A 144,179-nucleotide genomic window follows, 5' to 3' on the forward strand; every position below is an offset into this window, starting at 1 on the left:
TGCACCATAAAAATTTAACTTTAACTCCTGCTTAGGCTCAATCAATGTTGTGACCATAAAAGTATTTCTTTTCAATACAATATTGCAGCCAAGAGAGTTGTACCAAAAGACTGTAAGAAAAGTGCTCTTCCCAAGTGAAAGATTTAATCTGACCAGTCAAACCAGCTGCTGACTCACAATCAGAACCATAACAGGTAAGTTTATAGTGCCTCACATTAGAAAGTTTAAGCAATATGGCACAAGTGAGAGTGGTGATACATTTTTAATAATATGGGTGAGCAAGAACAACATCTGGTTATATGGACTGTACTCTGCTAGATGTGAACATTTAAATGGAACAGTACTTGGGCTGCGAATGATGACGTTTCTCAAGTCCATAAGAATGCAAGTACAGAGAAGAGCACAGCTTGAGGAAGCAACCAGTAGCTGATCTGTTGCTGCACAGTTTGTGTTAGTCGTCCTCTAGTCCTTCATCAGTGTAAAAACAGATTTTTATTCATAACTTCTGTTGTGGGAATTCAAAATAACCCTTAAAGATTGACAAAGACAACCGGGATAGTGATAAAAGCAAATAATCAATTTATTACTCAGCTGAGGGCCAATCTCAATGCAAACGCACACATGCCTTTACAGGAGAGAAAGGGCGACTACATCTGCCCTATCACAGTATTTATACACCCCTTTACTGCCCCTTCAGGCTAACTCTGCTCAGCAACCCAGCTCAAGGTCAACTTCCCACACCAAACTTGTTTATCATCCTACAAGAATAGTCAGTTTGTTAGAAACATGGCGTACCTCTACAAGAATGCACCAGTATCAAAACTGCGCGTGCACCCCCGCACACACAGTCCTGACACCCATGCCTTCCCACGGAAGCAAGAAGCCCATGCCAAGGTCAACATATCTCTGGACCTAAGAAACCTTCCAAAAGTCTCTTCTACCTCTGCTAATTGAACTAAGAAAGCAGAAACTTATGAGTTTAATGCAAATAACTAATAAAATATAAAATTTCCATTCACACTTTAAAAGCATTTTAAGTATTCAGCATATTAATAACTTAAATAAATAATAAAATATGCATCAAATTGCTCCAAAACAAGTTGTATTTTATCAAGTGTAACCCACATTACATACTACAACTCTTATACTGACACTTTTACACTTTATTACATAATAAAAAAACAGATTTTTATTCATAACTTCAATAGTATTTAAAGTATTCAGCATATTAAAAACTTCAATAGCTTTAAAATATGCATAAAATTGCTCCAAAACAAGTTATATTTTATCAAGTGTTACTCACATTACATACTACAATTCTTATACTGACACTTTTACCCTTTATTACATAATAAAAAAACAGATTTTTATTCATAACTTCAATAGCATTTGAAGTATTCAGCATATTAATAACTTCAATAGCTTTTAAAATATTCATCAAATTGATCCAAAACAAGTTGTATTTTATCAAGTGTAACCCACATTACATACTACAAGTCTTATACTGACACTTTTACCCTTTATTACATAATAAAAAAACAGATTTGTATTCATAACTTTAATAGCATTTAAAGTATTCAGCATATTAATAACTTCAATAGCTTTTAAAATATGCATCAAATTGCTCCAAAACAAGTTATATTTTACCAAGTGTTACTCATATTACATACTACAACTCTTATACTGACACATTTACCCTTTATTACATAATAAAAAACAGATTTTTATTCATAACTTCAATAGCATTTAAAGTATTCAGCATATTAATAACTTCAATAGCTTTTAAAATATTTATCAAATTGCTCCAAAACAAGTTTTATTCTATCAAGTGTAACCTACATACAACAATTTATTGCTTAGTTGGATTATTTAAAATACAAAAACATAAACAATATTTACAAAAAAATCAATATTTAAATAAATATTAAAACCACTACACTAGTATGATTTTCCTTCTTAATTTTGTTTAATCTTGCTGGCTGTTTAATTATTTCATGGCATATTAAATACTGCCATGTACCTCATGAAATAATGCTATTTCATGATTTTCACTGTAAAATTCCACATACGAGTAATTTAACTATTAAAAAAGAGCCACAGACACCTCTTGCACATTGAAGACTGCAACATAACTTCAAGGAAGCTTTGTATTTTAGCTGCCCAAAAATGTTTTACATGTACTGATAAATATGCAGAAATACTTTGTTTACTTTGCAGGTGGAGAATGCAGAGACGCCCTGAATTACTACCTAACTTTATTTGTTTTTTTCCCCATTTTCCCAAATTGAGGGTTTGTTCTTTTTTAATTTTTCGTTCATTCAGTTGAATTTGATTGATGATAATAAAACATGTTTTAAAATAAATATGTTTGCATTGATTTTGCCTCCGTTTATGTCAGTATTATCACATGAATTGTTTGAATTAGACCATCATAGCAAATGTTATTCAGATATTAGAGTAATTCAGATATTGTTTTAATTAGTGGTAATGTCTGAGGGGGTTGGGGGGTTCAAGACTGTAGTATATTAGAATTGTATTTGGTGATATATAACTGTAAGTTAGTTAACGGTTAGAAGGTGTAAATACTTATGGACTATATAAGATAATGACGGTAGAATTAGGGCTGTCGCGCTAACCGCAATTTTGAAATATCGCGGTATAGACCAGCCAACCGCAGGGCATGCTGGACAACCGCAACACCGCGATATTCACGTTTTTTCTTTCTTTCTTCTCCTTTTTTTTTTATTGTTGCAGGTCCATCTTGTTTTATACGCTTACATTCGTGCGTAATAAATGTTAAATAAATTCATAATGAAAATGAGCTAGGAGCGACATTTTCCCGCAACCTGTTCTCATGCGTTGCTGCTGAGTGTCAGGCTTTGTGTTTTAAAATGTAAACAATCGCAACAGGAATTATAGGTAAGTTTATTAATGATTAAATTGAGTTCACACTCAATAAATACTTATACTATATTTAAATAAATACTATATTTAAACAGCCTTGGCGAACTAAAACACTTAATGACGGTTAATATGGCATTGCAGCCTGCAGATTCTCTCTTGCTGGCTTGCTGGAATGATTTAAATGCATTTTTTCGTTGAATAAAAATGTATTGAAACGAATAATAACTTGAAACGTAGTATATATTGTTATGTTAATTATACCTACTAAATAGATGGTTAATAGTGGCGCGATAACCAGGCTAGACTTTCTCTGATCTCTAAAGTCGCATGCAGGTTCAGTACATCTACAGTGTATTAATGCAACGAGCACCATCAGAGAGGGTTTTAGTGCCGAGGGGAACATCTCTACCCCACTTAGATCCTCTCTAAAACACATCAGGTGAACATGTTGGTTCGTCTAGCGCGCATGATAACGCAGGTTTAAACTCTTACAGACTTTATTCTTTATTCTATTTTTTTGCCATATTTTGATTAGATGTGCATTTAAAATATTTAGCCTAAACACTTTTTTTTTGTTTCACAGTGTATATCTAACCTAGGCTAGAAGCTTATTTAAACCTTTTTTTAATAGAGAAAAGACGCGCATCCCTGCTCTGTTCTGTATTTAACAATAGCCTAAACACGCATTTCATTGGTCTTAAAGCCGTCTCATCTTTGTCATTATAAAGCAATAATATATCGAATCATAGCCTAACAATAAAGCTTGTTTATATAGCTCTAAAATCCAGATCAATTAAGTAATTTTCAAAAACAACAAAAAAATTGCGATATAACCGCATACCGCGATATTGAGACAGGCTGAATACCGCAAGGGGAAATTCTGTCACCGCGACAGCCCTAGGTAGAATTACTAAGTGAATGCACATGTAACGGGTTGGAAGCATGAATGTGTGTGTGTGTATGTTGAGAATAAATGTGCATAGTTAAATGGATTCTCTCTCTGCCTGCAATCTCCTTCATCCAATATATCACAGAGACAGAGGGATTAACATTGTCTTGGATTAACATTATCTGTAGTTATGTTAAAAGTATGTTAAAGTAATATTTAAAACAGAAGGGCGCATTCGGGCGTTAGAACAGACTACTACTAGTGAGGGCTTAGATTCAGCTGTAGCAGTCCCGAATGCCAGCAGTTCAGGTACAGAACCCCAGACTCCGGCATTAGAGCCCTCACAGCGGGGCGACTGGGTGACGTCTCGGCGACATAGTCGTAGGGAAAAGCACCGACCATCTCAGTTGCACGTGTCCAACAGGTTTTCCCCACTCAGTGAGCCACCCGCTGAGAAGCCTGTTAATGTAAGTGCTCTGGTTATAGGAGATTCTCAGCTCCGACACGTGCGTATTGCGACCCCCATAGAGACACCAGCAACCATAGTCACTTGTATTCCGGGGGCCAGGGCGCCTGACATCAGAGCAAACCTGAAAGTGCTGGCTAATGCTAATCGTAGATTTTCGAAGATTGTTATCCACGTCGGCACTAATGATGTTCGTTTACGGCAGTCTGAGGTTACTAAGAGTAATGTTAAAGAGGTGTGTGAGTTAGCTAGGTCGATGTCTGAGGCAGTAGTGTGCTCTGGCCCCTTACCGATTCGACCCAGTGGCGAAACCTACAGCAGGTTGTTGTCGCTGAACCGCTGGATGTCTAAATGGTGCTCAGAAAACTGCATCGATTTTGTAGATAACTGGTCCACCTTTGAGGGAAGGCCTGGTCTTTTGAAGCGGGATGGTGTCCACCCCACGTGGGAGGGTGCTGCTCGCATTTCTTGCAGCATAGGTGACAGGCTTTACCACCGCGTTAGTGTAGCGGCAGATAGTGTTAAATGACTATCCAGAGCCAAGACCAGGCAGCAGACTAACAGGCCTAACCGACTGTCTGCGAGTCGCCATCGGACGTCACCCGGAATCCTTAGGTCACAAACCATTGAGACTGTGTCTGTTTACCGTGGCAGGTGTAAGCCAAAACAAAATCAAAAAGTATGTCATAATAACTTAATTAAAATTAATCTAAATGAGCATCATGAAAACCCTAGTAAAGTTAAACTAAAGTTAGGACTTCTAAACATCAGGTCACTTGCATGCAAAACAGTAATTGTAAATGAAATAATTACAGATAATTGTCTTAGTGCCCTGTGTTTAACCGAGACCTGGGCTAGACCTGATGAGTATCTAGGTTTAAATGAAGCATCTCCGCCGGGTTACAGTTATGAACATAAGCCACGTCTTAGCGGTCGTGGTGGAGGAATAGCCGCAATTTATGATAAAGACATAGGTCTTACTGTAAAATCAACTCCCATAACAAACTCGTTTGAAGTTCTTATCTCTGACATAACCAATAAATGTTCATCTGATAAAAATAGTATGTTTAAACTGGTTACTGTTTATCGACCCCCTGGTCCTTACTCAGAATTTCTTAACGAATTTGCCGATTTTCTTTCTAAATTAGTCTTATCAACTAAGAAAGCTCTAATTGTTGGTGACTTTAATATTCATTATGAGGATAAGTGTAATCCACTCAAAATTGCATTTGATTCTATTTTAGAATCTTTAGGCATCACCCAAAATGTAACAGGACCCACTCACCGCTGTAAACATACCTTAGATTTAATACTTACTTATGGTATAAACATAGACAACCTGGAAATTATACCACAGAATGACTTAATCTCTGATCACTCCCTACTAATATATGAAGTGTCCCTGTCCAATAATATACAGCAACCAAATCGTTTTAAATGTAAGCGCACTATTACATCTGCAACTGCAGCAGCGTTCATAAACTGCCTACCAGAATTACCAAATATATCAGCATCAGAACCTAAAGAACTAGATCAGGCAACTCAAAACCTAGAGACCGTACTGCGCACAACCTTAGATAACGTAGCCCCACTCAAAACTAAACTGATTAGGGAGAAAAAACTTGCTCCTTGGTACAATGACCACACATGCGCACTTAAACAAGCAGCACGGAAATTAGAACGCAAGTGGCGTCACACTACACTGGAGGTGTATAAGATTGCTTGGAAAGATGCTCTAACTGAGTATAAACATGCACTTATAAAAGCTAAATCTTTATATTATTCATCCCTAATAGAGAAAAATAAAAACAATCCTAGATTCCTTTTTGAGACAGTGTCCAAATTAACTAAAAACGTCAATGAAACTGAATCTAATATACCGCCTGACTGTACCAGTGATGATTTTTTAAAATTCTTTAATGACAAGATAGAAAAAATACGACTTCAGAGTCAGAGTGTGTCACTTGCCAATGTTAAGTATGGACTCACTCCGAGCAGCATTGGTGATAATAGTAACGAGTTAATCCAACTAAATTCCTTTAATCCAATCTCCCAAAATGAACTAACTGTGTTGATTAAATCATCGAAGTCATCATCGTGTATACTCGATCCTGTTCCAACTCGTTTACTTAAAGATTTACTCCCAGCTATTGTAGAGCCCCTGCTTACCTTAATCAATGCATCCCTTAGCCTTGGGTATGTACCTAAATTGTTTAAAAGTGCTGTTATTAAACCCCTGATTAAAAAACCTAATCTTGATCCACATGTTTTATCTAATTATAGGCCAATTTCAAACCTTCCTTTTGTCTCAAAGATATTAGAAAAAGTCGTTTCCAAACAGCTATGTTCTTATTTGAATGAAAATTGTATTCATGAAAAATTTCAATCAGGATTTAGACCCAACCATAGTACCGAAACCGCATTAATTAGAGTAGTTAACGAGTTGTTAATGTCTTCTGATAATGGATGTGTCTCTTTTCTTGTTCTATTAGATCTTAGTGCAGCGTTTGATACGGTCGATCATAACATTTTACTGGAGAGGCTAGAAAATACAGTAGGTGTTAAAGGACTCGCACTCTCTTGGTTTCAATCATATTTGACTGACCGCTCTCAATTCGTTTATGTAAATAATAAATGCTCAGAAACTACAAAAGTAAAGTGTGGTGTTCCACAGGGGTCGGTACTTGGACCGCTATTATTTACACTCTATATGCTTCCACTAGGTGAAATTATTCATAAACATGGCATAAACTTTCACTGCTATGCAGATGACACACAGCTGTATATATCAGCCAAACCAAATGATACTGACACAATCAGTAAGATAGAAGATTGTGTAAACGACATAAAAAACTGGATGTCGTGTAATTTTCTTTTACTTAATTCAGATAAAACTGAGGTTTTACTTGTTGGCTCTAAAGCTGCAAGAGACAAGTTGTCTAACCTGGTGCTAAACTTAAACACGTTCTCTGTTACTCCCAGCCCAGATGTAAAAAACTTAGGTGTCACAATAGATTCAGATCTCTCCTTTGATACACACATTAATAATATTACTAGAGTTGCTTTCTATCATTTGCGTAATATCTCTAAAATAAGAAATATACTATCTGTTAATGACGCCGAAAAACTGATCCATGCGTTTATAACTTCTCGGTTAGATTATTGTAATGCTCTTCTAACTGGATGCTCTGGTAGATCCTTAAACAAACTCCAGTTAGTTCAAAATGCAGCAGCTCGAGTGCTAACTAGAACTAAAAAATTTGATCATATCACTCCTGTTCTATCATCTCTACACTGGCTGCCAGTTAAATTTCGCATTGATTACAAAATACTTTTACTAACCTATAAAGCGCTACATGGTCTGGCTCCACAGTATCTGAGTGAGCTTATTAATTACTACAACCCAGCACGTCCACTTCGTTCACAAGATGCAGGGTTACTTATAGTTCCTAAAATTAAAAAGACCAAAGCTGGTGGAAGAGCATTTTCTTACAAAGCTCCACAACTTTGGAATAATCTTCCTGCCTCTGTTCGGTATTCGGACACAGTCTCAATGTTTAAGTCTAAACTGAAAACATATTTATTTTCTCAGGCTTTTGATTAATATAGACAAAGGCGCAGAGCTTGGGGGTTCTTGGTCATAGAAACTTGTGGTGATCAGGGATGTTGGGTCGCTGTCGTTCTGCCTCTCTTGTCCAATCACTCTGGTTTGGGTAGGAGAGGTGGGCGCTGATGTCCTGTGAAAGCCTTCATGACCTTGTTACCTGCTCGCTCTCCCTTTTAGTTATGCTGTAATAATTAGGGCTGCCGGAGTCTAAAACTCTCTGTAAAACTGTTTGTCAACTAGCATTGTACATTATTAACTACATTCTCTGTTGTTTTACCCCGAGGGCATTCTGATGGAAACCTGTTTACCCGCCGAGGTTAAGGATTAAAGTCGAGACTGCCGGGACAACGATGCTGCTCCTGTCAGATGTGACGGGTCTGGAGTAATTGCAACGACAAGAAATCACTACAGACTTTATTGAAGACTAGAGCGGATAACAACTCTATTATTATTTAATTGTTTATTTATCTATTTATTACCACTGTATGACTTTTAGATCATTCAATTCTGTGTTTGTATGATTTGTGTAAATCGTGTATTTATTTAAAGTATCCTCCAGACCACCCAAGAAGGATGGGCCCTGTTGAGTCTGGTTCCTCTCAAGGTTTCTTCCTGTAATTTTCAGGGAGTTTTTCCTTGCCACAGTCGCCCTCGGCTTGCTCAACAGGGGTTTTTGTATCTGTTGGTCCTGGATTTTGTAAAGTTGCTTTGAGACAATGTATATTGTAAAAAGCGCTATATAAATAAAGTTGACTTGACTTGACTTGACTAGTTATTTATTAGAGATATTGCGTTATTTGTATATGTTAATCTGCACACTTCACTGCAAAAAATTATTTTTTTGACTTAGTAAATAGAGTGAAGATTACTTTATACAAGAATATTCTAGTACAGTCTTGCTACTTAAGAATTTCACATATAATTTAGTGTGTTACTTGGTGTTTCTTTGTAACTATTTGTCATCAAATACATTAGTACATTTTATTCTAAATACCAAGTAAAATTTACTGTTTTTTATTTCTTGGATTGAAGCAAAGCAAAACTGAAAACTTCTAGTAAATATTACTATACGTTCCACGCATGTGCATTGCCTGGCAAGTCCGGACATGTTTCACACACGGAGTGCAAAACGAGCTTGCTGATTTTTGAATCTTCTCAAGTCTTCTCACCACAAAGTTTTTCCGTTGTTGAGGACATACTTTGGCCAAAGGGGACTGTTTTATGGTAAGTTGTCATTTTTTAAGAAATTATATTGCTGTGCCAGTTAATATTATAAATATTTAAAAAGTCGTTTAACTTTCTACACTATTGACTCCAAATTAGCGTCACCAGCTACTGTGGACTAGAAGGGGGCAGAGCTTTACCCAGAAGGACTTGCGGCAGTGGTATCTAGATCTACCATGATTGTGCAGCTTGCCGTTGGAAGTGGTGTGACAATGCTGAGAAGTGGTTTAGCATGTGTAACTGTGGTATGATTGTCTATGTGTATGAGTGTATGTCCACATGTTTCAATAAAAAAGCTGAGAGAACACGCTGTTTGAAAGACATTTTGTCCACTGAACTGAAAGTATTATCCATTAATTGAGCAAAATAAATAAAAAAGTTTGAAAAAAAAATGTCTGTTTGTTATAGTGGCTTTTGTATATGGCAATCATTGATGTTGAATTGAATAATGTAAAATTATTTGGCATTTTATAATATAGCATTTTAATAATATTTATAATATAGCATTTTATAAGCCATGTTTTAATGCTTTTAGTGCTGCAATGTTTAAGTAAAATTTACTAAGATACAGCTATTAAAATATACTTGAAGCAGTGTGTAGCAAAGTAACTTTTACTGAAGAATTTCTAGTAAAATCCAGATAAAATTGTGAGTAACTTTTTAAAGTTTTTTTAAGTAAATCTTACTCCACATTTTTTGCAGTGTTCCATTCATTGTGCAGTTAGAAAAAAAAGGCTGCTCTGTAGGATGTGCATCGGCATCAAACAGTCGGCTCGCTTCGCTGGTGGCTTTTAGCTTTTTCTCCTTTTCCTTTCATTTTCGCTTATTCATTTAAGCAATAACACACGAGAGAGAGTGTCTATATGCTTGAATATGTTTTAATATTGACAATACCTTCCGCCAAAAAGTAGTTCCACAACGAATGAGTTGCTGCTATGCAATGGTAAACATTCCCTACCCTGCCTTAACACAGTTGGCTAAAAAAGGCAAACACTAGTTTGGAATAAAAATAATAATAGAATATGAATAAGCGAGATGTGCAGATTAACATATATAGCCTACTGTAAATAACGCAATAACTATTTTAATTCTTAATTAATTTTATTTTTAGCTTTTTCTCCTTTTCCTTTCATCTTCGCTTATTCGCGATAACACCCTTCCTCTCGTGTTCTATTGCATAAATAAAAGATATAATTTAGTTATTTATTAGAGTTATTGCGTTATTTGTATATGTTAATCTGCACACTTCCGTTCATTATGCAGTTAGAAAAAAAAGGTTGCTCTGTAGGATGTGCATCGGCATCAAACAATCCGGCTCGCTTCGCAGTCCGAGATAACTGCTGATACTATAGGGCTCACCTTTTGCGGCACGGATAGAGCCATAGAAGTGTCGAAGTATTAAGTTCAGCTCAGCTTTTTCAATTGTTGCCAAATTAACCTGAATGTCATTTTGTAACAGCCAGTCTGTAAAGCACTTAGTAGCCCATCTTGTTTGCCGAATTGTATTCTGTTCGTTTCTCGCCAATTCCAGCGTGCGTATTCAGCTGTTCTTCCGTCACTGCAGCCGACCTAACAGCGTTTACCAAAACAGAATTTGATGTGCGTTTGCTGTCACACTCTTCTTCAGAGTCTGACCAAACGAGCTGCAGGTCGAATGTTATTTGAAAGTCATCCATTTTTATCAATTTATGGATGTGTACGAGCACAAATAGACAAAACAACCGGCGGCTTGTGTGCATGAAGCTTGTCGTTATGGCAACGCGTCAGCGGAGTAATACAGTTGTGGTGTAAAAAGGCCTGCTGTTATCACAAATATTAGCACGGTTAGAACGCTTCTCAACCAATCAGATTGTAAGGTTCCGAAATGCATTTGTAATGTCAATACCAGCCGTGCTTAGAGCTTGTTTAAGCTTTTCTTACTCTAAAAATTCATTATTTTCTATTATACAACAGTTAGTTCGACAAATGCATTTCCATAAGACAAGCTCATAGAAGCGCTTTGAGCAATGTTCTGTGCTCGTTTTTTCCCTTAAATTTTTTGAGATTTACTTTTTTGTACATTCTTATTATTTTCTTGAAAGTAACATTTAGCAATCAATTTTCAGCATCAGACAAGCATGCCCAAGCGCTTTAAGTACAATATCAAGTGTTTTAGCATTTGTGTACAATCTTTTGTTTATAGTGACATAACAAAAAACATTTTCAGCGTAGGAAAAGCTTACAGAATAATTTTAAGCATAGTTCTTTTTGTACATTACCATTTCTTTTTTAAATTGTGACAAAAAATAATTTCCAGCATAAGACGAACTCACAGTAGCGCTTTAAGCACAGTGTTTTTTTTTTTTTTTTGTACAATCCAATTACTTGGATTACAATGTGTACAATCTTCTTTTGTTTATAGTGACATAACAAAAAGCATTTTTAGCGTAGGAAAAGCTTACAAAATCGTTTTAAGCACAGATCTGTAGTGGTAAAGTGTTTTTGTACATTCCTATTACTTTTTTAACGTGACTTTACAAAAAGAATTTTCAGCGTCAAACAAATACATTGAAACGCTGTAACAACAGTTCTTGACTGGAATGGTGTTTTTGTACAATTCTATTACTTTGTTAACAGTGATATCACAAACAAATGAACTCAAAGCGCTTTTTTGAGCTTGTCTTACGCTGAAAATGCATTTGTAATGTCACTATCAACAATGTAAAAGGAAGATACAAAAACAGTTAAACACTACAGATCTGTGCTTATTACGCTTGTGTGAGCTTTTCCTACGCTGGAAATTCTTTTTGTAAAGTCACTACAAAAAAATAATAATAATGTACAAAACAATCAAAAACTCCAGAACTTAACATTACAAACATTTGTAATGTTCTAATTGTTAATAATTGTTCTAGTGTTTCTAGATTCTTACTTTTAAAAACATTTTATATTTTTTTGTATAATATATTTTTAAACTATTTTGTAGTTTTTGTAATTACTGTGGCGGAGCAGTCACTAAAGCATTTCACTGCCAGTTGTACTGTGTATGACCATGTATGTGACAAATAAACCTTGATTTGATTTGATTTGATTTGTTTCAGCATCAGTGAAGCGTTGTTTATTGGTACATTCTTATTACTTTTTTGATTGTGTCATTGAACAATGCATTTTCAGCGTAGGAAAAGCTCACAGAAGCGTTATAAGCACAGATCTGTAATGTTTAAATGTTTTTGAACATTACTATTCCTTTTGTAATTGTGACCTTTTAAAATAATTTCCAATATATGACAAGCTCACAGAAAAACTTAAGGCACAGTTCTTGAACTTAATGATGTTTTTGTACAATCCGATTACTTTGATAAAAGTGACATTGCAAACATTTTTAAGCATCAGACAAACTCAAAGAAGCGTTTTTAACACGGTTCTGTTTTTGTTTTGTGGTTTTGTAAAATTTTTTTACTTTATTGTTAGTGACATTACAAATAGCATTTTAAGCGCAAGACAAGCTCAAATTAAGGCATTAAGCAAAGTTCTGTAGTGGTTTAGTTTTTTATACTTACCTTTTACTTTTTGATGTTGATATTGAATAATGAATTTTCAGAGTAAGAAAAGCTTAAACAAGAGCTCTAAGCACGGCTCTTGAGTGTTTTAGTGTTTTTGTACATTCTTTTTACTTTCTTGATTGTGTCATTGAACAATGCATTTTAAGCATCGGGCAAGCTCACAGAAGCGCTTTAAGCATGGTCCCTGTGTGTTTTAGTGTTTTTGTGCAATTCTTTGACTTTGATGATACTGACATTACAAAGGCATTTTCAACATAAGACAAGCTCAAAGAAGTGCTTTGATCAACGTTCTGTGCTGGTTTAGTTTTTTTATACTTTCCAATTAATTTTTGGAGAGTGATGAAGAACAATGAATTTTCAGAGTAAGAAAAGCTCAAACAACATCTTTAAGCACGGCTCTGGAGTGTTTTAGTGTTTTTGTTCATTCTTATTACTTTCTTTATAGTGTCACTGAACAATAAATTTTTAACATCAGACAAGCACATCGCTTAAAGCTCATTATCAAGTGTTTCAGTATTTGTGTACAATCTTTTTTTGTTTATAGTGACATAAAAAAAGCCTTTTTAGCGTAGCTTACAAAATCGTTTTAAGCACAGATCTGTAATGTTAAAGTGTTTTTGTACATTCCTATTACTTTTTTAACGTGACTTTACAAAAAGAATTTTCAGCGTCAGACAAATACATCAAAACGCTGTAACAACAGTTCTTGACTGGAATGGTGTTTTTGTACAATTCTATTACTTTGTTAACAGTGATATCACAAAAAAAAAATTCAGAATCAGACCAGGTCAGAGAAGCGTTTTAAACACAGTTCTGTTGTGGTTTAGTTATTTTTTGTACATTCTTTATACTTTCTTTATTGTGTGCATTTTCAGCTTAAGAAAAGCTCACAGTCATTTTAGACACCGTTCCCATGTGGTTTAGTGTTTTTGTTTATTTTTTTATTTTGTTGGTAGGGACATTACAAATGCATTTTTAGCGTAAGACAACCTCACAGAAGCTCTTTCACAACAGTTCTGTTGTGTTTATATGTTTTTGTACATTCCTATTACTTTTTTGTAGTGACTTTACAAATAGAATTTCCAGCATCAGACAAGAACAGTAGTGGAATGTTTTGGTGTTATTAAACGTTTGTATAATTGCGTAGATGTGATGTCAGATTAACAAAAGCTTAAACATGAGCTTTAAGCACGGCTTTGGAGCTTTTAGTGTGTTTTCTTATGACCCAGTTCTGGAATGTGTTGGCGGTTTTGCACTTATAACTGCGTTGATAGTGATGTTACAAAAAGCTCTTTCAGGGTTAAAAAAGAACAAAGAAACGTTTTCGACACAGTTCTGTAGTGGTTTAAGTGTTTCTGAACAATCTTTTTACTTTATTGTTAATGACATTACAAAATGCATTTTCAAGGTAAGAAAAGCTTAAAGAAACGTTTAAAGCAAAGTTCTTTATACTTCCCTTTTGCTTTGTTGATAGTGATATAGAATAATGAATTTTCAGAGTAAGAAAAGCTCAAACAAGAGCCCTTAAGCACGGCTCTGGAAAGTTTTAGTGTTTTTGTAAATTTTTATTAATTTCTTGATTGTGTCATTAAACAATGTATTTTAAGCATCAGGCAAGCTCAGAGAAGTGCTTTTAGCATGGTCCCTGTGTGTTTTAGTGTTTTTGTACATTCCTTTTACTTTGTTGATATTGATATTACTAATGCATTTTTAGTGGAAGACAAGCTCAAAGAAGCGCTTTGAGCAAAGTTCTGTTCTGGTTTAGTTTTTTTTATACTTTCTTTTTAAATTTTTAATAGTTTTACTGTTTTTATACATTTTTTTTACTTTCTTGAAAGTGACATCAGGCAATCCATTTTTAGCGTCAGACATGCACGCCCAAACGCACAATTTCGTGTGTTTTAGCATTTGTGCAAAACTTTTTTTTTTGTATATCGTGACATAACAAAAAGCATAAGCACAGATCTGTAGTGTTTAAGTGTTTTTGTACATTCTTTGTTGATATTGACATTACAAATGCATTTTCATTGTAAGACAAGCTCAAAGAAGCGCTTTGAGCAAAGTTCTGTGCTGTTTATTTTTTTAATATACTTTCCATTTAATTTTTTGAGAGTTTTAAAGTTTTTGTACATTCTAATTACTTTTTTGATTGTGTCATTGAACAATGCATTTTAGGCATTTGGGATTAGCCAATGAGACTACACCATGAACTGTATGCATTTTATGTTAAAAGGTGTTCCTGAAGTATAAGACACAAGTGTTAACAGTTCATGAAAGGTCTGGTCAGACATGGTCTGAAGCCTTCCCACTGGCGTTACGTTTTTAAGAATAAAGGGTATTCTTAATTCCTGAGGCAAACTGGGAATAAGTCTGGTTAATATCGCGGAAAACATTTTTTGCCACGACATTTGGAGGTTCCACCGAGACACCTATATTCTTTGTTTCCAGAGATCTCCGACTGCAGGACTAAATTATCAACAAAGGCGGCCGTATTCAGTGTGAGTGATTCTTAGTTATTTCAGGCACTCCACTGTAAACTCAGAGACCTCTGGATACAAGGTGCCGGTAAGACAATTAAAGAACAGTTGCCTTAAGAATTTAAAATAAAAAAGGAAGATACAGGACGCTGTATCTTAAGGTAGGATACGGGACGCCATATCAAAGGGTTTCCGAGTCACGTTAACTCGAAGGTCTTAGAAAAATTGATTCTCAGCTTTGTTAAAGTTAGAGATTTTTCAGGTACCGAATTCGTTACGAATTCGAAGATTCCATAACCATGTTTTAAAATATTTTTCAGATACCGAATTTAGCTTGGAGAAGGGGTATACGTGTTTGTGAATTTAGGTCATACAATTTCCATCTCCAGGCAGAAAAAAATTCCTCAATAGGATTGAGGAATGGAAAATATGGAGGGAGATAAACAACTGAAAAGCGTGGGTGGGCAGTGAACCAGTTACGAACCAGGGGTGCGTTTCCCAAAAGCATAGTTGCTAACTACGGTAGCAACTTACATAGTTGGAACGATGCAGTTGCGATGCAAGTGTTTCCCGAAACCGTAGTTCGAACTACTGTTGTAACTAGAGGTGGGCGGATCGATCCAAATATCGATAATATCGATACCAACGCTGGTATTGATATTGAGCAATACTCGTGTAAAAAGATCGATACTCAAGCTTTTTTTCTCTCCCGCACGCACTGACTGCTGCGCACGCGGATTCATCAAAGTCTCTCTGTCTGTAAGAGTAGCGCTGCGCTGTGTCGGAGCACCCCCCCCCACACTCAGCGCTCTCCTCAGAAAAAACAGAATAAGTTTGAAACTGTTTACAGTATTTGTTGTGGTGTGTTACTTTTGTTGTATTGTGGTTTGTCAGCCCTCTACCTCAGGAGATTTTGTTTTAAGTTGTGTTGAGTGATATTTTTTTACACTCTGTTTATTTAAGAAAAAACAGAATTGCACTGAAAGGAAGAAAATTCCTTATTTTTTATTGTTTTTCCTAAGAACAATTCTATTTGAAAAAAGAAACAAAGAAAGAAAGAACTAGAAAAGATGTCTAGTGAGGGGAGAATTTTTATTTTATTTTTGTATTGTGGTTTCTCCTTTTCTACCTCAAAAAATATTTATTTTCCTAATGTTAAGGCAAACTTTGTTTTGTTACTGTTTCATTGTTTCTAAACAAAAATGTTGATTGTGATAATAAAGTATTTTGTTGTCACGTACAATGTTTGGCGAAATTCTATCCTAGGTCTTTTGGATCCTTTGGATCTATGAAGCTTAAATATTAAAAAGTATCGGTATCGGTATCGATATCGGCGATACTGGCCCTGCATTTACTTGGTATCGGATCGATACCAAAATTCCCGGTATCGCCCACCTCTAGTTGTAACTACGTTGGTAAGTTGCATAGTTCAAAACATCGTAAGGCGACACAGGTGTTTCTCAAAAGCATGGTTCCAACGAACGTTCGTAACTACTGTGGTAAAGTTGTATAGTTCCAACTACACCTGTAGATGTGTGGTTAGAAGCGTAGTTCCTGGTGACTACGTCATCGCTGATGTAGGACGCCGTTAAAGGACGGTAATTTTTGACGGTAATCTTGGTGTACGAACATTTACAATGTAAAATGTTTAATAATGTAGTTCTTAATGGACTTCTTAATGTATTAATGTAAATATAGTTGCATTTGTCGAATAATTATTTACATATAAAAATATAGTGTATGGGAAAGGATGTGGATGTTGTTTTCCCATTTGTGACTGTGATATTTGGTAGAAACCATCATCTGTACATAATGGATTCATACAGGAATGAGTGAATGAATGAATGAATATATGAATGAAACGCTTGTAACATAAGTGAGAATTATTATATGTAAAATTACAAAATGAATAGTGAAGGGAAAAGCTGTGGGATAGATGGATGGATGGATGGATGGATGACAGACAGACAGACAGACAGACACTTTATTGATCCTGAAGAAAAATAGAGTCCCAGTAGCATTGTGCATCAAATCAAATACACACTATAAAAAATTTGATTGAATGTAACCTGAGTTTTACATATACTGCATAGCTACAGAGCAGTTATTGATAATGAGGATGGATTGAGTGTAAATAAACAATGGAATGGAATTAGAAAGTGCAGGAAGGTGCAGTTCCAAGTATACAGTATATGGTACAGATTAAATATAGATTAAATCTTAAATATAAGGTGATAAGTGACAAGTATTTCACATTGGATTGGGCCAATATAGCCATAACTATATGAACATTAGCATGCATATGCATGTGTATGAATATACTTAAGTACTTCTAAAGGGTGTGTGAGAGGGTGGGTTGGGGTTATAGGCCAAACATAGTTTCTATTAATTGGTGATGTCTTTCTTGGCCTGCATGCATTGCTCCACATTGCTTAATTATTAAATGACTTAACCAGAGGTAAAAGAACTAAACAAAGCATGAAAAAGGTCAACATAACATTTACCCTTTAAATTTATAGTTTATGTGGAAATGTGTTTACTTTTAGGCGTATGAAAAAGTGTTGAAGTGGTGAAAAGTGTTATTTTACTACAAACAAATCAGAAGAGACAACATTGAAAGCTTTACAGTTATTTAAACCCCTAATGGTCTGCTCAACCATTTGGCTGATCTTACTTTGAGTCTAAATAACTGGATGAAAATAAGCTGTATTTAAATAATCTTGTTTGGGCCATACTTCTTGTTTGACATATGCTAAACTGGAAAATATTGGGTAGATTGTTTTAAGAAACCTATATGTAAAATTACAGCCTGCAGCCGAAAAAATATCCTTAAAAGTTCATCATTTTTGTGATTACCTCAGCTGTTTGGTAGAGGCTCATTACTCTAATCACTTTTTTTTATTATGGATAATCATAATCACCCACTGCACACAACTTTTGTGAGACAGAGAAGGAATATAATTCTAAATGTAAGAGAATTGTGGCACGTGTATATCTATGTATGTATGTGGGTGTGCACATGTATGCACAGACAGGCACATACACACCTCTTTGCATGGTACACTTTATAATTTATACTTTACATTTATCTATCTATCTATCTATCTATCTATCTATCTATCTATCTATCTATCTATCTATCTATCTATCTATCTATCTATCTATCTATCTATGAAAATACTATGTGCACTAGTAAAAACTTATTAATTGTTTGATGTTGGTATAATCCACGGGAACTAAGATTTAGAACTAAGATAATATTTTTTAAACATTATTTTCTTGGTACCAAGGATTAATAAATCAATTGTTCATCAATTAGATATTTCACTGCCATTATGAAAAAGATAAAAGAAAGAAATAAAGACTCTTTTCACAGGATTCGAACCCCCACTCCCGCAAACGCGTTACACTGCCTTCAGCAATTTATCCTCTTGAGCCACAATGGACTGAAACTGAGATGGGAATTTAAATGTACTAAATGTTCCCCCTTTAAGAAGATTTGTATATAATTCGAATTATTTATTTATAATAATTATAATATATTAGTATTGATTATTTATATTTATTATATTACACTTATTTCAATATTATTGTCATTTCTATGAATGTTTTTGTTGGTGGTGGTGGCGGTGATGTGAATATATATTATTAGATTAAATAATAGTGACGTTATTTCGGTCACAGCGCTCATATTGTGGTCTAAAATTACAAACTTTGTGAGTTTCTCCACGTTTCTCGCTGTGGAAATCAAAGCGAATACGTCGGGCAACATTGTAGTTCAGACAACGGTGGTTTAAACCAACGTGGTTCGAACTACTGTTGTACCAACATGTTACGACAGTTTCGGGAAACGGTCGTAATTCGGATGTTTGTTAGTTTAACGATGCATCGTACTATTGTAGTTCAATGCTAACCTCCGTGGTTGTTTGGGAAACGCACCCCAGAGCAGCACGGTGGAAACTTACATTGTCCCAAATGACAACGTACCTGAGCTGCTCTGGGCCGTCTATCTGATCTGGTGGAATGAGTGTGTTGTGTAGGGTGTCCAGGAATGTGATCAGATGGGCAGTGTTGTAGGGGCCAAGGGTAGCATGGTGATGGATGACGCCGTGGTGGGTAATTGCTGCACACATTGTGATGTTCCCTCCGCGCTGGCCAGGGACTTCAGCAATGGCACGCTGGCCGATGATATTCCTTCCCCTCCTTCGTCTTTTTGTGAGGTTGAATCCAACCTCATCAATGAAGATGAACTGGTGCTTCACTGCAGCCACCTCTAGCTCAAGGACTCTCTGAAACACACATGACAATATCAGAAATAGACATGGAGTGGTCACTATTGTGAAGCACAATCATTATGATTACAATACTGAAATATGTATAATTTATGCAGTGTTGAGAGTATGCATCAACTGTGGGATTGTATAGGACTTACTTGCACATAGTTATATCGCAATTCTTTGAATCTTTCTGAATTGCGTTCAAATGGCACCCTGTAGACCTGCTTCATCCTCAGATTATTCTTTTCTTAATGTTGTTGTGTTTTCCTTAATGTTTTTGTGTTGTCCTTATTGTATTCGCGTTTTTCCTTAATGTTGTTGTGCTTTCCTTAATGTTTTTGTGTTGTCCTTATTGTATTCGCGTTTTTCCTTAATGTTGTTGTGCTTTCCTTAATGTTTTTGTGTTGTCCTTAATGTACTCGCGTTTTCCTTAATGTTGTTGTGCTTTCCTTAATGTTTTTGTGTTGTCCTTAATGTATTCGCGTTTTTCCTTAATGTTGTGCTTTCCTTAATGTTTTTGTGTTGTCCTTAATGTATTCGCATTTTTACTTAATGTTGTTGTGCTTTCTTAATGTTTTTGTGTTGTCCTTATTGTATTCGCGTTTTTCATTAATGTTGTTGTGCTTTCCTTAATGTTTTTGTGTTGTCCTTATTGTATTCGCATTTTTCATTAATGTTGTTGTGCTTTCCTTAATGTTTTTGTGTTGTCCTTATTGTATTCGAGTTTTTCGTTAATGTTGTTGTGCTGTCAGCTTTTGTTTGTTTTGTAAATGTTATTGTGTTTTGACTCAGCGGGCCACCGTATTAAGCAGTACAGTGGGTAAATGTAAGGTGAAAGTTTGTGGAAAAACAATTACAGTTACTTGTACAGGTTATATGTACACACATTAGTGTTATATCTATGGTGAAAAACTATGACAATAGTTCTTACCTGCAATTCTGGAAGCAGATGACGGACTCACCAGTGGGGGCAGACAAAACGGGAAAGGTGAATGTGATTCTTCAATTGCCAGTTTTCGATCAACAGACATATGGACTATTGCTGATATTGAGGATGCAATGACACATCTAACCAGTCTGAGGAAGAGTATCCCCAGAATAATCTCAAGAGAATGAGTGATGTAGACTGGGATATGATGAAGATGGAGCATACAGAGATGTGGTCAGAGGACTACTGGAGAGGATAAGAACTGTGTTTCCAGTGAAGATAGCAGCTTGAACACAGGAGAACCAAGAGACTGTGCAGAATTATTCTGAAAGACTGGAAAAGGTCCATAATACTGATAATGGACTGCAGACTTTTGCTAATGTTATCATACAAGCTGATAAATAACTTCCTGAATAAACTGAACCAAGCAATAGGGGCCAAGAAGAAGAGGCCGTGGTCAAGGAAAATCATCATTCGCAAGTGTTGTGTGTTACACCTGTGGAAGAACAGGTCATATTGCAAAACAATACAGGATGGACTTACAAAAGTTTATTGACAACAAGGCCTGTTTTCAAATGTGGATAAACTGGACATTTTGCCAAAGACTGCCCACAAAATAAACCTGGTACAACGACTGAGGGCTGGAGTCCAGAAAGAAAGAGAGGCAACCTGACCAACAGCAGATGAGTAGCCATACACCTACAGACAAAACTTTATTGTGATTATAGAAATATGATACATACACCTAGATATCTACTGCATAGCTAATAGTGCAGTATAGAGATTTTACATTTTGATAAATTTGATTACAGATCATTCTCCATTCATTAATAAATGCTAGTATTGTTTAAATTAAAAAACAAAATGTTGCCCCAGGGGAACCTGATACTTATCACTGAGTGCAATAAACACGCTGTAAACTCTGTTGTTATTTCTGGAGCATCTGAGATCCCAAATCTGTGAACCATTCTCAGTCAGGTGCCAAAAGATAGCAAATGGCTTTTGACCTAGCTAAGGCCTTCTTTAACATTCATGTGCACAAGGCCATACTCTTATTTCTCTGTTCTTAGGGCTCCGTTATGTGACATTACTCACAGGCAGGACCTAAAGGCCCATAGTCATATTCAAAGGACACCTGAAGCTGAAAAGTCTTTTGTTGAACCTTACAAAATACATCTGCCTTGGGTTTGACTGACTCAAACTTTAACTTAATTCAAATGGTTTTTCAAGAAAGGTTGACTATGGTATTTGTCCTTGTACAATTTCATGGTGATAATTTGATAGCTTGGTTTTTGTGTAAGCTTGATCCTGTTTTTGCAGGACTTTCTTTTTTTCTTTGGCTGCTACAGAAATGTCTGTAGTTACATCATGTGATCTTGAGGGTTACGCTTATCTAACCCTGTTAGTGCCAAATTATGTTTTTTGTTTTTTAACTGAAAGGAAAAAATTGCCCAACATTACCTTGTTGCACAACTTGTGGGTGCAATTCTGCTGCCCAAACAGATAGCTGTTTGTAAATTGTGCATATTATAATGTTTTTGTTCCAATTTCACAGGACAATGCCAGAGTTGACACTAGTGACAAAGCAGCTGCACGCCTTCCACTGCTTACTAACAATACTATTTGTTTCTCATTATCATGCAGTGGACAAAGGCCCTTCCAATAATTCTCATGCAGATGAGCAAATGAGAAACACCAAAACATGGCTTTAGGCTTTTTTTGAAATTCTGTTTGGATGAACCCACTACACTGGCATAGGATCAAATAATTCTGAACAATTGGACACAGGCCAAAATGAAGATTTAATGCTTGGTTACATTTTATCTTCTATTCTGAATTCTGTTCACAGACAGGTAAAGGATGTTTTACCCAAACAAGATGAGAGACCTCAACATAACCTGAAACCGATGACTGAGTAGTGGTGAATTGTGAACTATCTCAGATGAACTGGGTGGAACGTGGAGAGGTGGACAGGACCATTTCAAGTGTTGCTAACTGCTCAGACTGTGGTTTGAGTAGTTGAGAGGGATTCTTGGATTCATTGTTCGCACTGAAGGAAGGTTCACACACCTGATCTAAATAGTTGAGGATAACTACGACAGTCTGTGGGTGGTCTTAGTTAACACCATTTATGCAACTGGAAAAAAAATGAAGACTGAACAACAAATTATTCTTTTTTCCTAAACAAATTCGATAACATTTAGTTACCAAAAAAAAAAAAAGGGGAGGAATTGTGGAATTTTATGTATATAATAATTTGTGTATATATATTTGTATTAACTCGTGTTATTTTAATTGTTGTATTTTTGTGATGTGTATGGGGGCAGTCAGATATTAGCTGGAAGGCACAATTTTTTACAACTGGACTTTATGACTCGAGTTTACAACAGGAACAGGATTCACCTGGCATTTACAGGGGTTGGACAAAATAACTGAAACACCTGTCATTTTAGTGTGGGAGGTTTCATGGCTAAATTGGACCAGTCTGGTGGCCAATCTTCATTAATTGCACATTGCACCAGTAAGAGCAGAGTGTGAAGGTTCAATTAGCAGGGTAAGAGCACAGTTTTGCTCAAAATATTGCAATGCACACAACATTATGGGTGACATACCAGAGTTCAAAAGAGGACAAATTGTTGGTGCACGTCTTGCTGGCGCATCTGTGACCAAGACAGCAAGTCTTTGTGATGTATCAAGAGCCACGGTATCCAGGGTAATGTCAGCATACCACCAAGAAGGACAAACCACATCCAACAGGATTAACTGTGGACGCAAGAGGAAGCTGTCTGAAAGGGATGTTCGGGTGCTAACCCGGATTGTATCCAAAAAACATAAAACCACGGCTGCCCAAATCACGGCAGAATTAAATGTGCACCTCAACTCTCCTGTTTCCACCAGAACTGTCCGTCGGGAGCTCCACAGGGTCAATATACACGGCCGGGCTGCTATAGCCAAACCTTTGGTCACTCGTGCCAATGCCAAACGTCGGTTTCAATGGTGCAAGGAGCGCAAATCTTGGGCTGTGGACAATGTGAAACATGTGTTGTTCTCTGATGAGTCCACCTTTACTGTTTTCCCCACATCTGGGAGAGTTACGGTGTGGAGAAGCCCCAAAGAAGCGTACCACCCAGACTGTTGCATGCCCAGAGTGAAGCATGGGGGTGGATCAGTGATGGTTTGGGCTGCCATATCATGGCATTCCCTTGGCCCAATACTTGTGCTAGATGGGCGCGTCACTGCCAAGGACTACCGAACCATTCTGGAGGACCATGTGCATCCAATGGCGGTGCCGTGTATCAGGATTACAATGCACCAATACAGACAGCAAGACTGGTGAAAGATTGGTTTGATGAACATGAAAGTGAAGTTGAACATCTCCCATGGCCTGCACGGTCACCAGATCTAAATATTATTGAGCCACTTTGGGGTGTTTTGGAGAAGCGAGTCAGGAAACGTTTTCCTCCACCAGCATCACGTAGTGACCTGGCCACTATCCTGCAAGAAGAATGGCTTAAAATCCCTCTGACCACTGTGCAGGACTTGTATATGTCATTTCCAAGACGAATTGACGCTGTATTGGCCGCAAAAGGAGGCCCTACACCATACTAATAAATTATTGTGGTCTAAAACCAGGTGTTTCAGTTATTTTGTCCAACCCCTGTACAACTGGGTTCATTTTTGAAGTCTTACATCTGTTTCACCCTGGGGGGTCCCGTAATTCCTGTGGTCAAGGCATGGACATTTGGGAGTAGCCAATGAGACTACACCACGAACTGTATGCATTTCATGTTGAAAGGTGTTCCTGAAGTATAAAAGACACAAGTGTTAACAGTTCGTGGAAGGTCTGGTCAGATACGGTCTGAAGCCTTCCCGCTGGCGTTACGTTCTTTAGAATAAAGGGTATTGTTAATTTCTAAGGCAAACTGGTCTGGTCTGGTAAATATCGCGGAAAACATTTTTTGCCTCAACAGTGTACAATCTTTTTTTTTTGTTTGTTTATAGTGACATTAAAAAAGCATTTTCACCGTAGGAAAAGCTCGCAGAATCATTATCAGCACAGATCTGTTGTGTTTGTGTTTTTGTACATAACTATTTCTTTTTTTATTGTGACTTTACAAAAATAATTTCCAGCATAAAGCAAACTCACAGTAGCGCTTTAAGAACAGTTCCTATATGGAGTGGTGTTTTTGTACAATTTTATTACTTTGTTTAAAGTGAAATTACAAACATTTGCGTCAGTATCAGAGAAGCATTTCATTTTGGGACATTTTATTGATAAAATATATATTTTTATTTTATTGACCCCCCCATCAAAAAATATTTTTTTGTTGCCTAAGGGCAACGTTGTGCAACAATGGTACAGATTCTCAGAGAAAATGATGAATAAACAGATCATAATTAACTACTCAGAGTGCAGTACTAAATCAGAAAATCTTTTTAAAAATCTCAACAAACAATTAAAAAGGAAAGAAAGAAGCACTAGAAACGTGTATTTTTTTGTACATGGGTATTTCTCGAATTTCCCCCATGGGGATCAATAAAGGAATCTTATAGGTTTGTATTATGTAGTGTGTTGTGTCATGCACTAAGAGTGAAGTTCTTCTCTGCTGTGATGTGGTACGTTACACTTTTTGCATATCATTTTGGGCATTCTTGTGAACCCAGGAACCCTGCATCTTTATTTATTGTCACACATTATTGGCCAGTGTAAGATATTGTCCAGTCTGATATGTTGGTTAGGGATAGGTGCTGTGGGCCACTGCTTCTCCCTCTTCTCCTAATACTGTTGGGAAATCCCACCACTGGGTCGCTCTCTCTTCCTGACACCTTATTTGTAATTGCACAAACTATGTGCAAATTGGGACTTAAAGGCATAAAGATGCATGAGGTCACTTCTTATTATGCCATTGTTAGCACAATTCTATCTGTATACATGCCAACATTTCACTGGCTGATGGAGAAATGTGTAGCCATTCAGGGAGTACTGTAGAGGCAAAGGTGTGTTTTCCATCAAGGGATTTAGGAAAAACTACTGTCATCTTCTGACAAATTGTCTTCTTTGTTCTCTTCCTCACTGGTGTCTAGAGTATATTTCCAATACCAACAAAAACACAATAATAAAACAATTAATGCCACAGCTTGATGTTGCTCCAATATTCCTCAACTTCCTTTTGTATGTTGTCTGCTGTACGAAATTAAAACCCTATATTTTCATTATTGCTCAAACCTTTTTCTACACTCCACTCCTCCTCATTGTCATTGCTGTCTATCTCACTGTCTTCACTATCAGATGGCATTGGCCTAACATGGCGATCCTGTCTTCCATAAAACACGTTTATGTCCATTTTTTATCAAAAAGCATGAAAAAAGTTAATTTAAATGAGAAGAAAACACATTTGAATTTGGAGCTTATACTGTACACAAATACATGTGATAATACATGATAACATCCTAAAACATAGTCAGCAAAAACATCCTTGAAAAGTACCCCTTAATGCACAACGTTGCCCTGAGGCAACGACAAGAAAAAACTAATTTCTAAACATGCAAAAAAAAAAAAAAACTTCATAAAACCCGACAGAAGACTTCTTTACACCTTCACACACATGCACATATTTTTTATTTACAGTCCAAGTTATTTTAAATGAGATTAATAAAGCAAAAAATCTCATGTTTTTCTGATACCATGTGCTTCTGTGACCATGTGTCAGAAAAGGCAGTCCCACCTTAAAATGATGCTTGATGGTGAATCTCAAACTTTATAAGATTGTTTTTTGATATTTTTTTGACCATTCTGGTTGGTTGCAATAATTTAAAAAAACAGGCACTGGACATGGAGCTTAAGAAAACTTTCTGTTGCCTGAGGGCAACGCTGTGCTGTAGAGGGTTAAGTGTTTTTGTAACTTCCTTTGATTTTGTTGATAATGACATTACAAATGTGCTCTGAGCAAATTTCTATGCTGGTTAAATTTTTTTTATACTAACCCTTTACTTTGTTGATAGTGCTAGAGTAATAAACGCTCAAACAAGAGCTTTAAGCACGGCTCTGGAGTGTTTAGTGTGTTTTCTTATTACTCAATTCTGGAATGTGTTGGTGGTTTTGCACGTACTTGTAACTGCGTTGATAGTGATGTTACAAAAAGCTTTTTCAGAATTAAACAAGAACAAATAAATGATTTAGACACAGTTTTGTAGTGGTTTAGTGTTTTTGAACATTCTCTTTACTTTGTTGATATTGACATTACAAATGTATTTTCAGCGTAAGACAAGCTCAAAGAAGCGCTTTGAGCAAAGTTTTCTGCTGGTTTAGATTTTTTTATACTTTCCCTTTAATGTTTTTGAGAGTGTTACTGTTTTTGTACATTCTTATTACTTTCTTGAAAGTGACATTGAGCAATCCATTTTCAGCATCAGACAAGCACGCCCAAGCACTTTAAGCACAATATCGAGTGTTTTAGTATTTGTGTACAATCTTATTTTTTTGTTTATAGTGACATAACAAAAAGCATTTTCAGCGTAGAAAAAGCTTAAAGAATAATTCGTGTTTAAGTGTTTTTGTGTTTTTTTAATTGTGACTTTACAAAAAAAAATTCCAGCATAACACAAACTCACAGTAGCGCTTTAAGCACAGTTCCTAAATGAAGTGGTGTTTTTGTACAATCCTATTACTTTGTTTAAAGTGACATTACAAACATTTGTTTCAGCGTCAGATAAGCACAAGCGCTTAAGCTCATTATCGAGTATTTGGTTACAATGTTTTTTTTTGTTTAGAGTGAAATAACAAAAATAATTTTTGCGTAGTAAAATCTTACAGAATTGTAGATATGTAGTGTTGAAGTGCTTTTGTTTATTCCTATTACTTTTTTTAATGTGACTTTACGAAAAGAATTTCCAGCATAAGACAAACTCACAGTAGCATTTTAAGCACAGTTCCTGAATGAAGTGGTGTTTTTGTACAATCCTATTACTTTGTTAAAAGTGACATTACAAACATTTCTTTAAGCATCAGAGAAGCGTTTTAAAAACAGTTTTGTTGTGGTTTAGCTTTTTTTGGTACATTCTTATTATTTTCTTGATTGTGTCATTGAACAATGCATTTTAAGCGTCAGGTGTTTTTGTAACCTCCTTTTCTTTTGTTGATAGTGATATTACAAATGAATTTTCAGCGTAAGACAAGCTCAAAGAAGCGCTTTGAGCAAAGTTCTGTGCTGGTTTAGTTTTTATACTGTCCATTTACTTTGTTGATAGGGATATAGAATAATGAATTTTTTGAGTAAGAAAAGTTCAGACAAGAGCTTTAAGTACGGCACCGAAGATTTTTACTGTTTTTGTAAATTCTTATTACTTTCTTGATAGACCACTGAGCATCAGACAAGCCCAGAGAATCGTTTTACACATAGTTCTTTAATGGTTTAGTGGTTTTGTACATTCCTTTTATTTTGTTGTGTGGTGGAATTTAATGCATACAATTATTTGTGTGTGTATATATATATATATATATATATATAAATATATATATATATATATACAGGTCCTTCTCAAAAAATTAGCATATTGTGATAAAGTTCATTATTTTCCATAATGTAATGATAAAAATTAAACTTTCATATATTTTAGATTCATTGCACACCAACTGAAATATTTCAGGTCTTTTATTGTTTTAATACTGATGATTTTGGCATACAGCTCATGAAAACCCAAAATTCCTATCTCAAAAAATTAGCATATTTCATCCGACCAATAAAAGAAAAGTGTTTTTAATACAAAAAAAGTCAACCTTCAAATAATTATGTTCAGTTATGCACTCAATACTTGGTCGGGAATCCTTTTGCAGAAATGACTGCTTCAATGCGGCGTGGCATGGAGGCAATCAGCCTGTGGCACTGCTGAGGTGTTATGGAGGCCCAGGATGCTTCGATAGCGGCCTTAAGCTCATCCAGAGTGTTGGGTCTTGTGTCTCTCAACTTTCTCTTCACAATATCCCACAGATTCTCTATGGGGTTCAGGTCAGGAGAGTTGGCAGGCCAATTGAGCACAGTAATACCATGGTCAGTAAACCATTCACCAGTGGTTTTGGCACTGTGAGCAGGTGCCAGGTCGTGCTGAAAAATGAAATCTTCATCTCCAGCTTTTCAGCAGATGGAAGCATGAAGTGCTCCAAAATCTCCTGATAGCTAGCTGCATTGACCCTGCCCTTGATAAAACACAGTGGACCAACACCAGCAGCTGACATGGCACCCCAGACCATCACTGACTGTGGGTACTTGACACTGGACTTCAGGCATTTTGGCATTTCCTTCTCCCCAGTCTTCCTCCAGACTCTGGCACCTTGATTTCCGAAAACAGTACTTTGGACCACTGAGCAACAGTCCAGTGCTGCTTCTCTGTAGCCCAGGTCAGGCGCTTCTGCCGCTGTTTCTGGTTCAAAAGTGGCTTGACCTGGGGAATGCGGCACCTGTAGCCCATTTCCTGCACACGCCTGTGCACGGTGGCTCTGGATGTTTCTACTCCAGACTCAGTCCACTGCTTCCGCAGGTCCCCCAAGGTCTGGAATCGGCCCTTCTCCACAATCTTCCTCAGGGTCCGGTCACCTCTTCTCGTTGTGCAGCGTTTTCTGCCACACTTTTTTCCTTCCCACAGACTTCCCACTGAGGTGCCTTGATACAGCACTCTGGGAACAGCCTATTCGTTCAGAAATTTCTTTCTGTGTCTTACCCTCTTGCTTGAGGGTGTCAATGATGGCCTTCTGGACAGCAGTCAGGTCGGCAGTCTTACCCATGATTGCAGTTTTGAGTAATGAACCAGGCTGGGAGTTTTTAAAAGCCTCAGGAATCTTTTGCAGGTGTTTAGAGTTAATTCGTTGATTCAGATGATTAGGTTAATAGCTCGTTTAGATAACCTTTTCATGATATGCTAATTTTTTGAGATTTTTGGAATTTTTGGTTTTCATGAGCTGTATGCCAAAATCATCAGTATTAAAACAATAAAAGACCTGAAATATTTCAGTTGGTGTGCAATGAATCTAAAATATATGAAAGTTTAATTTTTATCATTACATTATGGAAAATAATGAACTTTATCACAATATGCTAATTTTTTGAGAAGGACCTGTATATATATTAGGGATGCATCGATACCATTTTTTCCCAACCGAGTACGAGTACAAGTACATGAGCGTGCGGTCAGTGAGAATAATTCAATCTGTCTCCCGTGGGTGAAAAATGAATTGCTTTAGTTTTAGAAGTAAAAAAAATCTCGTAATGTCACGCCCCCCGGTCAGGCACTCGTGCCCCACAGGTTGAAAATCCCTGCGTTAACGCAGCAACGTGCACTAGGCACAAGGTATCGGATGTTTAGTATCGGAGCCTCGTTTGCGAGTACGAGTACGAGTACGAGTTAATGAGCGCGGTATCGGGCTAATACTCGATACTAGTATCGGTACTCATGCATCTCTACTTAATTCCTAAGGCAAACTGGTCTGGTCTGGTTAATATCACGGAAAACAATTTTGCCACTACATTTGGAGTCAAATTAACTCGAAGGTCTTAGAATAATTAATTTTCAGGTTTGTTTATGCTAGAGATTTTGAAGGGATCCGAATTCGCTACGAATTCGAAGATTTCTAGACAAGTTTTTGGAATAATTTACTCTCAGGGCTGTGCAAACTAGAAAATTTGTAAAGGGATCCGAATTCACTAAAGAATTCAAAGATTCTAAGACAAGGGTTCATAGAAACCTGAAGATTCCGGAATATAATACAGCTTGGCCTAATACATAAATATTATAGTACTATCTGGACACTAATTATAAAGGTGTGATATTATTAATATTAATATTATTTATAAGCGCTAAAAAGAAAAAAAATATTATTATTATTTAATATTATATAATAAAATATTACGTATTACTATTACTATTAATCAATACATAAAAGAGAAGGGGGAAACAAGTACATTACTTTGATAATAAGAAAAAAGCTAACTAAATGGGCTGGTCCTGTAATAGAGATGAAAAAGGTTTATAAGGAGATAGATTTAAATTAAATTAAATTATGGACATGACTGACTAAGAGAAAATTTCCTCCAAACGGCACACTCAGTGTTTTCCGATTAACAGAAGTAAAAGATATTTTACAAGAAAAAGATAATGGCACCATAGATTGGTTAGAATTTTGTAAATGGGAAGAGGAAGCACAGAGGAAGTTAAAAAAAGCTAAGTTGGGGTGGCAGAAAAAGGGAATGTATGTAAAGTATGAACGGAATAATGATTTTTGTATAAGTTCTCAGATTCCTCCGCCTCCGAATCCTGTGGCAGCGGCTCCGGTCCCACCACCAGCTGTTGCTGTGCAAATAGCATCTCCTCCAAGGTCTCCACCTGAAACTATCGGAGCAGCAGGAGAAGGGGCAGATCCACCTAGTTATGCAGAATCCAGTCCCCCGGTTGATGACTTCACTGAGACGAGATCTTGGGAAGTTGAGTCTGGGAAGAGGCATGGACGAGGCTCCCGGTTATTTAACACGAGGTCAAGCAAAAGCACTCAAAGACATCCACAAACAGCTCAGCACCTACAGCTTCTCAGTTCCCCCTGATACCGTTTCCGAATCCACGAGCTGGACAACCTGTGGATCCAAACAACGTGAATCAAGGCTTATACCCGGAAATGGTGTATGTGCATCGTCCATTGGACATGGCTGAGATGGATGCCATGATAAAGGACATTTGCACTCCTCGGAATAATGTAGAAAGATGTATTACGGACTTGCAACGACTGGATGACATCTGGAAACTAACAAATGCAGAATGGACTAGAAACTTTATGAGGATTTTTGGACTGAAATGGGCACAGCTGCAGGTTGACTCAGCTAACATACAACAGAACTGGAACCTGGCTGCAGTCAGACAGCATGATGCGTTTCCACCGCGTCATTCCAGTACGAGCGGCATTTCCGATACAGCAGAACTGGGAGAAAATAAACAACTGCAAACAGGGACGTGCAGAAACAGTAGATGACTTTGTTGACAGGTTACACAAAGTTATAGATGATCACAGCGGCATAATGGACGAACCCTCGAAAATGAACTTAATATGGATGAAGGTGGCTGAAGGACTTTTGCCAGTTATAGCAAAACAAGCAAAACAGACTTGCATCGGCTGGGAAAATAAGGATTATTCAGACTTGGTGGCTCATGCAAAACATGCAGAAAAAATACAATATACTGTACTGTATCCAATCTCAATTCCTGTGTGTAAATGCAAAGCTCACTCAAAGACAGGGGATGCCATATCTGCAAGAAAATTTATTTGCAGATCATGTGGCTAAAAGAACAGCCATGTCAGAAGATGCAGTAGTGCTTCAGATGGTTTCCACACAAGCACAACAAAAGGCTAAGCATAATGATGTTGATGATGATGACGATGGAGATATTTCAGACTCAGTGCCTGACATATCTTTGTCGTCTCATGATAATGTATCTCTTTTGCAGCAGTCATCTACAGAGGCGGAACTGAGAGTTTGGCGTGCACACTGTAAAAAGGATTCCAAAACTGGGACCTGGTTGGATGACCAAAACAGACCTGCAATTCCAAAATCAGCGTATCCATTCCTTGCAAAATTCAGTAGATCATGGATTAAAATCAGCTATGACAGACTTGGTTAACAAATATTGGTATGTACCTGGATTTTCACAATTTGCCAAAACCTATTGTGAAAGGTGTGTAGTATGCATACAAATAAACATTGGCAAGGGTATTACGCCCAATGTAAGTGCACACCAACCTCCCAGTGGTCCGGTTGTATGCTTGGACACAGGCCTGAATTGGGTACAGGCTTTACCATTAGTGCTAATGAACATTCGTGGTCGAGCTAATAGACAAACTGGACTTTCACCAATTGAAGTCCTTACAGGATTACCCATGAGAAAAACTTTACCGTACAGACTAAGAAAAAACAGTGTACAGACACTGAAAAAACATTACAACAAGTGGATGATAGCATGATTAAATACATGATGGGTTTACACAAATCTCTTGTGTCTATTCGTACTCAGGTGCGAGCAGCCCTTCCAGTGCCAACAGATTCCTTACATTCTATACAGATTGGGGATTGGATTGTGCTAAAGGACTTCTGGAGGAAATCATGGAAATCACCTAGATGGTTGTGGCCCTGGCAAGTTCTTCACATTACACCGACTGCTGTTCGAGTGGCTGAGAGAGTCTCTTGGATTCACTGTTCACACTGCAGGAAAATTCACACACCTGATCTAAGCAGTTAAAGATGACTACAACGATTTACTTCTGTCTGTGGGTGGTCTTAGTGAACACCATTCACAGCAAAAAGTCCAGTGTTGAATTAACTCCCACAGAGTTGATCTTAACACTTTTTCAGGGTTTATATAGCTCCACACTCTTAAGAGTTAAATCAACACTTTCAAAATAGTTAAATGTTTAACACCATGTCAGAGTTCCTGTTTTAACTCATAAAACAGAGTTAAAGTAACACTAAGGAAGTTCAAAAATAACACTGCTCTGAGTGTTCATTTAACTCCCTAAATTATTCTTCTAATAATTAGAGGAATTAATTGCAATACACCAAATAATTTTCAAAAATTATATTTATTTTAATTTTTCCTGGTGGTGGCGGGTGAAGATGCAAAAGCAACAACAGGGTCATAGGCTGAAGACAAAGTCACAATCAAATAATGGAAAATTCATCAAATTTAATACTTTTACAGAGAGGTGTTGAGTTTTAAAATGTCTGTCCATTGGTCATGTTTTCCCCAAAATCAGATCAACTTAGAAACAGAGAATAAACAAACTAAATTTTAAACTCTATAATAATGAATGCATGAATTAATGCAACAAAAAAAGACTGCAATTATTAGATTAGATTTGATTCAACTTTATTGTCATTGTGCAGAGTACAAGTACAGAGCCAACGAAATGCAGTAGCATCTAACCAGAAGTGCAAGATAGAGATTATTTACATATAATACAGTTAAAGTGCAGTAGTGACCAGATAAGTAAAAATAAAGAGACGTATATTAAGAACAGTAAACAATGTTTGTCCAGTGTATAGACTATAAATTAGTTATGAAAGTTATGAAAGGTACATTTACATTTGAAAATTGAACAGGTGAAAATTATAGCAAATGCATTAAAACACGCAAAACACACGTCGCCTCAAGATCACTTCCTGGTGAACTTTCTGCTAACTGCAACATGTGACGCAACTCTGGTGTTGAAGTGAGCCTCTTGGCCTCTTTTATGAAAATTTGCTTGAAGAACGCATCCCATTTCTGAAGCATGCTGAAGGATGTCTCGTCATCAAACAGGAGAGTGAAGTCTTGATCAACCTTTAATAAAGAATTAATTTTAAACTACTAGTTGTACTACTACATTAAATGCTTAATTTCAACCCAGTATAAACATCATTCCAAACTTACCAATCCTTTTGTATCCAGAAATCTTGGGAAGGTGGAAAGGATAACAGCACTTCTGCCTGGATCATTAACAAGTTTCTGGCGGTGCTGAAAAATCTCCCTTATCATCTTCTCAGATTCTCATTTAATCTGAAAAGAGATTAAATATCTAATCTAAATGCATGCAATTGTCATGCAGTTATTTGGCACAAATAAAAAGAATATGGAACACACATACCCATGATTATCAATCATATGAGCCACCAATATGTTAACCATTTGCCCAGAATAATTTTTCAAAAAAAGAACACAAAACAACTACAGTACACAGTTCCCCAACAGGCAGGGAGAAAACAAGTCATTTAGCTTGCTAACCTAGCTGACTAGACAGCTAAACACGCGCACAAAAAATCGCACAGGACCAAAAGCAGTTGATGAAGTGGCAAGCAATCAGCTGCAGTCAATTTGTGCAGCGTTCTTACAACAGAAACTTTCTCTCTACTCTCATACACACATCCTTCAGTACACCCATGTTGTAGACTGACAATATCATCATCAATGTATACTTTCATTAAGACTGAATTAATTACACTTATCGCGTAAACTTGAGAGGGGGAAAATGGTGCCGTTGTCTCCTTGTCTCCAACCGAAGAAGTAAAATGCATGGGCGGAGATTAATTAAATATCTGTGGAGTTAGGTTAACACCGATCGAATCAACTCTGCCAAATAACTCCAACACTGAACGCATTTTCAATCCGAATGTGTTAAAATAACACTTTGAGAGTGAAAATCAACTCTGAAATGTTTAACTCTGAATATTAAACACTCCAGTTTTAGCTGTGTTCATGCAACGGAAAAAAAAGAAGACATATTATTCTTTTTTCCTAAACAAATTCAGTAACATTTAGTTACCGAAACAAAAACAAAAAAGGGAGGAATTGTGGTGGAATTTTATGTATATAATAATTTGTGTGTAAAAATATATATATATATTTGTATTAACTCATGTTATTTTAATTGGTGTATTTTTGTGATGTGTATGGGGGCATTCAGATACTAAGTGGCAGGGACAAATGGTTTACAACTAAAGTTTACACCTGAAACACACACAATGTACAATATGCCTCTCATCAAACTCATTTTGACAGCTTTTAGGGCAGGGCTTCCGGGGGCTTAGGTTAAAGGTCATGGGAAATATGTTATAAATGTAATTATTGTCAAAGGTCATGTCACTTGAGATGATAGCCATATGGTTATTAAATGAAAAACAGATGTGACACATGTCCAATCTGTCAATGAATCCATCACATATATGTGGAAATGTGTCATGGGGTTAAAGGTTATACAGTGTATCACAAAAGTGAGTACACCCCTCACATTTCTGCAGATATTTAAGTATATCTTTTCATGGGACAACACTAACAAAATGACACTTTGACACAATGAAAAGTAGTCTGCGTGCAGCTTATATAACAGCGTAAATTTATTCTTCCCTCAAAATAACTCAATATACAGCCATTAATGTCTAAACCACCGGCAACAAAAGTGAGTACACCCCTTAGTGAAAGTTCCTGAAGTGTCAATATTTTGTGTGGCCACCATTATTTCCCAGAACTGCCTTAACTCTCCTGGGCATGGAGTTTACCAGATCTTCACAGGTTGCCACTGGAATGCTTTTCCACTCCTCCTTGACGACATCACGGAGCTGGTGGATATTCGAGACTTTGCGCTCCTCCACCTTCCGCTTGAGGATGCCCCAAAGATGTTCTATTGGGTTTAGGTCTGGAGACATGCTTGGCCAGTCCATCACCTTTACCCTCAGCCTCTTCAATAAAGCAGTGGTCGTCTTAGAGGTGTGTTTGGGGTCATTATCGTGCTGGAACACTGCCCTGCGACCCAGTTTCCGGAGGGAGGGGATCATGCTCTGCTTCAGTATTTCACAGTACATATTGGAGTTCATGTGTCCCTCAATGAAATGTAACTCCCCAACACCTGCTGCACTCATGCAGCCCCAGACCATGGCATTCCCACCACCATGCTTGACTGTAGGCATGACACACTTATCTTTGTACTCCTCACCTGATTGCCGCCACACATGCTTGAGACCATCTGAACCAAACAAATTAATCTTGGTCTCATCAGACCATAGGACATGGTTCCAGTAATCCATGTCCTTTGTTGACATGTCTTCAGCAAACTGTTTGCGGGCTTTCTTGTGTAGAGACTTCAGAAGAGGCTTCCTTCTGGGGTGACAGCCATGCAGACCAATTTGATGTAGTGTGCGGCGTATGGTCTGAGCACTGACAGGCTGACCCCCCACCTTTTCAATCTCTGCAGCAATGCTGACAGCACTCCTGCGCCTATCTTTCAAAGACAGCAGTTGGATGTGACGCTGAGCACGTGCACTCAGCTCCTTTGGACGACCAACGCGAGGTCTGTTCTGAGTGGACCCTGCTCTTTTAAAACGCTGGACGATCTTGGCCACTGTGCTGCAGCTCAGTTTCAGGGTGTTGGCAATCTTCTTGTAGCCTTGGCCATCTTCATGTAGCTCAACAATTCGTCTTTTAAGATCCTCAGAGAGTTCTTTGCCATGAGGTGCCATGTTGGAACTTTCAGTGACCAGTATGAGAGTGTGAGAGCTGTACTACTAAATTGAACACACCTGCTCCCTATGCACACCTGAGACCTAGTAACACTAACGAGTCACATGACATTTTGGAGGGAAAATGACAAGCAGTGCTCAATTTGGACATTTAGGGGTGTAGTCTCTTAGGGGTGTACTCACTTTTGTTGCCGGTGGTTTAGACATTAATGGCTGTATACTGAGTTATTTTGAGGGAAGAATAAATTTACACTGTTATATAAGCTGCACACAGACTACTTTTCATTGTGTCAAAGTGTCATTTTGTCAGTGTTGTCCCATGAAAAGATATACTTAAATATCTGCAGAAATGTGAGGGGTGTACTCACTTTTGTGATACACTGTATATATATACTGTATATATATATATATATATATATATATATATATATATATATATATATATATACAGTGTATCACAAAAGTGAGTACACCCCTCACATTTCTGCAAATATTTTATTATATCTTTTCATGGGACAACACTATAGAAATGAAACTTGGATATAACTTAGAGTAGTCAGTGTACAACTTGTATAGCAGTGTAGATTTACTGTCTTCTGAAAATAACTCAACACACAGCCATTAATGTCTAAATAGCTGGCAACATAAGTGAGTACACCCCACAGTGAATATGTCCAAATTGTGCCCAAAGTGTCAATATTTTGTGTGACCACCATTATTATCCAGCACTGCCTTAACCGTCCTGGGCATGGAATTCACCAGAGCTGCACAGGTTGCTACTGGAATCCTCTTCCACTCCTCCATGATGACATCACGGAGCTGGTGGATGTTAGACACCTTGAACTCCTCCACCTTCCACTTGAGGATGCGCCACAGGTGCTCAATTGGGTTTAGTCCATCACCTTTACCTTCAGCTTCCTCAGCAAGGCAGTTGTCATCTTGGAGGTTGTGTTTGGGGTCGTTATCCTGTTGGAAAACTGCCATGAGGCCCAGTTTTCGAAGGGAGGGGATCATGCTCTGTTTCAGAATGTCACAGTACATGTTGGAAATCATGTTTCCCTCAATGAACTGCAGCTCCCCAGTGCCAGCAACACTCATGCAGCCCAAGACCATGATGCTACCACCACCATGCTTGACTGTAGGCAAGATACAGTTGTCTTGGTACTTCTCACCAGGGCGCCGCCACACATGCTGGACACCATCTGAGCCAAACAAGTTTATCTTGGTCTCGTCAGACCACAGGGCATTCCAGTAATACATGTTCTTGGACTGCTTGTCTTCAGCAAACTGTTTGCGGGCTTTCTTGTGCGTCAGCTTCCTTCTGGGATGACGACCATGCAGACCGAGTTGATGCAGTGTGCGGCGTATGGTCTGAGCACTGACAGGCTGACCTCCCACGTCTTCAACCTCTGCAGCAATGCTGGCAGCACTCATGTGTCTATTTTTTAAAGCCAACCTCTGGATATGACGCCGAACACGTGGACTCAACTTCTTTGGTCGACTCTGGCGAAGCCTGTTCCAAGTGGAACCTGTCCTGGAAAACCGCTGTATGACCTTGGCCACCATGCTGTAGCTCAGTTTCAGGGTGTTAGCAATCTTCTTATAGCCCAGGCCATCTTTGTGGAGAGCAACAATTCTATTTCTCACATCCTCAGAGAGTTCTTTGCCATGAGGTGCCATGTTGAATATCCAGTGGCCAGTATGAGAGAATTGTACCCAAAACACCAAATTTAACAGCCCTGCTCCCCATTTACACCTGGGACCTTGACACATGACACCAGGGAGGGACAACGACACATTTGGGCACAATTTGGACATGTTCACTGTGGGGTGTACTCACTTATGTTGCCAGCTATTTAGACATTAATGGCTGTGTGTTGAGTTATTTTCAGAAGACAGTAAATCTACACTGCTATACAAGCTGTACACTGACTACTCTAAGTTATATCCAAGTTTCATGTCTATAGTGTTGTCCCATGAAAAGATATAATGAAATATTTGCAGAAATGTGAGGGGTGTACTCACTTTTGTGATACACTGTATATATATACAGTGGGGAAAATAAGTATCTGATCCCCTGCTGATTTTGTAAGTTTACCCCCTTACAAAGACTTGAACAGTCTATAATTTTTATGGAAGGTTTATTTTAACAGAGAGAGACAGAATATCAACAAAAAATCCAGAAAAAAAACTTTAAATAAAGGTTATAAATTAATTTGTATTTAATTGAGGGAAATAAGTATTTGATCCCCTACCAACCAGCAAGAATTCTGACCCCCACAGACCGGTTATGTGCACATGAGGCACACAAATTAGTCCTGTCCCTGTATAAAAGACTCCTGTCACAGAATCAGTTTCTTCCGTTCAAATCTCTCGACCACCATGGGCAAGACCAAAGAGCTATCAAAGGACGTCAGGGACAAGATTGTAGACCTGCACAAGGCTGGAATGGGCTACAAGACCATCAGCAAGAAGCTTGGTGAGAAAGAGACCACTGTTGGCGTGATCATTCGAAAATGGAAGAAATACAAGATCATAGTCAATCGCCCTCGCTCTGGAGCTCCATGCAAGATCTCACCTCGTGGGGTAAGAATGATTCTGAGAAAGGTGAGGTCAGCCCAGAATTACACTGGAGGAGCTTGTCAATGATCTCAAGGGAGCTGGGAGCAGAGAAATGCTGGATATGACCCCAAGAACACCATCCCCACTGGGCATTTCTCTGCCTCCAAACACGGCGAGTGGAGTTGATGCCAAAGAGCTAAATTTTTGTCTCATCTGACCATATCACATTCTCCCAAGCTTTCTCTGAATCATTCAGGTGTTCATTGGCAAACTTCAGACAGCCTGTACATGAGCCTTCTTGAGCAGAGGGACTTTGCGGGCAATGCAGGATCTCAATCCATTACGGCGAAGTGTGTTACTAATGGTTTTCTTGGTGACTGTGCTCCCAGCTCCCTTGAGATCATTGACAAGCTCCTCCAGTGTAATTCTGGGCTGACCTCACCTTTCTCAGAATCATTCTTACCCCACGAGGTGAGATCTTGCATGGAGCTCCAGAGCGAGGGCGATTGACTGTGATCTTGTATTTCTTCCATTTTCGAATGATCACGCCAACAGTGGTCTCTTTCTCACCAAGCTTCTTGCTGATGGTCTTGTAGCCCATTCCAGCCTTGTGCAGGTCTACAATCTTGTCCCTGACGTCCTTTGATAGCTCTTTGGTCTTGCCCATGGTGGTCGAGAGATTTGAACGGAAGAAACTGATTCTGTGACAGGAGTCTTTTATACAGGGACAGGACTAATTTGTGTGCCTCATGTGCATATAACCGGTCTGTGGGGGTCAGAATTCTTGCTGGTTGGTAGGGGATAAAATACTTATTTCCCTTAATTAAATACAAATTAATTTATAACCTTTATTTAAAGTTTTTTTTCTGGATTTTTTGTTGATATTCTGTCTCTCTCTGTTAAAATAAACTTTATAGACTGTTCAAGTCTTTGTAAGGGGGTAAACTTACAAAATCAGCAGGGGATCAAATACTTATTTTCCCCACTGTATATATATATATATATACGTATATATATGTAGCAGGAGGGCTTTTGTATTGATTTCACCTAAATTGCTCTCCTGCTGAGGATGATGTGTAGGTACTTTAAATTGCTGGGCGGTCCTTTCCCATGCTATATGTATGGGCAGTGGTTGGCTACCTGCTGGTGCACTTCCTGTTGTTCCTCTTCCTGGGCGTCCGGCTCCCGTGTCGGCGGCGTTCAGCATGGCTGAATTTGGTCTTGTGTTCCTTGGCGAGTCGCTTAACGGTGATTGAAAGCCTCGTGGGCTCGTGTTTGTAGTACCGGTGCTGTGTTGCTGTTTCTCTCCGCGTTTTTGTTGGCGCAGCTTCGCTTTCAGTAAAAAGTGATAATAGCGGCCGTGTTGCACTACTGTGACGGCTGTAGCTGCTGGGTCTGTATTCTGACTCTCACTGCGGGGGAAACTGTATTGCTGTATCCACCTCCGTGAAGCTGGCCCCCCATGTGGTCAGAAATGGAATATAAATATTATTATTCGTTTGTGCTGGTTTGTGCCGTAGGAATCATCGTTTGTGCTGGCACCGTTTTAGAGAAATTAAGTATTATATTTTATTACCCGTGACGTCACTCAGCCCCCCATCAGAGCCCAAATTGCACCAAAACCATCTCATTCGTTTGTGCTGGTTTGTGCTGCTAAAAGAAACATTTGTGCTCTTTTAATTCTCAAGTTATTACGCTATAAATATTACACCCGTGACGTCACCAGCCCCCCATTAACGTCCAAATTGCACCAAAAGCATCTCATTCGTTTGTGCTACGTTTGTGCTGGTTTGTGCTGCTAAAAGAAACATTTGTGCTGTTTTAATTCTCAAGTTATTACGCTATAAATATTACACCCGTGACGTCACCAGCCCCCCCATTAACGTCCAAATTGCTCCAAAAGCATCTCATTCGTTTGTGCTACGTTTGTGCTGCTAAAAGAAACATTTGTGCTGTTTTAATTTGCAAGTTATAGGCTAAATTCTCTCTCTTTTTTTTATTAAGTGAGGACACTTAGCCCCTAACAATGTTAAAATTGCATCACAGAGTGAAATTTATTATAATCGAATTACCTTTAAAAACCTTTAACATTTTAAATGTTAAAATGTTATCCATAACATTATCCATACACATGTTACACAGCTAAATTGATTTGTGAATTCCAAATGTTAATGTTATTTCAAAGGTTTTAAATGCTTGTGGGCCGTCAACAAGTATATTCTACCTACAGACTCACCAAATAATCAAAATGTAACATAGCTTAAAAAAGTTTAGTCACAGCAAAATTCCATGGTTTGTGTTATAGCTCTGATGTCTTTGTTATTCTATTTATATAGGTCTTCAAACCAGAGTAAGAAGTAAAGGCTTTAACAAGACCACCCAGTAATGCAAGAGAGAAATCAGAAACAACTTCTTTTGGTACAGATGCTCCTCCTCTAAGCCATTCAGAGACCCAGTTTGATATGGCGTTAATGTCATGCCGCTCAGACAGCATTTGCACCACTGGGATGTGAATAGAAGTATCTCCATGTGAGGACAGAACTCCTTGATATGGAAATATATGTCCTGATGTTTCTGTTGGTCTAGTGAGCCCTACCTGTAGCATTAAAACTTACACTTGAGTCTTTACTAGTATTTTGACTAGTAGTTGAGAGGGGGTCCAATAGTGGCATAAAAAATTTGTCAAGGCCGATGTCATGAATACTGCCCCTATGAGGCACACTGTATTTTATTAGATGAGGGGGAAAGGATGGGGTGTTTGTGTTCTACCTCCCTATCCCCTCTCTCTTGTTTGGCTTTCCTTAATGTACTCAGGCTTGGTAGGTGGGTAGCTCTGGGTTACCGAGTGGCATTATCTTGTAAGCCTCTGTGGCTCGCCACACATGTAGCAGTTTTTTACCCTGCCAGAGTTCTTCAGAGACCGGCAGTCTTTTCTCTCCAGATAGCATGTGCTTTGCCTTTCCAGTATGAAGACTGTCATCAATGTAATCAATTCTGCATTTTAGCACTGCTGGTGTGCTCACCTCTGGTAGACTCTCACTGGAAATGGACAATTTTGCAGTACAGTGGCCAGTGATGTCAATGCACTTAGATGCACTGTGTGGGTACACTTTTGCTCTCTTGAAACTAAGTATGCAGGCTAATCTGGTCAGGTTCCAGATCTCTTCATTTAGGACATGAGACCATGTGCCAGAATTAGAGCTGTCACTGTCTTCATCTGCCTTTACCTTCATCTATATTTTTGATGCAATCATTTTCAATTTCAGTTGATTTGTCTTTCACTTGCCTTTTAATGTGTATGTACAGCATATGTTTGTTTTATATTTTTCACAGAACTGTCCAATCTTGTTCTAAATGTCATTAATATGATTAAAATTCTCAGAGGACTATTACAGGGTTTTATTAGAAGCAATAAATTACCTTAAAATGAGAATTATGTGTTTATGCGCTATGAAAGCTCTTTCCTGGAATGTCTCTTCCAACAGTTGCCTGAGGAGAGGACAAAAGAAAAGTATGCTCAGACCTTAGTCAAACGTGACTACCAACTTTTTGTTGCTAGGACAATGGTCTTTCTCATATGTGTTTTTTTTTTTATAAAACTTGCATAAAAATAATGTTTTTTCATGCCATGCCTTGGGTTGTTGAAGCCCAATTTACTGGCCAGTGAGCGTAATTGAAAGGTAGGTCTTTATAATAACGTGGTAATGTGGTGTATAGTGGAGCAGAATGACATTCTGCCAAGGTTTTGGTGCAGCATGCTATCTAGTGAAAGGGAAAGTACAAACAAAATGAATGAGTGCAGTGTAATTAGACAAGGCAGTGCATCTTAATACAATAAATATGCAGGGCAGCATGATGGAAAGTATAAATGTGTAAAGTATGCAGATTTGTGAAGACCTAACAGAACTGACAGCAAGTTGCACAGGGAGATGGATAAACAAGTATAACCTTAATGACTAATATGACGTTATATGGTGAGGGTTATATATTTGTGTGTTTTGTAAGTGGATGCTGCAGTAGATTCTTGCAAACAATGTTAATGAGCCGAGGAAGCTTTGGGGTTACTTCTTTACAGTGTCATTACAGTGATACACATATGGGAATCCTGATCACCAGTAAACTGCATGTCAAATTAGACATGCATTGCATTCTTCATAAAATACTTGTATTCATTCAACAAACACTCCAACTCTGCCTCAGTATTTTATTACTGATGTTGAGTCTACTGAGACACTTTTCTCTTCATAAAGTGACAATAAAGTACAAAATATTGAAAATAAGTCATCTTACTGTTATTTTAGTCACGTTTTTACCTGGAAAAGAAATTTTAGGGGTTTAAATTTAAGTTGTGCTGTCTGAAAATTACTGCTTACAGTCAAACAGGTCCCCACCCTGTATCTCAGACTTTGGCCCCACCGTTAAGAAGTCACATAAGGACAATTGGTTTATTTATCAAAGGACTTTTGACATTAAAATTATTGATGCGACTAAATAAGAATGAATAGAGAGAATGCCATGTAAAACCTATACTTTTGTAGTGTATATTTTTGTAGTGTTAAGTGATTCACAGTTTACAAACGTGTGGTAAGTTATGTTCTGCCATAAGTTGTGTATATTGCAGGAATATCAATTAAAACATGAAAACCAATTAAAACTGCGTGTTTAGTTTCAAGAGGATATTGAAGAGGATACGCAGTATGGCTGAGTGCTTTGACATATCTGTGCAAAGTGGAATCCACATCCAATGACATCATCCAGATGAGATGACGTCAAACAAAATGATGTCAAACAAATGAGATGGTTTTGATGCATTTTGAACATTTTATTGGGCTAAATGTCCTCAATTTATAAAAAAAAATATTATTTAGCCTATAACTTGAGAATTAAAACAGCACAAATGTTCCTTTTAGCAGCACAAACCAGCACAAACGTAGCACAAACGAATTAAAGGGTTTTGGTGCAATTTGGACATTTTAGGGGCCAGGTGTTTTCACTTTATAAAAAAATATATTATTTAGCCTATAACTTGAGAATTAAAACAGCACAAATGTTTCTTTTAGCAGCACAAACCAGCACAAACGTAGCACAAACGAATGAGATGCTTTTGGTGCAATTTGGACGTTAATGGGGGGCTGGTGACGTCACGGGTGTAATATTTATAGCGTAATAACTTGAGAATTAAAAGAGCACAAATGTTTCTTTTAGCAGCACAAACCAGCACAAACGTAGCACAAACGAATTAAAGGGTTTTGGTGCAATTTGGGCTCTGATGGGGGGGCTGAGTGACGTCAGGGGTAATAAAATATAATACTTAATTTCTCTAAAACGGTGCCAGCACAAACGATGATTGCTACGCACAAACCAGCACAAACGCAGCACAAACGAATAATAATATTTATATTCCATGTCTGACCACATGGGGGGCCAGCTTCACGGAGGTGCTGTATCCTGGTTCTTTAGCCTGGATCGTGTTGGCTTGTTTCCAGTTCCCTGCAGTGCTGCTGTTTTGCCTAAGTTTACGGTTTTGCCTGAAGTTTCTGTTGCGTTACTGTTGTTTTCTAACATTTAGTTTGTTTTAGTGTTTTGTTTAAATGTATGTTTTTTTTTTTCATTATTTCGGTTTTGTTTTCCTTTACTTAGTTCAAGTGTATGTTGATCTGTGATTTATTTCATTAGAAGGGCTTGGTGCTTCCTTCTGTCTTTGGTGTATGTGTATTTTATATTTTTGTCTTTTGTTCGTGTGGTGTGAGGGGGCTGCAAGAGACAAGGGATCCTGTGTTCATCTCATTGAGCGAGAAGCGCGAGAGATAAGTGTCGTTTGCCTCTTGAGTTATTAATTATTACCACCACCACCTGTTGTGTTTATAATTATTTGTTTCTCTTTTCCTCTGGGCCAAAACGGGAGGCAGACGGACTTTGGTGGTGGAACCCCTTTCACTTGTCCTGCAGTCTAGAGCACTTTGGGTGTTATTGAGGTGTGCAGTGTGATCACGTGTGGTGTGTAGTGTAGGAGATTCCTTTACTTCCATATTTTTCTCTGCCGTGGTAAGCCCTCAGCCCTGTTCCTTCCTGCCTTGGTTTTGTTTTTAAATTATAAATGGACCCATAGAGTATTAAGTGTGATGCGCTAATCATTTTATGCTAATTGTGTCTGTGTCTCAGAACGTGGCTTGTCCCGATTAACGCGTTAAAATTTTAATCGCGATTAAAAAAAATTAATCAAGATTAAAACATTTAATCTATTTTTATTTGGCTGTTTGTGCCACATACATGTGTGTCTCTGTGGTAATTAACTGTATTTCCGATGAATTGGGATGTAAAGCGCATGAACTGTCCGATGATAAATTACTTTTAGCGGTTTTCACTTTTTTTACGTGTTGATGAAAAGATGAATGAAATCACGCAAGCGTAACGAGTATCTCCATTGGCTGCTAGAGCTGTCCATCAAAATCGTGTAGCTCCGCCTCCTTCCCCTCCGGTAAAAAGTGAAACTGTGTGATGTTTCATCTCTACAGTTTATTCAGCTTATTCTATCACATGGTTATAAACATGATTTATATTTGTGATGTTTGTAGTTTTCTGAAAACACATTCGTATCTGATATTTATATGGACTAAGCGTTTACATGGACTGTTTAATTAACATTTTTTTATAGCTAGTCAATTACTGTTTGCTAACTTGACTGTTTCAGGTATTTATAGGTGTTTAAATGGTAATTTAGAACAGTATTTCCCAGTATTCTTTCTGCACAAACAGTATTAAAGGGTTTTCTTAATAGATCTATGAAATAATCATATCTGTGTTTTGATGCTCTATTGATGCCTTATATTAGATCAAAACATTATGGTTGGTGCACCTGTTTTCAGTGTCAGGGTCATGAACAGGAAAAGATCCTCACTTTTGTCACTTTTCTACAATGAATTTAGATTTAATAATTTTATCATATTTTATGAATGTTTTATTGGTAAACACGTTCTTGCAATAACAATGTGCAGAACTGTTCAAATTTTGCTTAATTATTAGTTTGCGATTCATTGAGATGAATACATATATATTAGGGCTGTCACACGATTAAAAATTTTAATCGAGATTAATCGAGATTAATTTTGTTCTTTAATCTCGATTAAAAATTTTAATCGTGTGACAGCCCTAATATTAATATTTTTTTTCACTTTAAACGAGTCAAACTTTTAAATCTACTTCTGCCTGTAATATAAATACCAAATATTAATGATATTTTTAGGATTTTAGCCCTTTAAATGCTGGTATGTTTACATAGCACCACTGTTTTTTATTAAAAAAAACCAAAAAAGTAAAATAATTTACATAAAATACATTTCAAAGAGCATTTGATTATTATTAGGCCCTGAGATGGGTCAATGATTGGCAGCAACATTGATTTTGATGCTTTTTTTTTTTTTCACCTATTCCTGCAGCAGCTGATGGGTGGGGAAGATGCCCCCTCTTTTTGATGTAAGGGGCATTTCTCCCACCTCTTGCGGTGTTTCGTGCTTAGGAGCAGCACACTCTTGCCCCGTCAAGGGATGTAAGAGACCAGTGTGTGGGTCTTCGTAAAAGCAAAGGTGGAGGAGAAGACCGCTTTCGCTCTTGCCTGGAGCAATTGAGGGGAAGCTCAGGCTTGTTTCGGTGAATTGTGCCAACCAGGGCCAGTTTCCTCCTGAGCAGCTCCTCTGCCAGTGCAAAAATTGTCACAGGTGTGTCACTGGAGCCCCTCTGTCATCTCCAGGACCACCCTCATCCCCTGGTTGACTTCAGTTGGATTGCCAGAGGCTAAGGGTTGATTTATTTTTTGACCTGTAAACACCAGCCAAAATGAGCAGCCCTACATAAGCCTACAGTTCCTGTGTCCACATCTCACCAGTCTGTGATTAAATGTCTCCCATGAAGGTGTGTCATGGCCACAATATGCTGCAGGATTTCATCCGTTAGCAGCAGTAAAAAGCTGGACGTCAAGTCACTGATCTGGACAGTGGCATAGTGGTCCCAGTATCAAATCTGGCTTCTGGGATGTAATGGAGCGTCTCAGTGTTTGAGGGAGACCAAAATATTTTGCCATTTTTTGAAGTACATTCCACCGCTGCTTCGTCCATGTCCTCTCTGCTGTCATCTTCAGATGAGTTGGAGTTGGACTCCAGCTGGTCATTTTCTACCTTTGAGGCCTCCTTCCCATCCGACTCAGAGTCCTCGGAGGAGGTTGAGGAGCCATTCTCACACTCAGAGTGCATGATCAATCCCAGCGCCTCCTGGGTGCTGTAATGACTTGCCATCTCCAAAATGACCACTCCTGCTTATACTTATACCCATGGCTGCAGTAAACCTACATAAACAACCTGAGCGAGAGCCCAAACAAAGTCCTATTTTGTTTTGGTTCACTCTACTCATTGTTTTTATTATTGAATTAGTTTATAAGTTTATTAGTTTTAGTTTATGTGGTCTTCAAAGAGAAAAGATTTATGAAGTTGGACACACATACACACCGTTATCCAACATCAATAGTGATACACACTTTTTAAGACACTTATTTTGCACGCACGCGCACACACCATTATCCAACATCAATAGCGACACGCACTTATCAAGGCACCCTTTTAGAAAACAGTGAAAATTGTGAAATTTTGCTACGCGCTTTAAAAGGGAAAAAGTAGTGCCAACTTTTAGAAAAATATATAAATTAAAAATTGAAAGCTAGTAGTTCAAAATGAAATCTTAACCTAAATGAAAGCATTAGTTTATGTTCAGATAAATGTGGGTTAAAAAATAGCATTTTCAATGGTTTTCAATGGGACATTTTTTGTCCTTAGGAACAAATGTGTCAGTTTTTGTGTAGCTTAGCCATTTTAGGCTAATTTAAGGAAATGACATAATTCTAAAATTTGTTAAAAATGAATATCCTCTGGCAAATATGAGCTGTATTTATTTAACACAGCCAAAATGGTTTGAAAATAAAAAAACAAATGGCACAAAATGTCCCTAGGATCTCTTAAGGGTTAAAAAAACCTTGTGAGCAGCATATTTATGATTTATTAAACCGAGGCAACAAATATCTGACCATAAGCATCTTCAAAATGATGCACATTAATTGCTATAATAATTATGCTGGAACAGCAAATGTCAGATGTGTGCCACAAAGTCAGCATATAATACATTTTTAATAAATTATATCTCCCCTGTTAGCAATGTGTGTGTGCAAGACACATGGACTTAATAATTTGATGAGGTGTACACATATATTTGGGCATATATTGTATTTTAGTAGCTGCAAAATATGTATTAGGTATGTTACTCAAAGTCTTCAAAGTCCATTTGTTTTGGTGCTAACAATATCCATCAAAGTATCTTCTATACAATAACAAAGCTGGACATCAGGGTCAGCTTCACTCATTTCTTCAGCAAATCTTCTAGGCAGAGCCACTGTGTGTGAACCCTCTGACTCTTGTGGCTTCTCACTCAAATAGTGCAGCCCTGCAAAGAGGATCAATCATTTTGCAAGACATACATTACATTTTAAACATGTAGAAACACAAAAAATAAAACCCAGACTTTAATTTACTTGAAACTTACTGGCAATAAATGGGTCAATATCTCTGGTCTTAGTGGCAACATCGGCAGCACATACCTGGCCCACCTGCACAAGCAGGGAGGCCACATCATCATAAAGTGGTGGAAAAGCCCAGCAAAATGACATCAGACATGGTAGGGTGGACATGAAGAAGGCAACACGTTTGGTATGTGTCAGGACTTTGTAAAGGAAAAAAAAAAACATTTTAGATTTGAAAATCAAAGCCAGTTAAATAAGTATGACATAAAAGAGGAAAAAAAAAACATTTTCTGTACTTGTAAGCAGAGTACCCATCACACTGATAGCCAAACGTGCCACACTTAGTGATTTGGGCAGAGCATACTGTGTGCACAGGTGAGAGAGCAGCTGGATTGCAAAGATCTGTGGAGAAAAAAAGTTGTGACACCAGAAATCATGTTTTCTGTGATAGCTAAAAAATGATATTTTCCTAAATATGAAATCTGAAAATTTTGTTATGTATTACAGTGGATAAAAAAACTGACAAAAGACCGGATGAATAAATGTATAGTGAAACATTGATAAACTAACAACCCCACCTGTTTCTCCAGCTGAGGCTGTGCAAGCAGCTCAGGAATGAAGTCTAGACAGATGTGCATGGAAGGAATGCCAGCTACAGTCAATGGAAGCAGAGCTTGAGGATAACCCTAGAGAAAAGCCAGGTTTATTAAGTTTGCCAAACAAATTATTTCTGCTAATTATAAACATTATTACACACAAATGTCTCTATAAAACATGTTTAGCCTTTTTATTTTAAGGCAGTTCCCCCACTTTTACAACCCTTTTCCAAACCAAATTGTCCTACAGAATCATACATATTATGCAAATTGCACTGTACAATTTTGTAGCAATTGTTAGCCAGGGTCGTAAAGTTTTTTTATTTAAATACTAAAATATTACCTGAAAATCTACACATTAATGAATCTACATCAATTACCTTAAAGAAGTAATTTAATTGTGTGAACAGGGACAGTTCTTAATGTGCTTACTACCTATTTTAACTGGGGACTTTACCTGAAAATGCACTAGTTTTGCAATGTTTGGATCTGCAATGAACATTTGATGCAACATGCAACAGATAAGGCACTGCACTTCTCTGAGGTCACTGAGGAGTACACCACTGGATTGTTGTTCCTCCTGAGTCCACATTGCCCCCTTAGTATTCTGTGACCTGTGTGGACCCCAAAAAACTCCCACACTTCTCTTCTCTGTCTCAGGCATGCAGTAAGCTGACTGCATATTCTTCAGCAAGCTGCCACTTTCTCCACTCAGCTGTTGCTTTTCATGATAAAACGGCAGACACACCTCCAACAAAATTTGTACTGCTGCACTGTCCTGTCGGGTAAAAAAAACAGGATGAAAAGGAAAAAAAACAAAACAAACATATGCATCATATAAAACCGAGTATAAATATAAAAATTAAACAAATATTAAAAATATGTAATATAGATGTAAATATCTTGAAGTCCAATTTACCGCCTCGGTCACTAAACACACCACTCTGTCTGGTGACTGTACCGTTTAGAGTTATCCATGATGACGAAAAGTGACTGTTTAGGTCTCTCTCACACACGCACGCACGCACGCACGCACACACAAGTAACCTACCCTCACTGTAACAGATTAAATATTCTCTACAAGGTACTTCTATGTTGCTCTCGAGAATAGCTTATTTTGTTCTATCAACCAATTCAATAGATTAAATGTTGTTATTCAATGTGTTTTAAATATTTCAATTAATAGTTTAAATAGAACCCACAATAATTGGCAAGCAAGCCAACAAGGGTACCAGAGCACTCAATGGATCTCTAGACAGGTAGTGTCATAACAATTAAGGTAAGCAGAAACCTGTTTAATCAAATTCTGCAAAATTAAGAGAAAGTGGACCTACTCTAGGATCTAACTTTTGCTCTCTGATGCCTAATCTAGGAAAAAAAGCCATGTGACACGGAGTAACAGAAAAACACAACATGTGTTATATTTGTAGTTTAGTTTCCCTGGTCTGGACCAAATAAGAAAATGATATTGTTACATTTTAGTCCAGGTTTGATTAGCGTTGGTTTCTGGTTTCACAAAGTTACAATCAAAACAAAACATTGAAAAAAATAAAGTGTCCCTGATCTACATGTCCTAAGTTTGGTTCATTTAGATTGTTTTAAATACAGAAAACAATAGCATCTCACTGCTTTAAGCAAGAGAGTGACCTGGCCCATTGTACATGGCAGGAGTTGAAAATTAAACAACAAACCCAGAGGAATGCCACCCTGGTCACTACAGCAGCCTTACCAATACTGGTTGAAGGGGGTTTGAAAATCATAGTGGTGAAAACACACAAATGAGCACTGTTACAAGTCAAAAAAGTGCCATAACCTAAATCAGCAGAGCATACTTTTTCTTTTGGATTTGGGGGCCACTTTTGTATTGGCCAACAAGGAATGAATCTCCCCTTACCCAGCAGCAACATGAAAAACAAAACAATGCACATTACTTAAACATAGATGACAGAAATGAATCTACAAAGCTTGACCAAACCGATCTAGTAAAACCCATCAACGTGCTAGGTCGTGATGTCTTGTGTATACTTTACAGCTAATTTTAGTGCACCCATCGAGTTAGATGAAATGGTGAAGAGGGTACCCAAAGAAGAGAGTTGTGATTGGAGTTGACTTTAATGGGCATGTTAGTGACGGAAATAGATAAGGAGGTGTTAGGTATATACAGTTAAGGACAAGAAAGTGCACACAGGTGGACTATACTTCCGGTGCAGTTTTTTGTTGTTGTTTTTTTGTTTCTTTTTGTCGTTTTTATATAAAACCCTCTTATTCTGTTTCTACTTATAGACCCTTTACGCAGACCTGTGCAACCATAAATGTGAAACTGGTCAAATTAGCTATTTTTATTAATTTTTTTTATTTAGAGTTGAGCCACACAAAGTTACTCTTTGTGGATAGACCACCGATTTCGGCAGAAATGAAAAGAAAGAGGGGATGCAGACCCGAAGTTAGGCTGCGTGCGAGAAAAAGACTGTATAAACCCCGCCTTGTGTTTCTTACTATGGGGAATGTAAGATCACTTCCAAATAAGATGGATAAGCTACCGGCACTGATCAGGTTACAGAAGGAGTATCAGGAATGTAGCATTATGTGCTTCACAGAAATTTGGCTAAATGGACATGGCTTGAGGCACAGTGGATGGGCTTTAGGCACATGAAAGCAAATAGGACAGCATTGGAGAGCGATAAGAAACGGAATAGCGAGGTTTGATAGATGTGTAACCTTGGACACATCATTGTTAAGAAACAATGTTGTACAAAGGACATTGAGTGCTAGCTGTTAACATTCGGCCATACTACCTACCCAGAAAGTTCTCGCATGTTATTGCAATAACTGTGTACATCCCCCCCATGCCGATGCTACTGCAGCATGCAAGCTCTTACACACCGTAGTATCACAGCTGCAGACCTCCCAGCCAGTCCCTCTTTCTCACCTCCACTTCCAGTCAGTATGTTTAATGCCATACAATGAACATTTGGATCTACTGTATGCAAACACAAAGAATGCATACAGCTCTCTACCTTGGTTGATCTGATCACAACAATGTACCTCCTTGTCCGTCTACACGTCTTGCTCCGAGATTGCAACTTCCTACCTTTTCTGTATTATGTCTCACCAAGCTGGTTAACAGAGCGAGCTCTGTCTTGGACTGACCTTTTGATTCTGTGGATGATGTGGGAAAAGGAGGATGATAGCCAAGCTGTCATCCATCCTGCACAACACAAGTCTGTAGGGGTTCTAACAAGCTCCTTCAGCACCAGATTTTTTTTACCCTCTGTGTAAGAAGGAGCGATACCGCAAGTCCAGCATTCCAGCAGCTATCAGAGCTTACAATAACAACCAGACCCTATAACCAATGACCATTCACCGAACTCTATAACCTTCATAACAGCTACATAAATTTTTTTATTGACACCTATACCCAATATAAATGTAATACAAAGGTGCAATAACATATGTATTACCAATATGTAATATTACACATATTACACATGTATATATTATAATTTTAAAAATATATAACAAAGTTTGCTTGTGTGCGTGAGTGGCACCTGTGCAGCTAGCAGAGCATTTTTTAGTTCCTCTCTGGTAACCTCTGGTGTATCCAGCTGACCTAAAAGGCCCAGGTTTGAGATGGTCTGATTCTGACGCTCATATTCAGCAATCTCCTTTAGGTGGGCGTTTAAATACGCCTTAGATGCCAGCAGGTACCCATTTAAAATGTGTAACGTGATGTCCATCAGGGGAGGACACCTGCAAAGAAACAAAGATACAAGGGAAAAATGGAGTTTAGATTAACTGCCATTTTTAGGTCGTCATTCTAAAGTTGTTGACGTTTAAATGAGTTTGTGGTCATCCTAGTCATTTTTGCTCTGTAGTTTTGTTTACCTCAAAGTCTGCTGCTTGACCTTGCTACTATGAACTGAAATAGTTGAAATTTTAAGAATGGAAGCCAATACAGTGTATCCCTCTGCCAATAAAGCCAGCATTGAACCCCTTTCCCTCAATCAAATCTTTTCTTTTACACTTTTTTTTGTCATAGTCAATTTTGCTACCTTACTAGTCCTATTGCAAGAAAAGGGTGAGGCAGTGGTTTTATTCCTGTTTCTTGTTAAATATGATTTGATTCAACTGATCATTTAATCAAAACCTCATTTGGTAGAATAAGGTGTGTCCAAGTTTGTTATTTAAGACACTGGCATAGAATGCTACAAAACATGTAGAAAAGTTGAATAATAAAAGTTGGGTACAACTCATAATGATCAATTTTAGGTGTTTTAACCACAACCACTACTAAAAGGTGTATACATTATGCTTCCAGTTTGTAAAAGCCCTTTTCTGTTTAAGCAAGACTGTGCCTCAGTGTATTACATAAAGACATGTTTGAATATCTGTGAAATGGGTAAACACTTTTTCTTGTGAAAAGCCTTTCGAGACAGGTTGAGGCTATTACACCTGCTTAAGTTGATGAAGGGCTGACAACTTCATATTAGTGCACACTGTTTTGAAATTTAATATCTTGCACCAGGTTTGTGCAAGAGACTCTTAAGCATTACATACACATGTTGTATGAGTGTTATTTATTGTAAGTTTGCTAATGTGTGTAAGACCAACTTTCTATCACAATTTCATTAAAATGCCAAAAATCACCGCATCATACAGACATTAAATCATGATTTTGCGTCACCAAGGCCACTCTCAAAGGGAAATCATAAAACAAAGTGGATACTCTGTGGTATTCAAGTTGTTATAAAGAAATTTAAACAACCAAGAAAAGGACTGGCCAAGAAAAGACCAAGAAAGAGGCCAAGAAATTTTTCAAAATCTGATAAGAAAAGTTTCTCAGTTTCTTCTTTTAGGGACCTGGCTCAGCATCTGCCAGCTTTACCAAGATGCCAAGTTAACCCTTCTACAGTCCAATAAGCTTGATCAGGAATGGTCTTTTTGAAAGGGTAGCAGCCAAGAAACCACTTTTATAAAAGGAGAACAGACTTAATAGGCTAAGATATGCTAAAGCTCTAGAAGATGGGAATAAAGATCAGAAGAAAAAAATATTATGGAATAATTGGTAAAACATTGTGTATCATGAATGCTAAAAAGTGCTTTCATTATACTAAGATGTTAAGATGTGCTTAGTGCCAAGGAAGGTCACACTTAACGCTGACTTTTGCCTGTAGAAGCAATTTTGTTCTGAAATTTGTATTCAGAATTTATTTGTACATTTCATAAATGTTATGTTAGTATCTTAATAAAACAGACTAAAAAATAAGACAAGTTCCATCATACAGCACATGACAAAAAAAAAATCAAAGCTTGAAAACTTTATCCTAAATTTCAAACCACACTCGCCGTGGCCCCATTACCTGATTTATAGGAACTGATTAATGCTTCAAACTCACTAGTTGTCCACAAAACTACTTGTCCAGAAAACACGCGGAAAACGTTTCAAAAGAACCACAACCCAGGAAGTATGAACATTGTGAAAAGACTGGAAAAAAAACCTTGTGTCATATAGCTATGAATAAATCTTCCACTAACTGATAAAAAAAAACGCAGCAACATTTGAAGATCCCATTTCAGTAGCAGAGCTTACTGCTGCCAGTCCATGGCAAAAGTCCAAATGCCCCAGGACTGGATGGGTTTCCAGACAAGTTCTTTTGCAAGCCTGAGCTGAACACCAGTGATCTTAAATCCCTCAGATGGCACTGCATCAAAAACAATTTTATTTTAGACTGGTGGTGTTCATCCTAAAAGTGACTTTACATTGTTGTTGTTAAATGTATTGCACTATATTCCTTTACTTGAATTTTACAAGCTTTTGCTTTAATTTTATGGGAGACTTTGGATGTGTTCGAAAAGCTAGGGAGCTGTCTACATAGACAGCATTTTACGTCATCCTGTGCGCGCTCCCGAGAAGGAGGCTGTTCGAAATCCTAGATAACTTAAAATCCTCACAACTGAGGCATCTTAATATTTCAATGTTATTTTAACTCAAGAACGAGTGAGCATCCGACGCTGCCTTAGTGATCAAGGCAATCCCAGCATTCATTGCGGGTCGGGTGCTCTTCTCTCACAGAAAAATAAACATGGCTGATGGGGCGGAGAAACGAATGGAGTTATTTTCAAACGTAAATAAAATATTACTGATTTTTAACTTGTATAAACTTTTTTATTTGCAAGTTCGGGCTTGTCAGGAAATTTAACCGTTATCGGTACATGAAGGAAGATGTTATATTGACGTTAGCGTGCTGTGCTAGTTGTTTATTGGTTTTAATGGCAAGATGCTAAATGCTAAACACGAAATGCGAAACCTGATGGAATTGCTATCTAAGTACGTTGTAGCCTAGCGGTTAAGGTACTGGACTAGTAATCAAAAGGTCGCTGGTTCAAGCCCCACCACTGCCAGGTTGCTGCTGTTGGGCCCTTGAGCAAGGCCCTTAACCCTCAGTTGCTCAGACTGTATACTGTCACTGTACTGTAAGTCGCTTTGGATAAAGGCGTCTGCTAAATGCTGAAAATGTAAATGTAAGTAGTGCGTTCGAATAACCTGCCTTATAAGTCATTGACTTATTAGAATCCTCTCTACTAAGGCAGCTGCCTATGTAGACAGTAAGACAGCAAGGTAGCTCCCTAGGTTTTCGAACACACCCTTTGTTTGACATTACAATAAAGAATTTTGCAGAATAATGTCCTTAAGGTACATATTTGGTTAAGAGGGGATCAGAGAAAATATTGAAACATTAAGATGAATTCTGTTTTTTCATTATTTTTTTGAGTAAATAGTTTTTTGAGCGCACACATAACCCCCCTTTAGAAAAGGGAATACAAGAATCCAATTTTCCATTTAAAAAAAAATTCTCCACATATTCTCTACTGAGGACAGGGCATGACTGCAGGCAAGCCAGTCCAGTCCTCATACACACTTCTTTTGCAAAATGAAGTTGACCAGACAAAACACAAAATACTGTCTGCAATTAAATAAAAGTCCTAGTAAATGTAAGAAACACTATCTTATTTGCATTTTCTATACCTGTCTAATTTTGGGTTGTAGAACATATGGTAAATATTCTTTTTACTTTTCAATTAGAACTATTTAAAAGTATTGGTGTTGCTCTCCAAATGTTTTGAACCACTCTGATCGGAAGTCGTCAGTGGCAGGTGATTTGTTTGAGTTTGTTATTGCCATTTCCAATTCCTCCTTAGTAATTTCTGCACACATTTGTTTGTTTCAAAATTTTTTTTATTTTCTATGGATTTGTGTTTTGGGTTGTGAGTATAAATTTCTATAGTCGATCTCAAATGCTTTCTGAATGTGTAAATTTTGCGCAATTTTTTTCCCCTTTAATAATTTATGTATTTTTCTCCGCTTCCGACGCATGCATAGTGCCTGAACCCCTTCTTTTTTGCACATGAGGCTAATTTACTTCTGCTAACCAGGGTCCTTGCACAGCGTTTGAAGATTTAGTCTGGTCTTTTTTCGGGGTTTAACGTTCAATCTACCTTCTAAATTCTTGATTCATTAACACTTAAAGAGCCAAGCGCCGGTCATTTGACAGCCTACTATAATAAAGCAATAAGCCACGAGAGACCGTGCGTTACTGCGATTTTATCACGGGAAAGGTTGTCTTTCCCTGTGATAAAATCATAGCAGTAACACACGGTCTCGAGTGGCTTATTGCTTCTATAAAATGGCGGTCAACATAAAATATAATAAAATACAACAATGTTCAATTTATAAATTGACCTTACATTTATTGACTGCCAAGTCTTTACACGATGATATCATTACTGACACAAGAAGATCACTAGATGGCGCATCTTGCACAAAAGGTAGCAATCATATTCGCAAAAATATACATTCTGGAAGAAGTCTAGAGAGAACAAAAACGTCACATGCGTTGCGAGTTAAACTGTTTATCGACTTAATGCACATTTAATTGTAGAAATGATCACTACAAGAGCATGGTCCAAGTAGCTTAAAAATTGAAATGCCTTCGTTTTAAAATTATGTACAGTTATGACTATATGCCTTTTTCCCCCAGAGTTGGAGGGACTGAGAAAGCAGTGGGGCTGTTTTATAGTGTAAGAAAGCTTTGGATGAATCTGGAGAAATAAAGCTCATGCCTTACCATAAAATTATCGCTTACCCAACATAATAACCCTCCAAAAACAGATAGTCTGGGACCGTATTCAAATGTATTTCAGAATTACCAGGGAGCTTTGTAATTAAAGCAGCAAAATATTGCTAAAGTGTTGTAGATTTGTAGTAAGTAACCATACTTGACATAATAGAAAAACACAGTTCATACATTATGTTTAGTAAATTATTAAAACTGTATATTGTACTACAGCAGGGTGTCAAACTCATTTTCCCCAAGGGGCCACATCATGATGTCATTGTGGTGGCCCTCAAAGGGCTGATTGTAATGTATCCTGCTGTGATTGCAGTCTGCCTTTAAGTCTTGGAATTTGTTGTTTTTCTTGGAGGCTTAATTCTGCGTTTGGTGTCAAAATGCCAAATTTATACTGTATATTTATAATGTATATCTACATTTATATTGTACTCCTTTACCACAGACACGGCCTCATAACACAAGAGACGTCCCGGTTTTTCTTCTAGAAGCACAAACTTGTATTCGCTTTCCTATCTTTCAATAAATTTCCTTCTTTCTGCTTCAATTTTCTCTTTTTGTACATTTTGGCATTAGTTGTAAATATTTCTCAACATCACTTGCTGAAAAACCCCCTCAGTTGAACACTGATGTGGAAACACTGCCATCTAGTGGCGGGATGCAGTCACTTTGCGGGTCACAAAATCAGCATGCATTGTGGAAGATGCAGTTTATGTCCGATTTTACAGTGTATTTTAGGGCTGGGCGATATGACTAAAAAACTCATATGTCGATACGTTTTTGAGAAGTGGCGGTAAACGATATGATATAATGTAAAGTTAACAAAGTACAATGGCAAGCCACTGTATTTTAACTTATTTTGTTTACAAGTTACCTTAAAAACACAAAACACTGTAGTTCTGATAAATTCTGACTAATTACAGTGTTTATATTTTGTATTTACAAGGCTGTATTTGTATTCATATTGACAATATTTATACCAATCAGCAGAATCTCACAATCACATTTATGCTATCCATTTTACTTCAAATAAATGAGCATGAAAAAATCACAATATTTGATAATGCTTTGCTATTATTGCAAAATGAAAGTGCACAGTAAACACCAGCACCCCCACCCAGATCAACTGCACAGCAGCATAAAATCATAACCGCTGCCTACCTGAGCTTTTCTTCAAACTGAGACCAAATCTATATCTGTGTTGTTCCATTAGGGATACAGTCCACTTGTTTTTCTTCTTGGAGGCTATCTTGTATATTTCCACAATATTTCCAGAATATATAAACCTTTATATCCAACTGTGTTTGTCCACTTAACTAACAAAAAACGTCTTAGATGGTAATTTTATTCTCTCGGCTTTCGCGGTAAAAAGCTGAAACCTAATTCGTTAACTAAGCTGTCATTTATACCTCTACATCCAATAAAGAGAGTGTTTTTCATTGCCTAAAATACATTGTCACCTAAATGACACACAATGGAGAAATAAAAAATAGCATATTGCTTCGGATTAAATGAACAACTGAAATTCCGCCCAAAATCTGAAGCCCTGATTGGTTTATACAGCTGTTTTTCAAGGCTTGAACCACGATTGAATCTCTTTAACAAGTGAACTGATTCATGGAGTTGTTTACACACAACCCCATAATGAAACAGAGTGAGCACAATGAATGAATTTTTACCATAGATAAGAGCACAGTTTCCTGATTCAATTCCAATGATTAATTCCTTTGAAAAGAGTCATTTAAAAGTGATTCACCTGCTCATGCGCGAAGGAGAGCATACTTGACAGTGCTTTCGTGCTCTGTTTTAAACGTTCTCAAATAGTAACCTGTGTATCCTAGGCATACTCTATATAACGAATATGGTCATTTTCAACATTGTGTAAAAAGTAATCAAATACATCAATATTTTCAATATTACACCCAGCCCTTATCATACATCTTTTAAGCTCTCGTTGGACAAATAAAACATGGCGGGCCGGATTTGGCCTGCGGGCCTTGAATTTCACACGTGTACTACAGCCTGTTGGTTTTGAAATAATCAGATATTTTTAATGTTGCCATGTATTACATTAACAAGATGAATTTCTATTACATGTAGCAGTGTGGGTTTACTATCACATGCATTATAAACAACAATTTTTTTTTTTTTTTCATTTTTAATCTGAAAAGTTTGTTTTTAATCAGCTAATAACACCCTATACCTGGAGAACTTTAGTGGGGGAGAGGCAACACATTTTCTCCATAGTGAAGCATCATGATTCATTAAAAAAAAAAAGATATTTAATAAAGATAAGTTTATGTTTTATGCTAGCAACATGTACATCTGTTATAAATAGAAACTTTAATTTTGTTTTAGCAGCCAACAACATTCATGATGGCACAGATTTCTTTAAAACACTGATGAATTTTGAATTGTCATGTGATACCTTCATTAAAAATCTGTTTTGCGGCTAGAAGCACTCAGGGGAAAGATAAGATAAGATTCCTTTTAATCTGAAAGATCAGATGAGCTGCCTACAGCAGCTACACTAGCTTTTTATCAGATATTGTCCGACCGCTAGTGTTTTTTCCCTCTCTGAACAAACATTAACCATTCTGTTTTTTTGCCCCCTGCCATAATGGTTGCAAATAATGCCCAGGATAGGTAAGGTAGAAATGTGGACTTTCTTAAGGTGTGTTTGCTGAAGGGTCGGATGACCCACCCACTTACAGAAGATGCAGAAGAATTCAGTAGGCTACACCTAGCCTGTCAAGTGCTTACAATTAACACATTTCAATCCCCTCCCAAAAGAGTGCCATTGTTCATCATTAGTTTGCATTTGAATGGACTGACCAAAACTAATTAATACCAGCAATAGCCATTACGGCCAGCTAAAACAAAATCAACCTAGTAGAAAATGTAGGCACATCTTGGAGACAAATAACTATGGGGGTTAACGTAATTATACAGTGCCTTGCAAAAGTATTCACCCCCCTGAGCATTTTTCGTGTTTTGTTGGCTCACAACGTGAAATTAAAATGGATTGTTTGGGGGTTTGCATCATTTCATTTACAGAACAGGCCTACACCTTTGAAGATGTGAATTTTTTTTTATTGTGAAGCAAACAACAAATAAGACAAAATAACAGAAAACTTCAATGTGCATAACTATTCACCCCCCTAATGTCAGTACTTTGTAGAGCCACCTTTTGCAGCAATTATAGCTGCAAGTCGCTTTGGATAAGTCTGTATGAGTTTGCCACATCTAGCCACTGGGATTTTTGCCCATTCCTCAAGGCAAAACTGCTCCAGCTCTTTCAAGCTGGATGGTTTCCGCTGGTGAACAGCAATCTTCAAGTCTGACCAGAGATTCTCAATTGGATTAAGGTCTGGGCTTTGACTAGGCCATTCCAACACATTTAAATGTTTCACCTTAAACCACTCGAGTGTTGCTTTTGCAGTATGCTTAGGGTCATTGTCCTGCTGAAAGGTAAACCTCCGTCCCAGTCTCAAATCACTGGCAGACTGAAACAGATTTTGCTCAAGAATATCCCTGTATTTAGCACCATCCATCTTTCCCTCAATTCTGACCAGTTTCCCAGTCCCTGCTGCTGAGAAACATCCCCACAGCATGATGCTGCACCATCATGTTTCACTGTGGGAATGGTGTTCTTGGGGTGATGAGATGTGTTGGGTTTGCGCCAGACATAGCGTTTTCCTTGGTGGCCAAAAAGTTCAATTTTAGTCTCATCTGACCAGAGCACCTTTCTCCATACATTTGGGGAGTCTTTCACATGCTTTTTGGCAAACTCAAAACGTTCTTTCCTATTTTTATCTTTAAGTAATGGCTTTTTTCTGGCCACCCTTCCATAAAGCCCAGCTCTGTGGAGTGTACGGCTTATTGTGGTCCTATGGACAGATACTCCAGTCTCTGCTGTGGAACTCTGCAGCTCCTTCAGGGTTACCTGTGGTCTCTGTATTGCCTCTCTGATTATTGCCCTCCTTGCCCGGTCTGTGAGTTGTGGTGGATGGCCCCCTCTTGGCAGATTTGTTGTGGTACCATGTTCTTTCCATTTGATGATGATGGATTTGATTGTGCTTCGGGGGATCATCAAAGATTTGGACATTTTTTTATAACCCAACCCTGACTTGTACTTCTCAACAACTTTATCCCTGACTTGTGTGGAGAGCTCCTTGGTCTTCATGGTTTTGTTTGGTTAGTGGTGCCTCTTGCTTAGTGGTATTGCAGCCTCTGGGTCCTTTTAGAAAAGGTGTATAGATACTGACAGATCATGTGACACATAGATTGCACACAGGTGAACTTTATTTCACTAATTATGTGACTTCTGAAGGTAATTGGTTGCACCAGAACTTTTTAGGGGCTTCATAGCAAAGGGGGTGAATACATACGCACACGCCATTTTCCAGTTTATTATTTAAAATGTTTATATACATATATTTTTTTTTCTCATTTCACCTCACCAACTTAAATTACTTTGTGCAGATCTATTACATAAAATTCAGATTAAATAAACATTTAAATTACAGGCTGTAATTTAACAAAAGAGGTAAAAAGTCAAGGGGGTGAATACTTTTGCAAGGCACTGTATACACTAGGTGTCTACTGCACTCATAACCTATACAGTGTCAGTTAAGAAGCAAATGTAAGAAGTAGAACTTATCTCTGATACCATGCCAAATTTATGTCACACGGCAGATAGACCTTGTGTTTTTTGTCAGCGCAGATAGAGCATGACATCTCTGAATTTCTGCAGAGACATTGTTTCTAAGAAAACAAGATGTGCCAAGTCAGCAGACCAGTAATAATCCAGTTTTATGTTTTTACCACACCTAATACCTCTTAAATAAGCAAAACCCATTAAAATACTTTTTGCTCATCACATGTGAGTTTGAATTTATTAGTTCTTTCGTGTATTTATGAATATTTTCCCCTCATTTGTGTCATACACAGTAAACAGTGCAAAGGACCTTGTAATATTGTCCTTGTCATAACATGTGGGCCCTGGGGTCTCTCTCTTACTCTATGGGTCACCAGCAGTTTGTTCAACCCATACTGTATCATCTTTTCCCTCCTGCTCAACATGCTGAATTTCAGAGTTTGATTCTGAATCCTCTACATCATATGTTATATTAAATTGGTTGTCATTTGCTAAATTCCTGCAAACTATCCAAGTCATATAATAAGCTAGTGTATTACACCCATGTACATAAAAAAAACAAATACATTTGCACAAATACATACTTCGTAAATACATTTGCATTGTAAGTTACTGTTTCAGCAAAATACTGGTTTATAGAACTGATTTGCAAAAAAAAAATAATAATAATAATAAATCAAATCAAAAAGCTGCTAAATGTGACATTAGTGCATTTTTATGCAATCTAAAAATTTCATATCTCAGTTCATATCTCCCATAAATTTCCAGATCTATTCAAGGCTAACTTTGCCCATTAGTAACCAGTTTAAAACAATATTTTGAACACTAAAACTTATTTCTATTATTAGTAGGTGGCAGGGTCAACACTATTGAAATTAATGTACTATTGAATTGTCTGTACTTTTTTCAATGCTTACCAATTTAAAAAAAAAAAGCTTTCTTAATAAGCCTTGACAGTTTTATACTGGGCATTATTTGAAACAAAAAAAACCCAGGATACAAAAAAACATGATACGATGCAATCACTATCTTTGCCTAATTTTTTTTATTTTTCCTGGGAATGTAATACATGAAGTTTATCCCTCATTTGCATTTTTTCAGCCACTTCGTAGCATCACAATATTAAACTAAAAATTAATAATATAGGCACATTATATTAATTTCTGTAAAATTGTACAGCACATTATATTCTTTTCCTAAATAATGTACAGCCTCTAACTACACTAATGCAGCAATGGCAAAGAGATCTAGATACAGAGATGTGAAAAGGAATATGGCAAAAAGCCATATTTCTTCTTCAATCTGTTTATGTCATAAAATCATTTAATTCAAAATCAAACATCATGTACATTGGTCAAGTAAAGCTGGTTAAAATTAAACCAGACACTGATGCAATGTGCGTTAGATGTAATGGAAAGCTGGGACTTTGTCATATCCCAAATTAATTAACTTTGGAAAACTAATTTTCATGCTAATCCAAAATAAATCCCCACACATTAAAAAATTATTCAAGTAGGTTCTGAACCAGATTTTGAGGTAAATCAGCATCTTCATAACTTAAATTTTTTTTTTTTTTTTTTAGGAACACTTCAAAACCCCAACACAGAAGAATCAGCCTTTGTCTAACAGCAATGAGAAAATCACCCATGCTGTTCTGAATTTAAAAGATATTTCTACTTTTAGTAGTAATTCATATATAAACTATATGTATGTAACAACGCATCTTGAATTGGTATATATAAATGTGTTAAGATTAAAAATAGCAGAGATTTAAAAAAATGAATCATGATGCAATTTGTAAATGGTATAGCACAATCTAATTGTGAGGAGGGATGTCGAAAACGTAGTGACGTCTGATGTCGAACAAGTAAAATCACATTTAGTTGGATGTTGTTCAGACGGAATGAGACATGGCAAGTAATTTTGAAAGAGAGGATGCACATTCCAACTTTATATCAGCAGTGGTGCAACATTTTGGCTTCCTTGTGCTTGCAAATGAAAATGGTAAGAAAATCACATACAAAAAAAGACAGCGTGAAATTAAGAGGCTAATTACCTACACAAACAGCACAACAAACATGGTACAGCATGTCAACCAGCGCCATCAATTCGGCACCGCCTAAGAAAACTGCCAAATTGTCAAGAAGACAAACTACCCTGACAACAAGATTTGCAACTCCACTTGACCCAACCAGTGTAAGGGCCAAGGAAAATACAAGATCCATTAGCGTTTTCATGGCAAAAGATGTGAGACCATTTTCCATTGTTAAATATGAGGGTCTTAGAGAGGTGGATATCATATCTATCAACTTAGAATTGTGAATCGTGACGAATCATGAGTTGGGTGTATCGTTACAGCCCTAAAGTTTATGCATGAGCAGCTGATAGCAACAACCTAAATACAAAACATTTTAACTATAAGATTTTAGTGTACATTTTTAATGTATGTATAAATCTTAAAAAATAAACAGTACCTTAATACTCTGCAATCACAACGTAATACAATGAGGGGATCTACCAGCAGGTCATTTTGTGTGTAGCGGTGCTGGCTGAGAAGCTTAGCAGAGGGCTGCAAAGCATTCACAGTCATCACCCAAAGTCTGTGGAGAAAAGAATCAAATATAAACAATAACTTAAAACATCAGTTATAAATATACACTGCCTGGCCAAAAAAGGGTCACCACCTGGATTTAACTAAGTAAATAGGTAAGAGCCTCCCATTGAATAATTACTGCATGGGTGATTATGTTTTAGCTGGCAACAAGTTATTTAACCCTAACTGATGCAGTGAGTAGCTTCTCATTTGTTAAACAACCATGTCGAAAGACACATCCTGTGGTCGTGGAAAAGATGTTAATCTGTTTCAGAAGGGTCAAATTATTGGCATGCATCAAGCAGAGAAAACATCTAAGGAGATTGCTGAACCTACTAAAATCGGGTTAAGAACTGTCCAACGCATTATTAAAAAGTGGAAGGACAGTGGGGAAACATCATCTTCGAGGAAGGAATGTGGTCGGAAAAAAAATCTTGAATGATCGTGATCAGCGATCAACTTAAACATTTGGTGAAATTAAATGGTAGAAAAACTACAGTACAACTCAGGGATATGTTTAATAGTGAAAGTAAGAGCATTTCCACAACCACAATGCGAAGGGAACTCAAGGGATTGGGACTAAACAGCTGTGTAGACTTAAGAAAACCACTTGTCAGTGAGGCTAACCGGCAAAAACGGCTTCAATTTGCTAGGGAGCACAAAGATTGGACTCTGGAGCAATGGAAGAAGGTCATGTGGTCTGATGAGTCCAGATTTACCCTGTTCCAGAGTGATGGGCGCATCAGGGTAAGAAGAGAGGCAGCTGAAGTGATGCACCCATCATGCCTAGTGCCTACCGTACAAGCCTGTGGGGTCAGTGCTATGATCTGGGGTTGCTGCAGTTGGTCAGGACTAGGTTCAGCAATGTAATGTGCCCAAAGAATGAGGTCAGCTGGCTACCTGAATATACTGAACGACCAGGTTATTCCATCAATGGATTTTTTCTTCCCTGATGGCACGGGCATATTCCAAGATGACAATGCCAGGATTCATCGGGCTGAAATTGTGAAAGAGTGGTTCAGGGAGCATGAGACATCATTTTCACACATGGATTGGCCACCACAGAGTCCAGACCTGAACCCCATTGAGAATCTTTGGGTTGTGCTGGAGAAGACTTTGCGCAGTGGTCCAAATCTCCAATCATCAATACAAGATCTTGGGGAAAAATGAATGCAACTCTGGACAGAAATAAATGTTGTGACATTGCAGAAGCTTGTGGAAACGATGCCAGAGCGAATGCGTGCCGTAATCAAAGCTAAAGGCGGTCCAACCAAATATTAGAGTGTGTGACCGTTTTTTTTTTTGGCCAGGCAGTGTATATGTAAACATTTTTCTTACAATGTGGTAAAAAATTGTCTTAAGATATCCTAACACAATCCCTCAAATCACCTGCGAGGCATAACAGTATTGAGGACCATCCATAGATTGTTGACAGTCTGCAGGACTCGGCGGGAAACACCATCCTCTAGCAGTAGGCTGAAATTGTCTGTTAAAGTTTCTGCATAGGGGATCAGGTCTCCTGCACTCAAAAGTGTCAAGTGCTCTAGCATATGCAGCAGCACATGTCCTCTTTGCTTTACATTCTGAAAGGCTATGACAAAAAATAGACGGGTTACAACAACAAATCTGGCCAAGATAGCTAAAACAAGGTATCTGACTATAGCAAGAAAAAGCACATTCATAATGACTGGCTATTCGAGAAGGTGATCTGTTGATACTTTACACCTGAAAGTGTAAAACATTTACATTTGAAAAACTCCGAAATAACATGCAGGCTAAAGTTTAACTTTGACTAATAAAGTGTATGGTGAGTGCAACAACACTGTGCAAATGACCTTTAGCTGAGGCCAGCACTACTAACAAGAAAGTATTTAGAGACAGTGCTTTAAGATCCTTTTTCTTCCAGCTATAAAACAAACAAACAAAAAACACTAAAGGGGTGCATAAATGTAAACAAATTGCATCTGTCTTTAAAGTTGACATTGAACATTACTGTCTGAGAACTAACACTTTTGACAGCATTCACATAAAAGCCAATCAGTGCACAATGCATGCAGAGAAGGAGATTATACACCTGACTCGATTTGTGCAGTTTCCACCCACCATTATGTAGCTGGGCTTGTGAGTACTTGCAGACCGGCCTGGTGAGCAGCATTTTGCGAAGAAGGGGCAAAGTGCCAGTCACCTCCTCCTCACATATCCAGTCCTCCACCATGCACAAATGAGGATAATTAGTAGCCAAAAGGCGAAGCAAAGCAGAATGCAGTCCTATAATGGAAGATTAAGGAAGATAGGCCAAAAGACAGAATGGTTAAGCATCAAGACAATGAATCAGAATCTGTAAACCTTTAATCTACACATTTTTGGATTATACATGAACAATGTAACCACACAACAAAATTGCTAAATATTTAATGAGTCAAAACATTAGGACCACCTAATTTGCAGTCAAAACAAGCCTGATCTGCTGATACATGAACTGTGCTCTCTGATACCAGGACGTTTTCAGCAGGTTCTTCAGCTCTTCAATGTTGCAAGGTGGAGGGTACTATAATATATCTTGGTGTCATCTCTTCCTCAGGTAAACAACACACGTGTGGTCATCCACATGATCTAATTATATCAGCTGCATTTAACACATGTAGAACTAGTACAGTCAAGCCGGAAAGTCTGCACACCCCTTTCACCTTCTCTACGTTTTATTACATTACAGACTAATTCTATAATAGATTGAGTTAATTTCACAAAAAAAGAAAAAGCCCACAGTGACAAAGTGAAAGATGGCTTTTAGACATTTGTGCTAATTTATTAAAAATCTAAATGTAAAATATCATAAGTGTGCATACGCTTTGATATGACATTGAGCGATTGGGGAAGATGGGCCTTTGCCAGGGAGGTGAGCACAAACTCGAGGGTCAACTCTGACAGAACTCCAGCGTATCCTTGTGAAGATGGGAACCTATCAGAAGATCAACCATCCAGGTCGCACTCCACAAATCACGCCTCCATGATAGAGTGGCCAGACAGAAGCCACTCCTCAGTAAAATACGCATGACAGCCCGCTTGGAGTTTGCCAAAAGGCACCTAGAGGACTCTCAAACCATGAGAAACAAGATTCTATGGTCTGATTAAACCAAAATTAAACTTTTTGGCCTGGATACCAAGCGTCACATCTGGAGGAAACCAGGCACCACTTATCACCTGGCTAATGCCATCCCTACAGTGAAGCATGGCAGTGGCAGCATCATGATGTGGGGATGTTTTTCAGCAGCGGGGCCAGGGCGACAAGTCCTGATAGAGGGAAAGATTAATGCAGCTAAGTACACCTTGAAGAAAACCTGCTCCAAAGCACTCTGGACCTCACACTAGGGCGAAGGTTTACCTTTTAACATGACAACGACCTGAAGCACACAGCCAAGAAAACAAAGGAGTGGCTTCGGAGAAAGTCTGTGAATGTCCTTGAGTGGCCCAGCCGGAGCCCGGACCTGAATCCAATCAAACATCTGTGGAAGGAGCTGAAAATGGCTGTGTACCGATGCTACCCATCCAACCTGACAGAGCTTGCAAGGATATGCCAAGAGGAATGGGCAAAAATGTCCAGAAACAAGTGTGCCAAGCTTGTAGCTTCTTTCCCAAGATGCCCTGAATGTGTAATTGCTGCCAAAGGTGCATCAACCAAGTATTAGGCTAAGGGTGTGTACAGATATGTAACCCCTAAATAAACGATTTTTTCAGAAAAATAAAATTGCATATTTTCTAAATCCTGTTGTCACTTTGTAATTACTGGCAATTGTGTGTAAATGTTTGAAGCAAAAGAACTCAATCTATTATAGAATCTGTATTAGTATAGTCTGTAACGTAATAAAACGTGGAGAAGGTGAAAGGAGTGTGCAGACTTTCCGGCTTGACTGTAACGACAGCCAGCCCAGGGTCAACTACATAGCTGACATTAACCTGCACCATTGTTACAAAAATAGGTGTTGGCATTCACACTTTTAGAAGGTGGTTCTAATGTTTTGGCTCAGCTGTCTATTAAATACAGAACAGTATGGCTGGAATTGCCTCACTTACCTCCCAATTCCTTCTGCAGGCCTTGAGCTTGGCAGATGAGATATTTGATAGGTATCTGGTCCATTAGAGCTGCAGAGTAGGACTTGGGCTTCTTCTGCATAAGAACTGAAGCAGTAGCACAGTTTGAGTTTTTACAGTGCTGTTTTATTGTTTATGTTCTGTTTTACTTCTGACTGAACTGAATGACTGCACCTGTGCTTATCTATGCAAACACCTCTTTTAACTCAAGATGAAGGCCATTGATCTATGATATGGGCCCACATGTCTTATTATCTGAGCTTTAACCCTGTTATATTATGTATTTTTCCAATTCTATGTATTAGTTTTTATTTTTGCTTCTGACTGAACTGAATGACTGCACCTGTGCTTATCCATGTAAACACCTCTTTTAATTCAAGATGAAGGCCATTTATCTATTATATGGACCCACTTCTGTCTTATTATCTGAGCTTTAACCCTGTTATATTATGTATTTTTCCAATTCTATATATTAGTTTTTGCTTTGTGTGGACATTTATAGGTCAGTACACTTTAATAGCTTTCCGTTTAAGCCAGCATAGTAGGTAAAGTCTATCTACCTAAACATTGTTGTTCATAAAGTAAAACATATTTGGTTTGTAGTCACCATGGTTTTTTGAGCTTTGTAATTAGATGTATTCCACCCAAAAATACCTGGTAATTTTATGCAATTCAATCACTCTGGCCTTACTCTCAGAAATGCAAATAACAGATAAAATGCTCCTAGATCCTAAACAATACAGTAAGAGCAATCTCTAAAAAGAGAAGCAAAGACACATACAGTGTATCACAAAAGTGAGTACACCCCTCACATTTCTGCAAATATTTCATTATATCTTTTCATGGGACAACACTATAGACATGACACTTGGATATAACTTAGAGTAGTCAGTGTACAACTTGTATAGCAGTGTAGATTTACTGTCTTCTGAAAATAACTCAACACACAGCCATTAATGTCTAAATAGCTGGCAACACAAGTGAGTACACCCCACAGTGAACATGTCCAAATTGTGCCCAAATGTGTCGTTGTCCCTCCCTGGTGTCATGTGTCAAGGTCCCAGGTGTGAATGGGGAGCAGGGCTGTTAAATTTGGTGTTTTGGGTACAATTCTCTCATACTGGCCACTGGATATTCAACATGGCACCTCATGGCAAAGAACTCTCTGAGGATGTGAGAAATAGAATTGTTGCTCTACACAAAGATGGCCTGGGCTATAAGAAGATTGCTAACACCCTGAAACTGAGCTACAGCATGGTGGCCAAGGTCATACAGCGGTTTTCCAGGACAGGTTCCACTCGGAACAGGCTTCACCAGGGTCGACCAAAGAAGTTGAGTCCACGTGTTCGGCGTCATATCCAGAGTTTGGCTTTAAAAAATAGACACATGAGTGCTGCCAGCATTGCTGCAGAGGTTGAAGACGTGGGAGGTCAGCCTGTCAGTGCTCAGACCATACGCCGCACACTGCATCAACTCGGTCTGCATGGTCGTCATCCCAGAAGGAAGCTGACGCACAAGAAAGCCAGCAAACAGTTTGCTGAAGACAAGCAGTCCAAGAACATGGATTACTGGAATGCCCTGTGGTCTGACGAGACCAAGATAAACTTGTTTGGCTCAGATGGTGTCCAGCATGTGTGGCGGCGCCCTGGTGAGAAGTACCAAGACAACTGTATCTTGCCTAGTCAAGCATGGTGGTGGTAGCATCATGGTCTTAGGCTGCATGAGTGTTGCTGGCACTGGGGAGCTGCAGTTCATTGAGGGAAACATGAATTCCAACATGTACTGTGACATTCTGAAACAGAGCATGATCCCCTCCCTTCGAAAACTGGGCCTCATGGCAGTTTTCCAACAGGATAACACAACACAAACACAACCTCTAAGATGACAACTGCCTTGCTGAGGAAGCTGAAGGTAAAGGTGATGGACTAAACCCAATTGAACACCTGTGGCGCATCCTCAAGTGGAAGGTGGAGGAGTTCAAGGTGTCTAACATCCACCAGCTCCGTGATGTCATCATGGAGGAGTGGAAGAGGATTCCAGTAGCAACCTGTGCAGCTCTGGTGAATTCCATGCCCAGGAGGGTTAAGGCAGTGCTGGATAATAATGGTGGTCACACAAAATATTGACACTTTGGGCACAATTTGGACATGTTGACTGTGGGGTGTACTCACTTATGTTGCCAGCCATTTAGACATTAATGGCTGTGTGTTGAGTTATTTTCAGAAGACAGTAAATCTACACTGCTATACAAGTTGTACACTGACTACTCTAAGTTATATCCAAGTTTTATTTCTATAGTGTTGTCCCATGAAAAGATATAATAAAATATTTGCAGAAATGTGAGGGGTGTACTCACTTTTGTGATACACTGTATACCAAAGTCAAAGTGTATGCACCAAAAGGGTTATTTTAACAGTCTGCAATAATGGTACAGATAAAAAAAAGAACTTAGCTAAAGTACAGACCGAGTGTCTTTGTGTTGGCTAGTAGAGCCTCCTCATAGGATAGAATATAATACAGGATCAGCAGCTGACTGGTGATGCTATACTGAGCACGTCCTTTTCCCCCATTATCCTGAGAGTTAGAAGAAATACAATGGAGGTTATTATTCACATTTATCACATTTAACACTTATCCAAAGTAACTTACAATTATGACTGAATATGATTTGAGGGTCTAACCCACTGAAACTTGGCAGTGTTAAGACCTGACCTTGATCATTTGTTAAATAAAGGTTTAAGTGAATTAACAATGTGCAGACTTTTGTTTTTATTGCATTTTAGAAAATGTCACAACTTTTTTTGGAAATGGGGTTTGTAACTGAGAATTAATGACACTTAAAACAGTTATACATTCTGCCAAGATCAGCTGCATGGACTATAGAGAGAATTATTTATGCTACTGATGGTAATTTAATTTATGTGGTCTTTAGAGGAAGGAAAAGGACTTCAGTACTTGGAGGGGGTATCACAACAACTTACAATACTTTAAAGCACATGTTTCAAACTCAAGGCCCGTGGGCCAAATCCGGCCCGCCACATCATTTTGTGTGGCCCGCAAGAGCTTAAATGACATATGATTGTCTTAAAATACACTGTTAAATCGTACATAAACTGCATCTCACACAATGCATGCCAATTCTGTGACCCGCAAAATGACTACATCCCGCCATTAGATGGCAGTGTTTCCACATCAGTGTTTAACTGAGGCGCTATTCCAACAAGTGAAATATTTACAAATAATGCCAAAATGTACAAAAAGAGAAAATTGAAGCAGAAAGAAGGAAATTTAATGAAATATGAAAAAGTGAATACAAGTTTGTGCTTCAAGAAGAAAAACCGGGACGTCTCTTGTGTTATGAGGCCGTGTCTGTGGTTTGTTTGTTTATTAGGATTTTAACGTCATGTTTTACACTTTTGGTTACATTCATGACAGAAAACGGTAGTTTATCTTCACACAAAGTTAATCAGTTCACAAGGTTATATCGAACACAGTCATGGACAATTTAGCATCTCCAATTCACCTCACTTGCATGTCTTTGGACTGTGGGAGGAAACCGGAGCACCGGGAGTACATGCAAACTCCACACAGAAAGGACCCGGACCGCACCACCTGGGGATCGAACCCAGGACCTTCTTGCTGTGAGGCGACAGTGCTACCCACTTAGCCACCGTGCCGCCCGCGTGTCTGTGGTAAAGAAGTACAATATAAATGTAGATATACATTATAAATATACAGTATATATTTGGCACTTTGACACCAAACACAGAATTTAACCTCCAAGAAAAACAACAAATTGTCTAAGATTTAAATGGCAGACTGCAATCACAGCACAAAACATTACAATCAGCCCTTTGAGGGCCACCATAATGCAGATGTGGCCCTCTGTGAAAATGAGTTTGACACCCCTGCTCTAAAGCACTTGCATATTTGATTTGCTCAGGTGAGTGACTTAACACAATAAAGTGACATGGGAAAAAAATACTTGAAATGTTTCTTAGACACATCTGTAATTAATGTAACATGAGAAAATCATGAAAAATAAGACTACACCAAAATGGGCATGATGACTGTTGGGGTACATGTCCATAGCATACACATAGGCTATAAAGTACCTAATAAGGCTGAAAAGCTTCTGCACATCTAAAATGTCTTTTTTAAAAAGTTTACTAATAAATAGTTTAATAATAAAATATCTAAGTTGTATGGCCAAAAAGTTAAACCATTGTGTTATCAAACCAAAACATTCCCTGATTCTTCAATTTATGCTGCTCCATATGTTTAAAATAGGAGACAGATCATGATTGCAGGCAGGCCAGTCAAGCACACACATTCTGTATATGAAGCCATGAAGAATAAGTCTTGGCATTGTCTTGTGATTTAAAAAAAAAAAAAAAAAAAAAAAATCCTAAAAACTGTGTTGCCTTGGTGGCAGCATGTCTCTCTAATGCTGTAATTTACTTTAACTTTTGACAGTCAATTTCATCCGTTAATATACCTCCATTCTTGCATTTCAAGCCTGCAACACATTCCAATGAAGGTTGGGATGGGGGCAATTTAGGGCTAGTAATGAGGTGAAAAAACTAACTAATGATGTGATTCCAAACAGGTGATGTCAACAAGTGATTGTAATCATGGTTTGGTACAAAAGCAGCATCCTGGAAAGGCTGAGTCTTTGATGAGCAAAGATGATCTCCAGTTGGTCAACAAGTGTGTGAGAAAATTACTGAAATGTTTTAAAACAATTGGAAGAAAAGAAAGATTGGAAGGGATTTGCATATTTCTCCCTCTACAGTGCATAATATCATTAAACGATTCAGGGAATCAGGAGAAATTTCAGTGCATAACGGCCAAGGGCGCAAGCTTAAGCTGAACGCCCGTGATCTTCAATCCCTCAGACGGCACTGCATCAAGAATGGCCACTCAACAATAGCTGATATAACCACATGGGCAAGGGATTGCTTTGGCAAACCTCTGTCAAGCACTACAATACAGAGTTACATGCACAAATGCCACTTCAAACTTTACTGTGCAAAAAAGAAGCCTTATGTTAACCATGTCCAGAGACGGCATCGACTTCTCTGAGTTCAGAGGCATCTAGGATGGATCATCATTTTGGAAAAGATGGACGCCGTGTGCTTCAGACCAAAGACGAAAAAGGACCATTCAGACTATTATCAGCAACAAGTACAAAAGCCAGGGTCTGTCATGGCATGGGGCTGTTTACACTTCTCTGATGGTGCATTGAGATTTTAGAGCAACATATGCTGCCTTCAAGATGTCATCTTTTCCAGGGATGTCCATGTATTTAAATCTGGACTCATCAGACCACATGACCTTCTTCCATTGCTCCAGAGTCCAATCTTTATGCTCCCTAGCAAATTGAAGCTGCTTTTGCCGGTTAGCCTCACTGACAAGTGGTTTTCTTAAGTCTACACAGCTGTTTAGTCCCAATCCCTTGAGCTCCCTTCGCATTGTGTGTGTGGAAATGCTCTTACTTTCACTATTAAACATATCCCTGAGTTGTACTGTAGTTTTTCTACCATTTGATTTCACCAAACGTTTAAGTTGATCGCTGATCACGATCATTCAAGATTTTTTTTCGACCACATTCCTTCCTCGAAGATGATGTTTCCCCACTGTCCTTCCACTTTTTAATAATGCGTTGGACAGTTCTTAACCCGATTTTAGTAGGTTCAGCAATCTCCTTAGAAGTTTTCTCTGCTTGATGCATGCCAATAATTTGACCCTTCTGAAACAGATTAACATCTTTTCCACGACCACAGGATGTCTCTTTCGACATGGTTGTTTAACAAATGAGAAGCTACTCACTGCATCAGTTAGGGTTAAATAACTTGTTGCCAGCTAAAACATAATCACCCATGCAGTAATTATCCAATGGGAGGCTCTTACATATTTGCTTAGTTACACAAGTGGACAAAATTGTTGGTACCCTTCCGTTAAAGAAAGAAAATCCCACACTGGTCACTAGAATAACTTGAAACTGACAAAAGTAACAATGGATAAACATTTACTGAAAATTAACTAATGAAAATCCGACGTTGCTTTTGAATTGTGGTTCAACAGAATAATTATAAAAAACAAACTAATGAATCTGGCCTGAACAAAAATGATGGTACCCTTAACTTAATATTTTTTTGCACAACCTTTTGAGGCAATTACTGCAATCAAGCGATTTCTGTAACTCTCAATGAGACTTCTGCACCTGTCCACAGGTATTTTGGCCCACTCCTCGTGAGCAAACTGCTCCAGCTGTCTCAGGTTTGAAGGGTGCCTTCTCCAGACCGCATGTTTCAGCTCCTTCCACAGATGTTCAATAGGATTTAGATCAGGACTCATAGAAGGCCACTTCAGAATAGTCCAATGTTTTGCTCTTAGCCATTTTTGGATGTTTTTAGCTGTGTGTTTTGGGTCATTATCCTGTTGGAGGACCCATAACCTGCAACTGAGACCAAGCTTTCTGACACTGGGCAGCACATTTTGCTACAGAATGCCTTGATAGTCTTGAGATTTCATTGTACCCTGCACAGATTCAAGACACCCTGTACCAGATGCGGCAAAACAGCCCCAAAACATAACCAAGCCTCCTCCATGTTTCACAGTAGGTACAATGTTCTTGTATGCTTCATTTTTGCATCTGTGAACATAGAGCTGATGTGACTTGCCAAAAAGTTCCAGTTTTGTCTCATCTGTCCAAAGGACATTCTCCCAGAAGCTTTGTGGCTTGTCAATATGCATTTTGGCAAATTCCAGTCTCGCTTTTTTATGATTTGCTTTCAACAGTGGTTTCTTCCTCAGTCGTCTTCCATTAAGTCCACTTCGGCTAAAACAGCAACGGATGGTGCGATCTGACACTGATGTACCTTGACCTTTGAGTTCACCTCTAATCTCTTTGGAAGTTGTTCTGGGCTCTTTGGTTACCATTCGTATTATCCGTCTCTTCAATTTGTCATCAATTTCCCTCTTGCGGCCACGTCCAGGGAGGTTGGCTACAGTCCCGTAGACCTTAAACTTCTGACTAATATGTGCAACTGTAGTAACAGAAACATCAAGCTGCTTGGAGATGGTCTTATAGCCTTTACCTTCAACATGTTTGTCTATAATTTTCTTTCTAATCTCCTGAGACAACTCTCTCCTTAGCTTTCTGTGGTCCATGTTCAGTGTGGTACACACCATGATACCAAACAGAACAGTCACTACTTTTCACCCTTTAAATAGGCAGACTGACTAATTAGAAGTTTGAAGACACATGTGATGCTAATTACAGGACACACCTTAGCTTAACATGTCCCTATGGTCAAATTATTTTTAATCATTTTGTAGGGGTACCATCATTTTTGTCCAGGCCAGTTTCATTAGTTTGTTTTTTTAAAGTATTCTGTTGAACCACAATTCAAAAGCAACGTTGGATTTTCATTAGTTGATTTTCAGTTAATGTTTATTCATTATTACGTTTGTCAGTTTCAAGTTATTTCAGTGACCATTGTGGGTTTTTCTTTCTTTAACGGAATTTCTTTAACAATTTTGTCCACGTGTGTAAATCCAGGTGGTGACCTTTTTTTTGGCCAGGCAGTGTATTATACAAATGAGTTTGTAACGTAATAAAATGTGGAGAATGTGAAAGGGGTGTGCGGACTTTTCGGCTTGATTGTATGATCAACAAAGTTAGTGTCCCTCAGTCCCCTAGAGTAAGCAGCAATACACCCTAAGAGTGCTGATAGATTTGTTTGTTTGTTTATTAGGATTTTAACGTCATGTTTTACACTTTGGTTACATTCATGACAGGAAACGGTAGTTACTCATTACACAAGGTTCATCAGTTCACAAGGTTATATCGAACAGTCATGGACAATTTAGTTTCTCCAATTCACCTCATTTGCATGTCTTTGGACTGTGGGAGGAAACCGGAGCACCTAAAGGAAGCTCACGCAGACACAGGGAGAACATGCAAACTTCACACAGAAAGGACCCGTACTCTTGCTGTGAGGCGACAGTGCTACCCACTTAGCCACCATGCCGCCTGAGTCCTGATAGAGACTTAATCAACAATGTAATCCAATTACATTCCTTTAATCTAATCTTCTAAATTGAGCTGACTTAATTGATTAAATCAAGTCAATATCATGTCTACTTGACACTATTCCAACACCGTACTTAAAAATTACTCCTTGCCAACACAGAACCCATGTTTATTGTAATAAATACATTCCTTAGCCTTGGATTTGTACCCTAAATATTATTTAATGTATAATTATCAAAAACCTGATTAAGAAACCTAATCTTGGGCCATATGTGCGGTCTAATTCTAGGCCAATGTTAAACAATCCTTTTGTTTAAAAGATTTTAGAAAATAAATAATACCCATGAAACATAAATCTAAACCCAACAATAGTATTGATACTAATACTATTACATCTCAGTGCCATGTTTGATATTGTAGATATTTTAAGTAAAATGCAGCTACTTTTTTGTTTTGTACTTCATTTGGCCCCAACAAGAAAAGCTTGGACACCCCTGCTCTAGACCATCCTAGAGGATGGGTCATGTTGAGTGTTTCCTCAAGATTTCTTCCTTGTTATTTAAAGCTTTACCTTGCCACTAGTGGCATCAGCTTAATCTATACATTAGTTACAATACTATAAAGAACTATACAAATACATTTGACTTGACTTATCTTTGTCCAATATTAAAAGTATTTTGATAATCTGAAACATATAAATTTGACAAACATGCAAAAATAGAAATTGATTATTCTGTATACTTATAAATAAGTTTAATAAACACCCACAAATACTGAGATTGCACTTTTTGTGCCAACCATGTTTTAGGGTATACTGCTGGTTCATATTACAGCTACAACTAATTGATCCTTAAATTCCCAGCTAGACAAGCTCTATTTTAAAATACTAAACTATTATTTGAAGTGAACAGTTTAGAAAGCTTAAGTAAGTTTTGGTAAACAGATTTTGATTATTTGCTCTTCAGAGAAATTTGTGGCGATAGCAGAATAGGCAAAACATTAATATGAAATAAGCAATAGGTAATCAAAATATTCTGTCATATTACATTTTAGTGCAAGGTATTGTGTTAGTACATTTAAATAAAAGTAAAATTCTATTGTTGTGACATCAGCCGCTTTTTAAACAGTTAAACTACATGCACAGTAAGAATTGGAGCACCCTGCAACACTTTTCAAGTGGGTAAATGGGTGGGAGGGTGCAGAACCACTTGCAGCAGGAGTGCATCTTCCTAAATTACATGTTTGTTTTGTAATGTTAACTAAACACAGATACATATTTAACTGACACTGTTACTCAGACAGTTTTAACCTAGGTAAAATTGCTCATAAACTTTCAAAAGATATGATAGTTTATAAGTCTGCGTACTGAACAAACAGGTGTTATTAAATGTTTAAAGTTTATGCTCCTTTTTGTGACAGTAAACTTGGTGTCATCACAAACCTGTTTTACAGAACACATTTGTAATTTTGTCACACAACATTAATGACAAAAAATATAAGGCTTTACCCACCCATGTCTGACCATTAAAAATGCACCGAATCTCCTGCTCTGTGATTGGCTGGTTGGTAGCCTCGGGGTTAGCTTTGGATGCAGGCGTAAGAATGGAATTGATGTAAACATCAATTAAAGGCAATAGCTGAGTGTGAAGAGGTGTAGTGGTCTGACAGAGCTGCCTAAAGATCCAATCCTAAAGAAAAATAATATCTTTTTTCAAAAACAGTATCAAAAGACAGTCAAATGTATTTAATAATTCACATTTGCATGGCAATACCAACATTTTATTTTAAAATAGAAACCACATAAAACCTTTAACCACATAAAGAACTTATCAATCATCAGCCAACATCAGACAGTGAATGAATTAAAATACTGATATTTTAATTCAAGCAATAACATCATGGATCAAGGTCAACAAAGCTGTTTCAAGCTATAGCTAAATTATTTACACAGGAAGTACAGGTTCAATACTATACAGCTGTCATTTACACGTTTATCTTGACATTGTCCAGGCTTAGCCTGCTGTCCATAAGATCACATTATGTAAGCATGCACAGAATTTTAATAAAAACCATTATTTAAACAATTTCTACTTGTTGAAAAAGTCACTTTGCCAGGCACACAATTATGATTTTTTAAAGAGAATAGATAAAGCAACGTGTTGACAGAATGCCACTGAATAATTCAGATGATGACACTAAAATTGAGACAAAATTGTGTACCTTTATGGAGACTTTGTGTTTGGTAAAGGCTCTGCTCCTGAGAAGCTGGTAAATGCAGTGGATAGGTAGGAAGCCTGTAATATTAGCATTTAAGTTGTTTGTGACTGCCACTCTTACCGCATGGGAAGTGACCACCTACAACACAAGCCAAGCAGTTCACAACTATAAAATCACTACAGTTTAAGACTTGCATGGTATCCTTTATATTGATTACAGCAAGCGGATTTATGCAAAAGAAGATGCATAAAGTAGAGTAATTTCATATTCTGGTGCCACAAGCAATTATTAAATAAATAGCATTAGACAAGATAATTTGGGTTGTTTTGGTTGTACCAAACACTCCTATTTACATACAAATTTGAATACAAACACTCCTTATTACAAAATGTGTACAGTACCTGCTCAGTAAAGATCTCATGGGTAAAGATCATCTTCATTTTGTTTAAAGAGCTGGGTTTGATGGCAATCTGAAAAAAAATAATTCATTGACAAAGTTAATTTTAGCTAATCAAGCACCTACAGACAACAGTAAACTACAGCTACACAGGTGCCAGACTGGAACAAGTCATTAAAGCCAAGGTTTATTACAGATGCCCGTGTAGGCCCCCTGACTACTAGAGGTTGCATTATGGCTCACCTGTGATCCCTGGCCCAGTGGTTGTTACACCATGCCATGGACATTATATAAGCATCATTTAAGTAACAATTTGGTCAAAGAACCAATAAGAGATTGCCCATCTGATGCAGTCATTTTTTAACTCTATTTCAATAATCTCTGAAGTTTATTAAAATGCGAGATTTATTTCAGACCAAACTTTATAAGCACTTTTTGGTTCAAGTCTATTTTACTTTAAAATGTCAGTCTTTTATGACAAATGAGAACGCAAATATTTAATATGTATATATACTGTATATATTTACAAGCTTCTTTTTGTTTACAGCCATTGACATGTCGCAGAGGTTAACACGTGAGGAGCGGATAGAAATTGTGTTGATGTCTGGTGAACGCAGTACCCGGGTCATTGCAGCAGATTTCAATGCAAGACACCCTACGAGACCACCCATCTCCCATGCTACAGTTAGCAAACTGCTTGCCAAGTTTCGTGAAACTGGTTCAGTGTTGGATTTGCCAAAATGTGAACGCATGAAAACTGTCACCAATGAAGAAACATCAGTGGCTGTCCTAGCTTCATTCAGCAAGAGCCCACAGCGTAGCACTCGCCGCATGTCACTGGAGAGTGGCATCAGTCGAACATCCCTTCGGCGGATATTAGCTACTCACAAATGGCACCCTTACAAACTCCAGCTGCTGCAGCATCTCAACGAGGATGACCCAGATCGGCGCACTGAATTTGCAGAATGGGCAAAACAAAAATTGGAACAGGACCCTCAGTTTACACAGAACATTTTGTTCAGTGATGAGGCAAACTTTTATGTGAATGGTGAAGTTAACAAATAACACCACCGCTATTGGTCTGACACTAACCCACATTGGATAGATCCCTCCAAGACTGTTGGAACACAAAAATTGATGGTATGGTGTGGTATATGGGGTACAAAGATAGTGGGGCCATTCTTCATCAATGGAAACCTCAAGGCCACTGGATATTTGAAATTGCTAAATGATGAGGTGTTTCCCTCTTTATGCACTGAAGCTGGCACGTTCCCTGAGTTTTTCCAGCAAGATGGTGCACCACCACATTATGGGTGTCAGGTCCGAGCATTCCTAGATGAACAGTTTCCTGGAAAGTGGATTGGTCGTCGTGGGCCAGTTGAATGGCCCCCAAGGTCTCCCGATCTGACCCCCTTAGACTTTTATCTTTGGGGTCATCTGAAGGCAATTCATGCTGTGAAGATACGAGATGTGCAGCACCTGAAACTACGGATACTGGAAGCCTGTGCTAGCATTTCTTCTGCGGTGTTGCTATCAGTGTGTGAAGAGTGGGAGAAGAGGGTTGCATTGACAATCCAACACAATGGGCAGCACTTTGAACACATTTTATAAGTGGTCAGAAACTTGTAAATAACTCATGAAAGAATAAAGTTACGTTAAAACCAAGCACACCATTGTTTTTCTTGTGAAATTCTCAATAAGTTTGATGTCACATGACCCTCTTCCCATTGAAAAAACTAAAGTTGGATCCAAAATGGCCGACTTCAAAATGGCCACCATGGTCACCACCCATCTTGAAAAGTTTTCCCCCTCCCATATACTAATGTACCACAAACAGGAAGTTAATATCACCAACCATTCCCATTTTATTTAGGTGTATCCATATAAATGGCCCACCCTGTAGATTTGGTCTCAATTTGAAGAAGAGAAGCTCGGTAAGGTAAGAAGCGGTAATGATTTTATGCTGCTGTTTAGTTGATCTGGGTCACGGTGCTGCTGTTTACTGTGTGCTTTTCTGCAATGATAGCAAAGCATTATCAAATATTAAATTTTTTCGTGATTTTTTTTATGCTCATTTATATAAAGTACAACCCCAAATCAAAAAAAGTTGGGACAGCATGGAAAATGCAAATAATAAAAAACAGAGTTTCTTACATTTTCTTTGACTTTTATTTGATTACAGACCGTATGAACCGGAGATATTTCATGTTATGTTAATAAACATCCATTCCTGCATTTTAGGCCTGCAACACATTTCAAAAGAAGTTGGGACAGTAAAGCATTTACCCCTTTGTAATGTTGCCATTCCTTTAATCACACTTAAAAGACTTTTTAGCACCAGCATTTCAAAATTCTCCACACATTCTCTATTGGGGACAGGTCAGGGCTGCAGGCAGGCCAGTCCAGTACCCGTACCCTCTTCTTCCGCAGTTATTTGTGCATGTAACACAATATCGTAGTGCTTGACAAAGGTTTGCCAAAGTAATCCCTTGCCACTGTGGTTATATTAGCTATTGTTGAGTGGCAGTTCTTGATGCAGTGCCGTCTGAGAGATTAAAGATCATGGGCGTTCAGCTTAAGCTTGCGCCCTTGGCCTTTACCGGCTGAAATTCAATTATTTAATGATATTATGCACTATAGAGGAAGAAATATGCAAATCCCTTCCAATCGTTCTTTCGGGTACATTGTTTTTAAACATTTCAATAATTTTCTCATGCATTTGTTGACAAAATGGAGATCCTCTGGCCATCTTTGCTCATCAATGACTCAACCTTTCCTGGATGCTGCTTTTGTACCAAATCCTGATTACAATCACCTGTTGACATCACCTGTTTGAAATCACATAATCATTTAGTTTTTACCATTACCAGCCCCAAATTGCCCCTGTTCCAACTTTTTGTGCAATGTGTTGTCCTGAAATGCAGGAGTAGATGTTTATTAACAAATGAAATGAAGATGAGCAGACAAAACACATCTTGGGTTCAAACTGTCTGCAATCAAATAAAAGTCAAAGTAAATGTAAGGAACACTGCATTTCTATATTATTTGCATTTTCCATACTGTCCCAACTTTTTCTGAATTGGGGTTGTAAAACAGACAGCATTAATGTGAACAAAGCCACAGTCACGCACACACTTCCCGTTTAAGGTAAAAGTCGAGTTTAAAGGTACAAATCTCGACAAAGGGCATCGAGTTTTAAAGATTTTATTTTTAGGGGATGTCGAGTTACAATGTACCACTGTATTACTTTTAATAAGAAGCAGATAAAAAAAAGCTAGGTGTCACAATACCGGAGAAACTTTGGAAGCAGCTTTATGTATGGTCAAGAAATCTTCTAATAGTACTCCATCAGATATATTATAATAAGGCTAAAATAACAATTCAGCTAAAGCAGCTCATGCATGTGTTTTGGACTTGTCCAGTATTATCACATTTTGGCTCATACTATGGACTCACCTTTGCTCAATAAGAGAGGAAAGTATTTACTTGGAAATTACTCCTGGCCCCCTACGGTCCAACAAATTACATACAAATATTCATATTTACAATAGTTGACCCATTTATTATATAAAATATAAAGTTCAATAAAAAAAATTGGGGGGAAAAATGAGAGAAAAAAAAGAAAAAAGAAAAAAAGAAAAAAAAAAGATGCCTGAGAAAAAAAAATGTTACAGCATGTTTCCTATTAATTAACCTTTTAAATAATTGTAAACTGAAACAATTGGTATACTTGGTTTTTATAAGTAAACTTTTCACAATTTTTTCCTTGGTTCAATTGATTGTACTCTTCATGATGCGCCTTGCATTTTCAATAGGAGACAGATCTGGACTGAAGGTAGGCCAGTCAAGAAAGGTCTTCCCAGAAATAATGTAACCTTGATGGCAGCACGTCTCTTTAAAATTCTAATACACCTCTGTGGCTTTAAAACCTTTAGCTAGTAACAGTCTGAAGGGTCAATTTCTTTTTAGCACAAAGAAATCATAAATTGTTCCAGAAAACAAGCTAAAATGTGGAATCCTTTGACCCCACTGTATTTTGGCCAATCTGAGATAAGCACTGGCTGGCTTTGGCTCCGGGAGAAACCCACAAATGTCATCCAGGGGTCTTACCAATCATCATAAAGAAAAACCTGTGTTACTGCAAAAAATGACAGGATAAAGGCTATGGCAAGCCATAGCCTGGTTAGGGTACTGGACTAGTAATCAAAAGGTTGCTGGTTCAAGCCTCACCACTGCCAGTTAGCTGCTGTTGGGCCCTTGAGCTTTGGATAAAGACGTCTGCTAAATGCTAAAAAATGTAAATGTAAAATGAAGGCAGGGACAAATGTGTCAGTGTCAACCATAATATGATCACTAAACAAAGCCTGTTGACTGCACTCAACAAAACATTACATTATTACGTTTGAAAAGAACTCCATTCGTTTGTCCGCACCGTCAGCCATGTTTTAGCCAGACCACCACTCAACTGGCCAAACCAGTTTAACTAAACACAGTGATGTAGAAAATTGCTAACAGCCTCAGAGATAAAGGGGGAAAAGGGGAAAACAAAGAACAATTAAACCACAATCCACAATTATATGCTTTCACCATGACACTCCACCCCTACCCAAAACACTGAAAGAAACAGTCATTGATGGAAAGGAATGGATGGCTGTATCGAGGGGTAGAGTGACAAACAGAGAGATTCAAAACCCTTACCTTCATTCCCAGAGTTGAGCAGACAAGATCTATGATGGCACTGAGCTGGTTGCTATGAAAATACATAGCAACCAATAATAGCATCTCTCCAAAAGACGCAGATACACCAGCAGCACTGGATAAGAAGTGGAAGAGATGAACACATACACTTTAAACACTGCCTATCTTTATTATTTTAGTACAAAGGTTTAAACAAGCATATATGGAAGAGACGGTCTGTGAAAACTTTAATTATCTCAACAGTCTTCAGTAAGGCTGAGCTCAAGAATCGGTTCAGGCTAGTGGAGTTTCTCTATTAAACTACAGGGGTTGGACAATTAAACTGAAACACCTGGTTTTAGACCACAATAATTTATTAGTATGGTGTAGGGCCTCCTTTTGCGGCCAATACAGCGTCAATTCGTCTTGGAAATGACATATACAAGTCCTGCACAATGGTCAGAGGGATTTTAAGCCATTCTTCTTGCAGGATAGTGGCCAGGTCACTATGTGATGCTGGTGGAGGAAAACGTTTCCTGACTCGCTTCTCCAAAACACCCCAAAGTGGCTCAATAATATTTAGATCTGGTGACTGTGCAGGCCATGGGAGATGTTCAACTTCACTTTCATGTTCATCAAACCAATCTTTCACCAGTCTTGCTGTGTGTATTGGTGCATTGTCATCCTGATACACGGCACCGCCGTCAGGATACAATGTTTGAACCATTGGATGCACATGGTCCTCCAGAATGGTTCGGTAGTCCTTGGCAGTGACGCGCCCATCTAGCACAAGTATTGGGCCAAGGGAATGCCATGATATGGCAGCCCAAACCATCACTGATCCACCCCCATGCTTCACTCTGGGCATGCAACAGTCTGGGTGGTACGCTTTTTTGGGGCTTCTCCACACCGTAACTCTCCCGGATGTGGGGAAAACAGTAAAGGTGGACTCATCAGAGAACAATACATGTTTCACATTGTCCACAGCCCAAGATTTGCACCATTGAAACCGACGTTTGGCATTGGCACGAGTGACCAAAGGTTTGGCTATAGCAGCCCGGCCGTCTATATTGACCCTGTGGCGCTCCCGACGGACAGTTCTGGTGGAAACAGGAGAGTTGAGGTGCACATTTAATTCTGCCGTGATTTGGGCAGCCGTGGTTTTATGTTTTTTGGATACAATCTGGGTTAGCACCCGAACATCCCTTTCAGACAGCTTCCTCTTGCGTCCACAGTTAATCCTGTTGGATGTGGTTTGTCCTTCTTGGTGGTATGCTGACATTACCCTGGATACCGTGGCTCTTGATACATCACAAAGACTTGCTGTCTTGGTCACAGATGCGCTAGCAAGACGTGCACCAACAATTTGTTCTCTTTTGAACTCTGGTATGTCACCCATAATGTTGTGTGCATTGCAATATTTTGAGCAAAACTGTGCTCTTACCCTGCTAATTGAACCTTCACACTCTGCTCTTACTGGTGCAATGTGCAATTAATGAAGATTGGCCACCAGACTGGTCCAATTTAGCCATGAAACCTCCCACACTAAAATGACAGGTGTTTCAGTTTCATTGTCCAACCCCTGTATGTCCTAAGCCACAGGGACAAAGTCATTTTAAAAACAAAAAATGAAACTCTGGATTTCGAAGTTGAAATCATACAATTTCATAAATGTATATAGGTGTGGTTAAAGTACCTAAACAGTATACAGTAATCCCTCCTCGATCGCGGGGGTTGCGTTCCAGAACCCTCCGCGAAAGGTGAAAATCCACGAAGTAAAAACCATGTTTTTATATGGTTATTTTTATAACTCGATTCCATCGGCTTTAGCATTTAGCATCTTGTCATTAAAACCAATGGATTGAGGTAGCACAGCATGCGTCAATATAACATTTCCCTTCATGTAAAGATAACGGTTACATTTCCTGACAAGCCCGAACTTCCAAATAAAAACACTCGGTACAAGTTAAAAATCAGTAATATTTTATTTACGTTTGAAAAGAACTCCATTCGTTTGTCCGCACCGTCAGCCATGTTTGAACAGCCTACTTATCGGGAGCGTGCACAGGATGACGTAAAATGCGTCTATGTAGAGAGAGAGCTAGCTTTTCAAACACACCCCCTTGTCTGCAGAACTTTATCAAGTTATCTCTCTCTCCCTCCTGTTCGTACATACATAAACTACTTTAATAGCCAAAAAACATCTTTACACAGTGCACTGCACTTAGGAAAAGCTAGGAACATTAACCAAAGCCATTAAGCAAAATAGTACATTTTGTGAAATGCAATACAAACAAAAATGTGACTTGTTAATTCTCTTGATACTTTAAAAGATAAGCTTGCAATACTCAAAAAAGTCAGGGGTGGCATGTTTACCACTGTTACAGCACCTGTTAATTACACTTTGAATAGTTTAAAAATAGAGCATTGCAGTTTTGTTGTTTGTTTTTGTAATGCTATGTTTTCACATGTGATATTTACAACAAGAAAAGATATTTTGAGCAGCCTCCTTATCGGGAGCGTGCACAGGATGACGTAAAATGCGTCTATGTAGAGAGAGAGCTAGCTTTTCAAACACACCCCCTTGTCTGCAGAACTTTATCAAGTTATCTCTCTCTCCCTCCTGTTCGTGTGCACACTGTCTGTGCACGCCACTACGCATCTTGACCAATCACGTGCGGCTTTAACAGAAAAAAAATTGAAGGAAAAAAAAAAAAAAAAAAAAAAAAAAAAAAAAATCAATCGGCTCCCAACCAGGAGCCGAATCCCATCGTTCACTTTAAAGAGACGGCTCTTAGAGCCGGATCGTTTGCGACCGACCCATCACTAGCAGAAATCCGCGGTTTATATTTAGACATGCTTGCAAATAAAATCCGCGATAGAGTGAAGCCGCAAAAGTCGAAGCGCGATATAGCGAGGGATTACTGTAATTTGAAAGGCTGTCCATGTACTTTTAGCAGTATAAATTTGGCCCTGACCTTAAACCCATTGTATTGTCTCATGGAAAAGAGAGACTGCATGTTAAGCTTATGATCAGATGTACAAATATTTCTAGCCATTTAGAAAGGGCATGTCCACACACTTACATACATATATAAACTGCCTACTTTAATAGCCAAAAAACATCTTTACACAGTGCACTGCACTTAGGAAAAGCTAGGAACATTAACCAAAGCCATTAAGCAAAATAGTACATTTTGTGAAATGCAATACAAACAAAAATGTGACTTGTTAATTCTCTTGATACTTTAAAAGATAAGCTTGCAATACTCAAAAAAGTCAAGGGGTGGCATGTTTACCACTGTTACAGCACCTGTTAATTACACTTTGAATAGTTTAAAAATAGAGCATTGCAGTTTTGTTGTTTGTTTTTGTAATGCTATGTTTTCACATGTGATATTTACAACAAGAAAAGATATTTTGAGCTTGTTTTATTGGTCTTATATGTACGCTTTCAGTCTTACGTTTTTAGGGAATTAGAGAATTACTCTAATCTTTTAATCTAATCTTTTAATTGTTTGGGCATACTTAGTCTTTGTCTTTTACAATTGTACTTTGGGCATTCATTCAGGATATGTTTTATGGTTATGGGCGCCTGACATTCTTCGCAAAGTGTGGGGTCTTCTCATATTAGATGTTGGTGTGTTAGTCTAGAACAGCACATTCTACTGTACATCTAGTGTAGACAACTTGATCTGTACATTTTCCATAGTGTATTTTAGGTTTGTTCCTGACGGGGTGAATTAAGTATAGTTTATTGTTTGCCAGTGTGTTTTTATCAAGTTGTCATTTACTTTTAATGTAGTCACTTATGAGGGGTTTGATGCCTGTTGGTGGAAGTTTGAGATTAATGATATTTTGTACAGTTCTTCCTGCTTTTCATTCCCTGGTATTCTGCAATGCCCTGGTATCCAGCATAGTCTAACACATATCAGTATGTTGCATTTGTTCATGAGTCTTGCATATTCCAGTGCCATTTAGGTTTTGCGAGTAGAATTTTTGCCCATTATTCTTTGGTACAAGACTTCAGCTTCTCAAAACCAGTGGTGTATAAAGTACCGGAAGGCCATACTTGAGTATCTTACCAGAAATTTACTTTGATAGAAGTAAGTCACCTTTTAGAATATCACTTGAGTAAAAGTCTAAAAGTATCTGATGTTTAATGTACTCAAGTATCAAAAGTAATTTGATATTAAATGTACTTAAGTATTAAAAGTAGAAGTAAAAGTAAATGCTGTTAGTATAAATGGAAGCGGTCATTTTAAATATAAAGATTGTTCTTTTAAGCCTGTAAACCACCTTAACAATTAACCTGTTTTCTTCCTTTCATCTGAACATGATTTGTGCCAATTCATGATCATAATCAACTGTTGACATCACCTGTTTGAAATCATGACATTATTTAGTTTTTTGTTTTTTTAAAATTATTACTAGCCCTAAATGTTCCTGTTCCAACGTTTTTAGAATGAGAGTCGATGTAAATGTAAGAAACACTGCATCTATTTTATTTGCATTTTCTATACTGTCCCATTTTTTTGATTTGAGTAGTATATTTCAAAAACAAAAAAATAATTTTGGCAAATTAATTTAAAGCTAAACTTAGGAGAGTTTAACAAAACGTGTGGCACTTTTATCCCTTTAATGATCTGTTCAACCATTAATTTAAATCAAAATATTTGGGTAAAATAAGCTGTATTTAAATAATCTTTTTTGGGCTGTATCTACTCACTGAATGGCATGTGTTAAACTAAAAAAAATATTGGTATTCTTACTTTAAGAAAACACCATTTCTAACTTGAAGCCAACAGCTGAAAAATCATTAATAATAAGTTAGATAAGTTGAGTTCTTGTTGAGAGCATTAAAGGGTTTTAAAGACGTGCTGCATGTTCCTCAGCACCATGAATCTCTCCTCTGCCGGTCTAATACAGAAGTTAGGAAAATATTTGTCCATAGGTGAGTTTTTAAAAATAATGGACGTGTCTTCATGAGTTTTGCAGTCAATGAATTCCAAACAAATTTAATGATTTATGAAACGTTTTATTTGTGGTTCGAATGTAATCGGTAAAAATGGTAGGTAGATATCTGAACAATGTTAATGCTAATAATATTAAAAAAACGCTGATGCTACAGCTTTACTTTGTTAATCATTGTTAATTTACATCAGTGTGTTGGATGGGGAGCTTCTGAAATGTCCATATTTGCGTGTCTTTGGGTGAACAACGCACTTTTAGAAAACTCCGATAGCTTTTAGAGAACGTTTGCACATGCGCATTAATGTGTTTAACCACCGGGCAGTCCGTCACACATCTCACATCATTTACCTTTCATTTTGTAGTAACGAGTAACGAATTTACATACAGCGAATGTAACGGAGTAAAAGTACACAATTTCTTTAGAAAATGTAGTGGAGTAAAAGTGAAAGTTGCCAAAAAATTTTCTACTCCAGTAAAGTACAAGTACTTCAAAAAACTACTTAAGTACTGTAACGAAGTATTATTACTTCGTTACTATACACCACTCCTCAAAACTATATAATCAAAAGCATGCTTTCTGTGACTGAGGCCACGCCTCAGTAGCATGTGCACACTAAGACTTTGGACATTGACCATGGACTTTACAGGAGAAGACATTGCTTTGAGTACCTTTAAACTTATGCAAGTCACCCACGCCATGGCCATATGTGGCCATATTAAAGTAGCATGTTGGTTTCACATGCAATGCCACCTGAGGGCTTAAAGGCCATGCACATTTAACAGTGGTTTATGGCCTTGCCTGATAAAAGTTTTCTCCATATTTACTGAATCTTTTCACATTGACCTAAACTATTTGCAAGCTTGTGTTCAAAAGTTTGGCACAAAGTGGAGAGACATGCGCAAATTTTACTAGCAAAGAACAAGCCTTTGGTAGACCCTCCTATTCATATAATGATACTTGTTTCTATTCTTGTTACTTGTTACTGTTCAATTCAATTCAATTCAATTCAAAAAGCTTTATTAGCATGACTGTTGTTACTAATTAATCTGCTAAGTGGCTTAGTGGGTACTGTTGCATCACAGCAAAAATGTCCTGGGTTCTATTCCCATGTGGAGCAGCCTGAGTTCATTCTTTGTGAAGCGTGCATGTTCTTCCCATGTCTGGGAGGAAAGTGGAGCTCCCGGGGGAAGCCCACACACAGTCCAAAGCCGTGTAAGTTAAGTGTATTGAAGATACAAATTGTCTGTGACGGTATTTGACACTGAACTTGATAAATGATGTTTAAATTAACTACCTGTTCTCTTATAAATATTATTTATATGGATTTTACCATCATGTTTTACACACTCTGGTTACATTCATGACAGGACAGGTACTTACTGGTTACACATGATTCAAGTTGAAGCCTTTAATGTCAAACACAGTCATGGACAAATTTGTATCTCCAATTCATCTCATTTGCATATCTTTGGACTGTGGGAGATAACCGGGACTCCTGGAGGAAACCCACGCAGACACGGTGAGAACATGCAAACTCCACACAGAAAGGACCCGGACCGCTTCACCTGGGAATCAAACCCAGAATCTTTTTGCTGTGAGGTGACAGTGCTACCCACCAAGCCACCATGTCACCCCTATTATGAATGTAACCAAAAATGTAAAACATGACATTCAAATCTCAATAAATAAATCTGCTAATTGTGGTTAAAATTTTAAAACAATGCAACCTGAAAATTCTAAAAATCACTCGTTTTGACTCGTCCTAACATTTTTTATTTGAGTGGGTTGCAGGTATCAAATTTTTGGAATGTTTATGTTTACAAAATACAATCAAGTTGGTCAGCTAAAACAAAGCTACTTTTTTGTACTTTTCTCAGTTAAATAAAGGTTTAAGAGGATTAACAAATAATAGATTCTTGTTTTAACTGCATGACAAAATGACTTATTTTAAATTACTAATTTAAAACTAACTTTAAATGATAATTAAAAACACTGAACAAAAAAACAAAACTACCTTTCAAAGTATGCTTCCTCTTTAATCATCCAGCTGAGCCACATTACCATAAGTTGCTCTTGTTCAGGAGTACTAGGAAAAGAGCAATTTCATGAAAAAAACACATTAAAAGGATCAATTATCCATTGTCATTATTTTGCGAAAATACAATACATTCATTTCTATAAACCTCAATTACAAGAATACTAAAGTATGCTGACATCATTGAACAGTACCTGACAAGTATAGGGAAGGCAAGTAATTTGCAGAAGGACAAGGAGACAAAGCGAACCCCAGCTGGTGTTGCAGGGGGTCGGCTGGTCATCAGCTGAAGAAGCTGCTCAGCCTCCTCATCTGTTGGTCTGGGAAAGAGGACCAAACACATTTACTTTTGGTTTTGGCATTAATTAAGGCAGTGCAGAAAATTCATTCTCTGAACCACAAATGCCCAAAATATCCACCCATCTTAGCATGGACTAATCAGTATAGATGAGTGAAAGGGTGTAAGAAAAGCTTTACTTCGCTGGCTAATTAGCCCCTGATCTGATCAGTCAGAGTTCCACCGTACTAATTACAAATTAATGCTTAGAATTGTAACTATTTTCTTGGTATTTGGGCTCGTGTTGGCCCTTTGTTAATTTGAAAATGAAAGTTAATTTCAAACATCTTTTAGATAGCATGTAAGATAAAATTTTGATACATTTATTTATTTTCTTAATGTGCATACAGACTATATTTTAAATCCCTTTAATCAGGTTATACAATTAAAAGGCATGTCAAATCAGTACAGGCTAAAAGAAACACTGACAAACATGACATTGTAGCAAACCTGACTTTTATAATACGTTAATTATAACAACTTTTAACTGTCAGATAGCATAACCTAAATATACATTAGAATGATCATGTAATGCTATTCTCTTTAATGTGTTTATAATAGCAAAAAGCCTAACATGGCTTAATATAACAAACCAGCAGTTACACAAAAGCTATTAATTAAGTTAAGTTAATTATTAAGTTTTGTTGGATGTTTAGAGCTTGTGCTTTTACTAAATAAGCCATGTTAGGCTTTGTTTTACATTTACATTAAGTATTCAGAATGTGGTGAGAGTATGCATGGTGAAGGGATATTTGATGTTGGGGTGTGTATGGTGGTGGGGTTATTTGACTGTACAGCATTTATGGTTCAGGATTAAAAGAAACATATATGAAAAATCTATATATCTATAGATAAAAAACAGAAATATATATGAAATCTTTAGATTAAAAAGAGAGCACACATTATGAACTAACAAAAAGATAGAAGCAGGAATACCATGTACTTAACCCTAGGTAATCCACAAAGCCACACAGTTTTTAAACAGCTGGTACCTGAGGCCGGCAATGCCGATGAGGGCACAGTAGAGTCGGAGTAGTGCGCTGGCCTTTACTACATGTTCCTCTCTCAGGCTCGAGTAGCCCAAGCTGCTCTCCATTTGGGCTTTGAGCTCTGTTTCATTGGGCACATGGGTACTGCGTGAGCCAGGCAGAATAGCAATCAGTTCCAATAGCAGCTGCCTCCTCATCTGGCTCAGAACAGAACTACCCTCCCTCTTTCTCTGATGCAAAAAAGCAAAAAGGGACATAAGGTGTTGTACAATGTTTTATATTTATTGACCATTTTAGCCATATAGATGCACATCTTTTGCTCTGTACACTTTGATCAATTTAAGGGGACTAGCATAGGACCACCAATTACCAAACATGATTTGGATAGTGTAGCATTTTTATTACAGTTTATATAAGTTTACAGAGAAATTTATAAAACCAGGGTACAAACCCCATTTCCAATATAGTTGGGACATTGTGTAAAACAGAATAAAAGAAGGATATGTGATTTAATTATCTTAAATCTTTTTTTGAACTGACAGGTAAAAAGAAAAAAAAACATTTTTTCACTTATCAACTTCACTGCATTGTATAAATAGAAACAGATTTATAAGTTCACACCTGCAAAAGACTCAGTATGGACAGAATAAGTGATAAGTTATTCATAATAAAAATTCAGGTTCCAGCCTTCCACAAAAAACAGGTGAATTGTAACTGGTAAGAAAATTATTATTGGGTGCAAAAGACGAATCCAGAATCTTTACAAGCAATGATGGATCACAGCTCACCACTTATGCCAAACTTCGAGAGAATTGCCAGTCAGTTTAAAAAGAACATTTTTCAAATATTACAAATAACTTTTACCATCTACTGTTAATAATATTTTGACAAGCTTCAGAGAATCCTTTGAGCTCTCAGTCAGCATTGCATGAAAAAACTGTCATGCTACTATATTAAATCTAGCCAAAATGGCTCAAGAACAATTAAGAAAACAATTATCATTTAACACAGTCCACAACTGCATCTAGAAGTGCAACCTGAAATTATATTACACAAAGAGAAACCCATATCAATTCAATTTAATAATAAATAAATAAAATCCTTGCCATGAAAAGGAGAATTCAGACTGTTATTAGTAAAAGGTGGAAATGCCAATGTTGTACAGAGGTGTAGCAATGCCCATGGCATTGATCACTTGCATGTGTGAAGGTACAATTGTATAATGGTGTTTTAGCAAGACATGCTGCCATCAAGGCAAATAATAAGGTAGAAAAAAAAACTAAATAATGTGATTTCAAACTGGTGATGTATAATCACAAAGTACACATCATAAAAAATAAACATTATTTCATAGTTATGATAGTAATCATAATTTGGAACAAACAAAAAAAAAGTATTTGAGGACAAAAATGAGCAGACGATCTTCTTTCTGAGAAGTGAGTAAGAAAGTTACTGAAATGTTTAACAACTATGTTCCCCAAGGAAAGATTGGAAAGAAATTTCCAATATTTTTTCCTTTATAGTTATTAAATGACTCAAGGAATCTGAATGAATTTCAGTGCATAAAGGGCAAAGGTGCAACCCTAAGCTAAACACCTGTGATCTCTGATCACTCAGATGAAACTGCATCAAGAACAGTCATGTGCTCTGTATGTGCTCTCCTCTGTTTTTGCTGCGAGCTCTCTCTATTTTGATCAACACTCGTAGCTGCTTCATTGTGGGTGAGCTTCCGCTCATGCTTTATGATTCTAGTTGCCAGTTAGGAAACTGCATGGTTGCTTCGAGTGTCCTTGCTGGTCTTGTGGCTGGCTGGGGTTTAGGTTAGCAAGCTGGCTCATGTAGCATGTTGAGGCTACTGAGCGTTTTATGTACATCCCCAAATCAGAAAAATTTGGGACAGCATGGAAAATAGAAATAATAAAAAAAAATGCAGTGTTCCTTACATTTACTTTGACACTACTAAAACTTCAGTTTAAATGTTATTTAATTACTGCTATACCCTGGCCAGTTCTGCATGTCCAGACCTGATTGTGCTTGGGGATTTTAACATCCATGTTGATACTAGTTGCTCACTAACATCTTTTTGAGTCTAACAAACTAACAAGTTTGAGTCCTTGCTGAATTGTTTTAGCTTGTCACAACATGTTGATTTTCCCGCTCATTCGCATGGCAACACACTAGCTAGAGATCCAATGCTCAGACCCATCTCATTCACCCTGCTACACCTCTGTTTCTTAAAAAATGCCAGAGAACCTTGATTATTAGCGACCAATTTCTAACCTTCCCTTTTTAAGCTAAGCTGTTAGAAAGGGTGGTGGCCACTCAGACTAAAAAGGCTCAGAAAGAACATTGTCTGCCAGGTGCGACTGCATCTGAGTTCCATATGATGCACAGTACTGAGACAGCCCTTCTGCAGGTCTAAAATGATCTTTTACTTGCTACTGACTAAGGTGCACTCTAAGTATCTTCCTCCGTTTAGACTTAAATGCTGCTTTTTTTTTTTTTTTTAAACTCTATTTTTATTGGGATTTAACAGTGAATACAATGAGAGAAAAAACAAAACAATAACAAAAAATACAGAGAAGGCAGATCTTGAACTGTCAGGGATTACTGTTAAGTTACATTTCCTTAAATGTCCTTATCATTGATATTAATAGTCCTTGAGGTTATAACAGGGATGGATCGTTGACATTACAGAAAGATATACAGTCCCCATTTTAAGTCAGACAAAGCATAGGCCTTTATACACAGATAAATAATGTACAAATTATTATAAAGGAGTAAATAAATCAGCTCAGAGCAATGTATGTTAAATGCTGCTTTTGATACAGTAAGTCACAACATACTCACCTCCTGCCTCTCAGCTTTTGGTATTATTGACACTGCCCTTTCCTGGTTTAGTTTATACTTCACCAATAGAATCCACTTTGTCGCATTAGGCAAGCACTCCTTGTTCCGCCTGTGCTGTTACCCAAGGAGTTACCCAGGGCTCCATCCTAGACCCCCTTCTATTTATCATAAACATGTTACCTCTTGGTCTACCTCCTACCTCCACTCTGCCCTTATATCCTGCATTTCTGATCTAAGCTACTTTTCTTAAACACAAATTCTCTTTAACTCAAACAAGAGAAAACTGAAGTTTTGCTTATTGGCTAAAGTCTTCACTGTCAAATCTCTCAGATTTTACTCTTAATTTGACGATGACGTGGCAGTAAAATCTTCTCCAGTGGTTCGCAACCTAGGGGTTCTTTTTGACTACTTACTCTCCTTTGTACCTTATATTAGGGCCTTGGTTAAAACTTATTTTTTACACCTCCGCAATATTGCTTGCCTGCACGCTATGCTCTCACAAAAAGATGCTGAAAATCTGGTTCAGGCATTTATCTTGTCCAGTTTAGACTACTGCAGCGCTCTTATCATTGGCCTTTTCATCAAAATATGTTCAAAACTATGCTGCTTGACTTTTTTTCTTATTCTAAAAAATATTAGCTCATATCACCCCAATTCTTTATCAACTACACTGGTTACCTATCCCACTTCATATTAAATTCATATTCATATTAAAATAAGGTTCTACTGCTATTCCCTTAATGGTCTAGCCCCAGCCTATTTATCAGAACTTTTACACGCCTATTCTCCTGCATGATCTCCTAAGTCCTCGGACAGTGGTCTCCAGCCTGACACAAAGTTCAGATTAGTTACTGTTGGTGGCAGATCATTCAGCGTTATGGCACCAAAGCTATGGAACATATTACTACAAACTCTTTCACTTTACCCTGCCTTCAAATGTTTAACTCTTCAATATTATCACTGACCCAAAAACTTGTTTGGCCCTGCTGAAGCAACAACGCAACAGTGATGCAAAGAAAAAAAGTAAGGCTGGGATGCAGGCAAATCACCAAACTGCCTCTTATCAGTGCTTTCCCCTGATTAGAGGAACATTCCATTACAGCACAGACAAGACCACACGCTTAGCCCAAGCCATCTCTCACTTGATTTAAAACAACCAACATGCCCAGGTTTCTGTTTAGAGATCACACGTTTAGTTCCAGCAATCTAGTCATTTTTGCAGATCATAGTAAAAAAAAAAAAAGGCAATCCACACCATTCAGGTTTACACCCTATATCCAAAACACATTGTTTTTGAATAAAACCTCACATGGACAATCATTTATATACATGCTCTTAAGAAATCCCACTCAATCGTTAAAACCATCAGGGTTGGCTGACAATAACAAGGGTCAGCTATCGCCAAGTGAGGTGTATGCACTATCCTTTAGGGGAAGGGTCATGTCCTTGGCTCTTTTTAAATGTGCTGCTTTCTGGTCATTTGATCAGTAATACCCTTCAGCCTGGCTTTAAAGTGCCAATGAAGCAAGGGATTTTTTAATGTTAGGCAGTAGGGCTGGGCGATATATCAAGATTTTATAAAATATCGATATATTTTCATACGCGATATAAGACAATATCGCATATATCGATATAGATGTTGCGTTCCAGTTAGATCCGACAGTTCGTCTTTCTCTTCTCCCAGTTTGTCTCTGCACATGTTCACCTGCCCCGCCCCTCTCCCTCACTGAACACAACTCGCCCCGCCCCCACCGCTTCACCAGTAAGTCCTGCAGGCAGCGATAGCATGGAGACGGATAAAGACATGACAGAAGCTATCGAAGAGGAGCTGCTTACTAAAATGAAAAATAATGACTAATTTTGGAATTATTTGGAGATGGTTCGAATTCAAAGTGTCAGATGAGCAGCAGAATAATGTATTCTGTAGAGAACGCCGAAAACAAGTCCAGACAAAAGGTTCCAGCTCCGTGTACCTTTGATCATTCGTTTTTCACTTCAAATCCCAAAGTTAAAAAACAAGAAAACGAGTCGTTATTTGTTTTAAAAACCAACACAAGGGCATGCACGCGCTGACATGCATGTATTTACTTCACATTAAGTGTTGAGAAAGTAATAATAACGTAGCGGTGCGTCTCCTGTTGTTCTGACTCGTGTGTTTGTATATGAGATGTGCATATACTTGCTCTATCTGTAAATACAAACATTATGGGGAGTGATTTCTGTACTGGATGTTGTACGTGGTTGTGTTAGTTTATACTGGACGATCGCCCGACGTCCGACATGTCATTTATTTATTTATCTTCTATTATAGTATTACTTGTTGTCGGCCAATAAACAACCAAACATTATTAAATTGCATGAACTAACTCTGCAGTAAACAAGGAGCAAACAGCAATTAAACAACAAATAAAGCTGTTAAATAATAATAAAGTGCATGAAGAAGAACGCTGATTAAAATGCATTAAATGTTGTAATAGTTACACAGTAACATGAACGATTAGTTCTGCCTGTATCACAGAACTGAGTTCTATACAGTAAAATAAAATATTAATGTAAATGTTTATGTTGTGGCGACATATACATAAAATAATGTATAAAGTCCAAACATGGGGGGGGTGGGGGGTTAACGAGGGGTTTACTTTAACGGGGTTTTACTTTTAATGTCACACAAGCTCAGCCGGAAACCGTGTCATTCCGACATCTTCCCTACACACTCGCTCCCTGCGCCCTATCGTACACTTAACATTCTTAAAGGGCCAGACAATATATTTGTAATTCACATTACACAACAGGAGATGCCTTAGAAAACAACTTTTTTTTTTCTTAGAATAGCTCTTTTTTAAGGAAAAATAATTAGTGTGTGAAGCTTCCCCAGCATGAATATTAATAAAAGTGCCTGTAAAAAAATTGGAACATGTAGCTTTGTCTCAGAAGTGTCTTTTTGTTATTACCTTATGGGATAAAAAAATATCGAGATATATATCGTATATCGCCATTCAGAAAAAAATATCGAGATATAATTTTTGATCCATATCGCCCAGCCCTATTAGGCAGCCTTTAAGACCAGGTAAATGTGAAGATCAATGTCAGGATTACTTGACTGTAAACACTGTCACCTTTGTTTTAGCAGCTTCTAATATATGGCCTACTGTCAATAGCTGCAACTAACTACCTGAACATTTTCCATTGGACTAAAATGATAACTTGATATTTCCTTCCTACATTGGCAAGAGAATAAATGTTCCATGTACTTTTTAAATGGGTACACTCAAAGAAACCCAAGTTTCTTGGGAAGTTACGATCAATCATGTAAGACGTAAGACGAGAAAGCAGTTATTGCTAACAATATGCTATGCATGCAGACATCTCTCACCTGTTGCCCATTTCGGATGAACATACCAAACCAGTTGCGCACTTTGCTGTTTGTACCCAGAAGAAGACCGCTGACATACGAAACCAAAGGACTAACAGCTTCATCTGCACTGCCTGGTTTATAGTCTAAGGTAAGAGCCACTCCTAAACCTGGCAAATGACACTCTTCAACCTGGATGAAAAAAAACAAATCATGATTAAGTCTGGTTAAGTGAGACTAGAGACTAAAGAATTGCAGGCTGTTGACTGATAAATGTATTAGCTCACCACCATAGCTCTGATGTTAAGGGCTTGAGATGGGTTCATCTGACAGAGCTGTCTGAGAGCCACAGTCCTACGTCTCCCACTAACACTTTCCTCATCTTGTCTTTCACCATTCTTTATAAGACCGTGACACACTGAGAAAATGAGCAACTACTTGTTTGGTCAGATGGCTTTTTTGCATCATACAATAATTGAAAAACAATATATTCTTAACTTTTTACTTCTATAAAAACAGGTGAATCTTTTTGCCTTATCATCATTTAGAATTAGTAAAATGTCTTGGTCCTAGCACTGGAACACTGAACTTTATTTTCAGCAGACTCTATTCAAAATTAGTAACAAGATACTAAATAAGTATGTAAACAAACAGGTAAACAACAAACAGAGCTAGTGTCTCATGTTTACAATTTGCATTTTTAGCAGTATGCATGCATACTGAAACAAGTCAAAGCAGTATCTTTGCACTGTTGCAGAAAACTCCAAATCAGAAAGAAGTTGGGACAGTACGGAAAATAAAAATAAAATAAAAATACAGTGTTCCTTACATTTACTTTAATTTAATTGCAGACAATTTGAACCCAAGATATTTCATGTTTTGTCTGCTTTACTACATTTCATTTATTAATAAACATCCATTCCTGCATTTCAGGCCTGCAACACATTCCAAAACAAATTTGGACAGGGGTTAATTTAGAGCTAGTAATGAGGTAAAAAAGAAACTAACTAATGATGTGATTCCAAACAGACGATGTTAACAGGTGATTGTAATCATGGTTTGGTACAAAAGCAACATCCAGGAAAAGCTCTGATAAGTCTTTGATAAGCAAAGATGGCCAAAGGAACTCCTGTTTGTCAAATGCATGAGAAAATTATTGAAATGTTTGAGAACAATGTACCTGAAAGAAAGATTGGAAGGGATTTGCATATTTCTTTCTCTACAGTGCATAATATCATTAATTTTAGTGCGTAAAGACCAAGGGCGCAAGCTTAAGCTGAACGCTCATGATCTTCGATCCCTCAGACGGCACTGCATCAAGAACAGCCACTCCACAATAGCTGATATAACCACATGGGCAAGAGATTACTTTGGCAAACCTTTGTCAAGCACTACAATAGAGTTACAAGCACAAATGCCACTTACAGCTTCTTTTTTGCATAGTAAAGTTTTATGTTAACCATGTCCAGAAGTCCAAACTTCTCTTTGCTCTGAGGCATCTAGAATGGACCATTACACAGTGGAAACGTGTATTGTGGTCAGATGAATCAGCATTTTAGGTCTTTTTTTTTTTTTTTTTTTTTTTTTTAAACAAATGGACGCTGTGTGCTTCAGACCAAAGACGAAAAGGACCATACAGACTGTTATTAGCAAAAAGTCCAAAAGCCAGGGTCTATCATGGTATGGGGCTGCATCAGTGCCCTTGGCAAAGTTAATTTACACTTCTGTGATGGAAGCACTAATGCAGAAAAATACATTGAGATCTTAGAGCAACATATGCTGCCTTCAAGACATCATCTCCAGGGACGTCCATGCATTTTTTTGCAGACAATGCAAAACCACATGCTGCACACATTACAAAGGCATGGCTGTGGAAGAAGATTGTACGGGTACTGGACTGGCCTGACGTCTTGACCTGTCCCCAATAGAGAATGTGTGGAGAATAATGAAACGAAAAATACGACAACGATGACTCCGTACTGTTGCACATCTTAAGACGTGTTTGCAGGAAGAATGGGACAAAATAAAACCTGAAACACTAAATCGCTTGGTATTCTCGGTGCCAAAACATCTTTTAAGTGTGGTGAAAAGGAATGGCAACATTACAAAGTGGTAAATGCTTTACTTTTTTGGAATGTGTTGCAGGCCTGAAATGCAGGAATGGATGTTTATTAATAAATGAAATGAAGCTGAGCAGACAAAATATGAAATATCTCAGGTTCATACTGACTGCAATAAAATAAGTCAAAGTAAATGTAAAAAACTCTGTTTTTTTTTATTATTCGCATTTTCCATGCTGTCCCAGCTTTTCTGATTTGGGGTTGTAGTAAATAAGTTTAACTTCACAGATTTACATGGCAATATTATTTTTGGAATAATTTTTGAACTGTTACTTTTGATAATTCTGATACTTTTAAAGTGTTCTTTGCTTTCTCCCTTCTGCCAATTTGTCAAGTTAAAAGATGAACCCCAGACCAACTAAAAATAGATGAGAGAGTTTTGCATGGTGCTGCAAAATACTATGGTCATCTGTGTGGTCCATATTTCAATCTACGCAAGTGGCAGACATTGGATCCAGCAAAGGAGTGCCAGACCATCACACTTCCACCTCCAAAATTCACAGCTGATCTCACACTGAGAAAAAATGTTTTGCCTTCTCTGAAACATTATAACAATATAACTTAAGCTATAAATAAATAAACAAATATGCAAAAAAGGAAAACAGTAGGAGACATTAAATATTGTAACTTTTAAATACACCCAATTAAGTACAAATTATAAAACAAAATTGAAATTTGGTTTGTAGACAGACAGACATACATCTATAGCTATCTCACTCTGTATGCGTGTGTATATGTATGTATGTATGTATGTATGTATGTATGTATGTATACACATAAATATATACAGTCATGTGAAAAAGTTAGGACATCCCATAAGAAACTTTGTGTTTTTGAACATATTTGAACATATTTAAACATATGGACATTTGAGCTTCATTTGAACAGTATTGAGAGATTGAGCTTATATAACTGAACAAATAAATGTTAAAAATTACTTTTTCAACTCAATTTGTAAAATGTAATGAACAAAAAGTTGGTTTTTGCCAGGCCCAGCTGCAGCAAAGCAGCCCCAAACCATGACATTTCCACCTCCATGCTTCACAGTTGGTATGAGGTTCTTGTGCTCAAATGTTGTGTTTAGTTTGCACCAAACATGTCTTCTGTTACTGTGCCCAAATAAATCAACTTTGGATTCATCTGTCCAAAGCACATTGTTCCAAAAGTCCTGGTCCTTGTCTAGGTGTTCTCTGGTAAACTTTAGCCTTGCCCTGATGTTTTTTTTTTTTACAGCAAGGGTTTCCTCCTTGCACACCTCCCATGAAAATCAAACTTGTGCAGTCTCTTTCTGATGGTAGATGCATGTACCTGGACATCAACTGTGGCAGGAGCTACCGGTAGGTCCCGTGATGACATTGTAGGATTATTGGAGACTTCTTTACACATCTTGCGATTTGCTTTTGGGCTGAGCTTGCTAGGACGACCTGACCTGGCCCTGTTGGCAGTTGTTTTACATGTACTCCACTTTAAATTATTTTCCGGACAGTGGAATGGCTGATTTCTAATTGTTTTGAGATCTTTTTAAATCACTTCCCAGACTCGTATGCATCTACAACCTCCTTTCTGAAGGCCTCAGAGAGCTCTTTAGATCTCACCATGGTGATAACACACTTCAACAATCAAGAGCAAACCAAACTAATGTCTGAATTTTAAATAAAACTCCAATGACCTCTAACGATGGTCTAATCATTGCAGCTGATGTGGTGCACCGGATTCTAATTTTAACCATAACATTAAAACCCACCTCCTTGTGTCTACACTCACTGTCCATTTTATCAGCTCCACTTTGGAGTTCTACAATTACTGATTGTAGTCATCTGTTTCTCTACATGCTTTGTTAGCCCCCTGTCATGCTGTTCTTCAAATGGTCAGGATCCCCACAGGACCACCACAGAGTAGGTATTATTTGGGTGGTGGGTCATTCTCAGCACTGCAGTGACACTGACATGGTGGTGGTGTGTTAGTGTGTGTTGTGCTGGTATGAGTGGATCAGACACAGCAGTGCTGATGGAGTTTTTAAACACCTCACTGTCACTGCTGGACTGAGAATAGTCCACAAACCAAAAATATCCAGCCAACAGTGTAGACAGCGTCCAGTGACCACTGATGAAGGTCTCGAAGAAGACCAACTCAAACAGCAGCAATAGATACGCGATCGTCTCTGACTTTACATCTACAAGGTGGACCAACTAAGTAGAAGTGTCTAATAGAGTGGACAGTAAGTGGACACGGTATTTAAAAACTGAGCCACTGATACAAGCACAACACACACAAACAGACCACCACCATGTTAGGGTCACTGCAGTGCTGAGAATGACCCACCACCCAAATAATACCTGCTCTGTGGTGGTCCTGTGGGGTTCCTGACCATTGAAGAACTGGGTGAAAGCAGGCTTAAACAGTATGTGGAGAAACAGATGGACTACAGTCAGTAATTGTAGAACTACAAAGCGCTCCTATATGGAAAGTGAAGCTGATAAAATGGACAGTGAGTGTAGAAACAAGGAGGTGGTTTTAATGTTATGGCTGATCGGTGTATATAAACACACACACATTATATACAGGGGTTGGACAATTAAACTGAAACACCTGGTTTTAGACCACAATAATTTATTAGTATGGTGTAGGGCCTCCTTTTGCAGCCAATACAGCGTCAATTCGTCTTGGAAATGACATATACAAGTCCTGCACAGTGGTCAGAGGGATTTTAAGCCATTCTTCTTGCAGGATAGTGGCCAGGTCACTACGTGATGCTGGTGGAGGAAAACGTTTCCTGACTCGCTTCTCCAAAACACCCCAAAGTGGCTCAATAATATTTAGATCTGGTGACTGTGCAGGCCATGGGAGATGTTCAACTTCACTTTCATGTTCATCAAACCAATCTTTCACCAGTCTTGCTGTGTGTATTGGTGCATTGTCATCCTGATACACGGCACCGCCTTCAGGATACAATGTTTGAACCATTGGATGCACATGGTCCTCCAGAATGGTTCGGTAGTCCTTGGCAGTGACGCGCCCATCTAGCACAAGTATTGGGCCAAGGGAATGCCATTATATGGCAGCCCAAACCATCACTGATCCACCCCCATGCTTCACTCTGGGCATGCAACAGTCTGGGTGGTACGCTTCTTTGGGGCTTCTCCACACCGTAACTCTCCCGGATGTGGGGAAAACAGTAAAGGTGGACTCATCAGAGAACAATACATGTTTCACATTGTCCACAGCCCAAGATTTGCGCTCCTTGCACCATTGAAACCGACGTTTGGCATTGGCACGAGTGACCAAAGGTTTGGCTATAGCAGCCCGGCCGTGTATATTGACCCTGTGGAGCTCCCGACGGACAGTTCTGGTGGAAACAGGAGAGTTGAGGTGCACATTTAATTCTGCCGTGATTTGGGCAGCCATGGTTTTATGTTTGTTGGATACAATACGGGTTAGCACCCGAACATCCCTTTCAGACAGCTTCCTCTTGCTTCCACAGTTAATCCTGTTGGATGTGGTTTGTCCTTCTTGGTGGTATGCTGACATTACCCTGGATACCGTGGCTCTTGATACATCACAAAGACTTGCTGTCTTGGTCACAGATGCGCCAGCAAGACGTGCACCAACAATTTGTCCTCTTTTGAACTCTGGTATGTCACCCATAATGTTGTGTGCATTGCAATATTTTGAGCAAAACTGTGCTCTTACCCTGCTAATTGAACCTTCACACTCTGCTCTTACTGGTGCAATGTGCAATTAATGAAGATTGGCCACCAGACTGGTCCAATTTAGCCATGAAACCTCCCACACTAAAATGACAGGTGTTTCAGTTTCATTGTCCAACCCCTGTATATATACAGTGTATCACAAAAGTGAGTACACCCCTCACATTTCTGCAAATATTTCAATATATCTTTTCATGGGACAACACTATAGACATGAAACTTGGATATAACTTGGAGTAGTCAGTGTACAGCTTGTATAGCAGTGTAGATTTACTGTCTTCTGAAAATAACTCAACACACAGCCATTAATGTCTAAATAGCTGGCAACATAAGTGAGTACACCCCACAGTGAACATGTCCAAATTGTGCCCAAATGTGTCGTTGTCCCTCCCTGGTGTCATGTGTCAAGGTCCCAGGTGTAAATGGGGAGCAGGGCTGTTAAATTTGGTGTTTTGGGTACAATTCTCTCATACTGGCCACTGGATATTCAACATGGCACCTCATGGCAAAGAACTCTCTGAGGATGTGAGAAATAGAATTGTTGCTCTCCACAAAGATGGCCTGGGCTATAAGAAAATTGCTAACACCCTGAAACTGAGCTACAGCATGGTGGCCAAGGTCATACAGCGGCTTTCCAGGACAGGTTCCACTCGGAACAGGCTTCGCCAGGGTCGACCAAAGAAGTTGAGTCCACGTGTTCGGCGTCATATCCAGAGGTTGGCTTTAAAAAATAGACACGAGTGCTGCCAGCATTGCTGCAGAGGTTGAAGACGTGGGAGGTCAGCCCGTCAGTGCTCAGACCATACGCCGCACACTGCATCAACTCGGTCTGCATGGTCGTCATCCCAGAAGGAAGCTGACGCACAAGAAAGCCCGCAAACAGTTTGCTGAAGACAAGCAGTCCAAGAACATGGATTACTGGAATGCCCTGTGGTCTGACGAGACCAAGATAAACTTGTTTGGCTCAGATGGTGTCCAGCATGTGTGGCGGCGCCCTGGTGAGAAGTACCAAGACAACTGTATCTTGCCTACAGTCAAGCATGGTGGTGGTAGCATCATGGTCTTGGGCTGCATGAGTGTTGCTGGCACTGGGGAGCTGCAGTTCATTGAGGGAAACATGAATTCCAACATGTACTGTGACATCCTGAAGCAGAGCATGATCCCCTCCCTTTGAAAACTGGGCCTCATGGCAGTTTTCCAACAGGATAACGACCCCAAACACAACCTCCAAGATGACAACTGCCTTGCTGAGGAAGCTGAAGGTAAAGGTGATGGACTAAACCCAATTGAGCACCTGTGGCGCATCCTCAAGTGGAAGGTGGAGGAGTTCAAGGTGTCTAACATTCACCAGCTCTGTGATGTCATCATGGAGGAGTGGAAGAGGATTCCAGTAGCAACCTGTGCAGCTCTGGTGAATTCCATGCCCAGGAGGGTTCAGGCAGTGCTGGATAATAATGGTGGTCACACAAAATATTGACACTTTGGGCACAATTTGGACATGTTCACTGTGGGGTTGCCAGCCATTTAGACATTAATGGCTGTGTGTTGAGTTATTTTCAGAAGACAGTAAATCTACACTGCTATACAAGCTGTACACTGACTACTCTAAGTTATATCCAAGTTTCATGTCTATAGTGTTGTCCCATGAAAAGATATAATAAAATATTTGCAGAAATGTGAGGGGTGTACTCACTTTTGTGATACACTGTATATAAACTTAAATATAAACAGATATATATAAACATATATACAGTGTATCAGTGAGTACACCCCTCACATTTCTGCAGATATTTAAGTATATCTTTTCATGGGACAACACTGACAAAATGACACTTTGACACAATGAAAAGTAGTCTGTGTGCAGCTTATATAACAGTGTAAATTTATTCTTCTCTCAAAATAACTCAATATACAGCCATTAATGTCTAAACTACCGGCAACAAAAGTGAGTACACCCCTAAGAGACTACACCCCTAACTGTCCAAATTGAGCACTGCTTGTCATTTTCCCTCCAAAATGTCATGTGATTTGTTAGTGTTACTAGGTCTCAGGTGTGCATAGGGAGCAGGTGTGTTCAATTTAGTAGTACAGCTCTCACTCTCTCATACTGGTCACTGAAAGTTCCAACATGGCACCTCATGGCAAAGAACTCTCTGAGGATCTTAAAAGACGAATTGTTGCGCTACATGAAGATGGCCAAGGCTACAAGAAGATTGCCAACACCCTGAAACTGAGCTGCAGCACAGTGGCCAAGATCATCCAGCGTTTTAAAAGAGCAGGGTCCACTCAGAACAGACCTCGCGTTGGTCGTCCAAAGGAGCTGAGTGCACGTGCTCAGCGTCACATCCAACTGCTGTCTTTGAAAGATAGGCGCAGGAGTGCTGTCAGCATTGCTGCAGAGATTGAAAAGGTGGGGGGTCAGCCTGTCAGTGCTCAGACCATACGCCGCACACTACATCAAATTGGTCTGCATGGCTGTCACCCCAGAAGGAAGCCTCTTCTGAAGTCTCTACACAAGAAAGCCCGCAAACAGTTTGCTGAAGACATGTCAACAAAGGACATGGATTACTGGAACCATGTCCTATGGTCTGATGAGACCAAGATTAATTTGTTTGGTTCAGATGGTCTCAAGCATGTGTGGCGGCAATCAGGTGAGGAGTACAAAGATAAGTGTGTCATGCCTACAGTCAAGCATGGTGGTGGGAATGCCATGGTCTGGGGCTGCATGGGTGCAGCAGGTGTTGGGGAGTTACATTTCATTGAGGGACACGAGCTCCAATATGTACTGTGAAATACTGAAGCAGAGCATGATCCCCTCCCTCCGGAAACTGGGTCGCAGGGCAGTGTTCCAGCATGATAATGACCGCAAACACACCTCTAAGATGACCACTGCTTTATTGAAGAGGCTGAGGGTAAAGGTGATGGACTGGCCAAGCATGTCTCCAGACCTAAACCCAATAGAACATCTTTAGGGCATCCTCAAGCGGAAGGTGGAGGAGCGCAAAGTCTCGAATATCCGCCAGCTCCCTGATGTCGTCATGGAGGAGTGGAAAAGCATTCCAGTGGCAACCTGTGAAGCTCTGGTAAACTCCATGCCCAGGAGAGTTAAGGCAGTTCTGGGAAATAATGGTGGCCACACAAAATATTGACACTTCAGGAACTTTCACTAAGGGGTGTACTCACTTTTGTTGCCGGTGGTTTAGACATTAATGGCTGTATATTGAGTTATTTTGAGGGAAGAATAAATTTACACTGTTATATAAGCTGCACACAGACTACTTTTCATTGTGTCAAAGTGTCATTTTGTCAGTGTTGTCCCATGAAAAGATATACTTAAATATCTGCAGAAATGTGAGGGGTGTACTCACTTTTGTGATACACTGTATATACATATACAGTGGGGTCAAAAAGTATTTAGTCAGCCACTGATTGTGCAGGTTCTCCTACTTGGAAAGATGAGAGAGGTCTGTAATTTTCATCATCGGTACACTTCAACTATGAGAGACAAAATGAGAAAAAAAAAATCCAGGAAATCACATTGTAGGATTTTTAAAGAATTTATTTGTAAATTTTGGTGGAAAATAAGTATTTGGTCAATAACAAAAGTTCAACTCAATACTTTGTAACATAACCTTTGTTGGCAATGACAGAGGTCAAACATTTCCTGTAAGTCTTCACCAGGTTTGCACACACTGTGGCTGGTATTTTGGCCCATTCCTCCATGCAGATCTCCTCTAGAGCAGTGATGTTTTGGGGCTGTCGCTGGGCAACACGGACTCCACAAATGTTCTATGGGGTTGAGGTCTGGAGACTGGCTAGGCCACTCCAGGACCTTGAAATGCTTTTTACGGAGCCACTCCTTTGTTGCCCGAGCGGTGTGTTTGGGTTCATTGTCATGCTGGAAGACCCAGCCACGTTCCATCTTCAATGCTCTCACTGATGGAAGGAGGTTTTGGCTTAAAATCTCACGATACATGGCCCAGTTCATTCTTCCCTTAACACGGATCAGTCGTCCTGTCCCCTTTGCAGAAAAACAGCCCCAAAACATGATGTTTCCACCCCCATGCTTCACAGTAGGTATGGTGTTCTTGGGATGTTCTTCTTCCACCAAACACGACGAGTTGAGTTTTTACCAAAAATTTTCATTTTGGTTTCATCTGACCACATGATATTCTCCCAATCCTCTTCTGGATCATCCATATGCTCTCTGGCAAACTTCAGACGGGCCTGGACATGTACTGGCTTAAGCAGGGGGACACGCCTGGCACTGCAGGATTTGAGTTCCTCTCTGCGTAGTGTGTTACTGATGGTAGCCTTTGTTACTTTGGTCCCAGCTCTCTGCAGGTCATTCATCAGGTCCCTCTGTGTAGTTCTGGGATTTTTGCTCACCGTTGTCATGATCATTTTGACCCCACGGGATGAGATCTTGACCCCAAGGGAGATTATCAATGGTCTTGTATGTCTTCCATTTTCTTACAATTGCTCCCACAGTTGATTTATTCCCACCAACCTGCTTGCCTATTGTAGATTTACACTTCCCAGCCTGGTGCAGGTCTACAATTTTCTTCCTGGTGTCCTTCGACAGCTCTTTGGTCTTGGCCATGGTTGAGTTTGGAGTCTGACTGTTTGAGGCTGTGGACAGGTGTCTTTTATACAGATAACGAGGTCAAACAGGTGCCATTAATACAGGTAATGAGTGGAGGACAGAAGAGCTTCTTAAAGAAGAAGTTACAGGTCTGTGAGAGCCAGAAATCTTGCTTGTTTGTTATTGACCAAATACTTATTTTCCACATAATTTACAAATAAATTCTTTAAAAATCCTACAATGTGATTTCCTGGATTTTTTTTTCTCATTTTGTCTCTCATAGTTGAAGTGTACCTATGATAAAAATTACAGACCTCTCTCATCTTTCTAAGTAGGAGAACTTGCACAATCAGTGGCTGACTAAATACTTTTTGACCCCACTGTATATATACACACATACATATACATACATACACACACACACACACACACAACTACACCAATGAGGCATAACATTATGACCACCTTCCTAATATTGTGTTGGTCCCTCTTTTGCTGCCAAAACAGCCATGACCTGTTGAGGCATGGACTCCACCAGACCTCTGAAGATGTGCTGTGGTATCTGGCACCAAGATGTTAGCAGCAGATACTTTAACTCCTGTAAGTTGCGGCCATCCACATGATGTAAAACAAAACATGATTAATCAGACTAGGCCACCTCCTGCTCACGTGCCCAATGTTGGCGCTTTCAGTGGTGGACAGGGGTTAGCATGGGCACCCTGACTGGTCTGCGGCTATGCAGCCCCATACGCACCAAACTGCGATGCACTGTGTATTCTGACACCTTTCTATCAGAACCAGCATTAACTTCTTTAGCAATTTGAGCTACAGTAGCTCGGCTGTTGGATCGGACCACACAGGCCAGTCTTTGCTCGCCACATGCATCGACAAGCCTTGGTCGCCCATGACCCTGTCGCCAGTTTACCACTGTTCCTTCCTTGGACCACTTTTGATAGATACTGACCACTGCAGACCAGGAACACCCCACAAGAGTTGCAGTTTTTGAGATGCTCTGAGCCAGTCCTCCAGCCATCACAATTTGGCCCTAGTCAAGCTTGCTTAAATCCTTTCGCTTGCCCATTTTTCCTGCCTCTAACACATCAACATTGAGGATAAAATGTTTATTTGCTGCCTAATATATCCCACCCACTAACGGGTACCGTGATGAAGAGAGTCAAATTCGCCTGTCAGTGGTCATAATGTCATGCCTAGTCCGTGTACACACATTTTCTATTACATACTAATACACAGACTATTTCTAGGTTATAAGTGCTTCTATATAAAACTCTACCCATGAACTATTAAAAAAAAAAAAAAAAAGTAAAAACCTGAGGAAAAAGATTTTTATATTTTGTGTATGTTCAATCACGTATTAATTGCATTACCTTCAGTGAAGCTGTCAGGGACATTGGCAACTAGGAGACAGAGAAACCAGACTCCATTCCGCACATGAAGTAGGGCCTCTGCCACATCCACGACAGGCAGCAAAGAGGGTAGTTCTGCAAGCACGTAAACCAACAATGGTACAGTAATTTTCCCCCCAAAAAAGCAACATCTTAAAAAACCCAAAACATGGTGGAAAAAGCCTTTATTATTAACTGCCAAGCAAAATACTAACTCAGTATTTTTGTGTAATAGATGCAAAAAGTGACCCCATACACCAATCAGCCATAACAATAAAACCACCTTCTTGTTTCTACACTCACTGTCCATTTTATCAGCTCCACTTACCATATAGAACCTCTTTGTAGTTCTACAATTACTGACTGTAGTCCATCTGTTTCTCTGCATGCTTTGTTAGCCCCCTCAATGGTCAGGACTCTCCCAGGACCACTACAGAGTAGGTATTAGAGTAAGTAATATTTGGGTGGTGGGTCATTCTCAGCACTGCAGTGACACTGACATGGTAGTGGTGGTGTGTGTGTTGTGCTGGTTTAAGTGGATAAGACACAGCAATGCTGATGGAGTTTTTAAAAACCTCACTGTTACTGCTGGACTGAGAACAGTCCACCAACCAAAAATATCCAGCGTCCTGTGACCACTGATGAAGATGACCAACTCAACCAGCAGCAATAGATGAGCGATCATCTCTGATTTAACATCTACAAGGTGGACCAACTAAGTAGGAGTGTCTAATAGAGTGGACAGTGAGTGGACACAGTATTTAAAAACTCCAGCAGCGCTGCTGCGTCTGATCTACTCATACCAGCACAACATACACTAACACACCACCACCATCATCATGTCAGTGTCACTGCAGTGCTGAGAATCATCCACCACCTAAATAATACCTGCTCTGTGGTGGCCCTGTGGTGGTCCTGACCATTGAAGAACAGGGTAAAAGCAAGCTTTAAAAGGTATGTAGAGAAACAAATGGACTACAGTCAGTAATTGTAGAACTTCAAAGTGCTTCTATATGATAAGTGGAGCTGATAAAATAAACAGTGAGTGTAGAAACAAGGAAGTGGTTTTAATGTTATGGCTGATCAGTGTATAATTACACTCCATTTCATATAATTTTACCGTACTTAAATCTGATCATATGTGTCACTCAGAATGGCATTAATGGCTTTGGACCATGTCATTCAAAGAGACACAGCAAATTCAATTTAAGTGAAGCCACCCACCCTCATAAAGTCTTCATACTGAGATAAAGTCTTTGGCCCAGACTAATCACCACCAGCATTTTTACATTGGCTTGCCTTTTTGACTTGCAGCACCACTTTATATGCTATAAGACTAAATATGGAATTTAAGGCCTTCTCTGTCGTGCTAGACTGGTGATCTGCTTTCTTGCAGCTGTAGAACTGTTGGAGACCAGGTGTGCTATCATTAGTGACTTCATATATAGAGGAGACTTATCTCACCCTACATGTCTTGACCTGCCAATCCAACTGTATGTCTCATGGCAAGCGGGAGCCAAAGTATTGTCTTTAAATACTTGTATGGTTTAAATTGCTGTTATAATTAGTATAACCTGTGTTAAAGCACAACTCTTTTCTTTTTTTATAATTTATGGGTTTTCACTCGTCATGTTTTTTGCAACTTTGTGGCGGTTATCACCTGCTTGAAGAATACAGAGTACATCAGCTACCTCCTCCAGGTACACATGACTCTCAAAAAGCTCAGAAGACTTGAAAAAAAAATCCTCATTGGAATCAGCTACCTGTACAAGAGATGGAATACACCTGCATTTAATTTTTTTACAGAAGTTTTTACATAAGTAATTATTTATGATGGGACTACACATATATGCACCTTGTTCACAATTGCCAAAAGTTCACTGAGCACCAATCTGAGTCTCCTTAGTGGGTCACTGTGTTCAAACTCTAGGGCTAGCCCATGCTGTAGCTGAGAGACAAGGACACTTTCGGCATTAGATGCACCTGCCTTAAGCCTGTATTAAGACAAGACAACATTAATTAATCTATAACAGAGTTTAGTTAGTCCATGTCACACCAAATATTGTCATATGACAAATCTGCCAAATCAATTGCTTCAAACATGATTCAAAGCTATAACAAGAATGCAAAGTTAATTATTTTAACAGAAACTCAAATTTGCTAAAAACCGTAAAAAGTGCAAAATAAGTGCAAATAGAGGTGCAAAATAGTGTAAATACTTTCTGAATCCTCTGTAAATAAATACAGAAAAAATATTCAAACCCACTTACCATAAAAGGCATTATGATTGTGTGTTGTGTTTGAATTTATGAAGACTGTCCACTATTATTAAACCCCAGCCTCAGTAAGCAAAAGCCACAGAGTGACATCCATTCGCCTTGATTGTCATAATAAGCTATTTTGGTAAGTGTTATCAAACTTTTGATGACTTTTACGTGAAATCTTTGAACATTCTTCTCATGCAAAAGCTTACAGCTGAAAGATGTTAAATGGCACCCATGCTGAAACTGCAGCCCTTTTTAAAATTCTAACAAAAATGTTTTGATTTTAAATTTGGAGACTAAGAAGGCCACTTTTCAGAACTGATTCCTGAAACAAGCTTTGATTGACTTGCACAGCATTGCTAGAAAGTCCTATTATCACCAAGATTTAATTTAATTTAATTCTGATCAGGTAAAATGTCTTAAGTTTTTTTTTTTTTTCAAAAATTAATTAAACCACAGACTGAAAAGTCTTATTCTTAGAAGTATGAAATACTTTGTAGAAGCACCATTGGCAGCAATTAAAGCATAAAAAATTTGGGCAGTTTATTTGAATCTTCATGGCAGATCCTCTCATTCTCAGTCAGAGTAAATGGCAAGCATTTGCAAACTGCATTCTTTAGGTCTTTACACAGATGTTTAAGAGGGTTTACATCTGAACTTTGGGTGGGCTACTGAATGCCATTTAAAAACTTGCCCCAAAGCCTGTTCTTTTAGCTATATGCTTCTAGTCATCGGTATATTGTAAGGCAAACTGGCCCCTCAGATAGAGTTTGCTTGCGATATGGAGATTTCTTCTAAACATGCACCTGTATTTGGCTGTTCTCATTTATTATTAATCCCTTGTCCCAGCCACTAGCATGCAACCTCATTGCATGATTTTGCCACTATAGGGACGGTTTTAGCCAGGTGATGAGCAGTGCCTGTTTTTCTCCAGATGTAGTGCTTGATTTTCTGCCCAAAAAGTTAGATGTTTGTCTCAACATACATCGAGTTCTTTATATGCAATTTAACAAACTTCCCATGCCTTGTAATCAACACTGGCTTACATCTGCCAATCTGCCATGAAGGCCTGATTTATATGCAAAAGTTGTTGGTACAACAGGTTCTCCCACCTCTGCACAGGACATTTAGATGTATTTTTTTCCTTACCTCTCTGAAAAAGGCCCTTTTTGCCTAATTTGGCCAGACAGCCAACTCTAGGAACGTCTAAGATTGTGCCAAGCTTCTTGCATTTTAAAATCAGTAAGACCAATGTGGTCCTAAGGACACTCAACATCTTCCCTGTGTGATGAATTCTATGGCAAAAGCAGTCACTATTTTTAAGAACTTCTTGCTGTTAAATATAGATGTATACAGAGCCCTCACAAGCAGCACAGCAGCTGTGTAGGCACTCTTTGTCATGCTAGACTGAAAGTGATCTGCTTTGAAGGGCAGGTTGGGGCTTGCTTCAGATAAAGTGTCTGCTAAACACAACAAATGTAATATAAAATATAAAAACATGTTTTCATTTTGTCATAATGAGTGATTAAGTCTAAATGTATGGGCAAAACATCAACTATGTGCTTTTAACACAATAAGTCAGCAAATACAAGCTAGTCATTTATACCTGAGCTGCTGCTCTTTCTTGGCATCTTGCTCTAGAGCATGGAAGTCCACAGAAAGCAGTGCTACTATGGAATTTACTGCCTCTACTCCAGAGAGCAGACGCAAAATCAGTTTTTTGTCTTGGGCCCAGGCATGACTTTGATCAGCAGGAGCACACAGCGCCATTCTCACCAGGCAAGGCAGCAACTGTCTTAGCTCAGGATCACTTAAGGATGACAGACGCACCACATCCACCTTCTGCATCGCCTCAAAAGCATAAGGACTCACAAACTGTAGACTTGAACTTTCCATCATTCTGTAGTGTGTAAAGAAAAAAAGTAAACCATTACTGCTACACACCACTCCATACACACAAATCCATTGCAATGGATCACATGCTCAAATAACACAAATACAAATTTAGGGAGAATTTAAAGAATCCACCTACCACCATGTTATGCAAAGTTCAAGAAAACGAAGTAATTATGATTAAGCAAGGACACCAACATAACTTGGAGCCTTGCAATGGTCAAGCTAACTAACAACATAAAAGTAAGATACTAATCTTTAAGCTAGCTGTGTCATTCCAGCTCAACTCAAGAAATATTCTGAAAAGTCCCCACCTGGCAACCTCAAATATATTTTGCAAATCTGTCAACTAGTTCCAGATTTGCAGTTCTTGCCATAACCCTACCCCAAAATGTGACTTTGCAAAAATGCATGATACTTTCAGGTTAATGTCTCTTAAAAAAGGAGCTATCGTGCTGAAATTCTTTCTGTGTATTAAGCCCCACGTGTAGATGTGGCTGTATAATTCACTTGTAGGTCATCTGCTCTTGAGTCAAAAAAAAATACTAACTTCTGCATTAATGCATTTCAGTGTTATATTCTAGGTGCAATAACTCCTAAGCTGCAAGCAATAAGTCCACAGTTTGTACCAGGTAGGGAGATGTCCAGAAAGAAAGGTTACCTCCAGCTCTGGTATAGTTTAGGCACAATGTTGATCAAGAAGGCTGCCATGCTGAGTACCAAAAAAAGGTATACATATCTTAAAGAAATGTTTTACTGTGTAATAGCTCAGTGTTTCGAGGTGATGTGGTTTTAAAAAAAATTTTTTTATAAGGCCATGATTGGTGTTAGTAAATTATTCTTGTGTGTGAAATTCTACATTTTTGTGTGTAAGACTTGGTCAATAAGCCTTACTTGGTGTGTCCACAGCTTGTTGTTGTCCACAGTTTGTTTGTTGTTAATGTGTTCCATTTGGTTTGCCATTTACCTTTGATGTATTTATAAGACGTTTTATATCTGCATAAGGAATATTAATGTTATATTTTGTCTGGTTCTTTTTCTGGCTAGTTGATCCGCTTTTTCATTTCCTACTATTCCAGTTTCCTGAAGTCCAGTATAGCCTTATATTATATTTTAAGTCTGTTAGTTTGTTAATAGTCTTTTTGCGTACTACTGATGATGGGGTGGTCTAGTGCAGGGGTTTTCAACCTTTTTGGACATGCACCCCTCTTCGTGTGCCAACCGCGAACTTGCACCCCCCCCCCCCCCCCCCCACCACCACCACAACCACAACTTGCGCCACGCCCCCTCCTCTTCGTCAACCACCGCACAGAAATCATTGAGAAAGCTTCTGACAAGCTAAAATAACATAATTAATGTTGTGCACATCATACATATGATGCAATTTTGCTGATTGAAAATATTACTTTAAGAAAATAACAGTCCAACCCCATCTGAGCCGATTCTATCAGCACATTATATAAATTCGTGGTTCACTTTGGTAAATCATAAGCGGTTCTTGCTTTTTGATGTAGATGAGAGCAGAAAACGTTACTTCACAGAGTCAAGCATAGACAAAAGTTCATCAATTACTAAGTTGGTTAGTTCGGGATCATCTGCTCTGACTGACAGAAAACGTTTAGCTCCACAGGCAGAATGACTCTGACTCTGTGGTAATACTCAGTATAATTAAGCCTGAGCTTTTTAAGGTAAGCGAGTCACACAAAATGTTCTGTAGTAGTTGGAGTTTATTTACAACCGCAACATTCATTATAACAGTAAACACGGAGAGATGACTGAGAAAAGAAACTTACGCTGCGCTTAAAATGAATCGACTCATGAGTCACTTATATCGATACTGTGAAGAGCGTCTCTCTTAAAGACACAAACACGTCCTATAACAGCGGTCATTGCTTTTGTCACCCCCCCCCCCCCCCCCCAGACAAGTTGAAAACCCCTGGTCTAGTGTGTATGGCCTTGGTGCTTATATTATGAACTTAGCTTTTTTGGGTGTCTTCTGCATATATTAATGCCATAAGGCATGGGCTTCCGCAGTGTAAAAGGAACTTAGTTTGGGTAGTCTGTCTTTTCTTGAGTATTCGTTTGTAATTGTTGTCACTGCTACTTGGTCTGTAATCTTGAATCCATCAGTATGCATGAGTAGATGGTGTGAGTATATAAGGAATATATTGATGTTTACATTTGTGTGTGGTATTTTTGAGATATGATTTTTAGGCTGATTCATATAAGAAACAGTCATAGTCCAATTTTGCACTTATCAGTGCTCTGTATGTATTTGTATTTGTATTCATACATTTGATCCTGGCTAAGACTTTCAGAATGTTTCGAAGTGCTTTTCTCTCAGTGTTTGGATGTACAGGGGTTGGACAATGAAACTGAAACACCTGGTTTTAGACCACAATAATTTATTAGTATGGTGTAGGGCCTCCTTTTGCGGCCAATACAGCGTCAATTCGTCTTGGAAATGACATATACAAGTCCTGCACAGTGGTCAGAGGGATTTTAAGCCATTCTTCTTGCAGGATAGTGGCCAGGTCACTACGTGATGCTGGTGGAGGAAAACGTTTCCTGACTCGCTTCTCCAAAACACCCCAAAGTGGCTCAATAATATTTAGATCTGGTGACTGTGCAGGCCATGGGAGATGTTCAACTTCACTTTCATGTTCATCAAACCAATCTTTCACCAGTCTTGCTGTGTGTACTGGTGCATTGTCATCCTGATACATGGCACCGCCTTCAGGATACAATGTTTGAACCATTGGATGCACATGGTCCTCCAGAATGGTTCGGTAGTCCTTGGCAGTGACGCGCCCATCTAGCACAAGTATTGGGCCAAGGGAATGCCATGATATGGCAGCCCAAACCATCACTGATCCACCCCCATGCTTCACTCTGGGCATGCAACAGTCTGGGTGGTACACTTCTTTGGGGCTTCTCCACACCGTAACTCTCCCGGATGTGGGGAAAACAGTAAAGGTGGACTCATCAGAGAACAATACATGTTTCACATTGTCCACAGCCCAAGATTTGCGCTCCTTGCACCATTGAAACCGACGTTTGGCATTGGCACGAGTGACCAAAGGTTTGGCTATAGCAGCCCGGCCGTGTATATTGACCCTGTGGAGCTCCCGATGGACAGTTCTGGTGGAAACAGGAGAGTTGAGGTGCACATTTAATTCTGCCGTGATTTGGGCAGCCGTGGTTTTATGTTTTTTGGATACAATCCGGGTTAGCACCCGAACATCCCTTTCAGACAGCTTCCTCTTGCGTCCACAGTTAATCCTGTTGGATGTGGTTTGTCCTTCTTGGTGGTATGCTGACATTACCCTGGATACCGTGGCTCTTGATACATCACAAAGACTTGCTGTCTTGGTCACAGATGCGCCAGCAAGACGTGCACCAACAATTTGTCCTCTTTTGAACTCTGGTATGTCACCCATAATGTTGTGTGCATTGCAATATTTTGAGCAAAACTGTGCTCTTACCCTGCTAATTGAACCTTCACACTCTGCTCTTACTGGTGCAATGTGCAATTAATGAAGATTGGCCACCAGACTGGTCCAATTTAGCCATGAAACGTCCCGCACTAAAATGACAGGTGTTTTAGTTTCATTGTCCAACCCCTGTATGTCGTGATTCAATTTAGGACATTGTTTTTCTCCATATATCAAAACAAAAGATTGTTGACCATTCTCCCCAATGTTTTACTAATGCAGCTTTCAGGGCTATTGGTCTATAACTTTCCAGGTTTTGGTGATCAGCTCATAAAGTTCTTAAATCATAAAAGGCACTTCCATTCTTTAACCACATAACCTGACATCAAGCTATCACACAAAAAAAAACCAAAATATTTACACCTTCTTTGGGAAACAGAATTGTAACTTGGGTACTGACTGGTCAAAAATCAAATTAAAAAATCAACATTGTGCCTAAACTATACAAGAGTTGAAGGTGATGTTTTTCCCAAGTTAACCCTACCTGAGGATATCCAACCTGATACAAACTTCAGATTTATTGCTTGCAACTTTCAAAATATTCTAAACTTTCTAAACACACAAAAAAAAAATCAGCCCTGTAGCTCTTCTCTTTCCAGGGTCACGTTTTAGGATTGGTTTACAGCAAGAGCTGCAAATCTGGAACTAGTTTTACAGATTTGTATATATGCTGTTTTTTCATAAACGAGTCTCCTCTACATATGGACAAAATTTCAAGACTTTTTAAGATGGTCAGGTGGACACCTTTCATTGAGTGCAGCTGGAATGACCCAAAACATCTTTAAACATGGTGAAATGAATTTCTGCCATGAGTTCCATTTCTTTTAGCATATTTTAAACGTTGTTTTGATTTGTCTACATTCTTGCACAAAATACCTTTTTGCTTTTTTTTTTTTATATTTTTGTTTATGCATTTTCTCCTCTTTTTCTCCCTTTTAGCGTGTCCAATTGTAGGGCTAAGTCAAACATTGGTTGTGTTTCTTAGAAGCAATTGAAACAAAACTGTCTTGCTGCAAAAGCAAATCATACCTAGGCTTCAGATCACTGACACATTATTAGAAAATCAGGGGAATGTCACCCAGGTTCTAAAGCAGCAAATCATTTTACATAACCCTTTTACAAACATGTTCTACTGTTGGTATTATTTTCTTTTTGTGGACGGTAGTGTTCTCTTTAGGTCAGATATCACAAGAACCATGGCTTCTAAAAAATATAACTTTTGACTCATCAGTCAACAGATTATTCCAAAAGACTAGAGGTCAATTAAGTTTCCAGATATTTTTATTAGTAAATTCCATCACACAACTATCCAATGTATTTCATCTTTGCCCACTTTATCTAATAATAAGGGTGGAATAATCAATGCTAACCTTATCCCATGCAATCAAGGCCAGCTTTACCTTGGATGATGGTCTGAATTCTTTCTATTTGGAGATAAATGCTTTGGAGACCCAATGTTTTTGACATGGCTTCATCATCATACTAGACTAATATATTTAAATCATTTTATGTTTAGATTCGACTAGGCTGGCAGTATCTGGTGTATCTATTTTAATTAAGCACAATTAATTTTAGCAATTAAGAAATTTAGGACAAAACTTTCACAAGTTGTTGATAACCTTTTTCATCATTTAATTAAATTATCACTTAAAACTGTACTTGTGTTTACTAGGGTTGTCTTTGCCTTATATCAAGTTGCGTTGTAAAAAAAAAAAAACATTAAAAATCCACTTACACGAGAGAGAAATGTAAACAACAGGTTATGTTTACAGAAACTTTCAGTAAAGCTCTCATTTTAAAACCCTGCAGACTAAACATGTTATATGATGCTACATATTACCCATTTTGTGTAGTGCATTTTGTTGAAATTTCTGTGGGGAGGGATGGACTTTACTACGCACACAAGCAAATCTAGAAATATAACTTCTAAACACTGATTTCTTTTGAAGCTTAAATTTTTTTAACTGTTTAACATTATTAAATTGTGTAAATAATAAGCAGTGTTTGTTACATTTACTTTGTAATTCTATTTTCACAGCAGACAGTATGAAGCCAAGATATTTCATATTTTGTCTGTTCAACTTTTCTGTTCATCCATTCCTACATTGCAGGCCTGCAACACATTCCGAAAAAGTTGGGACATGGGCAATTTAGTGCTAGTAATAGGTTAAAAAAGTAAACAGTGATGTGATTTTAAACAGGCAATGTCAATATATGGTACCAAAGCAGTAGCAACAAAAGACTGGGTTACTGAGAAGCAAAGATGGACAGACCATCTCCAGTTTGTAAACAAATGCATAAGAAAATCGAAATGTTTAAAAAAGGTCTTTCTCAGCCTTTCAGCTTTCTATTCCTTCTGTCCACCTGTCGACCATGGGTGCGAGGGCTTTTAGCCAGTCTGCCCCTTCTCTCTGAAACACCCTCTCAATCCATATCCATACTATCGATTGTTTCTCTACTTTTAAATCCCAACTTTACTCACCTCTTCAAGCTAGCCTACTACTAATCTTTCGAACTTGATTGGTACTACTACCCCAATATTTGTTTAACAGTGATTACATTTGACTGTTTAGAGATTGTATGGATTTTATTGTATTGATCTTTATTGATTTTTCTATTAGATTTTAATACTTTATTGATGTCTGTTACTGTCTTGCTTTTCTAAGGTGTCCTTGAGTGTTTTGTAGGGCGACATAAATAAAATTGATTATTATTTATTATTACTTAAACTTTTTTGGGGTTCATACTATCTGTAATCAAATATGTCAATGTAGAAAACATGCGGGGTTTTTTGCATTTTACATACTGTCCAGACTTTTTTCTGATTTAGGGTTGTAAAATAACCACAATCTAATGTACAGAACACTGTGATTCTATTTTTACAGAAAATAGGGTATGTTTGCAGAATACATATTTCAAATATCGTTGTTGTAGAACACAAAAAATATTTTGGTTGTTTAAATAGCACATTTTGTATTTGCTTTAAAACAATAAACCTTACCTGTCGTTAAACAATAACAAAAATCCAAAGGGATTCCCGTGTTGCCCCAAAAGCCCTCGATGCCCGGTGGTTTGCTTTAGCCCAAACAAAGCCAAAAGCTTCAAACGCTTAATACACTATGAAGCCAGCTAGCATGTTAGCTATCAGTAAAATTCTGTGGTTTTGAAAAATAACCGTTGGCATTTCACCCGAGTGATTCTAAAACATCACAGCTGTTAAACCACAACAGTTTAGGCAATTAACCTAAAAAACTACTTGTAGAGACAAATTGTCAAACATATTAGACAAATTCCCCTAATAGCACACGCAACAAGGCTTACAATACTGGAAATGCCACTTCCGACCCCCGCGCAAGTCTATTGGCCAATGCGCATGCGCAAATATTCTTCTTCGTGTGTTTTCATTCTTCCTCATTTTCTTTTTCAAGTTTGTTGTGTGTGGTGGTGGTGTGTGTGTTCTGCAATTTGATTGGCCTTCCTTAGCGTTCTGCATTGGAGCGTCTTGTAATTTGACACTTCATTTTGTTAACGATCGCGGTTGGTCAGGTGCAACCCACATATGTGTACAACCCCAAATTACAAATTGGCAAAGTTGGGACAGAATGGAAAATGCAAATATAAATGCAGTGTGCCCTACATTTACTTTGATTTCTAATGCATTGCAGACAGTATGAACTAGGGTGGCCACTTGCATAAACCCAAAGGAAGACGTTTGTTTTGTCTGTTTTACCACCACCTTATTCTATTTAGGGTCATAGTGGGTACAATTCACCAGGCAAAAGATAGGACATACCCCTAAAAGACATTAATTAATGTTCTACTTACCACATTTAAAGTCTACTACATTTTTTTTTTTAATGTATCATGATATTTAGAATGATCGGATTTAAGCAGTAGTTAGATTTTTATTTTTAAACATTAGTCTACTTTATTTATATAGCGCTTAAGCGATAGCAGGAAAATGGAAGAAATTACAAAATGCTGTCAAGGTTGAAGTCTCCACATAGCAGTATGACTATTATTGATACATTTGTCAAACTCTCTCCCTCTACCGATTCTATTGAACGGCTCTTTCAAATGAACGAAAGGAAGGAATCAGTAGAGGGAATCAATCAGTCATAATGAGAGCTGTTTATTGTCGAAATTCAAATCCAAAAACACTTTCAGTATCCTCCTCCACGCAGAGAGAGCGAGCGAGAGACAGAAAGAGATTTTTTTTGTTGGCTGAAACGCCATTAAAAAAATTGGCCTGTCGGTGACCAACATATACCTCTGTGCTGTCTACACTCCTCCAATAGAATCCCCATATTACGATGAGTAGTACCTAAACAACCTACACACAGAAATTACTCACTTTCAGGCCCAGTGTAATGTACTGCTATGTGGAGACTTCAATGCTCGAACAGGAACTGTGTTTGGCCAAAGCCTCCCGTACCTCACACCTAAACTTAAAAATAGAAACAACCTCGACAGCATTTTAAACACAGTTGGTAAAGAGTTAGTGCATCTCTGCCGAGCCTTAGGCCTGTACATACTTAATGGCAGGATCAGAGGGGACTCCATGGAGAGATTCACATATTGTTCGAATCTGGGAGCTAGTGTAGCTGATTATGCAATCACTGATGTAGAACCCAGCACTATTAATGCATTCACTGTCAGACAGCAATCTCCCATATCCACTGATGGTCTGTAACGCGTTACTTAGTAACGCGTTACTCTAATCTGACCACATTTTTCAGTAACGAGTAATCTAACGCGTTACTATTTCCAATCCAGTAATCAGATTAAAGTTACTTATCCAAGTTATTGTGCGTTACTATTTTTGTCATTTTCCTTAGTGAAAAGATATTTTTGCTTTCTTCTTGGCAGGGGCGGAGCCAGGGGGTGGCCAGTGGTTGCCATGGCCACCATAAAGTAATCTCCGGCCACCCCTCTGGCCCCCCCACCACCGCTTTGCCGGCAATTTTTTTGCGGAAGCATTTCTGCACGCAGGAGTAGCGCACCTCAGATGAGTAGTTCTTCACCAAAACAGTGCAGTAATACACTCAACATAAATGTCAACCACCAACACAATTACAGAAGTAGTACTATTTAGTGCTACTATTACTATTTAGTACTATTCGTGGCGCGCTACGAGTAAAAGCGCCAGCTGGCTCTGCGCATTCCAGTGTTGCCAGATTGGGCGATTATCCGCCAAATTGGGCGGATTTTGTTGGAAAACAATTTAATAGCAGGTAAATAACACTTCTATTTAAAAGAAAATCTTCCGTTTTAAGAAGCTCCAGCATTGTAGAAGGCTATTAAAAGTAAAGTCAATTTTCAATGCTGATTTAGCGTAATAGTGTTGGTAGTGTTCTTGAAAGAAAATTAAAATTTGTTTTCCATGCATTCACACTAGCTGGGATTCAATTGAGTCTCATCAGTACACACAAGTTGGCAGCCAAATGATAAAGTATTGCAAAGGAATATCTTTGAAATATTCCGCATTATATAACTAATAAAGTAACTTGTAATCTAACTTAGTTACTTTTAAAATCAAGTAATCCATAAAGTAACTAAGTTACTTTTTAAAGGAGTAATCAGTAATTAGTAATCAGATTACTTTTTCAAGGTAACTATGCCATCACTGCCCATATCAGACCATAACCAAATTAATGTACAGTATATCTCTAAATTCATTTGGTATATCTAATGAAATTGCTAACTTTAATAACACCAACTTTGAAAAAAACAAGAGCAATGTTAACCATGCTGTCAAAGAAATCATTAGTATTTTCCAAAAAGCAGCGAATATGGCCGACCTCCAAAAAAAGGGAAAACAAAACAATTGGAGAACGAGAAATGGTTTGATCAAGAATGCAGAACTCTCTGAAAGGAACTCAGAAAATTATCAAACCTAAAACACAGACAACCAGATGATCCAGATTTGAGAAAGAATTATTGTGAAAGCCTAAAGCAATATAAACAATCAGTTCAAGTAAAAAAAAACTATACAAACAAAACTCTCAGAGAAATTGAAGACTCGATTAAACAAAATCAGTTCTGGGAGATGTGGAATAGTGTAGGCACAACAAAAACACAGGACCTACTTATAGAAAATGGAGAAATTTGGGATTTTGAACATTTTAACAAAGAAATGCCCCAGAAAGACCTAAATCTCAACTATGAACTGATCAAACATAAATTACATTTACTAGAATGTTCCATAAAAGACAATCAAAATCCCCTTGATTATCAAGGTCTCTTATAATGCAGGAAGAATTGGCTCAACAACTTAAATCTTTAAAATCTAAAAAAGCCAGTGCACCCGGACAGCATCATAACTTAAATGCTTAAAAGCAGCACTCCTGAGCTGCATAGGGCAGTGCTCAAACTATTCAATCTAGTCCTGAGCTCTGTTTTCCTGACATCTGATGCCAAGGACTTATTACCCCAATCCATAAGAGTGGAAACAAATTGGACTCTAACAATTTCAGAGGCATCTGTGTGAGCAGTAATCTGGGGAAAGTGTTTAATAGCATCTTAAACAATGGAATTCTCTCTTTTCTTAATGAACACAATGTCCTGAACAAAAATCTAATTGGCTTCCTACCAAATCACAGAACCACTGACCATATCTACACTTTCCACACCCTGATTAACAAACATGTACATCAATCCAAGAATCGAAAATCTTTGCCTGTTTTGTAGATTTCAAGAAAGCATTCGATTCTGTTTGGCACGACGGGCTATATTACACGCTCCTACAGAGTGGAATCAGGGGTAAAGTGTATGATGTCATCAAATCAATGTATTCTAGAAACAAAAATGTGCTGTAAGAATTTGCGACAAACATACAGAATTCTTCACTCAGAAAAGAGGAGTGAAACAGGGCTGTAGTCTGAGTCCAACACTGTTTAATATCTACATAAATGAGTTAGTGGTGCAGCTGGAACTGTCTGCAGCCCCAGGACTCAGTCTGCAGGATGGGGAAGTAAAATTACACAGTTATATTAAATGGGACAAACACCCAACAGAAACCCTGCATGCTGAATTCTGTAGAATGAAAAAAACCCACCAACCATCGCCTGTAGGGCAGAATTAGGCCAATTTCCTCTGATTGTAACCATAGAAAAAAGATCTCAAAATTTCTGGATACACCTAAAATCAAGTCCCAAAGAGTCACTACAATTTAAAGCACTACAGAGCCAAGAACTGACCCTGAAATAAATGCCCTCAGCCAGCTGGTCCTGAGACTCTCTGAACCTCAAACAGGCCTCACCACAGATCACAGCACTGTCCAACAGCTCATAGTTAACAGTAAGAACAGGTATCTAGAACACTGGGAGAACCAAATCCAGTCTCACAGTACAGTGAGTACAAACTGGAGCCATATCTCTCTACAGTCAGAGATCCACAGCAGAGAAGGACCCTGATCAAGTACAGACTCAGTAACCACAGTCTAGCCATAGAGACAGGCAGATATAAAAAGTCCTGGCTGCCCAGAGAGGAGAGACTGTGTGTTCACTGTGGAGAGGTGGAGACAGAGATGCACTTCCTTCTTCACTGCCAAAAGTTCAAACCAACATGAGAAAATTTCACACTTACAGAATTGGAAAAATAAAAAAAAATTCTGTGAGAAGGGCATACTGCCCCCCTCGCCACACAGTATGTGTCAGTGCTACACCGCATGAGAGACAGTGGGTAACAGATCTGTTTATATATACATATGTTTATAAAATACATTAATATGTCGTCTGTATATCTTTCTGTAAATTTGCCAAATTTTTATTGTTTTTTTTTTATCTTTATTCACTTTAATTGTTTTATTGTCATCTTTTGCTTCTTTTGTAATTTTGTTATTATTTTTGTAATGCCTTGGCAATATTGTTTTCTACAGTCATGCCAGTAAAGCTACTTTGAATCCGTAACTGAGCTACAGAGAGAACATTCAGAGAATGAGCAGTGCTAGAAGTATAAGGACAAATAATTTAAAAATAAACTTGTTTAATTATGTTAAATCGGATTATTTCATGGTGCTTATGCTTTAAAGCAGAAACAAACACAGGCACATCTCTGCACAAGAGAGGATTTTTCTAAAACTTAATGCAATGCAACCACAGTATGTCTCTTCCCTGTAGTTTTTTTTTTTTCCAGTTTGGCTACAAGTTATACAGCAGATGATACAAACTTTATTTATTTGCAATTATTTGCAATTATTTTTTGTTTAACTATTGTTATTAAAATATACTTGTTGTCAATTTGTATACTTTTGAAATACTTTTTCTTATTTAAGTGTTGTTTGAATAAGGCCTACATTTAAGGCAAGGTAGCAAAATTTGCATGATTGTTCATAATAGATATTAATATCGGGGCTGTCTTATAGTTTACCCAGAAGCGCCTCCCGCTGCCTGAAAAAAAGAACGAACAGCCATTTTTTTGAACGGCCCTTTAAAAGGAACGGAGCCAAAAGATCCAGCTGCCTTCAAGAAGCCATAATTTCCATCACTTCCTTTTAAGCTTCAGAGGCTATTAGAGGGTCCATAATTAATGATGCAATTCAAGTTTATGGTGATTGGCCAGTTATTTGGCGGTCCTGCAGTCTGATTAGTCATGTTTTTTTCGGTATTGATGTAAGGAGCATACAGCCATGACACAGAAAAACTATGTACATTTTATTTCAATTGAACAATCTTTTTAAGTAACATTATCCTGCATGTTATAGCGTCACCATATTTTTGCCATAGCCTATAAACCCATGGTATGTGGTTAAGTTTCATGACAATAGGTGTAATCCTTTCTGTATATGTGTGCTTTATGCTTGGCTTGCTCCACCCATGTTTTTGATTGATTTTTTGATGATTATTAATGTTTACGTTTTCAACGTTCCTTTGATACCACGTTTGTATATGTGGGGTGAAATTCCAGACATCAATGCATGCTACATGGTTCTTGCTTTCAGAGCGGTAGAGAGAACAGGGGAACAGTTGTAAAGGGGGCGGAGACATTTTTCTGCGCAGCTTCCGGGTTGTGGGGCTAGTGAATAGTTCCAAACATTATAATACATTTTATTTATATAGCGCTTTTCAAGATACTCAAAGACGCTTTCACATTCACTTTCAACCCATAGAGCCACATTCATTTCCACTACTTAGCAAGCACTACTTAAACATTTTAATAAACATTAGTGTCAGATTAATTATTGACACTGGAGTCTTTTCACCTAAAATGAGTTGATTAATCAAGAGTCTTGTTACAGAAATGATAATAAAACATTAGAGCCATAATAAATCATGCTACTTTTACTTTCATACTTAAGTACATTTGAAGGTAAATACTTTAGTACTTTCACTCAAGTGGAGGTAAAGAGTATTTTTACTTTTACTACTACTTTTACTGGAGTAATATTTTTACTTGGGTATCTCAACTACATGGTTTGTGTACCTTGTCCACCACTTACATTAGACAAAATGAACTTGTGCATATTCATAATGAATTCATTCATGTATTACATGTAGGAATCAATTATTAATCACTCATGAAATAAGACATAAATTAATTCTATTTCATGTACCCTTACTATAATGTTTTTGGTACGGTAGTGTGTTTATTAATCTGTTCATTCAGTGCAGGCAAACCTTATGAATCGAACCACATGGCTTAGTGTTTAGCCAAAATTATTATTATTATGAATCCTCAGGAAAGTGAAGGGAGATTAGTTTATGCAAAAAACAAAACAAAAAAACTCTTTAATCTCTGTACTGTATATTGTCTCTACTACTTAATGATATCGCATTATGTAATGTATGCTAACATAATGTACTGTGTGTTAACAAGAACGACCTATTAACAAGTCATTATAAACATCAATCTTCCACTTCATATACTAAATTGACATTAAAGCAGATGCAGTAAATGTAAAGGCAGTTGAAAATACCCAGAAATTGTACAAATGTTTATTATTTACGGTTTAATATTTCATTCACTGCTGCCTGTCCCATATGAGAACATGACAGCGGGGGGTTTGTTTGGAACTACTGAAGGGGCACATGAACTCGCGTGGCGGCAAGATCAAGGAGTGTCGCGACTCTCTCTCTCTCTCTCTACGGCTCTGCTTGCTTTTTGTAAGTCATGAAACAATTAATCAGGGGAAAAAACTAATTTTGTCTCTACATCATACAGGTAGGAGAAATTTACCATCAGGTTGAGCTTGAGTGCCTGAGGAGCAGAAGAGACTACTACCTCTTGACCAAGTATCATGTCCGTACGACTTACGTTTTGGTCTGTGTGTTTTGTTATATCAGAGAAAAAGAAGAAGTAGACAAAGAAGAAAAAATCCTATCAAAAGTAATAGGCACCTTCGGTGCTCAGACCTATAAAATGGCTGCAGCAACTAAATGGTTTACTTATAAAAGTAAGGTATTAAATGTTTAATCTCTTTGAAGTCCGCACTATGGAGGAGATACCCTTTTAAAAGACTAGGGCATAGCGATGATTACTTGAACCACAGGCTTATTTTATCATTTTAAAACTTTTTTTTGTGGGATTCTGAATGGCTTAACAATCAGGACTGGACTCTGCTATACTTTTATAGTTATACTCAAAATATAGTTAAACTGCAAGCTAATGCATAAAGTTGCTCAAACGTAAAATGCTCAAAAAGTTACATATTTAAAACGGACCTTACACATTTGCAAACAGTAACGTGACCAGGGTGACGTCATTCCAACATGTCTGCGCCCTTAGAACTAGCGAAAAGTAGTAGTGTTTTATTCATTTTTAAGTAGATTTTTAAGTTTGTACTTATATTACAGTATATATTTGAATACTTGTTAAAGTTAAGTGATATATTGTTATTTTAGGCAAGATCGTATTTTCCAACGGAACACTTCCATGCGTTTTCAGTGCTTTAAAGGTGAGTAGAGTAGCTTTTGTTTTACTGGATGTGGTGCAACTATGTAACATTGTGTTTTTTTGTATGGCAGTAAAATTGCGCATTTGTGTAAAAGAAATGCAGATGTTCATGTAGCTTTATTTGACTTTTTTTTAATGCGCAGTTTTGTGTATAACGCTTCAAATAACTAACTTAATATTATATTGTGTTATGATTGATAAGCGTATTCGCAGACAGCTAACTACGTTGTTACAACTGCCCAGTTTGTTCCAGTCTCTCTCTTTAGCTCAACGTTGTAAAACCTTCAAAAATTATTTTTACTTCGGCAATGTTCAAACATTTGTCCGTAAAACGGAGCAAACGTACATAAAACACGTAGATAAATGTCACAGATCATATGTGGCGCGTTACTACCCGTATATAATATACAGGTCCTTCTCAAAAAATTAGCATATTGTGATAAAGTTCATTATTTTCCATAATGTAATGATAAAAATTAAACTTTCATATATTTTAGATTCATTGCACACCAACTGAAATATTTCAGGTCTTTTATTGTTTTAATACTGATGATTTTGGCATACAGCTCATGAAAACCCAAAATTCCTATCTCAAAAAATTAGCATATCATGAAAAGGTTCTCTAAACGAGCTATTAACCTAATCATCTGAATCAACGAATTAACTCTAAACACCTGCAAAAGATTCCTGAGGCTTTAAAAAACTCCCAGCCTGGTTCATTACTCAAAACTGCATTCATGGGTAAGACTGCCGACCTGACTGCTGTCCAGAAGGCCATCATTGACACCCTCAAGCAAGAGGGTAAGACACAGAAAGAAATTTCTGAACGAATAGGCTGTTCCCAGAGTGCTGTATCAAGGCACCTCAGTGGGAAGTCTGTGGGAAGGAAAAAGTGTGGCAGAAAACGCTGCACAACGAGAAGAGGTGACCGGACCCTGAGGAAGATTGTGGAGAAGGGCCGATTCCAGACCTTGGGGGACCTGCGGAAGCAGTGGACTGAGTCTGGAGTAGAAACATCCAGAGCCACCGTGCACAGGCGTGTGCAGGAAATGGGCTACAGGTGCCGCATTCCCCAGGTCAAGCCACTTTTGAACCAGAAACAGCAGCACTGGACTGTTGCTCAGTGGTCCAAAGTACTGTTTTCGGATGAAAGCAAATTTTGCATGTCATTCGGAAATCAAGGTGCCAGAGTCTGGAGGAAGACTGGGGAGAAGGAAATGCCAAAATGCCTGAAGTCCAGTGTCAAGTACCCACAGTCAGTGATGGTCTGGGGTGCCATGTCAGCTGCTGGTGTTGGTCCACTGTGTTTTATCAAGGGCAGGGTCAATGCAGCTAGCTATCAGGAGATTTTGGAGCACTTCATGCTTCCATCTGCTGAAAAGCTTTATGGAGATGAAGATTTCATTTTTCAGCACGACCTGGCACCTGCTCACAGTGCCAAAACCACTGGTGAATGGTTTACTGACCATGGTATTACTGTGCTCAATTGGCCTGCCAACTCTCCTGACCTGAACCCCATAGAGAATCTGTGGGATATTGTGAAGAAAAAGTTGAGAGACACAAGACCCAACACTCTGGATGAGCTTAAGGCCGCTATCGAAGCATCCTGGGCCTCCATAACACCTCAGCAGTGCCACAGGCTGATTGCCTCCATGCCACGCCGCATTGAAGCAGTCATTTCTGCAAAAGGATTCCCGACCAAGTATTGAGTGCATAACTGAACATAATTATTTGAAGGTTGACTTTTTTTGTATTAAAAACACTTTTCTTTTATTGGTCGGATGAAATATGCTAATTTTTTGAGATAGGAATTTTGGGTTTTCATGAGCTGTATGCCAAAATCATCAGTATTAAAACAATAAAAGACCTGAAATATTTCAGTTGGTGTGCAATGAATCTAAAATATATGAAAGTTTAATTTTTATCATTACATTATGGAAAATAATGAACTTTATCACAATATGCTAATTTTTTGAGAAGGACCTGTACATAGGCTACCTATATCATTTTACCATAGTCTACTATAACATCAGGGGCGTAACTGCTGACTTCTTCAGACTGAAGATGGCACTTGGAAACCAGAGACTGAACGGTCTACTAAATAAATACACATTTGTTTGATTCATCTATTAATGATGATTATTTTAGGAAAAAAAACATCTTAGATTTTTTTTTAAGTCAGTTACTGATAATTACATTTGATTTCCAATCACTTGCAATGCCTGTTTAAGTCAAAGCTCCTGATTCCCAGTGTTTCACATGACATTGATTTATATACAGTGTAAGAGACGAAAATCACTGTCAGATGTGTGTAATGCCAGGTCTATGGTCAGTGTAAAGAATTGAATTCTTACTAGTAAAAAAATGTATTTTCTGATATCAAAAATTAAATTCTTGATATCAAGAATTAAGTTTTTACTAGTAAGAATTCAATTCTTGATATCAAAAATTACATTCTTGATATCAAGAATTGTATTTTTGCAGCCCCAGACCTTGATGCTACCACCACCATGCTTGTAGGCAAAAGACTGTTGTCTTGATACTCCTCAACAGGGTGCCGCCACACATGCTGGACACCATCTGAGCCAAACAAGTTTATCTTGGTCTTGTCAGACCGCAGGACATGGTTCCAGTAATCCATGTTCTTGGACTGCTTGTCTTCAGCAAACTGTTTGTGGGCTTTCTTGTGTGTAAGCTTCAGAAGAGGCTTCCTTTTGGGATGATGGCTATGCAGGCCGAGTTGATGCAGTGTGCTGCGTATGGTCTGAGCCTTGACAGGCTGACCTCCCACTTCTTCAACCTCTGTAGCAATGTTGGCAGCACTCGTGTCTTTTTAAAGCCAACCTTTGGATATGATGCTGAACATGTGGACTCAACTACTTTGGTCGACCCTGGCTAGGCCTGTTCCGAGTGGAACCTGTCCTGGAAAACCTCTGTATGACCTTGGCCACCGTGCTGTAGTTCAGTTTCAGGGTGTTAGCAGTCTTCTTTATAGCCTAGGCCATCTTTGTGGAGAGCAACAATTCTATTTCTCACATCCTCAGAGAGTTCTTTGCCATGAGGTGCCATGTTCAATATCCAGTGACCAGTATGAGAGAATTGTACCCAAAACATCAAATTTAACAACCCTGCTCCCCATTCACACCTAACTCGAACGAGTCACATGACACCAGGGAGGGACAAAGACACAATTGGGCACAATTCGGACATGTTCACTGTGAGGTGTACTCACTTGTGTTGCCAGCTATTTAGACATTAATGGCTGTGTGTTGAGTTATTTTCAGAAGACTAAATCTAGAAAATCTATACTGCTATACAAGCTGTACACTGACTACTTTAAGTTATATCCAAGTTTCATTTAAGTTTCATTTGTATAGTGTTGTCCCATCAAAAGATATAATAAAATATTTGCAGAAATATGAGGGGTGTACTCATTTTTGTTTTTTTGTTTTTTTGCACTGGGGCTCATGAGCTCCTACTCATGCCACTGTATAACATAACGTTACATTATAGCCTAACTTATTATGGGTAAAGCGAGCCTGCCCTTTTGACTAACTGACAAAATTATTTTGTTTCACATTTTTATTAAAAACAAACTCTCTGGAATGTTCCAGACAAGTAAACGCAAAGATACAGGTAAATCAGAAAAGGTTGTCAGAATTTATTTTGTTCGTACCAACCAAGTAACAAACTAAATACAATGTTGCATGGTGTTTGCGTGATAGCTGGGTTGATATGCTATATCGAATACTGTATCTGTTTCTGTCTTAGTTTTTCCACTTATTTAGGACTACATTTAGGATACATGTAAACCTTCATTTGTCCTATGACATGTGTTTAAGGGTTTATAACTTTGTATTTTTCCTCATTTTTAGATGTCAGATGGAGAACTATGCACTGCTAGCTGTGACTTGGATGAGAAGATCTTCTATCATTGCTGCAAGCTTATCCTCAAGCATTCTGTTGTAATTAAAGATGGATGGAGCTGGTCAAGTCAAAGGTCAAAATATGAGACCTTGTCAAAGGTGAGAAAATATATAATTGTAAGTAAGATAAAATACAAAAAAATGATTAAATATTTTGTTTAGGGTCATGTTCAGCATATATTTTACTGAACACTACTTGTATTAAAAGTTTGTAGTTCTTAAATGTTACTTTAATTTACTTTTATTCAGGATGGTGTCGAAGGTTACTTAAAAAAGACTTCTCTAAAACCTGGGAAAAGATCTAGTTCTTTGCTTAACTACAAAGTTAAAGAAGATACAAGTGCTTGGACACATGAATTCCAGGTAAAAACCAACTTAAGATTTTGCATTTGTTTTTTTCAATATGTGTTTTAAATATTATTAAGATAATTAATTGTTTTACTGCTGAGCTGGGTGTGAGAGTGAACTGAATACAACATCAATCAAAAGTGTTATTAATACAGTATTATTCCAACAGTTCTGGGGTCATGTAGATGTGATTGTCAATTTTAGGAGAGGACTTTTTGGCCATTTTTGCCCAGTGACTTTCTTATTGTGTACTCATGTACATTGACCTTAACTGGGGCAAGTAAGGCCTGCAGTTCTTAGTTCTTTTATGTCCTTCTTGATAAGTCACTGATGCGTTCTTGGTGAAATTTTGGTAGGTCGGCCACTCCTGTGAAGGTTCACCACCATTCCATGTTTTTTCCATATGTGGATAATGATAGCATTAATGTCTTTAAAATGAGGCATCATGTGCTGCTTAACTAATCATAATATAGTCAAACTGAAAGCTAGAGCACAATGTTGCACAAAAGTGCTCGAAGCATTTGCAAATGCTAAGTTACAATTACAAATAGTGTTGTTTATATCCACAAATTGAAAGTTACAAATTTAAAATGTACCTTACACATTTGCGAATAGAAATGCACTTTTAATTAAAATTTCACTTGCAAAACTGCAACAATTAGTATTAGCAGTTTCAAAACGATTAAACATTGTAATTAATAGTAAAGGTGATGAAACAGTGTTAAACATTCTTTTATGTGTGTTGTAGTCATTAAATTCTATATTCAGTAATCTTCTTTATACATTTGCCAATTAAATAAAGGTTTAACAGGACATCTTAGGTTTTTTGTTTTTATTGCATTTAAAAAAATGCCCCAACAAATGTAGTTTGTACCATCCACAGTTAAAAGATTGAAGACAGTTTTAGAAGAATCAATTTTAGTTAAAAAGGCTATTATTTCAGTAACACAGTGAAAACCTTGCACTGTAGATGAATGGTAAACATTTGGGTTGTTAAAAACAAAAAACCCCCAACACATTCAAGTGCCTAATTTGAATATTTAACAGTTAGTACAATTATCTATAATATCCTTTATATAGAATAGAATAAAAACTTTGTCATGGTACAACATAATACTGTGTGGTACTTTTTAACATAAATGAATCATATAAAAAAGAATAACAACAGCAACAAGAAAAACAACACACGACCACACACAACACACAGACATAAAACATGCAGTCAAAATATTGTCTACTGATATCCAGGAGTTCAGTTCTTCCGAACTGGATTAATGCCTCTAGTGTCTGGACTAACCAACAAAACAACCTAGCCGCTGTGTCTGCATGCGCTGCCATGTTGTAATAATCTGCATTGTGAATATGAATCCATTGTTATCTAAATATGTTCTAGCATTTACAATTCTAGGTTTTTACCTGTTTGGTTTGATTTCTGTTTCTCTTTCTAGCTGGATGATGAGGCAGCTGAAGTACATACACTGTGTGATGATCAAATCATAATGCATTATGAATACCATGTTTTATATTCCTGTAGCTATCAGGTTCCCGTATTGTACTTCAGAGCATCCACATTAGGTAAAATATTAAGACATTCATTTTTGGTAGTTTTAAACTGATTCTTCAGATGACAAACATTTTTGTATTGTGTTGTCGGATATTTATGTTTTTCAATACAGATGGACAACTCTTGTCCCTTGAGGAGATTTGGAACAACATTCACCCAAACTACAAACAAAGACTACTGCTAGAACCATATGCTACACTAACACAACAGGTGACATTAATGTTTTTGAATGTTTTGGATTGGCTTACTGTGGTTAAATTGGTACTAATTACATTAACAGGACGTCTTAGGTTTTTTGTTTTTATTGCATTTAAAAAAATGCCCCAACAGATGTAGTTTGTACCATCCACAGTTAAAAGATTGAAGACAGTTTTAGGAGAATCAATTTTAGTTAAAAAGGCTATTATAAGGGTATTGCCTTTGCAATGTGTTTCAGTAACACAGTGAAAACCTTGCACTGTAGATGAATGGTAAACATATGGGTTGTTAAAAACAAAAAAACTTCCAATACGTTCAAGTGCCTAATTTGAATATTTAACAGTTGGTACAATTATCTATAATATCCTTTATATAGAATAGAATAAAAACTTTATTTGTCATGGTACAACAAAATACTGTGTGGTACTTCTTAACATAAATGAATCATATAAAAAAGAAAAACAACAGCAACAAGAAAAACAACACAGACATAAAACATGCTACACACAAACTACAAACAAAGACTACTGCTAGAACCATATGCTACACTAACACAGCAGGTGACATTCATGTTTTTGAATGTTTTGGATTGGCTTACTGTGGTTAAATTGGTACTAATGACAGAATTTAACTGTTTTCTTACTAACTAACTACATGTAGCACAGTTCTTGTTAATGTTTGGATCCATACCAGCACACTGCTGTTGTAGATGAGTGTTGGCACACTACATCCAATGATCCTCTCTGCTGTCCTGATTTTACACTGGAGTTTGGCTTGTCCTTGTGACGTGGAGGAACCAAACCAGATGGTAATAGATGATGTGGGATTGGACTCGATGATTGCTGTGTAAAACTGGATCAGCAGACATTGGCAGGTTGGATTTCCTCAGCTATCTCAAAAAGAACATTCTCTGCTGAGCCCTCTTGGCGATGGAGAGTGTGTTCCTTTCCCACTTTAGGTCCCTGGATAAGGTGGTGCCCAAGAACTTAAGTGACTCCACCATCGAGACCATAGAGCCAACAGTTAGCACATGCACCTATTAAATATCAAGTTAAAAGAATGTTGCTATAAGTTCTAAGGATTGGGGTTCAATGATATTGCTTATGAATATTTGTCATGAGAGCTAGATATTTTTCATTATGCCAACTTTCAAACTGTGCGATTCAAAATTGCTTTTATGTATTACTAAATATTTATTTGTTGTTTACTGAGACATTTTGTTGTATATTTTTATTAAATTCTATACACATGTTTATTTGTAATTTTTTTATTTCTTTTTTACAGGAGCACCCTTTCCTGGGCCAGCCCTTTTTTATGCTTCATCCTTGTCGCACCAAAGAGTTTATGAGACCAATTTTGGAAATGGCACTAGCTGAAAATAGGTAGAATTTTACTTTTTTTTATTTTATTTTACAAGCCACACTGAAAACATGATGTAAGATCTGTTAAGTACAACTAAGTGTTTAGTTTAATCTCATGAATTTGGAATGGGATTCGATAAAGGCAGGACAAAAATAATACCATGAATTTTCCTTCATGTAACCTGAAGGAGAATGTCTGTCCATGAACTGAAGCTAAATTGCTTTATGCAACAGCAATTTGAAGCATAAGATCAGTTGCCCTTAATGGCTCAAAAGAAAAAAAACTTGACCTTAAATATGGAGTTTATATCTAAAATTATTTCTGAGGGCAAAAATGAAGCAAGTCTGCAAAGGAAGTGGCCAAAAATTTCTCATGGTGACCTAAAGATTTTTTTAAACTTTTTGTATCATCCAGCAGGGCAATGAGCCAACATAAATGTCCTAATATAAAAAAATGGCATGACGTCATTTAACCTTTTGACCATATCATGACCTAAACCTGTGGAGTGAGTTTAAGTAAAATCCTTTGGAAATAACCTAGGATCCTGTTTGTGAAGAGTATGTATTGAGGAATGTTCTTAGATCCCCATTTATGCTTATATAACAGCACAAAATGTATTTAATTCTTATAACAAATATGACGGTATTGTAAAACAGTAAGGTGATTTATAAAATCTACATTCTGAATGCTGAACTAGCGTTTATAGTCAGTAGCAAACACAGTTCATAACAATGGTTAACTAAACATACTAATAAAGAAAATTTAGATGTATTTACCACTTTTCCTATGTTTTTTTTCCAAAGATCTAAAGGTCTAAACAAAAATTTTTTTACGCATCATAAAGATAATGTTACACCAGTGACCCAAAACACAAGGACCACCCACCTAATACGCTGTCAGAATAGCTCTAACCTGTGAAGACATCTGAGTTCTATGGAATCTGCTCATAACCAGCAGGTCCACCAAGACATTAACAGGAGGTCCTTCAGCCTCTATGTAGTTTGCAAGGTGGATCGTCCTTCATGTGCATCCTGGTGTCATTTTTGTCCTTGGGTAAACCATGCATACATGCTTGGTTCCGATGCTTTTGGTGGTGGAAAGGAATTAGCATTGACAGTTTCAGTAGTATGTGACTATGCACTCTATACACAAAACGATTTGATGTAGTGTTCTGTGATACATTGACTAAATTACCAATATTAAAATTATCTGCAATTGAGCCCACCGTAGCCCTTATGTTGGTCTGTACTAGATAACATAGCTATTTTGTCCACTGGCATCAGTAAGCTGCCCAACAACCTGTCTTCAGTTCAAGGCTTGTCCCCCTCCTCAGTCTAAGTATTTGTCATGAGTCAGCTCAACAAGTGCAACCTTTTGCACCTTAACCTTGTAAACAGGAGTTTAGTTTGATTGCTTTTGTTTATTTTATTTAAATACTTATTATGAATCTTAAGCCTATGCATCCTGCTGTGTTAGCATATTAAACGTATGTGAAACTAAACCTTCAGATATTTGCAAACAGCCTCAAAATGAAAGGACACGTAGTTGAGTAATTGTATAGTTGTGACATGCTTTTTTGGAAAATGGTTTCCAGAAAGTGTTTTTAATGTGAAAGCATTGCTTTTTCTAATCAGTGTTTAATTTGATTTATTCTCTTCAAGACTATCAGTAATTTTGTCTAAACTATTATAAGTCATTTACTAAAACAGTCATTACAGCTCTGAAAATTAATGTTAGCATATACAATGGATTTGAAAATAAAATCCTCGACTTTTTGCAGTTTATTTCGTAGTGCATTTAATTTTGAATAAAAATATATGCCATTTTATTTGTCATCAATTACCATCTGTGAACTGCCATCTGGTTTACTCAAGTACATTCAGAGACTTTTTCCAAAACCACTCCATTGTTGTTCCCGAACACTAAAAAAGCCTTAGGTACTGCTTTATATCCTTGCCCTGATCTATGCCTTGCCACAGTTTAATCACAGACATTCACAGACAGTTCTTTGCTCTTCATGGCTTGTTTTTTTCCATGAAAATGCAGTGTAAATTGTGAGCCCTCATAGACAAGTTTGTACCTTTCCAAATAATGCGCAATCAATTGTTTATACTTGTCAGCTTTGATTTAATTAAAACTAAGCCTGGTGTGATTTCTCTATTAGTGTGGTTTGTTACAGTACGTGTAAACACTTCCTTTCGAACTCTGGTGTGCACCAAATAAGCAGACCAAGACTGCTTGAGCAGAGGGGATTCGGCCCATTTCTAAATGAATTCTGGTGCGATTTGTTTTAGGTGTTAAAGCAGTGGCATGATATCACAAGATGCGACACCAAATGCACCCTGACAAAGTAGAGTGCATTGAAATTAATAATTATTAAAAAAATAAATGTGCAGCAGAGGAATTTCTGATGCTATTTTGACTCCTTTATCTATTTTACCACATTCAGCTGTTTTTATTTGGTAAAAAAAACAGCAGGTATCCAGCGTGGAGCATTGTTCTTACTGTAACTAAGAGCATTTATGTTTCGCTTACCTCATAAAGTAAGAAATAAAGTGTACTGAAAGCTAGGGGTAACATAACTGTATTTTACTGACTGTTTTAAGGCATAACACAGAATGCAGAGAGAATTGATTCAGTGCCATGAAACACACTTTTCCATTGATGGTGGAAACCCCAAAGGGACAAAATGCATTTAATATGCAAGCACATACAGTGAACATTCTTGGTGTACTGCATTATAGAAAAGTCTTGTTATGTTACATGACGACTGGTTTGGAAAATACGTCGAACCGAATGTGTCATACTTTTTTTGTTTTGGTTTGATTGTAAATTTGTATTAACACTAAGCAAACCAGGACTAAAATGTAACAATTTATCAATTTCTTGGTTGGTCTGGACCAAGGGAACCCAACTGCAGGTCTAAATTTATGTGTAAATTCATGGGTAAAATTATAGTTATGTCTATTCAAAATTAAATCCACAACACAAAAAGTGTGCAAAAAGCAATGATATCTTTTTTTATACAGTTTTTTGTCTTGTTGCAGAAAAATAAACTACATTGTCACATGGCTGAGCATTGTTGGGCCTGTGGTGGGATTGGACGTGCCTTGTACCTATAACAGAGGGGTGACTGCTCATGACTGAGGCCCCAACTTCACACAATAGCAATGTTTGTTTGAAAACTAGTAAGCTGTATCTGCTCTTTTGTATACATCTGGTGGAGGACAAGAAGACAGTAAATGGACCAGTGTTCTGCAGGGCAATTTGTCACAAACCTAATGTATAAAATACTCTTTGTTATATACAGTGTGCTTTTTTTTCTTTACTACAGAACATTAAGACCTTTTAAAAATGAATCTATATACTGTACTTTGGTGACTAGTGTGCTTTTATAAAGAAACCACTTTAAAATTGTCAATATTTCTGGTTTAGCTATTTGTTAGTGTCTTTGGAGTGAAATTAGCATTTTTATTTTGATAAACATTTTATTTTATGCACTACTCACAACGTATTATCATTTAAAGCAATTATTTACAGAAAATGACAAGGGCTGTCTGGCCAGTCAGGCATTTGCACAGACGTTGGGGGTAGGGGGTGCTTGGGCAAAGATTGTCTAATCAGAAATATTCAACCCCCTCACCATAAGAGATTTTATTGTAAAATGTATAGAATTAAATGAAAATATACAACAAGAATTTCCTGCCTATTTGATGGAACATGCTTTGCCTTTATAACCTCTACTAATTGTCCTCTAATAACAAGCTTTCTGACACATCTCTTGTGAAATCTTTATCCATTTCTCTTGTGCAAATGCTTTTTTGTGTGGCAACTGCTTTTATTTGAAATCCCACAAAATATTTTCTATAGGATTTAAACCTGGAGACTGAAAAGGGCACTCTGGGATACTCCAGGAGTGATTGCTTAACCTTATGCTTTGGTGGAATTGAAATCGTGTTTAATTGTTTAATCATATTCCAAATTTGATGCACCCGTTGCTGATTGTCCACATGTTCTAGGCGAAAACAGGACTCATTGGTCAGGACCAGTCAGCCTTATTTACATTCACCTGATGTGCCGTTTTGATGCCTGCATGTCCATTGTAGGTGCTTTTAATGCTAAACAGGAGCTAGCATGGGCACTTTGACTAGACTGCGATTTTGCATCCCCATATGCATATGGGGGTTTTATACACTGTGTCACATTCACCTTATTACCAGTTTTAACATTACTCTGAATGGGTCTTAACCAGAGCAGCCAGCTACACTGATTGGTTCTGTAATGTTAAACTAGAAATCTAGGGCCACTTGATGGACACTCCGAAAGAGAGGTTTGTGTTCTTTTACTGACATTCACCCTCATGTTAAAACCCAAGGTTTATGGGCTGCTGGGGTAAGAAGCCTAACCTTCGTACAGTAATTTTTGATTGCAGTAGTGGGTGCTTTTCAAAATTTAAGAGAGGATGGTCTAGTGCACATTGCTGAACGCATAACCCTAAATGTCAGCAGTCTGGGACTGTTTCACAGTTAGTGATGGCAACCCAAGCAGAGCAGACTAACCTGTACGAAAGTATCATGAGGATGTACAATACTTGGTATTATCGTGATGATGCTGGTAGCAGATTCCCCTATTTATTTATTTTTTTCTTTCAAAAAAGTGTGCAAAAATAAAAAGGCCTGAATACTCAAACAGACAGATAGGGGGAAACCAATAGTTAAAATGCCTTTATTTTATCTCTTGAGACTTTATTAAGTCTTGAGTTAAAAATATATGTATTATGAAATTAATAAATGCACTACAAGACCCAACACAATAGCTGGTGATGCAAATGTTTTATGCCAGTTCGCATATAGTAATTATTTCATTGTCTGACCACCTGCAACTTCACACTGAATATGTGCATTATAATTATGCAATTCACTGGCTGAGGAGATCAGTAGAGGATTGTTTACATGAATCTTCGGCAGCACGGTGGCCTTACAGCAAGAAGGTCCTGGGTTTGATCCCCAGGTGGGGCGGTCTGGGTCCTTTCTGTGGAGTTTGCATGTTCTCCCCGTGTCTGCATGGGTTTCCTCCCACAGTCCAAAGACATGCAAGTGAGGTGAACTGGAGATACAAAATTGTCCATGACCTTGTGAACTGATGTATCTTGTGTAATGAGTAACTACCGTTCCTCATCATGAATGTAACCAAAGTGTATCACATGACGTTAAAATTCTAATAAACAAACAAACATGAATCTTCACACGGGTACATAAGCATAAAAAATTTTAATATTTATTTTCATTCAACTTCTGACATTTGTTGTGATGTTGGTGGGAGTATGACTTTACAAAAACACTGTTTCCATATTTTACTAGCACAAGGCCCACAAAACAATTCAACTGCACAAATAAAGCCCCATATGGAAGGGAAATACACAAGATGTGCACAGTTTACCTCACCATGCATAAAAACAAACGTGAAAACTAAATTCTAGAAACATGGGAAAATTTGGATACATTACAAAGTGTCTGATGTAGTAGACATAGCTTCTTTTCTAATTGGTTCACTTTCTTGGTAAGGCTCTCTTTGTGCTGCTACTCAGAAAATAAAATGGCGAAAGCCATGATGATACAGCAACAAGCCACATAGGGACTTTTTCGTTCACCTGAAACATAACAGAAGAGTAAAACACAAATTATATCCTAATTCTTAACTTTAAAATTCCTTACCATCTTGACATAACATACCTATTCTTGCACATTTCCAGAATATTCCAAGAAATCTGTGTGGAAGATAGGGTAATTTAGGTTATTAAGTTAAAGCTTTTTAATTTTTTTTGATGTAAACAGATTATATTTGATGATTGTGTTTAACAGTTTTTTGTTAATAAATGCAAACTCATTGTGCACTCTTTCGTAGTTCAGTATGTGAGGAGCTACAGTATATGCATCTCATAGAAGCCGTTAGAATTCTTGCGATATTTTCAGTTAGGAAATGCTGCTTGTACAGAGAAACCTCTCAGAAGTACATCTAAGAGCAGCCTACAACAAATGCTTTAATGTTTTTTGAACATTCTGTATATTTAGATTTTGTAGTACAGATGACAGGACAAAAGCAGAACAACATGAAGAGAAAATAAATAATTAAAAAATGATGCATTATACATATTAACACATATTACCAGACTGCCAAGTCACAGCTCATAAGATAGTCAATAAATGTATGAAAAAGTAGGTAAATTAATTAAAGTTTGTATAAGATCTAGCCCTTCCACATTATTAGAAACAGCTGAACACATGCTTAATAAGCTAATTCATGTAATGAACCAATTAACCACCCTTTGCTCTTAGAACAACCTTTGCTCTTGTTGCATGAATTCCACAATGTGTTGGAACAATCATTGAAGTTTTGAGTTCAATTTGATATGCACAGCAATTATCCACTTTTCCACATTTTGAAGGTGCTCTATTGGATTCAGAACTGTTGACTAAGGAGGTCATTAAGGTTCACTAAACACAGTGACATGTTCATGGCAATACACGGAGATTACATCATGCTGTAGGTAGTCAATATAAGATAGTTAATTATTGTATATACATACCCTGTTTTGTTCTTATCAAGCAGACTTGGCGCTAGTGCTCTGATGTATGCACAAGTGCAGATTAGCAGCAAGATGACAGTAAGCAAGCTCTGGAAGTTAAATATAGCAGACTGCAAAAAAAAGGGTTATTGCATGACAAAATGTTTTAATAAAAAGCTTTAACCATTTTGTCTAAATTGTTTGTGGACTGGTGCACATGGCCACTAAGATTAGTCAATAATTCAATACTTTCTAAAACAATTCAGCAGTAAACATTTAACAAATACGAGTAATTATTCATTGCTTAACTTCGTCCTGAGTAATAAAAATATAAGATCAACTGATAAAATATTAATTATAAAAAATTTTTTTTTAAAGTTTTTTCATTTTTTTATAATTAATAATTGTGTCCTGCAATAAATGTCCAGGGTGTGTTATTCCCAGTGATTTGAGGAAAACCAGAGCCACCACTACCCTGTGAATTGTTTCATCATTAACATTCCTTACCATAATAAAATCCTTCTTCATTCATATATAATTTTTGCCTTTAATTTTTTTTCTCAACAAGCAGCACACTATCCTTTGGTTAAAGGACAGAAACTTGCAACACTGGTGAATTTTCCCAGAGGTAGCTGGCCTAGCTAAATTTATTCAAGAGTGCATTGACAACTTATTCAGTAAATCACTGAAGAACCCAAATGAAAATGTAAGAACAATGCAGGATAATGTTCTGTAGACCAATGTATCATAGGTGAAAGTTTTTGAATATTGGCCACATTCCATCTGAAATGAGGCTGACGTAGCATTCCAAAATAAAGACATCATGCAAACAGTTAAACATGGTGGTTCTGGTGGTGGTGTAGGGATGCTTTCCCACTTTAAGGCCTGTGTGAGTTGTCATAATTGACGTAACCACAAGAGCTGCTCACTAAAAGAAAATCATTTTGAAGTATGTCCATTCACTAGTCTGTGATCTGAAACTCAAGCACACCTATGTTTTTATAAGTTGCTAAAAGTTCAGTAATCGTCCACTACTGACAGTCAGTTATCAGTTAAAATAAACTGGCTAAATTTTCATTCCCAAACTTAATCTTATCTAAATCACTTAAACAAAATGAAGGTTTTGGAATGTCTACTCTTGACTCTGACCCTAATAAGCGGCTGTGGCTGTACCTTAAACATGCAATGTAAAATGGAAGGACTGGGCCAAATTCCTCCACACCAATAAATCTGTTAGCTGAAGTGTTTGGTTGCAGCTGTTACTGCTGAAACTGCATAACTATCTATTAGGTTTAGGGTAGGGCTGGGCGGTATATCGTAAATATCAATATATTCGATTATACTGTACTTTTTGAACGATGTTGAAAATGACCATATATCGAGTATGCATAGAATAAACAGGTTACCATTTGAGAACGTTTAAAACACAAAAGCGCTAAGCGGAACGCTTTTCTTGGCGTATG

At 37.9% G+C, this 144,179-nt stretch overlaps 3 protein-coding genes across 4 annotated transcripts in view; 1 reads left to right on the plus strand and 2 right to left on the minus strand.

Moving 5' to 3' along the window:
• Nucleotides 1–47,924: 47,924 nt before the first annotated feature.
• On the minus strand, nt 47,925–121,197 carry ints2 (integrator complex subunit 2). Of its 2 annotated transcripts, XM_063014239.1 has the most exons (25): nt 120,862–121,197; nt 114,080–114,373; nt 112,065–112,203; nt 111,870–111,972; nt 110,192–110,305; nt 98,682–98,812; nt 98,416–98,586; nt 92,196–92,422; nt 91,061–91,186; nt 90,846–90,917; nt 83,878–83,992; nt 79,184–79,252; nt 78,786–78,920; nt 78,077–78,253; nt 70,990–71,098; nt 68,507–68,611; nt 66,539–66,703; nt 65,825–66,026; nt 64,317–64,442; nt 52,602–52,803; nt 49,511–49,831; nt 49,036–49,143; nt 48,754–48,859; nt 48,481–48,657; nt 47,925–48,381 (listed from the first exon to the last, which is right to left on the minus strand). In XM_063014239.1, exons 2-25 carry the CDS (start codon nt 114,370–114,372, stop codon nt 48,212–48,214), a joined length of 3,663 nt encoding a protein of 1,220 aa, XP_062870309.1. In that variant the 5' UTR covers nt 114,373; nt 120,862–121,197; the 3' UTR covers nt 47,925–48,211. The 2 variants fall into 2 exon arrangements, with proteins under 2 accessions (XP_062870309.1, XP_062870310.1); XM_063014240.1 differs by lacking the exon at nt 110,192–110,305.
• A 7,406-nt stretch (nt 121,198–128,603) lies between these two features.
• On the plus strand, nt 128,604–139,849 carry atg10 (ATG10 autophagy related 10 homolog (S. cerevisiae)). The gene is made up of 7 exons (XM_063014298.1): nt 128,604–128,754; nt 132,629–132,778; nt 132,929–133,042; nt 134,476–134,602; nt 134,704–134,801; nt 136,074–136,171; nt 139,199–139,849. The coding sequence occupies exons 2-7, from the start codon at nt 132,629–132,631 to the stop codon at nt 139,296–139,298; spliced, it is 687 nt and encodes a 228-aa protein (XP_062870368.1). The 5' UTR covers nt 128,604–128,754; the 3' UTR covers nt 139,299–139,849.
• Nucleotides 139,850–141,406: 1,557 nt separating this feature from the next.
• tmem167a (transmembrane protein 167A) overlaps nt 141,407–144,179 on the minus strand; it is a 5,635-nt gene continuing 2,862 nt past the window's right edge. The window contains exons 2-4 of the mRNA XM_063014066.1: nt 142,738–142,847; nt 141,884–141,918; nt 141,407–141,801 (exon numbers count right to left, since the gene is read on the minus strand). Of these exons, the coding sequence (XP_062870136.1) occupies nt 141,731–141,801; nt 141,884–141,918; nt 142,738–142,847 (216 nt within the window). The 3' untranslated portion in view covers nt 141,407–141,730. The remainder of the gene's footprint in view (nt 141,802–141,883; nt 141,919–142,737; nt 142,848–144,179) is intronic.

The sequence above is a fragment of the Trichomycterus rosablanca genome, chromosome 18 (assembly GCF_030014385.1).
Source record: "Trichomycterus rosablanca isolate fTriRos1 chromosome 18, fTriRos1.hap1, whole genome shotgun sequence".
NCBI lineage: Eukaryota > Metazoa > Chordata > Actinopteri > Siluriformes > Trichomycteridae > Trichomycterus > Trichomycterus rosablanca.

Bases quoted from the DNA above. Each gene is read 5' to 3' on its own strand.
- ints2 (XM_063014239.1), bottom strand. From the start codon at position 114,372: ATGATGGAAAGTTCAAGTCTACAGTTTGTGAGTCCTTATGCTTTTGAG. The intron at 111,973-112,064 runs GTGCATATATGT...TCTCTTGTACAG, and splicing joins TTTTGGCAATTGTGAACAAG to GTAGCTGATTCCAATGAGGA. The intron at 98,587-98,681 runs GTGAGCTAATAC...TTTTTCATCCAG, and splicing joins TTAACATCAGAGCTATGGTG to GTTGAAGAGTGTCATTTGCC.
- atg10 (XM_063014298.1), top strand. From the start codon at position 132,629: ATGTCAGATGGAGAACTATGCACTGCTAGCTGTGACTTGGATGAGAAG. The intron at 132,779-132,928 runs GTGAGAAAATAT...ACTTTTATTCAG, and splicing joins AATATGAGACCTTGTCAAAG to GATGGTGTCGAAGGTTACTT. The intron at 133,043-134,475 runs GTAAAAACCAAC...TTCTCTTTCTAG, and splicing joins CTTGGACACATGAATTCCAG to CTGGATGATGAGGCAGCTGA.